This window comes from Castanea sativa, chromosome 10 (assembly GCF_040712315.1).
Source record: "Castanea sativa cultivar Marrone di Chiusa Pesio chromosome 10, ASM4071231v1".
NCBI lineage: Eukaryota > Viridiplantae > Streptophyta > Magnoliopsida > Fagales > Fagaceae > Castanea > Castanea sativa.
Window position 1 is genome coordinate 37,257,656 of NC_134022.1, and position 143,632 is coordinate 37,401,287.

The 143,632-nt window shown below is 35.8% G+C and overlaps 10 protein-coding genes and 1 long non-coding RNA gene across 14 annotated transcripts; 7 read left to right on the plus strand and 4 right to left on the minus strand.

Moving 5' to 3' along the window:
• The first annotated feature begins 8,933 nt into the window (after positions 1-8,933).
• On the plus strand, positions 8,934-10,839 carry LOC142613713 (tubulin alpha-3 chain). The gene is made up of 4 exons (XM_075786181.1): positions 8,934-9,140; positions 9,246-9,480; positions 9,571-9,941; positions 10,030-10,839. Exons 1-4 carry the CDS (start codon positions 9,048-9,050, stop codon positions 10,687-10,689), a joined length of 1,359 nt encoding a protein of 452 aa, XP_075642296.1. The 5' UTR covers positions 8,934-9,047; the 3' UTR covers positions 10,690-10,839.
• Positions 10,840-12,851: 2,012 nt separating this feature from the next.
• Positions 12,852-18,157, minus strand: LOC142613879 (xylulose kinase 2). The gene is made up of 11 exons (XM_075786394.1): positions 17,958-18,157; positions 16,980-17,631; positions 16,738-16,826; positions 16,343-16,407; positions 15,026-15,081; positions 14,633-14,753; positions 14,472-14,546; positions 14,335-14,388; positions 13,797-13,891; positions 13,539-13,713; positions 12,852-13,282 (listed from the first exon to the last, which is right to left on the minus strand). Exons 1-11 carry the CDS (start codon positions 18,014-18,016, stop codon positions 13,050-13,052), a joined length of 1,674 nt encoding a protein of 557 aa, XP_075642509.1. The 5' UTR covers positions 18,017-18,157; the 3' UTR covers positions 12,852-13,049.
• Positions 18,158-21,924: 3,767 nt separating this feature from the next.
• LOC142613162 (uncharacterized) lies at positions 21,925-37,466 on the minus strand. 2 transcript variants are annotated; one of them, XM_075785379.1, is made up of 16 exons: positions 37,317-37,466; positions 36,062-36,499; positions 35,716-35,801; positions 34,519-34,673; positions 34,360-34,424; positions 34,068-34,262; positions 33,890-33,941; positions 32,098-32,328; positions 31,862-31,995; positions 30,945-31,134; positions 30,747-30,806; positions 30,406-30,660; positions 24,382-24,640; positions 24,028-24,233; positions 23,638-23,685; positions 21,925-22,706 (listed from the first exon to the last, which is right to left on the minus strand). In XM_075785379.1, the coding sequence occupies exons 2-16, from the start codon at positions 36,235-36,237 to the stop codon at positions 22,416-22,418; spliced, it is 2,403 nt and encodes an 800-aa protein (XP_075641494.1). In that variant the 5' UTR covers positions 36,238-36,499; positions 37,317-37,466; the 3' UTR covers positions 21,925-22,415. The 2 variants fall into 2 exon arrangements, with proteins under 2 accessions (XP_075641494.1, XP_075641493.1); XM_075785378.1 differs by having other exon boundaries at positions 23,638-23,688.
• Positions 37,467-48,202: 10,736 nt separating this feature from the next.
• Positions 48,203-54,678, plus strand: LOC142613682 (amino acid permease 6-like). The gene is made up of 7 exons (XM_075786131.1): positions 48,203-48,594; positions 48,935-49,168; positions 49,359-49,452; positions 49,596-49,810; positions 49,904-50,046; positions 53,517-53,744; positions 53,903-54,678. Exons 1-7 carry the CDS (start codon positions 48,483-48,485, stop codon positions 54,323-54,325), a joined length of 1,449 nt encoding a protein of 482 aa, XP_075642246.1. The 5' UTR covers positions 48,203-48,482; the 3' UTR covers positions 54,326-54,678.
• A 1,241-nt stretch (positions 54,679-55,919) lies between these two features.
• LOC142613373 (RNA-binding KH domain-containing protein RCF3-like) lies at positions 55,920-71,809 on the minus strand. 2 transcript variants are annotated; one of them, XM_075785703.1, is made up of 10 exons: positions 71,663-71,806; positions 65,750-66,471; positions 61,921-62,388; positions 61,560-61,811; positions 60,974-61,318; positions 60,517-60,596; positions 60,307-60,418; positions 59,585-59,741; positions 59,376-59,425; positions 55,920-56,042 (listed from the first exon to the last, which is right to left on the minus strand). In XM_075785703.1, the coding sequence occupies exons 2-8, from the start codon at positions 66,440-66,442 to the stop codon at positions 59,598-59,600; spliced, it is 2,094 nt and encodes a 697-aa protein (XP_075641818.1). In that variant the 5' UTR covers positions 66,443-66,471; positions 71,663-71,806; the 3' UTR covers positions 55,920-56,042; positions 59,376-59,425; positions 59,585-59,597. The 2 variants fall into 2 exon arrangements, with proteins under 2 accessions (XP_075641818.1, XP_075641817.1); XM_075785702.1 differs by lacking the exon at positions 55,920-56,042 and adding an exon at positions 56,055-56,384 and having other exon boundaries at positions 71,663-71,809.
• Positions 71,810-74,476: 2,667 nt separating this feature from the next.
• LOC142611840 (putative inactive poly [ADP-ribose] polymerase SRO2) lies at positions 74,477-77,657 on the plus strand. The gene is made up of 4 exons (XM_075783981.1): positions 74,477-75,566; positions 75,746-75,969; positions 76,075-76,187; positions 76,304-77,657. Exons 1-4 carry the CDS (start codon positions 74,581-74,583, stop codon positions 76,415-76,417), a joined length of 1,437 nt encoding a protein of 478 aa, XP_075640096.1. The 5' UTR covers positions 74,477-74,580; the 3' UTR covers positions 76,418-77,657.
• Positions 77,658-84,084: 6,427 nt separating this feature from the next.
• On the plus strand, positions 84,085-85,581 carry LOC142611841 (uncharacterized). The gene is made up of 2 exons (XR_012840131.1): positions 84,085-84,902; positions 85,025-85,581. It is a non-coding gene; the product is annotated as an uncharacterized LOC142611841 (long non-coding RNA).
• A 19,135-nt stretch (positions 85,582-104,716) lies between these two features.
• Positions 104,717-105,376, plus strand: LOC142612471 (uncharacterized). The gene has a single exon (XM_075784559.1). The coding sequence runs from the start codon at positions 104,717-104,719 to the stop codon at positions 105,374-105,376; it is 660 nt and encodes a 219-aa protein (XP_075640674.1).
• A 7,094-nt stretch (positions 105,377-112,470) lies between these two features.
• On the plus strand, positions 112,471-120,032 carry LOC142613365 (inositol-tetrakisphosphate 1-kinase 3-like). Of its 2 annotated transcripts, XM_075785687.1 has the most exons (10): positions 112,471-113,059; positions 114,330-114,411; positions 114,554-114,586; positions 117,016-117,136; positions 117,345-117,437; positions 117,737-117,856; positions 117,946-118,125; positions 118,479-118,534; positions 118,627-118,711; positions 119,047-120,032. In XM_075785687.1, exons 1-10 carry the CDS (start codon positions 112,845-112,847, stop codon positions 119,133-119,135), a joined length of 1,074 nt encoding a protein of 357 aa, XP_075641802.1. In that variant the 5' UTR covers positions 112,471-112,844; the 3' UTR covers positions 119,136-120,032. The 2 variants fall into 2 exon arrangements, with proteins under 2 accessions (XP_075641802.1, XP_075641803.1); XM_075785688.1 differs by lacking the exons at positions 112,471-113,059; positions 114,330-114,411; positions 114,554-114,586 and adding an exon at positions 114,805-114,914.
• A 671-nt stretch (positions 120,033-120,703) lies between these two features.
• On the minus strand, positions 120,704-121,355 carry LOC142613366 (large ribosomal subunit protein cL38). The gene has a single exon (XM_075785690.1). The coding sequence runs from the start codon at positions 121,259-121,261 to the stop codon at positions 120,860-120,862; it is 402 nt and encodes a 133-aa protein (XP_075641805.1). The 5' UTR covers positions 121,262-121,355; the 3' UTR covers positions 120,704-120,859.
• A 15,391-nt stretch (positions 121,356-136,746) lies between these two features.
• Positions 136,747-139,107, plus strand: LOC142614081 (uncharacterized). Its single transcript, XM_075786624.1, has 2 exons — positions 136,747-137,642; positions 138,112-139,107. Exons 1-2 carry the CDS (start codon positions 137,017-137,019, stop codon positions 138,818-138,820), a joined length of 1,335 nt encoding a protein of 444 aa, XP_075642739.1. The 5' UTR covers positions 136,747-137,016; the 3' UTR covers positions 138,821-139,107.
• The last annotated feature ends 4,525 nt before the right edge of the window (positions 139,108-143,632 follow it).

The following is a 143,632-nucleotide window of genomic DNA, read 5'->3' on the forward strand; positions in this document are numbered from 1 at the left end:
TGCCATCAATATATTTTGGTAAAAGTCCTATTACTAATTTTACATTAGGGAATATCAGTGGAGCCATTTCAATATGACATGAATCCCACCTTGCTATTTATGGGAGAATATCATCTGTAATTTATTTTTTGAAGGTAGGAATTTGAGCATCTCCCACATATTCTTATTATAATCGTTATGATATAGTTTTTTTGGTCCAAGGTGGAAACTTTTCCAAGCACAAACCTTGAGTGTGGTGTATGACTATCATTATTGCATCCTCATTTACTTTTAATCTTTTTTCTCTTTTGTATTTTATCATATCAATATTCCTTATGCACGAAGATCCACTCACCATATTTGGAAAAAAAGGTAAATGGATAAATAGTTGGTCAAAAACATCATCCTAACTCGTATGCTGGTGCTAAATGAATCATTGCTGCAATAACAATTTGAAGTTGGTTTACTTCTGAAAAGGTCATAAGTGACCATGGGTACTTCTTCACAAATAATTATTGCATGGCAATCTCTGTTGTCTTATATATTTTAGACTGTGCAAAGTCTTGTTGTCCATTCTCATGTATGTTTGGTAAAAAATGCAACTCCAAAACTTTTCTAGAAAGACTTGTGAGCCAAATTGATGTTCTGTTTTGGAAGCTGTGCACCTCTTATGGTCTTTATGAATCAAAGTCACAGGCAAAGAATGCTTCAAATTTGGATGCTTTTGCTTGCTACATTTTGATTTCTGTTGACAAAAGATTTATAGAACCATGCTTGCATGTGGAGGTCATTCTGTGATTAAATGGTGCTGCTCTGTTTCATTTCTCATGCATTTATTTAAGCTAAATCCTACCAAGTAAAACTACATTAGTCTTATCACTGTTTTTTTTTTTTTTTTTTTTTAAATCCTGAAATTATCATATCAAGGGATGAAACCCTAATTAAAGATATTGTTTATCCACTTTATCTTTTAGCTTACCTACTTAGAGTTTGTGTTTCAACTACACCTAGCTTAATGCTTATGTTTGGATGGGACTTGCTTGTTGCTGGGAATACTTCACATTTTATGCTTCTATCTTTTACACATACGGCAAATTGACCCCTACATCAATACCTAACCTGACTACCACCAATTGAGTCTCATGTTGATTCTGTTTGATTTCATGAAAATCAGCTGGCAGTTGAGAAAAAAGGAGACACACACCCCCCCCCCCCCCCCCCCCCCCCGGCGGGGGTTGTGGAAAATTGATGATGCACCTGCATCATCAGTGCATCTAGATCTATTTTTACCAGTTTTCAAGCATCATCTTGCACCTTGTTTGTCAAGAAAGAATGTGCATTGTGCTTATGTGCACTTTGCTGCTGATTGTTTGGTGTCCATCTGGCAACTTAGAGGTAGCTATGGCTCTTATGAATCATGATGTCACATAGCATTAATCTGTGCCTTCAGATTCCTAATTCTTATGAGTAGTTTGTCCCTATTGTATTTCGTAATGCTGGAATTTGCCTCAACTTTATAGTTTTCACTCCCTTAACATACATGTATTAAATTGCTTGGTTGGATGTTCATTTTGGTTTTTCATTATGAATATTTTTTCCCAAATGAGATTAAATGCATGTTGTAAAATGAGGTATCTACATATAGTAGTGTGATAGTCTCTCACGGTTTATCTCAAGTAGTGGCAGAAACAAGTTCCACTAGACCACAACTGCTGAGCATTCTAGGCAATGTTGGTATATCCACGCTAAAGCACACAAACTCTTCGAGTTTAGGCACAAAGTGCAAGCATGTGCTTAATTGAAGTAAAGCACACATTTTCAAATATAATTTCTAATAACCTCCTCTAGAAATCAAAACATATAATAAAAATAAAATAAAATTTCAAAATTTTTATATTTTACGTTAACTACAATTGTATAATGTTTGTAAGTTCAAATTTTGCTTAAGTATTTCTATTTCTAAACAAAATCTATATAGTAAATGAAAAATAATTATCAATGGTCAATATAATAATAATAATAATAATAATCTAGTCATAGAAAGTTTAAACATAACATTTTATATAATTCTCTTGTGTTTTGTAAAAATACATAATCATAATAGTTGCGATTAAATGAGGTGTATGATTTAATCAACATACATCAAAAAGGTAAGGACCAAAAAGTATAAGAATAGTGATGAACTTTGTTTGTCTTTGGACATGTAAGTAAATAAATAAAATTCCAGTGTAATATAACATCTTAAGAATAGTGTTTGCATAATAAATTTAATGGTCCATGTCATAACCTCCTAGATCAAGAAATTAAATTTCAACAATTCATATTTTTTTAGCAATAAAATAAAAAGGTGTGTTTACACGTACTTTGTGCTTCTTTAAAAAGTGTTCATAAGGCGTGTTTCATTAAATGAGCCTTGCTTTGGCCAAGCGAATCACTTAAACCTTAGAGCTTCAAGTTTTGAGTTTTAACAAAAATGATTCTAGGGGTGATTAGCCTAGAAAAAATTTTGTAGGACCAAAAACTCTGGGAAAATACTATCATACTATTGTAGTAAGTTGGCTCTTTTAGATGTCTATTTAGAAACAATTTATCTAGTTTTTTGCTGAAAATGTATAAAAATATACTTGTATCTTGAAAAAATAAAAGAGAAAATATGGAAAAAAAAAATTAAGATTTAAAAAAATTATATATAAAAGCTAAAAACTGAGCTCACGAGTTTCCACATGACCGCTACTAGTCTACTACCATTTTAGGAGCAATTAGCCTAGTAGAAATACCCTTAACTAAAAGACGGATTAAGATCAAGTAGGTATTGCAGCTGATTCAATTGTAATGAATAGTTGAAAAAAAAAAAAAAAAACCTATAAAAAAAATTAACTTTCAATCTTAGCTATTAAATAAGATTTTTTTTTTTTTTTAAGTAGAAAGTCAAAATTAAAAATATATATATCTATAAAATTTGGTGAAGAAAAGGAGTTCATCCCACGGTAGAATTGCAATCTCAATCACTCAAAAAGGCCTGTAGAGATACTGCTCAGTGCTCACAAGACTACTGGCACCCTACCAAAATCCTGCCAGAATTTTGCCCGCACTCTGGTTGTCACCGTGCCACTACTCAGTATTTGCATAATTGTCCTGATGTTGTGTTGTTTTCGTGACACGATGGAGCGTGATGGTATGGTTGAGTAAATGTTGTCCACCTAAACAGGTATGCTGCTTCTAGAAATGCTCTCATATTAATATGACCATTCATACATGCATTTGGGACTTGATATTGATGCTCTCCTGGTACGCTTTCTAACATCCTTTCACGTTAACATCAACGTGCATACATGATGGTGTTGCTGAGTAGATGTTATCCAGGTATGCTTTCTAACATCCTTTCATTAATAGCTAGTGTTGAAACTTTGCTCTCTCTCTCTTTTTTCTTTTTCTTTTTTTTTTCAATCAAGTTTCTTGAATTTTCATTAAAAAAAAAATATTCTTTTCAAAATCATTTTTTAGATGTAGAAAATTCAGTGAAAAAATTTGCTTCCATTTGGTTTCCTGATTTTCCATTAATAAAAATTATATATATATATATATATATATATATATATATATATATATCTCAAAACATTTTTCAAATGTAGAAATTCTGTAAAAATTTCTACTTTCAACTGGATTTCATATTTTCCACCGAATTTCTTTTCTTTTTTTTTCAAAAGTAAAATTTTTGTATAAAAAAGGTGTTTTCAATTGGTTTCTTCATTTTTCACTGAAAATCAGAAATTTAAAAACCTTTTTCAAACAAAAAAATTCTATTTCAAATTATGCTTTCAACTGGTATTTTTTTTCAACAAAAAACATCATATTTTTCAAAAACCATTTCTCAAATGCAGAAATTCTATAAAAAAAAAATTCTGATTTGAACTAGTGTCTAACATTCTGTTTTCAACTTGATTTCTTGATTTTTAACTAAAAATCATATTCCTAAAAAATATATGATTTTATGATTTTCCATTGAAAAAATCTTACTGTAAGGATCAAAAATTCTATCAGCCCAAGCCCACTTAGAATAGTGAGCTTGTAGGGTTCAACCTAGGCCCAAATCAATAAAAGGGGGAAGGCTTCGTTTTATAAAATATGTACGTCAGTGCATTAATACAAGCTTGCTCAAGGAAGCCAAAATTACACAGAAAAATATACTGTTCATGTTCTTCTCTCAATGTTCTTTTCTCAATGATATTTTTTGTTCGAATCCCTTTCTTTGGAAACCTTCTTTTTCTTATATACTCTCCCCTACTCCACATCTTGACCATCCATCTCTTCCTAACCAGCCTTCTCTCATGACACTTGTCTCTTTCTACATTTGAAAAATGTGGTGGAAGGAGTTTACTTAGTTATAACTTGCATTGTTCAGGTCACTTCCTCATCAATACAGTTGATAAAACTGTTGCCCACCATTTAATGCGGAGGCTACAGGCTACCACAAACTATAAACTTCCCTTATGATCTCTAATTCCCTCTCGTCAGATTCCTCCTCCCACTTGGAATGTCTCAGAGTCCTTTTGACTTAACTCTTCTCCTCCCGAGCAACCTTCCTCCTTGGGCTTGTGGCATTCCCTCCCCCCCCCCCTCCACATTGCGACTCTTCAAGTTCATCCTCGGTCCTCGGGCACCCACATTTACACTTCCACAGTTGACATTTTCACAAAATTAAACTCTCATAGTTTTCCATTTCACTAATATTTTTTTCAAAAATTGAACTATGGTTATGGTTCATCCATTTCAAAAACCATCCTTTTTTATACAAAATTTTGGTTTTAAGCATTTCCTTTTCAAAAACCTTGGTGACAAATAAGATCATGCATGATGTCTCCCTTTGTGTGATCCTTTAGTTCAAACATCATTAACAGGCATACCACATCATTTGCCACAAAATGATGGGATCCTAATGATGGTTGGGAGTTGGGACTCACCCAAATTGTGACTGCAATAGGCAACGTTGAGATTTCTAGTTTATCTTGAAATCAACCCTTGCCAATCACGGTTCTCGAACTAAAATATTTTTCTTTTCCTTCTAAATCAAAACCATGGATATTAATTCACATGTAATATTCTTTATACATGCATGATATCATGGGATATATGCCCTTGAGACTGTGCAAGTAGTTTGTTTATATTATAGCACACATTTTTTCAAGAATAATCAAAATTAGGTATTGACTATGGGCAGATTTCGTGGGGTGTCTAACACACTCCCATGCTTAATTGAATCCTTGAATTTGTTTTCTGTTTCCAAACACGGTTTTATCTAATTTAAGCATAGTGGTACTAAATTTTGAATAAAATCACAACTTTAAGAAATCTCAATGATTGGCGGTCACTTCATACACTCTCATACACACGCCCCTATAGATGAGCATCGGGAGCACAAATAGTGCAAGTGACACATCAATGAAATGTGCCACTGGGAAAATATTTGAAAACATTGATTTTGACGTAAAGTGATAGAAATTGATGTTTAAGTGAAACTTTGAGCTCATTTGACCATCGATCAACTTAGTTAAATTTTGGTCATTCACGTGCAATTTAGTCATTTTGACTGTTAAATAGGAAAATTAAGTTAACTAATATTCGAATGGGATGTATTAGATTATTTTTTACATTTTCATGATCTCATGATTAAAATATGATTTTTTTGTGTGTGGAATTTTTAGAATCTTGCACATAAATCGAAAATGAACAAAATAGGATGTTAACAACCACTATGTGCTACATTTTCATTGGAATCATTTTTGTTCATAGTTTTCAAAATAGGTTAATGTTGCTGTCAATGCTCCTTATCGGGATATAGCTAAACTCATGTTTTTATATTTGGCTTGGGATTCTGTCTAGTGCACTAGACATAAGCCATGTCATTCTAATTTTCTTATTAGTGGCTACTTTTGATTTATTTATGAAAAGGTACTAGTACTAACTAGTACTAAACAAGTTATTATCAAACTAGTGTCTCAATTTTTGAGGAAAAAATTGGCATGCCAAATGAGACATACAAAATAAGGTATCCTAAACCACATAATTTCCTTGGGACCAAATAGATTTTAATTAGGATTTTTTTTTTTCAATTTTGATTTTGGAAAACTTTTTATATATATAAAAAACAATTGTTATAAGTATTGTCAGTAAAATTTTATAAATAAGTAATACACGCATTTAAAAAATATTTTAATCTTTTTATTTAGTCAAGAATTGTAATATTACAAGTTTGGATATCATCATCATCATTGTCATTTGCCATTGTTATCTTTTCATTGTATTATTTCATTATCTTTTAAATTTTTTTTGGTGAATTATCGTTGATTTGAGAGATTTCCAATCAATTTTATCTTAAATTTATATATTTCTGATAATTAATTTATCAAGAGATCTTATGTGGTATTGAATTAATTTTTATATTTTTCTCTCTCTTTTCCCTAATATGTAGGATCTGCATGTCCCCTGGAAAGGTGGCAAACTTCAAGGCAAGATCAGGCTCTGAAGTTATTGACTGCTCGAATCTGTCCTGCATAGAAAGTGACACATTGAAGTTGGCCATCCAATGAAATTTTGGTCATGGAAAAGATACAGAATGCCTGGGAAAGGGAATGGGATCTTTGTGAATCGGGTCTATCAAGCCAAGCATTTATAGAACTAGAATATCAATTTGTCTCTTTGATCTTGTTCTCCTTTTGCTTCCCATCACATTCTTGGCAAATAAATGGTTTCTTAGCATAGTTTTGAAATTCAATTGAGTTTTAAGACTCTTGACCAGATTCAATTTGATTAAAAAGTTACTTTCAATTTTTATTATGCTAATAGAATTTAGAGGCTGCGATAGAAAATGTCAAAACTATTATCAATTGATTCGATTTTACTTAAAGTGGTAAAAACGTAGTTGACGACCTATCTACAAGACAACAACATAATAAATCAATTCCATATTACCTTTTAGATTAGTTAATGCATCAATTTGTAAAGTTACACATTCTCAAAAAAAAGATTGTTAAAGTTACTCTACTTTAAACTTTGTAACATGGGTAGCATCACTCTTGCAGCATATGAGGTAATGCAACTAACGAAAATATACGAACTCTTTTTTTGGCTGGTAACTCAACCCAACAACAATCACCGAAGCCACTGTTTATGAACCTCCACATTTGACATTCAGGGCAGTGCAATTATGGTAATTGCACTGTGAAAATTATTACAAACTTGCCACATATGTAAAAAATGTTGACAATTTTATTTTATTTTTTATGTATATAACATTGCTCATGTGACTATTATATATAGAAGTAATTTTATGACCCCAATTTTTTGTGCCATAACTCTGATGTAACAAATTGTGAATAATTATCTATAGTTTTTATATGAATTTATCACTTACAATATGTCATGTCAAAATTGTGACAAAGTTGTGATGTTAGATTTTTTCGGACAAGGTAAGGGTTTTGGAATCTAAACAATGTGAATAGGCCCACTTTCTTTGAGTTGCTGCTTAACTTGTTTTAAATATCTTTTATGGCCTTGGGGCAATGTTGGACTTGGGCCAATTGCCCCCATTCTAATTGATCCTAACCCACTTTGAGACTCACAATATTTCAGGGGTCATTTAGTGACCCTATTTTATGGGCGGATGGTTGAGTTTGGTAAAAAAAAAACCCACATTAGTGGGTGTAAAATTGTGCATAAATGCAAAAACGCTACAGCAACCGTGCATGTATGCATGGTTACTATAGCTTTACATTTTTTTCTCTCTCCTTCACCTCACTTTCTCTTATTCTCTATGGTGCTTTTTAGTCTCACCTCTCTCTTTTTATCTCTGGTCCCTCGCTCTCACTCACTGATTTTCGAAGCAAGCTACCATGGATGAACGAAGAAGCAAGCCACCATTGATCTCCGAAGAAGCAAGCCGTGCCACTGATCTTCGAAGCAAGCTCACTCTCGCTATACCACCGTTGATCACTGTCGAAACTCTTGTTGTGCCACCACCGATCTCTGCTGAAGCTCTGTTTGATCAGTGGGTTTTGGGATTTTGATCCTTTTTAATTTTTTGTTTGATCAGTTTTGGGATTTCTGTTTGATCAATGAGTTTTGGAGTTTTGATCTATTTTATTCTTTGTTTAATCAGTGGGTTTTTGGGTGATGGTGCTTAATGATGGTGGGTTGATGATAGTGGTTGATGATGGTGCTTGATGATGGTGGTTGATGCTGATGCTTGATGATGGTGGCTGGGTGGGTTGATGATGATGGTGAGGTGGGTTGATGGTGGATGTGGACTGATGATGGGTGATGATGAATATGTTATTGAATAAATGTATAGAATAGACAAACTGAATATAGTGTTTTGTAAGAATAGAAATATAAAATAGAAAAGGTAGGTTTATTTTTTTCAAAAATTACAAAATTTTTACATCCAGATATGATGCTCTAATGATTGGTTTAGCAAATTACTTATTCAAAAAAAGAAAAAAGAAAAAGAAAAAGAGATTATTTCCAAACTCTTTCACCAAACGCAGTGGGCCTGACGACAGAAATGCAGGACCTTTCCCTGACAGCCAACCTGCCCAACAACATGCATGTGCCATACAAGGTCCATCAATCAAAGATATCACATGCTACCAGATAATTAACAACCGAAATGACACAATTATCCTCCATTAAAACCGTCACTCTCTCTCATCCCATCATTCACAATAACCAATGGCACCCTCGCAATTTAATCAAAACCCAAACCTTCCTTCCACCCTAAATCAAAAATAAAAAATCGGCGGCAATTAACCACGGTTAAACGGTCAGTTAGGCCAGCCTGTCAGCAACCCAATCATCAATCAAACAAACAAACCCTTCGTTAACCACAGTCAACTAACCCGAGTTAAAAAAAAAAAAACATCCAGATATAAAATCCAAAAGCCTCTCAGTCTCACTCTCAGCTCACATTTTGAAAGGCGTCTTGATAAACGCCGCTCATCTCCGATCTTCCTTTTTTATCTTTTGATAATAATCTCTGTGAATTTAGCTGTTAAATATTACATCTGAGAAAAATGAGAGAGTGCATTTCGATCCACATCGGTCAGGCCGGTATTCAAGTCGGCAATGCTTGCTGGGAACTTTACTGCCTCGAGCATGGCATTCAGGTTTGCTCTTCTTTTCTGTTACGCGATTCGTTAGATCTGATTCGAACCGAGTTCAATTTTTCACAGAATAACTAGATCTCGTTCAAATTTTTTTTTTGGTTACAGCCTGATGGCCAGATGCCGAGTGATAAGACAGTAGGCGGAGGAGACGATGCCTTCAACACCTTTTTCAGTGAAACCGGTGCCGGAAAGCACGTCCCTCGTGCCGTCTTTGTTGATCTGGAGCCCACTGTCATCGACGAAGTGAGGACCGGAACGTACCGCCAGCTATTCCACCCTGAGCAACTCATCAGTGGCAAGGAAGATGCTGCCAACAACTTTGCCCGTGGCCACTACACCAGTAATTTTTTTTCGAAACTCCCCTTATTATCATACACTGTGTTAATTTTTTGTTGACAATTGTAATGTGTTGTTTAATTTATATGGGCAGTTGGGAAAGAGATTGTTGATCTTTGCTTGGATAGGATCCGAAAGCTTGCAGATAACTGCACCGGTCTTCAAGGTTTCTTGGTTTTCAATGCTGTTGGCGGCGGTACCGGATCTGGTCTTGGATCGCTTCTCTTGGAGCGTCTTTCTGTTGATTACGGCAAAAAGTCGAAGCTCGGTTTCACTGTCTATCCCTCACCACAGGTCTCCACTTCCGTTGTAGAGCCTTACAACAGCGTCCTTTCCACGCATTCTCTCCTCGAGCACACTGATGTCGCTGTGCTTCTCGACAATGAGGCTATCTATGACATTTGCAGGCGATCCCTTGACATCGAGCGCCCCACTTACACCAATCTCAACCGCCTCGTCTCTCAGGTAATAATAATAATCGGCTCCTAGTTTTACTTGGAAATATTATTATGAATTATGAATGTGGGGATTGATGTGTTTCTTTTTGATTTAGGTGATCTCGTCCTTGACTGCCTCTTTAAGGTTTGATGGAGCCTTGAATGTTGATGTGACTGAGTTCCAGACCAACTTGGTTCCATACCCCAGGATCCATTTCATGCTTTCTTCCTATGCTCCTGTCATCTCAGCCGAGAAGGCGTACCACGAGCAACTTTCAGTGGCTGAGATTACCAACAGTGCCTTTGAGCCCTCTTCTATGATGGCAAAATGTGACCCTCGCCATGGGAAATACATGGCTTGCTGTTTGATGTACCGCGGTGACGTTGTGCCCAAGGATGTGAATGCGGCTGTGGCCACCATCAAGACCAAGCGCACAATCCAGTTTGTTGATTGGTGCCCTACCGGGTTTAAGTGCGGTATCAATTACCAACCGCCGACTGTTGTTCCGGGAGGCGATCTTGCTAAAGTTCAGAGGGCTGTTTGCATGATCTCCAACTCAACCAGTGTTGCTGAGGTGTTCTCTAGGATTGACCACAAGTTTGATCTCATGTATGCTAAGCGTGCCTTTGTGCACTGGTACGTTGGTGAGGGTATGGAGGAAGGAGAGTTCTCGGAGGCTCGTGAGGATCTTGCTGCGCTGGAGAAGGATTATGAGGAGGTTGGTGCAGAGTCTGCTGAGGGAGAGGATGGTGATGAAGGAGATGAATACGAGTAGTCGGGTGCAAATCCTTTTATATATGTCTACGATAATATGATGGTTTTTTTTCATAGTTATTTGCTTTTGATGTTGTTGAGCTGGGGGTTGTATGTGCTTTTGCACAGACTTGGTAGTATCAATGTTTATATTGCTATGATTTGGAACCCATCAAGCTTTGGCTCTGGAATGATTGTACTTGTATGTCATGATGCTTCATTAAATTTGTTTCACTCTGGTACATATTCTATTTCCTATCGTCATGATAGTTAAAATTCGGACTAAGAGCTAGGAGTTCTATCCATGGTAGTTTAAACTTTAAAGTGATTAAATAGGAAAAAAAAAAGACTTTGGGTTGATGATAGGCTTTTCTTACATATTCCTATCATCCATTCCAACGAAACCAGCAAATCATCTCGGCATCTAACTCTCAAGATGAATATGCTTTTTCTCTCTTGGCAGCAATAACTTGCGATCTTATTTGGTGGGGTTGGAACGAAGTTAATTTTCGAAAACATTTCCTCATCCCCCATGGTGCTTGTTATGGATATCAACAAGGCTTTCACTTCCCATTTCGATGCTTGGAAATCCAAATTAAACCCTCATGCCCCCACTTGGGAACCTCCACCTTTAGGTTGGGTGAAATTAAATTTTGATTCGGCCATCGCTCCTACTACTTCCTTCCTCTTAGCAGTTTTTTTTTTTTTATGCGACTCAAATGGTCAGGTCCTCAGTTACCACTGCAAAAGAGACATTCTCATCTCTAGCCTGGGCCGAAGCTAAAGCAGCTCTCCTAGCAATCTCCACTAAAACCCGCTTTGATCTTAATCAGGCGATGCTAAGACTGTTATTGACTCAATTAAGTCCCCTCGCTCTACTCCTTTTATGGGATTTTAGGGCCACAATTGCCGATATACAACTTTTGCTCCCCCATTTCTCTAATGTTAAATTTAATTTTTGCCCTAGGTCTTCCAATGGCCTAGCTTGTTCTCTTACCTATTGGGTTTCCTTTTGTTCAACTTGGGGATCCTAACTCATCTCATCAATCCTTTTTTGGGCCTTTTGTAAAGATGTTGATAGATATATTCCCCCTTTGTTGTACCTACCCTCATTTGGGCTTTCTTAATAAAATTACCATCTAACTTTTATATATATAGATAAATGCATTTCTTACATAGTAGGCAGTGCCAAATTCCATTTGTGGTTAATTGAAAACTGTAATGGAGGTGCAATTAGGAAACAAATTTACAAGCTCTAACAGTTAAACTTGGTTAGAGGGTTTTGTTTCACTTGTGTTGATTAGTATTCAACAAATTTTTTGAGAAATGTTCTATAATTGGAGAAATCTAACATGCATTGAGTGAATATATCTCCCCTTAAATGAGATGGACCTCAAAAAGTGTGAGGTCCACCCCTTTGTGAGAGCAAAAATACATGAACTCTTGAGTTTTAGCTTGCGTCCTACTAATATATAAATAACATAATATCTACTTCGCTTTTAATATCATATCACCTATTAAGGTTGAGATTTATAAAAGATGCCACATCATATATATATATATATATATATATATATATATATATTAACGTTTTGACTTTTGAGAAACTTGTCAATAAGCCACGCGCGAAAATGCAAAATGAGCTAGTGCTATTTTACCGCCCATCTGTTTCCTAATTCCCTCTCTCCCTCAATTTACAATCTGTAAAATCCCCCCAAAAAAAAAACAAATAAACAGAAGTATTTCCAATCTCCGTATCTCTTTCTCAAATTATCTAAGTATCAAAGGTCATCTAATGAAGTATTTCCATCCCTTCTTTTGATTTCTTATTCAATTCAATGTTATGAGATGACAAAATAATTGAGAGAATTTTTAATAATATTTTTATTTTATTTTGTGTTTAAAAATTACTGCAACAGTGTGCAAGCATTATGTAGTGAAATATGTTTGTAATAACTGTAGCATCATTACAAATGAATTCCTTGGACTAATCAATAAAAGAAAAGACAAAATTAAATTATTTGTGAATTATTAATATTCTTTTGAAAAATTCAAATCTTATAGCTAACTTTCTCAAGATTTGAAAATTAAATAAAAGCTATATTTCAAATATTTTTTGAAGTGAAAAACTAAGTAGTGTTAACAAGTAAAGAAAAGAATCTATTCATACCACGCAGAAAAAAATTTGATTCAACCCCCAAAAGCCTACATCCACCTTTATGTATTTACTGAAATATGATTAAATAAATGTTTGTAAGATTCAGCTCAAAACAATGATGGATCTTTTCAATGCTCCGCTAAATTTATTTGGTATCCAAATGATGCTAGTGAAACATCATTGTGGTTACAATCGAAATTTTAAACTATAGCCGGTTTTTAACTTTACCAACGTCCGAGCTTTTGCACAAGGCGGTTCTCTATCTCCACCCTTTTCTCCATGAACAAGGCATACTTTGAAACCAGTTGTTTGTCACCAGCATTCACTGATAGCTTGCAGCTGAGAGATGTCTTCTCCAACTTGTCCTTGTACAAGAATGAGATGGGTACAAAACTGCCCTTTTTGCTGCACAGCCAACCATGAGCAGCCCTCAAGGCAGCTCCTAGGGACGCTGAATCTGTTAGGAGGGAAAAAAAAAAGATGATCCAGAGGTTAATCCATCAGGCACAGCTCAAAATTACAAAAGGAGATTAGGATATGGTGCCACTGGGAAACTTAGAAAAGGCATTCTTGTTTAGACTGGGGTCTTGAAGGAGTAATATGACCAAGGATATGCAGGGTGATCAAGTTTTTACTAATTCACATATGTAGAAAAGATTAAAAAGAAACTAACACTAAACATAAACAAGAAATTATAGTATCGGGCTTCTTACCAGATCTTTCGACTGTATAGATGTCACAACCAAAAATGGAAGCTATTGAGCTAAGGATGCTTTGATTTGCTGATGCTCCCCCAGTAGCTATTATTCGTTTTGGAGGAGAAGGCATCCCAAATCTTTCTGCATGAGCTCGCATTGAGAGGATCTGACCTTCAATTAATGCCCGGACCTGGAAATAGTTGATTGTAATTCATGAAGAGTTCATGTAGGATCTCATCTACCAAAGTAAACAATCAAGATTCAATTACTGACCTCAGAAGGATGATCAAATTCCTCCACTTCCTTCTCATTCACACCCTCCAAGGTGTTGCCTGAGAAATTTTCAAGTACATAGCGATGGAAGCCAACTGGGAGCATAAACAGAAGTGAGTTTATCATTTTAAATGTTACAATAAAAGTACGGGGATATGCCCCACTAGCCATTGTTGCAATTTGGATATGCCACCAAATCTAAAAAAATAAAATTAAAAAATAAAGGAGCCCATAGTTGGTCCTACTCCCATGGGAGGAACTAAATATAATTCCATCTAAGTGTCTAACTAATCACTGAGTCGTTATTGGTCTACTTAAATCCTCATGAACCTGTCAGATCAGAAACAACCATAATTTTAACCAGTTGTTCTCCAATAATATATTCTGTGGAAACCACTTAATGGTGGATCTTAGTGCTTTCAATGCATTTTATAAGTTTAGTATAAGTATTGTATATTGAAAACCAAATCAAAGTATGGGGGAAATTCAGCTGCCGAAGATATTGAACAAATATGCATAGCCTCATTCCAAAACCTACCTGGGAGGGGAGGAAGAATTTCATGCTCCTTGTAATAGAAACCCATCTTTCCACCTAGTTCAGAGACTAAAATGAGCAAAGAACGAAAATATAACAATTAATTCCAGAATAAGTAATCGAAGCAGGACATAACATACCATTCAAAGGTGGAGTTTGCTGAAGAAATTTATTGAAAACTTCCCAAGACTTCTCCGCATAACTGTTGCGCACATCTAACAACAAGATAAGAGTCACTCTAGGAAACAAAGGATGTTGCTTGTTGGAATTTGTAAAAATATGTATTAGACAAAAGTATTACCTTCACGAGTAAGGGAACCATTCTTGTAGACCAGCATTACCATGTAGTTTTCAGGGTCCACAGGATTCGGGAAAACATGTCCTTCCAGTCTAGGTTGAGGCTCTTTAGTGATCCCAAAGACCTGAGCAATAAGCATAAAGAGATTACATCTAAAGGGACCTATATCAATCTAGATAAAAACTGAAGCTTGAGTAGTAAGAAAGTAACATTAATATTCAGCTTATGACTCTTATATTATGCATATTAAAACTAATCAGCATTTAATGATGATGGTATGTGTACCTCCATATAAACTGTCAAGGAATGCTACTGTCTGTGGTCACAAAATAAACTACCCTACATTCTAGCTTAAGAATTCAAACATGGACAACTAGGATTGTAAGTTTAACTTACAGTGTCACTAGTGCCAAGACTAATTGCCAAATCCCCTGGAGTATTTAGGGTTAAACCTGCAGGATCAAGACACTTTTAGATGATAAAAAGATAGGAGTGCAAGCCAAATTAGAACAGTTGGAAGAGATTTTTCATTTTTTGGTTGCCGGGGGGGGGGGGGGATGATAAAGCCGAAAAAGTGAAAGGTTTAAAAACAAGGAAAACCAACTAGCACTGAACCATTACAAATACCCAAGGATAAATAATCCAATTTCTCCATCTCAAGCAAATGTCTTAATTCGAAGAGGTCTTGCAACACTAACTTGGGAGACTTATGAATTCACTGTATAGTGTATACTAACAATTTCAATCCTTAATCATTTCCAGTCATCAGGGTACATGGGCGGATGGTTAGTCATTTGATAGGAGTTTACTACAGAGAAATTTTTTTGTAAATATTTTAAAGGAAAAAATACTGCCTTCTTTGATTTTCATTTATCACTTATTATTAAAAACCTATATAACATCTTATGCATTGATCATTAGATCCATTGCTAGCGTATGATTCAAAATACATTAGTTAGATAAAAATTAAATTCAAATCTTCAACAAAGTTTTCAATGTTTAGAAGCTGATTCAAAAAGTTTCAAACATTAAAACCCATCAATTGTCTAAGACTATTTTTTTTACCTGTAAGTTAAACAGTACCTGGAGGGTCTTGAATCCACAACCTCATCCTCCACCTTAAACTTACAAGGGGGTGAAGTGCCATCTGAACTAGAGCTCTTTGGTGTCTAAGATAGTAAAATTTTTAACAAGCTAAAGTTGAAGATGTAAAAAGTCTTCACTCATTTGATATTTATAACATTTGAAATCAGATTATATACCCAAACTGGCACTGGGGATGTCAGAGAGACTAATTACAGAAACACTTGGTGGATCTTGAACCCGTGATCTCACCCTCCACCTTGTCCTTACAAGGGAAGGAGATATCATTTGAGTTTAAATTGTTGTTTAAAATAAGTTTAACACAAACATTTAGAGAAGGACTTCTGTTGAGTATACCACTCACTCAAAAACCAAAATAAATATATTAAACATGCTCTGTACAGACTTTGCATATAGCTAAGTTTATTTGTCAGGAAAGCATGTCCTGTGGTTTAAGTAAACAGGTAGCAAAAAGGCAACCAGAAGCACTTTTGGAAAATAATAACATAAATTACATAGAAATCAACCATATATCCTGGTAAGAGTGTGATGTTTAGAAGGTGTCTAAAAGAATTTTCTAATAAAAAAAAATATGAAAGTAGAAGTTAGGGATGAAAAAAGGTTATGCACCTGCAAGACTGTTAGGGTTGTCTCCAGACCACTGAACAACCAAGCAATTCTTATTGAAGTGGAACCTGAAGGTAGATAAAATGAAATTCTAGATGTCAATCTAAATGTATTCTGCAAGCTAGATGCACAATTTTACATATATAACTCTGTGACATACTTATTCCAAATTTCACAATACTTCTCAATGCAATTTTGATCCATTTAGGTAATCAAATGCAGATGTCACTCGTAGGTTATGTTACAACTAAAATAATACAACTGTTCAGGTGTGGAATAAGTTTATACGTTCCTAATGCATAGAAAGAGTTAACACACGAAATTGGAATTAATTGAATGTCCACAAATTGCATTTACAGAACATCAAAACCATGATTAATAAAAAATATAATGCTAACCTCTCCACAAAGTAGGAAGCAATAGAACCAGCAACAGCATGGGCAGGGGCTAACTTCCCAAGTTTTTCCTCCAAATTAGGGGCAGTGGCCTGTAAGAATTATAAAAATCAATGATTATTAATTAAAAAGGAAAAATCAAACTAATTATCAAGCTCCAAGGCAATTTTTCTAAAAGTAATGAAATTGATTCCAGAAGGATATGGGATTTATCATGAACCAAGATCTCCCAAAGTACAACAAACCTCTAAAGCTATCTTAGACCAGGCCCTTTGCTTTATGTCCATCAAGTTCATCCCGGCACCATCAGTTTCATCAATACAAGCATAAGAACCAATCAGAAGAGACGCCACGAAAGAGCTAACAAGGGATATCCTCTCAGTATCATGATAAACTTCTGGCTGCGTCTCGAATATCTTCCTAATTTGGGGGCCAGTATATCTTTCATGTGCACGTGAACCGGTAAGTCGAGCCAACTCCAAAGCTCCTCCAACAGCCTTTTCAATCTCTCTACATTGTGCAGTAGTGCTGCTGTCCATCCATATAGGCGATTCCTTTATGGAAAAGGCACTGCCAAACTGATCCACCAATGCCTTCTTGGGATCCAATGAAGATAATATAGCAGAACTGCCACTCTTCCAATACACACTACCGTGTTGCTGTCCACTACCTGAAACAGCAGCAATTTTCCCAAAATCCAATTTTTTCGACAGTTTTTGAAGCATGAGATCCAAAGCTTCCACCCACATTAATGTGGGTGAGACAATTCTGCCATTAACAGAGGGATCCCTGTAAACCCCATCTTTGGTTTTGTAATGAGGCAACTCAGTATCAAAATGAACCAGCTCTGAATTAACAATGTTGAGATTGGAGTCCAACACAGTTGCCTTTAAGGACCTTAAAAAAAAAATTCATGCAATTCAGATTACAAATATTCCAATCCCACAAAATAATTGTCAAAAATAAAAATCTAATAGACCAAAGAAAAAGAAAAAACAGAGACAAGTGACTGATCAATAACAGTCTTATCCCATTGTATGAAATAATTACAAACCCTAACAAATTTCCATATGAATGAAATATGATCAAAATCATAAGAACCCATAAACACAAAGAGACCAAGCAGTCAAAATAGCAATCTGGGTACTTCTGCTTTGCTGATTATTATCAAAGAATGAAGTGAAAAAACAGAGTAAGAAAGAGATCAGAGAATAGTGGCTTACTGAGTAGAGCTGTCAAATCCAAGAAAGTATGAGTCTTGAGGGAGAGACAATTCCTCCATTGGAGCACAATACCAGGTCTAAGCGATTCTATCTGGGTTTCAGAGACAAAGGAGATGAGTTTTATATTTAGAATGAAGTTGAGGAAAATTGACAGAGCTCACTCTGTTCTTCTTCTCTGTTCGTGTTTATATTTAGTATTGGATATATTGGCGCTTGAAACGAAAGGTAGGTAATAATTAATATTATAAGATCCAATTAAAGCGCAGAATTTCTGGATAAGGACGAGTGGTTTGGCAGTGATTAGTTAGTAGTATACAAATTAATCAGGAGATAAATTTGGATAAAATTAATCTGTATCAAGATCTATCTGAAATAACCCAGTCAAATTTTATTCACCCAATATAGTCAACAACAAAGAGAGCAAGTCAAATTCACAACAAAAGCAGACTGTAATTTTTTTTTTTTTTTATTGTCAACTTTATGCCCAAAAAAAAAAAGAGAAAAAAAAAGAGAGGTTCTATGTATGGTTGATAGAGCAATAAAAGTCAGCCACGTCAGCCCCTTTTTTTTATAAGTTGGATATTGTTATTTTTTTCATCCCCGCCGTAAAAAAGATTTTAAAAAAAAAAGCAAGTTCTAATGCTACTAGAATTATTAAAGTATAACTTGTAAGTAAAAGGATACTTGTTATAACATGTGAACTCTACAAATTAATAAATCTAGATATTATGAGAGGCTCGATGAGGCTGCATGTAACAAGTACAAGATTACATTTTTGAAATTGTAGACCGTGCTTTATCCTTGATGCATTAATGTTGTTGTGAATTTTTTTTTATTTCTTTTTATTTTAAGTTATTGTAGTATTGGTTAAGATTGTGATTAAGTCGAGTGGTGTTTACTTTTTTTAAATAAGTTTGATCTCATTTACAAGCTATTGGATAAACTTATTTTTTTCTTGTATAAAATAAATACAATGATTTTTTTTTGTTTTTTACAAATTTAGGCTAATGAGAAATTAGATTAGATAGATTAATATTTGAGAGATCTATCCAAAAAAAGAGGAAATTACATTTTACCACTTTAAATTATACACCAGATTACACTTTGCATCATAAACTACACATTTATCATACTTTGCACACTGGTGTTACTTTTGCTATTATGTTAGACGGAATCCTACTGCACGTAACAAGCACATGTATCTTGCTTAAGTGGAACAAGTTTAAAAGACTGAAACATCCCTCTTCAAAACATCTCACGTGCGTTTAATCAATATTTATGAATTAAAAGCAATCTAATTAAGTAATTAGAGTTTGTACTGATTTAATTAAATTGGGATTTGGATTGTTGCTTTAGGGTTTCGAAGATTGAATGATGGCAGATGTGAAGGAGTATGAGGTAGTATTCTTTAGGCCCAAAGAAGAAGAAGAAAAAAAAATCCTAGAGAATCTCAAATACCGCCTCCAAAAAAATATACTACAGGAACAATAAGGAATCACTTTCTTCTTCCTCCTCTAAAAACCTTTCCAGGGAAGGAGAAGAAGAAACACGCCCAAGCCCAAGCAAGAGGGCTAAGATTGATGGCAACAATGAACCTCCTTTGGACAAGCTCCCATACTTTTTTTTTTTTTTTTTTTACAAGATAAAATTTTACTTTAGCCTAATTTAAGCGTATATGTGTGTGAAGCTCCCTCCTGGAGACTTGAACCCTTGCACCCCACACTCCACAAGCACTTATTATTGTGGAGTGACCATCGCACTAAAAGTGTGCGGTGGTGACAAACTCCCATACTTAAAAAAACCGAAAGACTTACCAGTGGGCATATCCTTTTATGGTAGACTTGAATTCACCATGTAAGCTGATTTTCTTCCCTTTCTTCCATTGTGGAAGGAAATTGGCATACACATGAGACAGAGAGAGACAGATGTGGAAAAAATTGGCTTTAGTTTTTTTTTTATATCTTTATTTTGAAGAATGGTGTTTCGGTCTTTTAAGTCTGTTCCACCTAAACAAGATGCATGCGCTTGTCACGTGTAGTAAGATTCTGTCTAATATAACAGCCAAACTAACACCAGAGTTTTAAGTGTGATAGTTTAGGGTGTAAAGTGTGCATTCGAATAGTTTAGAGTGCAAAGTGTAATCTGATGTATAATTTAGAATAGTGAAGTATAATTTCCCTAAAAAATAAATAAAGAATAATATTTGAGAGAAAAACTTAAATCATTCTTATTTGCTTATATAATCTTATAGTTTAGAGTGTAAAGTGTGCATTCGAATAGTTTAGAGTGCAAAGTGTAATTTGATGTATAATTTAGAATAGTAAAGTATAATTTCCCTCAAAAATAAATAAAGAATAATATTTGAGAGAAAAACTTAAATCATTCTCATTTGCTTATATAATCTTATTTGATATTGATTTTGCTAAATAACAAATATGCACAATTTTTCTAAGTCTAAAATAGATTCTTAATTTTGTTAAATAAATGAACGTCCACGAGCTTTTCTCAAAGTCCAAAATAGCTAAACTTATTTGCCACCCTACTATTAATATTACCTTTTTATTTAGTATTTATTTGTGTTTTGTAAACCCTCTTAAGCTTCGCTTGCGTGGATAGGGGAGCATATCCATCAATTAAGAGAATTCTACTCTGAAAATAACTAGGGAGAAAGTTATACGGAGTCCAATGTTTTCCAACTTCTTTTCATTGGGGTGGGAGGTTGCCATATAAATGGCATAGTTTTAAAAACCGGACCGGACCGGACCGGCCGGTTCAACCGGGAACCGGCCTTAAATCCGGTCCGGTTATGCTATAAAACCGAAAATACACTAAAAAATGGTGAATAGTGCAGACCGGCCGGTTCGACCTTAAAAACCGGAAAATCGGCCGGTCGAACCGGTTTTGCTTATCTGCCTTCAAGCCCCTAAACTACGTCGTTTTGCCCCCTACAAATTTAACCCTAAAATCCTAAAACTATGTTCAGCTTCTCAGACTCTCAGTCTCTCACACTCTCACTTCTTTCCTCAATCCTCAGTCACGCCTCCAGCCAGCAGTCCAGCCTCCTCATTCCTCAAGCTCTCTCTACTTTCATCCTCACGCCCTCAGCTGCTCAGCCCATGCCCTCGCGCCCTCCCTCGCGCCCCTGCCTCGCGCCCTCAGCAGCCCCTCCCTCGCGCCCCTGCCTCGCGCCCTCAGCAGCTCAGCCCAGGCCTCGCGCCCCTGCCTCGCTCTGCCTCGCGCCCTCCCTCCCCTGCCTCGCGCCCTCAGCTGCTCAGCCTCGCGCCCTCGCGCCCCTGCCTCGCGCCCTCCCTTGCCTCACGCCCTTCCTCGCGCGCTCGCGCCCTGCCTCGCGCCCTCCCTCCCCTGCCTCACGCCCTCAGCCCCTCCCTCCTTGCCTCGCGCCCTCCCTCCCTCACTTGCTCGCTCTCTCAACTCTGTAATATTCTTTTCTTTTTCTATTTTGGGTTTTTTTTTTTTTTTTTTCCAGCTTCATCAGATAATAAACTAATAATTACTTTATTTGCTATTTGGATGTAAATATAATGACTAATGAAGTTATTTGTTTAGTTTTGTTGAAAGTTTATTTTGTTAAGGATGATTGTTATGTTAAATTCTTTAAAAAGATATTATATACTTCTTTAAAAAAATTATTAATTATGTATATAATTTAAATAAATAATAATTAAATTATTTATGACGTCACCGGTTCGACCATCGGTCCGACCTTAAAACCGGTATTTAGCTCCTTTTCTGGTTCTTTCACCGTACCGGTTTTTAAAACCATATTAAATGGTCAAATCGCACTTAACAAACAATGAGTAACTTTGCCTTTAATCATATAGGCAAGAGACATGAACGGTTGAAAATGCTCAAGAAAGGTTGTCACTCGCTAGACTATCTTATAAATATTGCTCTTAAAGTGCTCATCAATCACTTTAAACTGGCGTATTGAGAAGGTTCAAGGCAATGAACAAAAAGAGGCGTTACACTAAACTTTATTATTGCGTACAAATTGTATGCATGAGTCATGACCCCTACTCTTGTTCACAATAAACGATCCTTGTATCTAATAGTAACTGCATCAAAAATATAATAACAAAATAGGAATCTACCTGACCTAATCCGTAATTACATCACTACTTCTTGAAGCCTGTCTCTAGAAATAAACTAAGGTCTACCTTAACATCATCCCAGTTTGAACTATTTAGCTCAACCCCAAGACCTTTCGGTAACATGATTCACATTCAGCTAACCAGATATTCAATTTCCTTCACTTGGAACCCGCTTTAAGCTAGTAATTTACAGTGGTCAATGGCTACATATGCGCCGGCCCTTCCCATATGCAAGGACATGGCTGCAATTATTAAGACATCTGATCCCCAGAAGGCCATCATTCTTGGTCTCTGATGCTGAGACAAGGTGTGAATGCCAAAGACAGCCAGATTCCCCACATCCCCATTAACGAAATAATTCAGGGAAAGACCACATTAAGAATCTTGCGAAAATGTCAGACTCCAAAAACTCAATATGAGCTGCACGGCCGATGAAGGAGTTCAAATTCTTGCCATAGGAGGACGTATCAAAGTTGACATCACAGCGAATGAATACTCGCTGCTCAGAAGAAGGGGCTCGAATCTGGTCCAAGCAATCATTTAGCATCTCTAGAAATAGTTTGCCCTTTTTTGAGAAGTCCCAAGAGGCTGCTTGGCAAGTTTCAATTCTGGCTGAATGGTATGGAACATAACCATCCTGAGAGACAATGAATTAATAGCATCCCGTTAAATGGAGAAAAAGTGACACTAAACGGTAAAAAGAAGAGGCAAAAAGTATCCCAATAGGTCTTCATACTTGCTCAGTCAACTAAAACAGAAGTGGTTCAAATATAAAATTGATGTAATCAATAAGAATTTTTTTTTGTTGGATGAGTCAAATATCCTATTATTTATTTATTTTTATAACAAGAGTGTCCAAACCTTTTCGAGTATTTGACTATTCCCTTGGGCATGTGCATTCTCCCCATCCCTTGGGAGTGGCCCAAGGGACGGGGCCACTCCCAAGGGACCTTATGATATTTGACTCGTCCAGGATCTCATGGATATCATAAGACCTTATGAACCACTAAGCCAACCTCTTGAGGTTGGACAAGTCAAATATCAAAAAGAACATTCACATAGAAAATGCAAAAAAGGGTCATAGCAATAAAAAGAAAATGCACATATTTCTAAATGACTTTAACTTCATGAAATGTTAACTAAACTGAATTCCATCCAATCAGAATTTATTAAAATTTATCATAAAATTCTCCTAGCTTTTCCATTTGGGAAGAAAGAACACTGTCATGTAGTTGCATTTCCATCTAGTACTTATAAAAGTCAGTCTGGTAATCATTAAATACAAAGTAACATTACCATATCTTTCACTATCAGGCCTACATTAAATCTTCCAAAATGTACAAATGAAGAACAGAATATTGTGTCCCAACGCTCCAGCATATAAGGGCATGACTATTATTAGGACGGGAGATTTTACCAAAGAAAAAGTATGAGCGGTGCTAACAAAATCCAAACACAAATTTAAAAGAGAAATATTGGTAGAATGCAACCCTAATGAATGTGGTGAAAACAAATGGTCTGAAGAAATAAGACTATTCCAAATAAGCCTGTTAAATAGGAAGGGATACCTGAGGTGAAGATAACAGGATGATATGCCTGAAATTCTCCAGTGTTTTCTGCTGAAATAAGAAAGAGAACCATTTGAGGCTTCAAACAAAGAGTTAGGTTAAAAGAAAATAGCCTCCTCTCTCTCTAATAGGTCCTAGCCTCAATTATTCACTTTGGAAGTCAGAAAAATACATTAAATTTGCATATGTATTTATATCACAAGTTTATATCTTCTCCCAAGAGTGCAAAAAATACACTAGGCCTGAATCTCATTGTTGTGGTATGAAAATAAATTAAATATTATGTTGCAATCTCTCTCATTTTCTATTTTGTGGGGAAAAGTTAAATAATATATATATATATATATATATTTTACCCAAACATGATCAACAGAAGAACTTGTCCATTACCTTACACAGCTTGTAGAAGAATGTATTTTGGAGATCCGGGTCATCTGTGAAAGTAAGCTGATGAATGCACTGTGTGCCCTTAAATTTCTTCAAAAGCCACAGCCCAGAGTTAAATAAAGAGTTTGAACTATAAAGATATCCCAAGTGTGGACCAGATATAGAGACATATGTATATAAGTATCTTAGGAATGGCTCCATAATGCTCTCTGCAAAAAAAAAAAACAAAAACAAAAAATTAAAAACAAAAAATAAAAAAATAGAAAATAAAAAATAAAAAATAAAAAAAGAAAAGGCAAAGAGTTAGAACCAAACTAGAAACTGAAAGCATCAAGGCATCCAAAGCTGCGGTCCTACCTGCTAATGCTGTTCGTAAAATCACATTTCCAATAGAATGTCCCACAAAACTAAGCTTAATGTCTCCTAAGCGTCCAGATCTTGAAAATTTATCCATCTTTTTTTTAACGAAAGAAACCACTTCCTGAGCAAGCCTTAGTCCCATTTCTCTGAAATCATCAGATGTTTTGTCTTCATTTGCTTCAGACATAAGAAACTCTGTCTTTGGGTCAATCAGAAGCCACTGATTTCTAATAAGCCGTAAATCCAGGTGATGCCCCTACAGTGTTTTGAGTTGTAACAGGTAAAATTAATCTTCTGTTCTATGATTTACCCACAATGCAGTACAGAACATGAATAAAATAGACTTCAAAAGTAATGTTCTGATAACCAAACTGGGTCTACACTCTGCACTTTTTTTATCCAAGAAATTACCGATATTGAACAGGACCGACACATACCATAAAAACCTACCTCAAATACTGACAAGATATACAGGCATGCCGAAAATAAATGATGCAGGAGGAAATGGGAAGACAGATTTATTATATTTTATTTGATTTGTGTATCATGGGCAAGTTTGTAATTTCATAATATTCTAGAATGGACTGTGTTAGCAGTCCATTAGATCTTCTTTTGGGCTTTATTTTAAGTTTGGTTATTTAGTTGGGCTTAGTAGTAAAAGCCTAAGGAGTCCAAGCCCAAGTCTTATTAGGGTTTTAAGAAATCCCAGTTCAACTAGGATTAGGTATTATACTTCTATGTAAAGAGTTGTAATGCTTTATATTGAGATGATGAATGTTTTCAGAATTTAAGAGCTATGAAGCTTTCTTTTCTGGTTTGTGTGATGCGCCCTCATTTGACATTTCAAGACAAGTTTGTAATGGCCATGGGTCTGATGGCTTGCAAATTCATGAGTGGGTGACTGGGGAAGGATCGGGGTTACATGAGGACGAGGAAGGGGAGATCCCAAGCTACGGCGAGGGAATGGGCGGCTCTCCTGTTGCGGATACGAAGTCCGATGAGGAATCAGGGACTCACAAGGAAGAGGCAGGGGAGTTCCTGCGCTCTGGCCAAAGAATGAGCTACACTCTCGTCACTGTCACAAAGCCCGACGGTTGTGTTTCGGGTTCAGATGATCACGGTATTGTTGTGAAGGCAGTTTCGAGTGCTAATAGAGAACCGGCCCACTCCCCTGTTGTTGCTGACCAAACCGTGGACCAAGGGGCTGGGTTTTTGGTTGCCGATACATCTTTTGGAGTTCGTTCGACAACCGCTGAAAATTCTGGGTGTCCAGTTAAGGTTCAAAGCCAATTGGTGGTGGGTTCGGAATTGCATTTTCCTATTTTTGAGGTGGGTTGTGGTTTTATTGAATCTGAGGTTCCTAGACTGATTTGGGATGACTCTTTGCCTTCAGGTAAGGGTGAGGAGGATGTTAATCCTGAGGTCATTACAGCTTTGGCTCTATGGGACCCAAATGGTTTTACTGATCTCGTCTCTATGGAAGATGGTTCAAATGGGCTTTCAGTTGAAGAGGTTTTGGAACCGTTAGAATGGGTGAGAGGGATGATTCGAGGTTTTAGTACTTTTGTGGGTTTCCCAATTGATTGTTGTGAGAGACTGTGTATTGATTTTTTTCAAAAACTTGACAGGGTTTAGGAGTAGCAAGCGACTGCTGTTTCTACTCGTCGGGTAAGCAATTCAAACCAAAAGGGGATGAGGGAGTTAAGAAATTTGTTTTCATCTATTAATTACGATGGGCATTCTGGTAGAAGTTCTAGAGGCAGTTTGAAATCCTCTAGTTTGGATTTGTCTGTTGGTCAATGAATTTAAAAAATTTGTCATGGAATGTGAGGGGTTTGAATAATCCTCATAAGAGAGATGTTGTGAAGAATCTTTTATGGGAACGGAAGTGTGATATCGTATGTTTTCAAGAATCTAACTGGACAGCACCAGCTCCAGCTTGATTAAAAGTCTATGGGGTAGCCCTTTTGTAGACTGGGGGGTCTTAGATACCATACCTACAGCTGGGGTGTCATCCTGATGTGGGATAGAAGGGTTTTTGAGAGAGTAGATTCAGTGGTTGGAAGTTTTTCAACTTCAGTTTTGTTAAAGGGAGTGTCAGATGGCTTTGAATGGATTTGTTCAGGGATGTATGGACCGACTGACGGAAGTCTTAGGGATGCAATGTGGGCAGAATTAGATTTAGTGAGATCACGGTGGGCTGGGGCTTTGTGCTTGTTTGGTGATTTCAATGTTATCCGTTACCCAGCTAAGAGACTTGGCTGTAATTCTTTTAGTCCAGCTATGTTTAAATTCTCAGATTTCATTACTAAACATTTGCTAATTGATTTGCCTTTGGTAGGAGGTGAATATGCTTGGTTTCGAGACTCTGATAGTCCTTCTATGTCCAGACTTGATAGAGTTTTGATGTCAGCAGATTGGGAAGAGCATTTCTTTGATGTGACTCAAAGGACCCTCCCTAGGGTGGTGTCGGATCATTGTCTTTTGTTAGTGGAGGCAGGTGGTATGTCGAGGGGGAAGAGCCCTTTTAGATTTGAAAATATGTGGTTAAGGGTGGAGGGTTTTGTGGATAAGGTTCGTCATTGGTGGAATGGTTATCATTTCGTGGGACCTCCAAGTTATGTTCTAGCTTGTAAGTTGAAAGCCCTTAAAAGGGATTTGAAGCATTGAAACAAGCAAGTTTTTGGAGATGTAGCTTTTAGAAAAAAGAGTCTATTGACCGAGCTCTATTGACATGAGTGAAGAGATGCAGGTGTTGACTCAAGAGGACAGGGCTAGAAGGTTGGTAGTTAAATCAGATATAGATTTTTTGGCTTCTTTGGAAGAGATTTCTTGGAGGCAGAAGCCCAAGGCTCTTTTTATCAAAGAGGGTGATAACAACACACAGTTCTTTCATAGAATTGCCAATTCCCATAGGTGAACCAATCAGATTAGGGGAGTGGAGGTGGATGGCGTTCTCTTTGAGGAGGAGTCAGATGTTACGGATCAGGTGGTGGATTTTTATAAAAGATTATATCAGGAACCAGAAGCTTGGAGACCTACTATTGATGGGTTAGAGTTCGCCTGTCTAGACGAAACTGAGAGGTCTATGTTGAAGAGAGAGTTTGAGAAGGAGGAGATTATTGAGGCTCTTAAGGAGGCGGAAGGCAATAAGGCCCCTGGGCCATATGGGTTTACTATAGCTTTCTATCAGAAATGCCGGAGTGTTTTAGAAGGGGATGTCTTGGCTTTCTTCAAAGATTTTCACAGCCAGTGTGTTTTTGAGAAATCTCTTAATGCCACGTTTCTATGTTTGATCCCCAAGAAGACTAATGCAGTAAATATCAAAGACTTTCGTCCTATTAGTCTTGTGGGTAGCCTTTATAAACTTTTGGCTAAGATGTTGGCTTATAGGCTTTGAGGAGTTTGGATAAATTGATATCCGTCTCTCAAAATTCTTTGGTGGGAGGGAGACAAATTCTTGATTCGGTTCTAATTGCCAATGAATGCTTAGACAGCAGGTTGAAGAGTGGTATTCTTGGTGTTATAATTAAGTTGGACATTGAGAAGGCTTATGATCATGTGAACTGGAATGCACTATTTTACCTTATGGAAAGGATGGGCTTTGGGGTAAGGTGGAGTAGGTGGATTCTTAGTTCTGGTTAATGGATCTCCTGCAGGTTTTTTTGGTAGTTCTTGTGGTCTTCGCCAAGGGGATCCTTTGTCTCTGCTTTTATTTCTTATGGTTATGGAAGTGTTGAGTAGACTGTTGAAGAGGACAGAAAATGGTGGTTTTCTTTGTGGATTTCAAGCGGTGTCCCATAGACATGGGGGTATCCATATCCCTCACCTTCTTTTTGCTGATGATACTATTTTGTTTTGTGATGCTTTTAGGGAACAGTTATTATACGTGCGGATGGTGCTGATCTTCTTTGAAGCTATATAGGCCTGAAAGTTAATGTAGGCAAGAGTGAGATTGTTCATGTTGGTGATGTTGGGAATTTGAATGGTTTGGCTTGTATACTTTGTTGCAAGGTGAGCACTCTGCCTATGAGATATTTGGGCATGCCTCTCAGGGCGCATTATAAGGATTCATCAATTTGGAATCCTATTATAGAAAAGATGGAGAAATGGTTGGCTGGATGGAAAAGACTTTATTTGTCAAAAGGTGGTAGGCTTACTTTGTTAAAGAGTACCCTATTGAGTCTTCCCACCTACTTTTTATCGTTGTTTACTATCCCTCAGGCTGTGGCAGCAAGAATAGAAAGGATTCAGAGGAATTTCCTTTGGGGGGCCTCAGAGGATGTTTTTAAGTATCCTTTAGTTGCTTGGGATAAGGTATGCTTGCTAGTTGAATGTGGTCGTTTGGGAATCCGGAGGGTTGGGCTGTTAAACAAGGCTTTGCTTGGGAAGTAGTTGTGGCGTTTTGGGAAAGAAAATCATAGATTATGGCATCAGGTTATAGCAGACAAATATGGGGAGGCAAGAGAGGCTAGTGCACTAGAGGGGTAAGAGGTGCTCATGGGTGTGGGATGTGGATGAGTATTAAAGAAGGAACAAAGAAGTTTTTTAGCCAGATTCTGTAAAATGTGGGGGAGGGTAGCCGTGTTAGTTTTTGGCATGACCCATGGTGTGGGCCTACTCCTTTGAAGGAACTCTTTCCTTCTATGTATGATTGCTCAGGTTCTAAAGAAGCGTGGGTCTCTGACTTGGTTGTATTAAATTCAAAAGGAGATAGGAGCTAGAATTTATTGTTCCGTCATAGTCCTCAGGATTGGCAGGCAACCACTGTTTACTCATTCTTTGAGTTTATTTATTCCTCTATGCCGAGGGGTGAGGGGGATGATCAGTTGGTCTGGAGATTGACTACATTGGTGTTTTTGATGTGAGCTCTTTTTATAAGCTATTATCTAGTCCTACCATTGATGCCTTTCCTTGAGAGTGTATATGGCGTACTAAGGTGCCTCAACGGGTGTCTTTCTTCTTATAGACAACAGCTAATGATGGGATACTCACCATTGACAACCTTATTAAGAAAGGTCAGTTTTTAGTTAATAGGTGTTGCTTATGTTGCTGTGATGGGAAATCAGTGGACCACCTTCTTCATTGTAAGTTCTCTCATGCCTTATGGTGTGAAGTTTTTGCAGTGTCTGGAATTCAATGGGTAATGCCAAGGTCAGTGAACTCTTTTTTCTTTATTTGGAGAAACTGGTTTGGAAAGCATCTTTCAACCATTTGGAATATGGTCCCGGCATGTTTAATGTGGTTAGTCTGGCAGGAACGTAATACCCGCATTTTTGAAGATAAGGCAAGAACTTTGGAACATCTAAAATGTTTACTTTTTTGTACTCTGTTACTTTGGGCTCGTGTTTGGGGGTGTACGAACTGTACTACTGTATTTGATTTTTTAGTTTCTATTTCCTTTAGCTCTTAATCTTCTTGTACTTGTTTCATTGTTCAAAGTGTTCACCATCGTAAACATGATGTTCAATTCTTTTCAATAAAAGTCTAATTACCTATCCAAAAAAAAAATAGTAATGTTAAAATTCAATCTTATCAATACCCTTCAGCCTAATAATTGTAAAACTGGTAAAATGAAACAAGAACCCTTCCTAGCATGGTGAAATTAACTTGAAATGAAATGTACCATGTTTATGACTAACTAAATTAGAATGGAGCTCTTATCAAAAAAAAAAAAAAAAATAGAACGGAGCTAGCAGAGCTAGCATGCTCGCAATGTTCTGTACCATTGCTCTATGGTTCTATTCAAAATTTCCCTGATGAGCATCACTGGCTTACAAAGTGCTAGAAACCTCATTGAAGTGTCATAAGACATGAATGCATTTCAATTATGTAAGCAACAACTTCAAACCAAAAGCAATTTCAGAACCCTGACGAGTATTACTTTGAAATAACAGATAATTTACATTAGCAAGTACGATTTTCAATTTGGCAACTTCTAGAAACATCACAATGAGAATGATATACAAAAAAACAACGGCATGTTTATATTTAGGTGAGGCTGTAGAGAGTAAAACTTGCCTGAAACCCGTGCACAAAGACAACAATCCTCAAAACACGACTATTTTGGAGTGAGCCAGAACCAGATTTCTTGTTGGCAGCTGCAGAGCTGGTTCCAGTGAGTGGGCCCATCGAATCTATCACATCCAAATGTCTCAAGTATGAATGTGCACTAGCAGAGCGCCGCCTAGCATTCATCACACGTTCTACAATTACAATAGGAATATTTGATGGATTTCCAAATATTTGCATGTCTTGAATTGACCGATTGTTGATCTGCATGAAGCAATACCTATTTATAGAAATCCAATTATACAGGAAACAAGGATAAGAAAGAAATCCATTTGAGAATAATTACTCACATTCATCTGTGCAATACTTCGCCTATGAAGCTCAGCACGTGTAGCTGCAGTTTGGGCAGGCTGTACAGATAAAATAGAATTCCCATGTCAGACACTGAAGTGAATGACTATTTGTCCATGTAGTTGAAAGGGTAAACCAAGATTAACATTATGTAAACAGTGGTAATAAAGAAATGTAGAACAAATATGAGCACTTACATCATCAGTTAACTTCCACAAACTTGAAACTCTTTTATGGGAACCATTATGGGAAGACTCATCACCTCCACTATTTAAATAGTGATGAGGCATCTCAACTGTAGAGTATACCATCCATATTGACCATTCAGCTCTTCGATCCTTAGCCCATGCATCACGCAGGAATTCCAATATCTTCCTTTCATTAGCCCTAGAATAATGAATTATAGTTCGGCATGAAAAAAAAGCTTAAAAAGAGCATAGGCAACCACCATATCACAGTTTCAAGTCTTTATTTTGTTAACTTGTGGCTATGGACAGAGATGTCAAAATCCACCAAGAAAGGGGTCCCAAGCTGGGTATTCAACTCTTTAAATGAACTCAGGCTGCTCCTATGAAAGTTGGAATTTATCAAAAATCTCAGTAACCACTTGGTATCTTGGCAAAAATCCCCTTTATTATCTCAAAAACCTATTTAGCCACTAGCTAACCATCTCAATCCCCATAAATATTGACCTATAAAAGTATTCTCATGGATGAACCACCAATAACCACGGCACTTAATTCAATTCATATATAGAAATTGTTGAATTTAATAAAATTTCAGCTGCTTAGTTTAAGCTTTGAGGGTGTGATTGCCTTCTCTTTTAAAAGTGTGATTGACTAATTTAGTAGATATATCTAAAGTAACATTCATTTTACTTCACTGTTCATATTCTGAGCTATTTCATTTACTTTTCAATTAGTAACATTCATTTTACTCCACTTAGGCTTTGTGCTTTTGATCCTAGGCTATAGTGACGTTAGAGCCTTAATAATGCACCTTGATCCTTTAATAACACTGCTGAATGTTAGAATTTGAATGGACTTTTGAAATTAAAATTAATAAAATCAGGCAAAGTTTATATACAATTTCAAGGATATGGAGAAAATCTAACCTGTGGAAATGCAAAAAAGTATTCCATAAATATGACACTTGATCACCCAGTGAATGAAAAGAGTTCAACAAATCACCCCTAGATAAGCGGCGAAGCAATTCCTCACTTCGAAAATCTAGACTACCATTTGCTCTCTATTCAAGAACAGAAAACATTACTAAGTAAGCATTACAAAACTTTAGAATCAGAGGAAATTACAAAAAAGAATAAAAAATACTCTGCTGAAAAGTAAGGACCTCAAGACCATTTCGTGGCTTGCCTTGTCCTGAAACTTCATCTGCGGCACCCGAATTTTTTTTCAGGACAGAACCAAACAAATTTGTATCATCCATGTTGGATATAAAATCAGTCAAATCAACAGCTTGGTCAATTGCTCGGCTAAGTTTTTGTAGCTCTTCAAGCAAGATGTCACGAGCAGTTAATAATGCTTTAACAAGCATGACGTCATTAAAATCTACAGAAGCAACCTGGTCCAATGCATAGCCATCACAAATACAACTGTTAATACTTGAAAGAACACTGTTTAAAGAACTGGAAACAAAACACTATTAGCGGGCAGAATAAAATGTGCAAGCACCTCCATTCTGAAATACATTAAAACACTGGCTTACAAAAATTGACTCTTCAGATTCTATTAACAAGTCTTTACTCCTTTGGGCATTAGGCACTAAGCCATTAGTCATTATGGCAACTTTGTACCAAACCAAAGCTTCCTTATTTTTTTTTTTCAGCAAAACCACACAAGCAAGAAACATGTTGGTGCAGTCAGCAAAGAGATCAAGAAAAAACAAGATTTAAAACCCAAAAACTAAAGAATTGTTGTCTAATTTTGATGTGGGACATTCTTTGCATCTTTCATAGGTTACCTTAGTTATTTTTTACTTTTAGTATCAACTTTCTTTAGGTTGGAAGGTTCCAAGATTAGTTTTAATTAAGTTTCACTAGGGTAATTTGGTAATTTCAAGATATTCTAGAATGGGTTGTACAAGAGGCTCATGACACCAATTTTATGTCCTTTTTCTATTTGTTTTAGAAGTTCTTAACAATTTTTGTTTGTTACTAGCAAAGTTTTGAAACGGAAACATGATGACCAGTTTAACTGTGAATCAGTCATCAGTCCAATTTTTAAAACAAAAAAAACCTTAATAAAAGCTTCAAACCATTTGAACCAAGGTCAGAACCGTCATACACAAAGCAACTATTGCGAGGGTGAATGTGGGCAGTGGGTCCAGAGGCAACCCTGAGGCCGTCAAGCATTGTGCAAGGCCACGCCTCAACTTTCCAGTCACCATCACCGGAAACCCTCCCACCATAGGGACTCATACAGTCTTAAGCAGAACCAAAATGGCAAGAAACACAAAATCCAGAAACAGAGACACCTTCAAATTGAAGGGGAGAGAGACTGAGATTAAAAATATGCACAGCTTGAAAGATAAGCTTTTGACAGCAAGACTAAAAGGTTTTATTATTATTATTCCTTTCTATTTCTACATGTTTGTAAATGTGGGGAAGAGAATTAAACATTATTTGTGTTTTGTTATTATTTTCTATTTGTTTCATACTAATTGCGAAAATAAATTTGAAAGGTATTTCATCTTTTTAGATCATGCAAAATAAATTGCATTGCAAAGTTGAATACAAAGCCATCCTATTTCTTAAGCAAACACTGCCATTATGCCAAGAAGAATATGGCAAAAACTGAAGCTACAGTATAAGTACAATTTACAGTAACAAGCAGATCCACCTGCATGCACAGATATATATACACACATACCACAACCAAAACATGCACAGACAGAGTATTGATAAACACAAATTGTCATCGTTGGGTAGATGCACCAGACAGCTAATTATTTGGTTAAAGGAAACAAAGATCCAACATGCTTTAACTCAAATGGATCTTCCTACTCAAAGAACAGGTTGTGAGTTCAATAGCTAGGTGCACGTGCAAGTTACCAAAAGAAAAAGAAAGGAACTAACAGAGAGGTAAAAGTTTCAGTCAAATAAATAAATTGTGCTAGAACATACTTTCGACCCAATGGAACTGTCACCTGCATCATCTTGGGCAGTGCTGGAACCACTGAAATAATTCAACTGACCATGTTACTTCAACAAATAAATACAATAATGAACTATCCAAAGAAAGTGTAAATAACGGAATGTGATAGCAACCAGGTTATCCATTTTAGTAGCATATGCGACAAACCTGGGTACCTTCAGGGGGGACATGGAAGAACCAACTTTCAGTAGACTGGTGTGTATGCTTACATCAACAAGCACAGCATGGAAAGCATCGAAATGAACGGGGCAATAAGAATGCAACCCTAGAAGAGCTTTAGGAGGAATTCGAAATTCATGCACTGCAGAAGGGGAAGTATCAAGAGAAGCCACTATCTCAGACCTACAGAAATTAATAACAATCACCGCCATATTAAATTCCAATGGAAGTCCAAGCATGCATTAATTGGCAAAAGCAGACTCTTAGACTTTCAACTCACCCTTTTTTAAGGGCTGGAGCATACATAAGCTCAAACTTCAAAATAACTGCAGAAGTGGGTGGACCCTGCAAATAAAGTGCCATATAATTAGGCAAGACATGATAACAGTACTAGATACCAAAGGACAAAAAGCGAGCAGAGAGAGAGAGGGAACACTACCTCATATCTACCAACAGGTAGATTAAATGAGATCATGATGGATAAGAGAACATCCTGCCTTGCATACTTGATCCGGAAAGGCTGGGTTGAGAAACTGTTGTCTGTGTCATCAATCCTCCATACTCCGTATACATCATCAGAACCCAGATCAGGAACTACAGCTCAAAAAAGTTTCACTACCTCTTAGTCCTTAGCTCATCTAAAGAAATATCAAAGATCCCAACTACCAGAAAAATTTCTATTTAAGCAATGCAAACATATCTCCAATCAGTGATAAAATGCAGAATATCTAATAAATCAAAATCATTGGGAGTCATCTAAATATCTTGAAGAACTCCTTGTCAAACATTCTGAAGCAACCATGTACTTCATCATGGGTGCACCTAACTGAACTGAGCTACCTTAGAATCTAAATGCTAGAATAAAAATGACCACCTAATCACAATCTCAGCCAAAATGAGTGAGAATGAAGGGGGGGAAATCTTTGAGAGGGTTTTTTTTTCCTTCATAATTCAGATGAGTAAACATCATGAGCAGGGAACATTGATCTACAATCCACATCAAGTGATGGCCCCCTACAATACTAATACTGGAAAAATGTGCAAAGAAGACTTTTTCTACATAAATGAGCTAGGAAACATTAGCTTGTAAATTCTTTATTATTCGGGCCATCGAATTCTCTCATGAAATGTTTTAGCCAAATCATTATAGAATTCAATAAAAAAAAAATTTTAAAAGATCAAAAGAAAATAAAAAATCAACTTTCCAATCTACCATCGAAATATGCATCAGCTTTTCAACGCTACTTTATGATGTCAAACACCAGAATTTCAAATTTTATTTCAAGAATGGACACCTTCACAATATACCAAAAAATTATAAAATTGTCAGTTTTCACTGCAGGCTAATCAATTAGCAACATAGCTCAATCTTGAATTCACAAAGCCATTGGCCAATTGCATAAACTGCAAAGTTCATATTTGAGTTTTAAAAGGAGCTGTTTTAGACCATATACTTGTAATTTAGGTATGCCTCCAAATTGCAAGATGCACAGACACAAATATTAAATCTTCAAAGAGCTCGCTCTGGACAACTCATTAGCAACACACACACACACACACACACACACACAGATCAAAACCAGATACGTAATTGATAAAAGCAAAGAGAATAACCATTACAACACGAATAACACACCTTCATATTGAACAACTCTTGCTGGAGTTCCCAAAGAAGTATAGTCATCATCTTCCCATCTCATAGTAATCTTAATTTGATACCATCTGGACAAAGGAAACACTAATAAGCAAAAGAGTAATTCATCTCCAAAATCTAGTCGAAGTGTGTTTGGATGCCATTTGATGATGCTTTATTTACTAAAAGTAAAGGTACAATAGAAAACGAGTTTTTTTTTTTTTTGGGAGCATGCCAAAGTTCAAGAGGCCCCGAAAGCTGGTTTTTTTTGGGCTTGCCAAACACACAAACATACAAATAAATAAAGAAGATCAAGTTCACAATAAGTAATGAATTTACAAGCACATACCCCTGCTGGAAAAGGTCAAGATTGTGAAACCTATGAATGTAAATGGCAATTTCCTGTGCAGTGTCCAACATTGCCACCGGCTTAACTCTGGCCGGGTGGGGCTTAGCATCAGGCAACCTCTTTGCTGACCAAGTCCTATATTTCAAACCAATGAACCACCCCAAATGCCGATACATACGTAACCCACTTTGAGTGAATTTTGCATCCCTTTCTTTTCAACCAATATCAGTTATAAGTTACAACCGCAACCTCCTGCCAAACCTACATATTTCTTTTCTGGAGCCCCATAATTCACAAAAAAATCAAACGAACTCTCTCACACATCACTATAAGAGACACAAGAATTTTACAACCAATCACGAAAGTTCTCTCACTCTTTGCTGTATGAATCCACTTTCAGGAGTTCTCAATCTTCAAAATCATAAGAAACTTCTAGAGCTGCAAAGAAGTTCATGACATAATCAGGTAGGTACAAGAGTGAAAAACAAACCCCCCCAAAAAAATAATAATTGGTCATTTAGAGAGAAAGCATGATGTTGATTCATTACCAAGATTATTAAGTACAACGAATGTAGCTTATCAATTATCCTTATAAATTTACACCGTAATGGTAGTTAGAAGATGCGCGCACGCGCACACATTAGCAATTGCAAAAGGACACAATCAAGGTTCCTCCTCCTAAGATTTTCCCTATAGGGAAGCATCAAGAAACATTTAAATGCTACTTTATTAGCTGCATTTCACATTGCGTGCTTGCTGCTTAGTGTGTTAATTAAATAATACTCCTACATATTTGTTCAACTTTCTTTAAGGAAAAAGATAGAGACACATTAATAAATACAAAGACAAAATCCATGAAATCAAAGCGTGAAAAACACTTTGGGGGCTATCAGTGAAAACTAATGTGCGCATTAATTAATAGCTCAAGCATTTCTGCAGCTCAATTCTCAAACTATTACACATTCACTTTTTCGGTATAAGATTGCATTTCACTTTCTTAAAAACAGTAATAACTAAAAACGATACTCTTGAAGAAAAAAAAAACACATGCACACAAAATTATCAAAGAAACAATTGGTCAGACATGTAAGCATGTTACAGACAATTCAGATATGAGCTCATGGATGAATCTTATGATCAAACTTTGAAGGGAGAACAAAATACGAGAAATGCAAAAACAGCGTAAACCTTAAAAAAGACAGACAATAATTAATTAAGAAGTGAATGAATGGAAGAAAGAGAAGGGAGAAAGTACCACGTGGAGATCTGCTATTTGTGGAAGAGGTCGAAAGCTTTTTTTCGCTAGGGTTCGTAGGTAGCTTTGGGTGAAGAGCAGAGGAGCGAAAAAACTCACAGAGAAAAAAAGAACAGAAGGAAAAAGAAACTCTGTGAGCTGTACGATGATGTAATATTAATCATAGGTAGATATTTAGATATAAACGCTAATTTGCTTTTTCTACTTTCTTTTCTAGTCTCTGTGTGTATGTGTTTTATTTACGATGATGTCCCTGACAACAAGACCTTTCTGTTTTAACTTTTTTTTTTTTTGCTGAATTCTGTTTTAACATTTATGTATTGTTTTAGGTACCCAAATCACCAAATGAGCTTTCAATAAGACCGAGTCTTTAATAATAATAATGGAGGGATATTATTGAGAATTGGGTCAGCTAAGGCTGCTAAGCGATTCCATGTTGTTGCTTTTGGGCCTACAATTTTGATTTGGGCTAATTCGGTTGAGTTTAGGCTCAAACTCTACGCTAATCCCAGTTAGTATTTAATAATACTTTGGGCATGTTGTAGGCTTCTATGCCCGCAAGGCTAAAGGAGATTTAAAAGCCCGGTTGGTCTTACTAGTAGGCTAGATTTGGGCCCAAATTAAACTGGGCTTGAAGATATGATTAAGTACAAAAAATTGCTCTTGTTATAACTTTTAATGACAAAGGTTTAGCAGTTTTTTTTTTCAATAAAAATGTCCAATGATCAAATCTTTCAACCCATATTGTTATAACTATCAATTAAATTCAAAAAAAAAAAAATACTTCTTATACTTTTTTTTTATCTAAAAGAAAAACCTAAGAGCAAAGTGCACGATAAGACTAGTAACACAAATGACAAAGTTTTTAACCCTAATCAAATTGTAATCTCTTATCATTCTATGTATCGATATATATTTTTAAATTTGTGAAATATAAATAAAAATCTTTAACATATAAATAGACAATCTCTAATGCAAACTGTAAGGGCACAACTTGATCCACGACCCAAAATGACTCGAATAGTAGCCCAATAAGCCCACAACAATAAATTTGATAAAGAATGAGTTGGATATTGATCACTCAAAAAGTTAAAGTTAATCATAATGAGATAAGAAGCAAATGAAATGACTAGGGCAACAAATTATAAAGAAAAGAGGCTCCTCGGTCAGGGCCGAGGAATGTCTATTTTTTATGTATGTGTGTTTCTTTCTCACTTATACAAATATTTCAGTTCTTAGTTACAAAGTCTTTTTTTTTTCCTCTTTCTTTTTCTCGATCCCCATATGGATCTTAATTTTTCTTCTATCTTTAAACACAAATCATCATAATCCTACACTTGGAAGGCTGAGATCAAGGTTGTCAAAATCGGGATCCTACGTAGGATCCTAGGAGGTAGGTGAGATCGTGGATCGTAGGATTGGATCGTAAATCGTAAGATCCTATATTATTTGAGGAAAAAACAAAAAAAATAAACATTTGTATGTTAAATAATCACATAAATTATACATTCATTAATATAATTACCATACATCACTATATTCATTTATAAGCATCATTTAAAGAGGTCAAAAATCTCAAAACATGACACTCTATTGGAATATTTTTTATTCGGATCCAACTGGCACACTCTCTACATTAGAGTTGAAAAATTTGGTCTATTGGGATTTTATTTTTCATTTAAGTCCAACTGAGCAATCTATTAAGTTTAAAAACATTACAAGAAATAAAGGTCGTTTGGGATTGTCAAAATCATGTGATCTTATCGATCCTGAACGATCGCAAAGATCCTTGAAAGATCCGAATTGTTTTGAGCAGGTGAGATCGTAAAATCGTAGGATCGTAGGATCCAGATCGGGATTTTGACAACCAAGGCTGAGATTGCATTCCTAGAACTTCTGCCTCATCCGGAACATACTAGTAAGTTTTTACCTTGCAATCTTAGTTGTGTCACTACTATTCATGGTCATTTCCTCATTAATGTAGTTAGGAGAGTAGTTGTCTTGTATTTAATGCGGAGGAGATGACTTCTACACACTTCTTCCTTCATCCTTCTCGTATTTTGTGCCGAGTTTGCTATTTTTCCTTTGTGATGTTTTAACTTCGTGTGCCTCACAAAGCTAATACTCGTCCCCGAGGTCCGAGGTATATCCTCGAAAATAATCTTGGCTACCCATTTGAATTGGATTAGGGATCCTCGTCCTCACACAAACAAATAAAGACATTATGATCCAATTTATAGAACGCATTGTGCTTGAGAAACAATTTTATGGAAGCAATCATGCTCCATGCATATATATCCTCTTACAAGTTGTTGATAAAAGTTATCTCAAAAAAGAAAAAGAGAAAAAAAGAAGGTGTTCATAAAAAATATCCTCTTACAAGGTTGACCTCCTTTAACGACGTCCACTATGGATTAGAACGGTATATATAGGATGACATAAAGAAGATGTTTTGTTTTTTTGATATGCCATAAAGAAGATGCAAAAGTAAAACGCCACTAAAATCCAGAAATATAGACAGATAAGAACATACGTGGTCCCTTGGAAAGAAGAAATATGAAGAAAAAAAAAAGTAAAAAATCATGGCAAAGAAAAAAAAAAGTTAGACGAGTTGTTTTCAAAGTATAAAGAAAGTAAAATGGAGTTGTCTCATCTACGTAACAGAGTGGGCCTCGAGGTAGACCCGTGAGCTGTGGTGACCTCAAATTAATGTTCGTACTATTCAGTATTCAGAATCAAAAAACCATGGACCCATTTACTTTGTCTTCCCCTCTTTTCTCACTCTGTAGAGTCAGTTCAGTTGGTGATAAGTTCCTCCCAACTTTGTTTGATTTCGTTTTCATGAACATGACTCATGGGGCTGTTCCAATCGACTGAAACATGGCCTTGTGTGTATTCATCATTTATGGTTCTTTGAATCTTTGTCATCACTGTGCTATTTGCCCACCATCAATCTCTTCCTATTATAAAGTACTCTTTTTAATGAGTTATTTCAGCCTTACATTTCTCTCTTAAAATAAGGTGTCTCAATCACTGTCTCCAATTTATGTCCAACCCTTGCTATTGAAGAGGAGCCAATAATGCAAGCATGGTACAACTACATGATAGTAGTACTTATCCCACCAATCCTCCGAACTCATTAACCCTAATCCCACTAATCGGTTAATCTCAACCACTCTTGGAATATATTTATCCCATGATCACGGGATTAAAATAACTGTTTTGGACCAAGTTATCTCATAACTTTTTTTTTTTTTTTTTTTATGCAATAAAGTGTCTTAGTCTTTAGTCAGAATAATTTTTTTTTTAGAGATAATTACAATATGTTGTTAACCCCGCAGTTCGAATCTTAATTTCCCTTTAGACTCCCAAGCACTTTGTGTATGAGAAGGTGTCGATTCAGCTACAAGGCCTTTGGCTTTAGTCGGAATATTTTACTTGGTGTAAACACAACAATAATGGAAATAACACAAAGAAAAATTGTGCATAAAGTGTTTAAGCCCAAAACTCCACCAAAAAGAACACCATTCCTTAACAAGAATCTCTCTATTTTTTTTAGTGTATATGACACCTCCTCCCTTCGCCTCCCCCTCTAAGTCAATTTATACTAACTCATTAATCACCACAATTAAAAAGAAAAAAATAGTCACTCTCATTTTCAACGTGGAATTAAACATTTTCACTAACTGCTCATCTTCCATATTATTGGACTGTGAGCTATGTCATTCCACCTAAAAACTAATTGGTGATGACGAAGACACACTCAAATCTTTTATGGTATTTGACATCACACCACGCGGGCTTATTTTTAGAATGGTCGTAAGAAGTCAAATTGTGCCCCCCAACAATCCCTCCTTCACAATGATACTCTCGTGACTTGAACCCATGACCTTAGCTCTGATATTATTTGTCAAACCGTGAGTTGTGTCATTCCACCTCAAAACCAATTGAAAGCTCGGATTTGTGTGAAACACACGAGCTTGTTTAGACCCCAATTTTAAAATTACGGATTAATTGTTTTTACTCTAACTTATCTAAGTGCGAAACAAAAGTAAATGAAGCGCAATCACCAGATCTACTATCTAAGCTATATGCAAGCAAGCAAAAATAAAAATAAAGCTTAAAGAGTAAGGGAAGAGATATGCAAATACAAGATAACACAAAGACGTGTTATTGAAGTAGAAACCGAAAAACTCGGCGAAAAATCTCTTTGCGACCCTCCAAGTCAAAATCGATCCACTAGTGAATAAGTTGAAGTACACAAATAACAAAAGACCCTCCAAGTCTAGTCTACCCAATGTACTTAAGCCCTCCAAACTCATGCTACCAACAGACTTCTCGGAGTCTTGTCTTCACTAGCTTTCTAGATCCTGCAATACGCCCGATTGCATTTGTCAAGCCTCACCGACTTCTTTTGAAAAATTCCTAAAGCTTCCCAACCTCCAAAACACTCTCTATACTCTAAATAGATGTGTGTTGTGTTTGAGTACAAATCTCCTCACAAGGTATGACAATGGGAAAGGAAAGGAAAGGAGAAGAGACTACAATGATTTCTCAATAAGGATGAGTAGCTCTCTCTCTAAAAGGTGGGTGTGCTGTGTTGTAGAAACCTATCTAGAGTTTTCTCTCTAAATAGTCTCATTTACTTTTGTGGGTAATGAGGGTATATATAGTATGAGTGAAGGGTAAGAAAGTCACACTTAAAATCCTCCAGGCAGAAAGTTTAGCTGGTATCTCGCGAGATGGTCCATCTTGCGAAATACTCGCGAAATGCAGCCTAGCACTTGCTCTTCAACTTTCAACATGTGCTTCTCACGTGCCCTTTTCGCAGAAACCTTTACTCGCGAGCTTCTGGTAGCTAATCACGAAACTGCACTGATCTTTATTTCATACTCGATTTTTCACCAACTTAATATTAAACTCAATACAATAAAATCCCACAAAATACAAGGAATAAAATTAATGCAATTACAACACTTTTTGTTATGGAATAAAGTCAACATAAAACATAATTGTAAATCACAATTTTACATATATTAACTCCCACATCTTTATATTTATGTTGTAATATAAATCAAATTTAATAATATAATATTAAAATGCTCCAACACTACTCATTATTCATAAGACACTCAAAGACTCCATGATCCGATAATATGATTGGTGAAATTAATTTGAGGCTTTTAAATTTACGACACATTTTTCAAGTCTATTAATTAATCTCATGAGTGTCTCCTCTCATAACTTCAACTGCCCCTAATGCTATATATTATATTACAAAATAACTTACAATCTTGGGAGTGGAAGTCATTTTACATCTATCAGATACTCTGTTTGATAAAGTGGAGAACCCAATGGTTATATCAATCCTGGTCGGGATTGCAACAGGGCAATCCACTCTCACCATATTTTATTTTTAATCTGTGTAGATAGCTTACAAATTAACTCTGATCAAGCAAGCAGAAAGCACAACTAATGAGGTGTTTGTTCCAACAGAAGCAAAAGGGTTAATGAGGATGTGTGATTGGGTATGGAATGGGACAACACATGGAGTATTTAACTATTTATTGGCAAAAGTGCATATCATATGTTGAGGTGTGATAGAATTAGGAGCACACCTGGAGAGTCCCCTAATACTGTCACGGCTTCTGACAGATTATTCGGAAAGTTAATTAAGTTGCCATATTCATTTGCAAGGCTTCATGTGAGGCTTTTCAAAGGGCCCGTGTGCACCATCAAATATTTCTATATGTTGAAAAAAGTACCAGATGAACAACGTGCTTCTTAGTTCTTATTGTTGTAAATGGACAATCTTGATTAGTCCCAGTTTCTTTAAATCCCATTTATAATACTGAAGAACAAAAATGGCATAAGTCAAATTCTTCCTCGTGGCTCGATTGCTCATTTCCCCCTTATTGCTAGCACATCAGCGTAGCCATTGGCTTCACGGTACACATGATGTGGATGGATGGTTCATTCAGTCACGCTCGAACAGGTTACTGCCGGCAATTCATAGATCAACACAGAAATATTCGAGGCCCCTGAACCACAACTTGTTAGCCAATTAATAACCGATTTGGAGTTTAATACAATATATTTTATATCCTAATCGACAAGCCATCCCAATACCACATCTTAGTGCCCAAAGTTCTGCAATATTATTCGTGGTGAAACCAATATTTAATGAAAATCTTCTGTATCAAAAATTTTCCAGCCAATTACAAAGCACACCCCCATCCCAGGCCAACCCTGGAATGGAATGCCTAAAGCACTGCCATCAGTGTTAAGGGTTACAAAGGGAGCATCTGGCGGGGTCCATTTAATTACCTTGGTTATGCGAGGTGCTTTGCGGTGTTCACTTGTCTGGTGGCATAGGCATCCTAATTCGAGATAAGGAATCAGAAATGATTGCGGGCTATTGTGAAAAATTCATGTACGCTTGCTGTTGCTGCTGGTGATGTGAACCAATTGGTGGCATAGGCTGTAGAGATATGGCTTGAAATGTGAGAAAGGGAATTTTATTTTTTTGGTTCACTTGTTTTCGCTCAATTTAAATTGAAATAGTATTCTCTGTTTTGGTCGACTTGTCCTTTTGTGGTTTTATTGCAGTCTTAGAATTCTACTTGGCTTTCAAATCTAACATGTGATTGGATTCATAGCCGACTTTCTTCTTTATATAAACTGATGAGTGCGATGTAATAGGAGTGTGCAATAGAAGCTCTCTCTAGGTGTGTTGCAATTTTTTGATTTGCTTTGCGACTTTCTCTTTAGTTTGTGGGCAATTGGTATTTGTGATTGTGAAACTTTGGTTCATTGGTTTTGGTTTGTATTTATGAGAGAGAGCTATTAAGATGTATTTGGAATTTGGGTTTATAACAGTGCCTCTATACCAATTTGTATTATCTCAGATCTATGTATCTATATATATAATAATAGGTGAAGCTGAGAGAAAATAAAATTAAATTCTAAATTGAAGTCTAATTTTGTGCCACGTGTTTTATCTAATTTTAAATTTAAGTGTCAAATGAATTATTAGGTGCAAAAATCAAAGATTCTAAATTAAATTTTAATTGAAGTTCAATTTTGTACCATGTGTCCCATCTAATTTTTTAATTTTTGTGGCAAGTGAATTATTGGATGTAAAAACTGAAGAGTCTAAATCCAATTAGATTCTAAATCATGTCTAATATTGTGCTATGTGTCTCATCTAATTTTTTAATTTTTGTGTCAAGTGAATTATTGGGTGCGAAAATCAAAAAGTCTAAATTCAATTAGATTCTAAATTGAATTTTAAATGAAGTTCAATTTTGTACCATATGCCCCATCTAATTTTTTAATTTTTATGGCAAGTAAATTATTGAGTGCAAAAATTGAAGAGTTTAGATTCAATTAGATTCCAAATATATATATAAAATTGTGGTTGGTTTTGGCCCATGGATGAAGGCTATTACCAAATTATATAATTCTTGGTCTTTTGTGTCTATTTCTTTTTAGATTAATGTTTTTGTTCATATTATTTGTTTTGAGGTCTTACTAAAGTCTAAAATAATTTCAATCGATCAAGCTAATTTGAGCTTCCGCGAAATTGCGATCCTTGCAATTTGTTATTGATCTGGGTTTGTACGAAATTATGGTAGAAGGTGATTGTGCTACATTATTCTCCACATTAAAGAAGCTTAGCTAGGCCATGCCTTTTGATTTTCGGGTGTCGGTAGAAGATATTAAATGGACAGCCTCAAGATTCAAGGATGTTATTCTAAATTATATCAGCACTGCTTGTAATCATGCATCTCATGCTTTGCTTAAAAAAAAACTCTCTCAAAAGAACTTGTAGGAATTTGGATGAGTAATGTCTCCCTTTCATTTCGGCATCTTGTACCAAAAGAGACAAACAAATCAATAAAACCAGCAATTGTTTTAATTTTTTTTTTCTTAATTTTTTGTCAAATTTCCATCTAATAAAAAAACATTGAGTGAAGTTATAGTCATTGATTAAAACTAAGTTTATAATCAAACTTTATTCTTTAAATTATATTTGTTCAATAGGTCTAATCAAATCTTTTTTTTTTAAATTTTAAATTAAATTGGTAGAGTTTTAGAATCTTGGCGCACTTTAACAACCCTAGAAAATGATAATCTTGCTAGAAATGAAGCAACGTTCGAATTTGTAGTCAAAATTGAGGTGCTTGACTTATGCCAAGCATGAGGTACCATACCAACTCCCACGATACACGAAAGAAAAGTCCTACTTCGATTCAAAAATAGACTTTTTTGGCCAAATGCTATTCTTATTAATAATTGGGTGTGACAAAACGAAGGCAACCCCACTAAGACAAATATGCTAGGTAACATAATTCTGCCCAAAGTTATACCATAATCTCATTCTCGAAGATTAATATTTTCTGATTGACAATGAGTCAACAAAGCAGATAGCTAACAACTTAACATCTAGCGGTTACAATATCAATTTCAGGCTGTCATATTCCCCGGATGTAAATTTATTGCAACGTTATTTGGACTCAGTTTCGTGGGGTTTGGACTTTGGACAAGAATGTTTTTTTAGAAGTATTCTTGCGGCCTAGAATTTATTGCTATTTTGTAACATGATGTTTAAGTATACCTGTCTTTCTTGATTAATTTGATAGAGATGTATGTGTTTTTCTTGCATTCGCCGCGTAATCAAGTTATTTATTGAAAAAAAATACTAGCAAAGAAGACTTACTCTCTGAAAAAACATACCTATAGTTTTTCTTTCTTATCTTTTTTATGAAAGAAAAAAGCATAGTGATTGTGACAACGACAAAGAAAGACGGGACTAGTGTAGAAAATCCGGTGCTACTTCTTTAGTATTTGATGAGATTCGTAACTGAGGCAGAAAAATCTTTTACCCTTAATATATATGCAGAGAAGATGCTATCATATATTAATGATTCTTCAGCGAGAGGTTGATATATCACCAAACTTGTAGCTAAGGTGGCATCTCTCCCTTTTAATAAAGGGTTAAATCATCACGGCATCACCCATCTTTTATAACGTAATACAATCCATTTTTAATTGTTTTAGTTTAGTAAAAAATACAGAAATATGAACTAAGAAAATCTGCTTTGACGGTTGTTACTTATTAATACCAATATTTGAGTCCTGATTCCATCAAATTGGCTTTTGCACTTTATTACCAAAAAAAAAATGGCGTGGGGGAATGACCATACTAAAAGTGAAGGAAGAAAGTGGGAATTAAGGATCTTAATTATACAACATACATAATTATTATCATTTCTAAACAATGATTAAATATGAGTGTGGCTGAGTTTTGGTGGAAGGTGTTGTGTGGGTTTGCTAGAGTGCGAGACAAAAATGTAGAGAGAAAAGAGAAATAGAAGAGAAGAGAGAAAATTTGAATTTTTTATATTATTTGTTGGTATAGTTTAGATTATTTTAATGAGTTGTATGTAAAAATAAAATCTAGGATGTTGGGTGAATTGTAAAACAAGATGGTATAAAGTAGATTTTGAAGATATAAAATAAACACATTTTTGCATTTCCAAATGTTAATGCTCTTAAGGATCTTAATTATACAACATATAATTTTTATCATTTGAGTGATAAACTTAATACTATGTTTCTTTCTAAAAAAATTGATTAAATATGATTTTTTGTAATTCAAAAGTTACAAAGGATACCTTAAATGTTTTCTTTTGAAAAAAAAAAATGTCAATTGAGTTATAAACTCTTGACTAAATTAAGAATAGATACTAAGGTCAACTAATTATGGACAATATTTGAAAGATTAGAAAACATTTTATGGTTTAGAAGAAAAATGGATAAGTTTCATTTTCAGTACCTTAAATATGGGGCATGTTTAATATTTGTCTATCAATTTTTAAATGTTCAATTTTGATCCTTTAAATGTTTAAAATGTATCCATTTAGTATTTTAGTCTACTTTGTCTTCATTCATCATAGGAGTGACTTCAAGATGCCCATGTCTATAATCCTAATATTAGGAGACAATATAAATTAAAGAAGAATAAATAAAGGAGACAAAAGAGAATGAAAAAAAAATTAAGAAATTTTTGTTTAATTTTGTTTTAAATATTAATTATTTTTCATGTAGGCTGAGATAAAATCTCAGATCTCTTATTTAAGGACAAGAGACTTCCCCAAATGAGCTATAACTAGAACACACATATTTTGTCATTTGATAATTGTCACGAAGGTGATTCAAATTTTAAAAATTATATTGCAACATTACATGTAATTGAAATTAGAGTATAAGCACTAATTCTCTCCGTAACTCATTGGATTTGATACCCATACCAAGTATCAGAGGTTGGATTTGATACCCATACCAAGTATCAGAGGTTATGGGATGTGTAATAAGATTTTTTGATTAAAAAGAAATGTAAGCCAAATTATTGTGCTTGTAATTGGGTGGACTCCTCCCCCACAGAAGGGTTGGTGATGATGAGACCCTTTGTGGCCGTGTAGGTGGGAGTGGAAGTGAGACTCACACTTTGTAACTTGTAACACGGGCATGCAGAGAGGGAGAGCCTGCCGCCTGAGACCTAATAATTTCCCAAGATATATAGGGTGGTGGAGTTTTTGATAGCCACTCAAGACCAAAAAAGGGACCGACCAATTAAAAAAAGTGAGTGAGAGAGCTCAATTCAGGGGACTTCTCTCTAACTTTCAATTTTCACAATCAATGTGTACCACTAGAAATGTCCAAATGGATGGACCAAAACTCAGAACACAAAAGTGGGGACCGTTTTGAGGGTTCGAAAAGACCAAAAATCCACCACCATCGATGGTCCAAATTTCTATCAATAATTCCACTCCCAATTAGCCTATTAGCTTAAGTCAACAACTCTCAATTACTGCCAAACCGCGCCTTCATTTTTTTAATCTCAGTTCTCTCTCTCCCTCTTTTTTATTTTTTTGTTCATGTTACTGACACTTGTTTCTTATTGACTTCTAGTCAATACAACTCTGCCATTTGGTTTCTTTTACTAGTAGTCTACATCATTACCTCACTTTTTTCCTTTTCAAATATCGCCTCCTCTTCGGTTTTCATTCATTCATATTTTCTATATTTGTAAGCCAAACTAGCTGAGAAACACATACACGCTTTCAGCTAGAGAGAAAGAGAGAGACTAGCTAGCTAGAGATGGCAAGGGAGATGCAGAAAAACAGCATGTTCATAGAACATGGGTCAGAAGTTTTTGACAACGGTGATTTTAGGAAGAACCTTGACGATGATGGCCGAGAGAAAAGAGCTGGTAATGAACTTTTTTACACATAATTTTAGCATTTGTAGTTAAGTAGCTTAATTAAAGCTCTCATCAAGAGCCATGTATAACTCATTAGTGCTGCATATTCTTCCATGCATAGAGAAAAGCTACTTGAGAGCTCATTGATTAAGGTTTAGCATGTGTCAAGAGCTCTTGGATGAGTCCAATTACTCTGTAGAGTAGAGAAGAGTTTGAGTCTGAACTCTCTTCCTTAATTGCAAACAAAAAAACAACCGAGAGCAATTTGTCCGTCTCTGTCTCTGTAGCTCTCTTTCTTTTGTTTAATAGTTGTTCTGATATATTTTTGGTTGATATGTTTTTGATAAAGGGACATGGTTAACTGCAAGTGCCCACATCATAACCGCAGTGATTGGGTCGGGAGTGTTATCTTTGGCTTGGGCAATAGCACAGTTGGGTTGGGTGGCTGGACCAGCGGTTCTCATGGCCTTCTCTTTCATAACCTATTTCACTTCCACTCTTCTTGCGGATTGTTACAGAGCTCCAGATCCTGTCACCGGAAAGAGAAACTACACCTACATGGATGTTGTCAGAGCTTATCTAGGTATAACAATAATTGCACTAGTCAAGCCAAATACAACCAAACATCGTTTATCTTTTTTCTGACTAAGCAATTAACAATTTAATAGTCATGAAATAGTTCCAAGAACACATTGTTTATTGAAAGAAAGTCTCTTCTCTATGCAAAATAGCTTCCAGTAATATTAATGGCTATTGGCTTTTTGTTCTGGTAGGAGGTAGGAAGGTCCAGCTGTGTGGATTGGCTCAGTATGGGAATCTTGTTGGCGTCACTATCGGCTACACTATCACTGCATCTATTAGCATGGTGTAAGTGTTTTTTTTTTTTTTTTTTTTGAGAATCAGTGTAAGTGTTTGTTTGACGTACTTTTCAGAGTTTTTTTTTACTGTTCATATAGATTGCACTTTGTGGTAAAAGATTTTCTTACTCCTTTTTACTGCTTCGTAATCAGTGCTGTTAAGCGGTCCAACTGTTTCCACAAATATGGACACCATGTGAAGTGCAACACGTCAAACTACCCTTTCATGATCATCTTTGCTTGCATCCAAATCGTGCTCAGCCAAATACCAAACTTTGACAAGCTCTCATGGCTCTCAATCCTTGCAGCTATAATGTCTTTCGCTTATTCTTCCATAGGCCTCGGCCTCTCCGTGGCAAAAGCTGCTGGTGAGTGATTAAATTTTAACGATTAGTTTAAAACATAATTACTCACAGTCACAGTGACTAATTATGTCGGTTACCTTGATTAAAAAAATGAAGGTGGAGGACCTGTTCGGACAGGCTTGACGGGTGTCGAAGTTGGGGTTGACGTGACAGGGTCTGAGAAAGTTTGGAGGACCTTCCAAGCAATCGGTGACATAGCTTTCGCTTATGCCTACTCCACAGTCCTCATAGAGATACAGGCAAGTGATTACTCTTCTTCTTCATGTAAATTAAAGCAGCTTTTAATTACTACTTATAAAGTAGATCACATAAGATAGGAAAGGTGTTTTAAAGCAGGTTCTACTTATAAAGTAGATCACATAAAATATCACTAAATTATATATATGAAGAATCAAACAATATTCCCACCGGAAAAATAAGACTCTTGTCCAGTATAGTATATAATATTAGTATTAGCTAAAAGCTGTTTCACACAAATCTGTACACGCTACCAAAAAAAAACAACCTGAATTATGAGTCAAACTTGGGCATGTGTATATACATGGTAGTATTATATTGGAAAATGACCGCTTCATTAAGTTTTTGTGGGATTTAGCTAATAAAAAAAATTGTACAAATTGATAAACGAATAAAAATACTGCTAAAATGACAAGTTGAAGTTAAAAAATTAGTTCTATTTAGTATTTACACTAATCTTATATGAAAAAATAATAAAATAATAAACATCGTTAACAATTTTTTATATTTCTCTAAAAGTGATGTCAAAACTTTTTTATTATAATTTATTAATAATTATCTTAAAGACATTCATTAATATAACTCATTGTTATTTATATTAGGGTCCGGTTAATATGTGTCCTTATGACACATATTAACCATTTATTTTGAAAAAAAATTTATGAAAAATTGAAAAAATTGTCAAAACAATCAATTACTTTTTTATTTTTTCATAAATTTTTTTTTAAAAATAATTTACTAACATAGGCTTTAAGCTTAATAATTTCCGCTATATTATTAGTAGGATATTATTATGAAGATGTACGTATGTGGCATGATGGTCATGCATGCATGGCGGATGTCTGGAACAGAAAGAATCTAAATTAATAAAGTACATGCTTGGAAGTTGAAACGCGTGCCTCATTACGTGTCGGCATGCATGTCAAATTACACATCAAGCTTACTTTGCCAGGTGTCATCATAATAAAAAGAGGTGTTACGTCATTATATTTTCACAACAAATTAAATGTGATTAATTGTTATTGATTCAAATTTAAACTTATCATTGAAATTACTTTTCTATTTACTCCACAATTAACAACTCATCATAATTTATTATATAAAATTTGTTGTGAAAATATTATGAATATTGCATTTTCTTTTGATAAAAACTGCTTATAATTATTACTAAAAGGAATTATTGTTATAATAGTATATATATATATAGTAGTAATAATAAATTAATATTAATAATAATAACAATAACACTGCTAAATAATTAGTCAAGATACTAATTAACTAGTTAAGAGTCTTGTAGTTAAATTAACATTTTGCCATACACAAATATTTGAGGATTTAAGGAAGAAATAATTTCAACCGTGAGATTTGCTATATATTATAACTATCTCTTCTTCTTTTTTAAATGCTGATTGTTCCAAAAAAAGAAAAAGAAAAGTAATATCACACTTTTGTTTGGTTGAAGCTACGCCTACGAGGGAAAGAATAGAAAGGGAATAAGTAAAAACTAAAAAGTAAAAAAGGTGGGAAAAAGAAGTTTTTATTGTATTTAAATAGTTAGGAATAGTGAAAAGAACAGGGAATAGAATAATCTCCCTTTCCTCTCAAACCAGTCAAATCCTACGCCCCTCTTCCCAAGTTGGGATAAAAATCCGAAAAAGAGGGAGAAGGAAAGAGAAAATCGTTTTTTTTTTTAATAAGAAAAATTCGGTCATAGTCAAATAAATCATTTCCTTACACTTTTTCATTGGTTAACCAAACACTATTAAGATATGGATGTTTTTTCTCATCTCTTTCATCCATTCTTCTTCCCCTCTCCTTTCATTTTGCTAAACATGGTGTAATATACATTATTTTGATGTAACATCATTTCATTGTTATCATTATTAGTGCAGTTATATGTTATAGCTATATAGTTACCAATTCTCCAAGTAAATATAAAGATAAAACAATATTGATCGAATTTTGCGGGCTAGTTAATTGCCCACTGAACTTTAATTTGGTCCACTTGCTTATACTGTCGTTATTCATGATATGGACAACGGACTAACTTTTTTTTGGAACCAGTCACTACACTGAGTAGACTCAAAAAGCTAGAAATCTAACGTGTAAGAATGAAGCCATGTCTCAATCCCTCACCTATTTTGCCATATATATTTACCAAATTGTTTATGTTTTGCAAAAAAAAAAAAAAAGAAAAGAAAGAAAAGTGTAGCTCAACTGAACCTTTTATGTTATCAACAAACGTTGCTCAGTATCTAATTCTCTCAATTCCCTATTTATCAAATTATTAAAGAAAAATCGTTTTTTATGATTGAAATCAACAGCTTGTTACAAAACAAGTTTGTACCTTGTTCATTACACAATACATGTGAAGTGTGAACATATTCCAAAGAAAAGATTAGGGTGTTTTTAGTGGGGGCCAGTTTTGAAAAAAAAAAATCGTTTTTTAAGATTGAAATCAAGAGCATGTTACAAAACAAGTTTGTACCTTGTTCATTACACAATACATGTGAAGTGTGAACATATTCCAAAGAAAAGATTAGGGTGTTTTTAGTGGGGGCGAGTTTCTTGTCGTAGTTGATAATTTTCAAAGAGCAAAAGATTCCTGGTGGACCATTCAATTGGATGGACCATAAATTCTAAATTATAGGCCATTGAATTTGACGGTCTTTTTTCAGAAAGAAATGGAACTCTTTTCATTGATCTTCATCCTTTTGAAGTGCTTTATCTGTTTGTCAAAAGTTGGGTTTGGTAGAGACTAGAGAGGGATGGAGAAGTTGGGAAGAATAAAATCAAAAATATAGGAAAGACTGTGTTTATTGTAAGAAGAGAAAAGAGGGACGAAAATTCTTCCCCTAGACACATTTTTTCAAACCTCCTAAATTGGAAAATTTGGGAGATAAAAGATTCGAATGTCACGTCCAGCTCTATACAGTAGACGATTCGTCACGTCTCAAGCCAAGGATGTCACTTTTATCGGATCGTTTTCCGTGGTGCCTTTCAAGTTTCAACTTGTTCCAAACAATAAAAAATGCAGATACGATTTTATTTTGTGTGCACATGCTACCGTTGGTGAAAAGGAAATCTCTTTTGCTTCTAGCTGTAAGCTATGATGCTCACTAAATCCAAATCGCCTTTGCCTTAGTGCTTGGATTTTAATCGAGCGAGAAGTATTAGTATTGGGATTGATGAGGTCATTTAAGCAATCCATTTTTAGAAATATTTTTAAAAAAATTAAAAAAACTGTCAATATTTTTTCAATTCTTGAAAAAATATTTCTAAGTATAAATGACTTAATGTGTACTCTAAGGGCACATATTAACCGGATCTTTTATTTATTATATCATAAAAAATTAAAAAGCTATAACGCTAGTGTTTTATTTATCAAAAATAACAGTTGGGATTTTGATCTAATAAGCTGACTTTGCACCTTGAACTAACTATTGAAAGTTGAAACCCAAATGAACTCCAGGACACACTGAAATCAAGCCCAGCAGAGAACAAAGTCATGAAGAGGGCAAGTCTTGTCGGCGTCTCAACCACCACTATGTTCTATGTTCTATGCGGGTGCGTTGGCTATGCAGCATTTGGAAATGATGCACCAGGAAATTTCCTTACTGGGTTTGGATTCTATGAACCATTTTGGCTCATCGACTTGGCTAATGTTTGCATTGCCATCCATCTAATTGGTGCTTATCAGGTAAACATTCTCATTTTTCCTCCTCCATATATACTTATATTTGGTTTGATCATTCCGTGTTGAATAATGTCGCGACACTACTTTTATTATGTACCAATCACATCACGCACGTATTGATTTGGTTTCGCGAAGTTCTAACATTATTTTCACACAAATAGGTTTTCTGCCAGCCCATATTTGGGTTTGTAGAGAAGTGGTGTGCTAGACATTGGCCTGAAAACAAGTTCATCACAAGAGAGCATGCTCTTAATATACCATGTTATGGTGTGTATTACATCAACTCCTTCAGGCTGGTGTGGAGGACAGTATACGTTATAGTCACAGCAGTGATAGCCATGATATTTCCATTCTTCAATGACTTCGTGGGTCTGCTTGGGGCAGCATCTTTTTGGCCATTAACTGTGTACTTTCCCATTGAGATGTACATTGCACAGTCAAAATTGCCCAAGTTTTCTTTCACCTGGACTTGGCTAAAGATATTGAGCTGGGCTTGCTTGGTTGTCTCAATTGTTGCCGCTGCTGGATCTATTCAAGGCCTGGCCCAAGATGTCAAAACATATAAGCCCTTCAAAACTCAATAAACTACGTTCAAGACCTGGTTCCAATTTCCAAGCAATCTGTAATATATAAGAATTATCAGGTTTTCTGGAATATCTTTCTTTCAGTGTTCTATATCAAACTTCTTTTCAAAGTACTATTTGTATAACCATGAAAAAAAAAAAAAAGGCAAAACAAGTTGAAGCCTTAGGTACCTTTTGCTTTTATTTTGGCAACCACCCACCATATCTTAAAGCAAAAGCATCAATATCATTTCTCACATGAGGTGCTATTACATGCATTTAGTGTATGTATCCTCCCTCTTATATGAAGGTAGAAGACTGTATGATGAACCAAGGAAATCAATAAGACAATTAACCTTTTTTTAAATTTTAAATTTGATAGTTGAGAAAAGAAAGATTTAAACTTTGAATGTCTTTATTATAAAGAGTATAACATCAATTAAATTACAAAACTCTTGACAAAGCAGATCATACTTTCCAATTTCCAAGCACAGTAATATATAAGAAATTAGCGGGTATTTTGAAATATTTTTCTTTCAGTGTTCTATATCAAATTGCTTTTCAAAGTACTCAAGTATCACGATGGGGAAAAAAAAAATGAAGGAAAAAAAGTTGAAACCTTTGGTACCTTTTGCTTTTTTTTTTGACAACTACCCACCAAATCTTAAAGCAAAAGCATCAACACCGTTCCTCACACGAGGTGGTATTAAATGCATCTAATGCATATATATTCTCTCTACCACATGAAGGTGAACTTGTACGGTGAGTCAAGGAAATCTATAAGACAATTAACTCTCTTTTATTTTTTATTTGATAGTGAGAAGAGAGAAGATTTTTTATTTTTAATACCAAGAAGAGAAGATTTATTATAAAAAGTAAAAAGTGTCGATTAAATTACCAAACTCTTGACAAAACAGATCACACTTTAAAAAGTATTCAACAGTATTCAACGAATATTTTTTCTTTATGAAAAATGATATATCCACAACACTTTTACAACAAATCTTAAGTGAAAAGTTGTTATTGGTTGTTATTGTTGAGGCAAAAAATTAATCTTAATATTAGGTTCAAATTTGAATCAATAACAACTAACCACCTATAATTTGTTGTGAAAATATTGTAAAAATATTGTGTATATAACACCTCTCTTTCTTTATTAGTAATTTAGGAATTTAGAAATCTTGAATTCGTAACCTCACCTTTCAACTTTGCTCTTTTCCTCCTGGTCTCACGGGGAAATGGAGATACCCTCGCAATCTGATAGGCGATAGCACAGAATCGTTGAACGAATTTGATACCATGTAAAAGCAGATTAGGTGGCATATACCCGATTCTCCGGTTTTTTTTAAAGGCACATACCAGCTTCTGGTATAAAATTTGTAATTAATCAAATAGGAACAATAATTTTATATAACTATTAATTAAACCTTTCAGCTATGTAGTAATTGCACCACAACCTTCTGGGAAATTATTAAGTAATGAAACCCAAACAAGGTTCAGAGATCAGTTCTGAGCGCCTGCAAGAACACTGCTTTTCCTTTTCGCTAGGTAAATTTGTTCAAGCACCAAACCCAACCTAACACACCACCTCAACCTTGCTTCTTTCTCTAGCTCAGGGCAAACCAACCCAGTTTAACATTTCAGCTTTAATTTCAGACATCATAATCCTCTTAAGTAAGCATCAGCAATTCCAGGTGCATCAATTCTCATTGATTCAACTAGAAACAATAAAACAAGCCTACACAAATAATGGGAGTTCAAAAACAGAGAAAACAACTTTCAGGTTTATGAATTGTACTATTCCACTTGCTCAAAATATCTAGCAGTTCAAAAATCATGTACACTTCAAAAGCTGAAGAATTTTGCTACAAACAACTAATGTATCTTCATTCTTCACTTGGGGAAAAATTTAGTAATTTTACTTCAGAACATTACACGTTCAATTAGCAGTCTTGTAACATAGAGCAGATAATCACAACCTAAATGTCCCTCAGCATTTATATCTGCAAAGTGCAACGATTGGTGGTGGATCCTCCATGCAAAATCATAAAATCAAAAACAAATGAAGGCCACCACACACCTGCATCCAGAACCAGCCCTTTTACTAACAACAACCATTGAAAATATCCCATCAAGGGGAAAGGAAAGCGCCATAGAACATATTAAAAAATGTATGTAGCATTTAAAAATTCTGAATATTTTTGCATGGAACATCATGTTCTACCTATTATGTAAATCCCGCATTAAAAGGATAAATAGCAAGCCCACAAGACTGGAGAATTTGCTTGGTTTGATGATTGCCCACGTCAGGAGGAGAGGGAGAAAAATCCATTATCAACCATAAGGAGTACAAACTTATAATCTCTCTACTCTCACAAACTAGAAAGCTAACAAACTTTCCTACCACTTCCAACAACAAATTATGGATGGATAATCTATACAAAATAAACTAAAGATAAAAAAATGGCAGTGTGTCCCTAATTGCATGTTTGACACAACCAGACACATAAAGGTGGTGCAGTGTGTTAGACAGATAATAACAAAGCCTTCACAAAAATTCATACAAAAATAAAAATTCCAAGAAAGCATTTTTACATTATGTAAAACATAAATCGATACCAATACTAATAGCAAATTGACTAAATTCATAGCTTTTATCTCAAAGAATCTAAAATAGAAAGGAGAGGAGGGGAGCGGAGGGGTAGTCTAAAATTGCTGTCTCCTAAAGGATAATAGTCTAAGATCTAAGGGATCCATGAAATCAACTAAAGAACTACAAGATATCCCCCAATCATACTACAATATTCAAACAAAGAATTCAAAAATATAGATTTCAAATTAACAACCAATCTCTCCATCCCTTCAAAAGGTTGATTATTTCTCCCTCTCCAAACCTTCAATTAAAGAAAGCATAATTCCAACTGCTTAGACTAAAAACCAACATATTTTGCCAGTTGGCTGTATCCAAGGTCATATTAAGAAGATAAGTCAACATAAAATTAAGAGGTGAGCATGGGTCAGTCATTCTCCAGTTGCACCAAACCCATCACTTGACCTGAAGTTGTCAAGTGGACTGTAGAGAGATCGCTAGGGAAGCCGACTGAAGTACAGCTGATAGTTTTGGTCGTTTTCATCAGTTTTGACCATCAGATCTTTGATAAAGGCAGAGAATCAAAGAGATCAAAATAATCAATAATGGCAGGAGACAGAGATGGAGAATGTGAGAGAAGCTTCAATGACAATCTGCGTTCCATGGTGCCAAAGGGTTCACCAACATGCAAAGATGAGGGAGACAACTTGGTGGCCACAACGCTGAAACCAAGACAGGACGATGAAGCAAAGGAGTATGAATAGAAGAGAGAAAAAGAGGGAAGATAAGGCCAGGGGACACATCACCAAGAAGAGGGCGAAACCCATATACAAAACATTGCACCATTTGTAAAGATATTAACAGTTAGGTTGGCTTCAACAGGTTATATGCAGAGGTCAGGATTTTCATTCCCTAAACCTGTTGCTGACCAATTGTTATGTCAAAACCATCCAGACCCTCTTGGGTTCAGCTGGGTAAGACAGGGTAGGCAGGAAAATCAAGTCTGTGCTCATCCCTAACTCCTTACTACCTCAAACACACCCTTTTTGGTACTTACTCATCTTTCAAGGACCTTCAACATGTACCACTAGCCTCTATGGACACAACTAAAATTATTGTGATGAATACTCTCGTCTTGTCCCCCCCCCCCCCCCCCCATGCTACCTGTATGTTCTTGTGTAAGTGATCATAGAATCCTTTTCTGCCTCATCACTCATTAATCTTGAAAATCCCATGTCAGGCAACATTGTTTTGGACATAGCTCAATTTAAATTTAAATGATGATGATGATGATGATGAAAAATAAATAAATGAAACAAACCTGCTATGTTTCATTTCCTAGTTGTTAGAAATTCTGGAAGCCATTTTTAATGATTAAAAAAAAAAAAAAAACTACATCATTTTATTGGTGTTAGCAGCTGATTATCAAACAACAATGGAAGGAAGTCACATTGACATTGATTACAAACATGAAGCATCAAATTGACAAAATTAGAACTTTCGGGTTCAAAATGACAATTGCCCCAAACTTAAAGGATTCAAAATGAACTTTAGCTAAAATATAATTAACCTCCCATTGATAAATTAACTGTGAAAAAAAACAAGAAGTGTTACCAGTATCACAAATGCAAATGGCACATAGAGTTGCCTAACTTACATTAATGAATAAACAATAACAAAGTATTCACTTCATCTAAATCATTTGTTCTATTATTCATAAAGATAGATTTCTGAGACATGTTTAAGAAGATAACACTGTGCATGTAGTAGCTAGCAAATGACAAGGCATATATCCTTTGGAAAATTAAAAAATAACAATATTCATGAAAGTAAGACAAAAGTAAACAGTCTAATACTGTCAAATATTTTTTTTTCCTTTTTAATTTGAGTCAGACTGAATGAACAGCACAAATCAAGAGAAAGCTGAGTAGATTTCAACTAAAAATATTTGGAAAGGTAATGAAGGGAGGTTATCTGGTATGGTTAAAAAGTTCACATACACACATTTGCATAGATATATGGGTAAAAGTCAGCCTTCTTCACAGTTAATTACAAGTTCCTCATCCCAATTCCCCTCCAAATATACAAGTCAAAAACAAACTTAGTTTTTGACCTTCAGGGGCGTCAAAGATACAATTCAATGAGAAAAGGAAAGGATGAAAGAGGAATAAAAAGTGTCCATTGTCTCAAGGGGAAAGCTTAGTGGAAAATATAAGAAAATGGTGTTAAGTACTCATTGCCAATGTAACCTAAGCAACATTACTCATTATCTCTTTTATATATATATAAGTAATGCAATTTTTATGGCTATAAAAAAAAGAATAGCCTATGTCTACAGCTGGGGGACCATAAATCAAGAATCGCCCAAGGTATAACATTGCTTGTTCAACCTTGAAGTGAGATTGAAAATGCATGCTTTTCGAATAGTTCATTAAAAATGCATGTTTCTTGTTAAGTTCATAGAAGTTTAAGTATACTCACAGAACAGCAATATTAGAACTCGGGAAATTTCCAATCTTCAACATCCTCAACTGCAGTATTATCAAGTTTGAATGGCACATATTAAGCAACATCCAACAGACTGATTCTGGATATAATTAAATAACAGAAGAAACTAACAAGCATTTGTTATAACATATTTTCTAAGTACTCTGCTAATGAATATATGGAAATCTCATCAACAGTACTACCTGAATGAAGAGATCAACTGGACTCAGTCTCGCTCATTACAAATGCTTGAATAAGACTCTGTGCAGCATGGGTTTGTTCAGGTGTTCCAGATATTACAATTACAGTTTCCACTGCTCCAGGCTTTGGCTCCGTAATTGTAATTTTTGCATCAGAGATCTGAAATAATATAGACCATATTGAAATTACTATAGCCATTAATTGAAAACTGTTTTGACGAAACATTTTTACATATCAATGGACCCATTCATAATAGAGTGAATAAATTTTTTGCTGGCCGTCAACCTACTGCAACCCAAGCCTGGCTGTGAACAAATATATGACACTAAGCACAGACATAGGTGGAGTTAACATTTTCACATATCAACAATAGTCAATGATGATCTGAAACTCACGTCTCTGGTAAACTGAGTTCTTACAAGTTATGTGTGTGAGAGATGTTTATATACAAGCAAAGCTAATGGAGTGTTCCAGATAGGACACAACATTGAAGCCGTGAAGTTTAATGCGGAGATAGCCAAGCTCTTTATTCGTCATCTACTTAACATATACCATAATTAATATGACATGGCAAATGAAACTGAGTTCATCCCAGACACAATAATGGAATTCCTACATATCTACCCAGGGAACTCTATACAATTAATGCCTTTTTCATCAAGAAGAATAAAGTGCAATTGCGTAAATCTAATCTACAAATGAATTATCAGATCATTGATTGTACCTTACGAATTTGTTTCAAACATTCACCATCTTCTCCATAAATTACTGGAACAAGAGAACTAGGAACAACAACTTCAAGAGTGGTGCTTGTTATAACTGCAGGCTGGCTTCCTCTAAATAGATAAATCAGGATAATAAAAAACTCAAAATATAATATAGTAATTAAAAAAGAACTTAAAAAAAGAAAAGAAAAATGATACAATGTACATACCCGCCAAATCCTGCAAATCTTCTTTGGGGAGCTCCACCAAAATCTGGCAAGCCTATAGGGCCACCACCTTCAATTAGTCCCTACAAGCCATTTTAGGAAACACAAAGAGAACAATCAACTTACATGATGTTTTTTCTTTTTCATTTCTATTTGATTGGTTGGTCCACATAGGTGCTAAACTACTTCAGTAGCTATTGCTATTTAATTTTTACTACGCACAACTACACTTTTACCAACTTTCATCCCAAAAAACACTCATCCAAACGCAAACTAAAGCACAATCTACTTCTCTTATGTCAAATTTTGGTACAATTTCCAACATTTTATCAATAAGAAGGGTAAGAGCTTATGCCGCTAAACTTTAAGGCACAGCACCAGAAACACATGATAGGAATTCAAATTGACTACCAAAAACTACTTGTAAGCAGTGGGGAAACAAATCACAATAGTTCAATACCTGAGGACCCCATGGTTTTCTTTCAGATAATAAATGAGGGGCAGCACCAAGTCTATGAATATTGTGCATAAAAGGAGAACGATCATCATGGGGATGAAAACCACCATGGGGAGGTGGGCCACCAACAGCGTCAAACTTGTGGAATGATGGGCCTAGATTAGAATACATTCCTGGGGGTGAGAGTTCTCTCCTTCCCATATATGAAGGGAATGGAGGTACTTGATCCAGAAATGCAGGATTTGAAGGATAATTAATAGAAGGAAATGCATCACGAAAAAAATGATGCCGCAACCTAGTTGTTATCTGCAAAAGAGCCTCTTGAACTGCTTCAAATTCTCCATTTATCTGTCGAAGTAGAAACAGCATCAGCAAAAAGCATAGAAGTAACACAATAATCAGAAAAACGTGATAAGAACTAGGTTCCATATCAACTGATATCTTCATTGTACGTTGTCAATGTCAGAATATAATTGATCACACATCAACCAAAAAAAAAATAATAATGAGCAATTTCAATGATAACAGAACTTGATAGGTTGTCAAAGGTTCAACCTGATCAAGCTCAATGGAATTCATGCAAACACACCTGGACTACTTCTTCATCTTCTGAAGCACACTTTGGAATCTGATCCTTCCCCAAGACGCGAATATGTGCCCGAGATAACTTCCTCATTTCTGCTATGATGGAACCACCTTTGCCAAGGAGACAGCCAATTTGATTGGAAGAAACAAGAAGCCTTGCTAATACAGACTCCTTGTTATCAGGTATAGCTCTGACTATCCTAGTCTGAACACGGAGAACTGCATCTTGCACAGCTGATATCCTATCATCAGGGTGCTGCAATAGTTGATTTGTTGTCAGCACACCACAAACCAATAACAGACTTGATCTAGCAATACAAGATTAAAATATCAAATCTTATGATATATATGTAGTTTAACCATACCGCTGGCCCAGAAATGATAATAATGCGATCCTCTGAATCAGAGACAGCTTCCATAACTTTGATCTCACAGCCAGTCTCTTGCTTAAGGGTCTTAATTATTGATCCTCCCTTTCCAATCACACCTCCTACTCTTTCATCATGGCACAGCAATCGGAAAGTTAACATTTCCTGTGAATGCTTCATTCGACCAGGAAAACCACTTTCATGATACTTCGAAATCATAGGAGGAGCAGCAGAATGATAATCAGCAACATCACGAGGTCCAGTAGCATAAGGTGCTCCGTGAGCAGCAAAAGAACGGTTATGTGGTGGATATGCATCTGGCCTGGGATGAGGATGACCAAATGATTGAGATGATGGCCCTGAAGGGGTGACAGGGGAAGGGTCATGATCCCGAGGTGGATTCTCCAAAAGCTGTTGAGAAACGGATTGAAGAGCTTTCCTTACTGCATCAATTTCCCCAGTGATCTGCATTGTAATTATATAATATATGGGACAAATAAGATTTGTGCATCAAGAAAAAAAACTAAATAAAACTTCAAATCTGGACCTATTTCCAGGAACCAAGACATTAATCATGGCCATTCGTGTTAAATTCATATTTCTAGAAGACCTCCAAAAGTTGCCAAAATTGTTTAGGAATTAATCTTAGATGCTAGAGAAATGAGGAAGCAATGTGCTCAGCAATGGTTTGCAGGTCAAACAAAGCGAATGACTACTAAAATAGCACAGAATCTACCCAGGTGACCACTTGTTCACATAGAATGTGATTTTCAACTTTTATTTCAAGTTGACACTACTTTTGGAGTAATATAAGCATCTAGTATGAACAATGCATGAAATGTGAGTTGGAAAGCCCTTTCGTGGAGGAGGAAGTATTAGATGCAGTAGAGAGCATGAATGGTGACAAAGCTCCAGGCCCAAATGGCTTCACTACGGCATTCTTCCAAGTTCCAAGTGTGTTGGAATATAGTGAAAGATGATACTATGTGAGTCTTTCAGCACTTCCATGTTCACTGTATGTTTGGAAAATATTTAAAAGCTACCTTTGTTGCCCACATTCTGAAGAAGGTTGCAGTGTGTGATGGGAAAGATTTTAGTCCTATTAGTCTGGTTGGTAGCATTAATAAAATTTTGGCCAAGGAGTTAGCCATGTGTTTGGGGGGGGGGGGGACTGTCTCAATCACAAAAATGATTTTATTTATGGGAGACATATTGGATTCAATTTTGCTCGCGAGTGAATGTGTTGATAGTAGATTGAGGATTATGAACTTACATCAAGGTGACCCACTGTGGCCACTATTATTTGTATCAGCGATGGAGGCATTGAGATTGAGTAAGGTTATAGAGGGACAGTATATCCAGGGGTTTACAGTGGGAGAAGGGCAGCTGAGCTGTTGATGATTTCCCAACTATTGTTTGCAGATGACATTTTGATTCTGTGTGGGGAAGATCCATAATTTTTGTTTTTTGATAAGTAGATGATCCATAGCAAATTGACTATCCAAAATGTGTGTTATGGTGTTTTGAAGTTGTATATGGATTGAAGATTAATTTGAGCAACTCCAAAATGGTCCCAAATGGCGAGGTTTCAGCCTGCACTTTGGCTGAGATTCTTGGTCACAAGATTGGTTCATTGCCTATGATATATTTGGGGTTACCCTTAGATATAAGTCCAAAGCCATATGGGATCCAATTATAGAGAGGAGAGGATGGAATGGAGGTTAGCAGGCTGGAAGAAATAATATTTCTCACAAGGCGGCAGAATCACTTTGAGTAAGAGCATGCTCTCTAGTCTCCCCACATATTTCCTTTCCTTGTTTCCCATACTGGTTACATTGCTCATCATTTTGAGAAGTTGAAACGGGATTTTTTGCGGAGAGTTTTAGGGGAGAAAGTAAGATTCATTTAGTCAACCAGAACATCATTTGTGAGCTGATTTGATTTAGTGGTTTGGGTATCAAAGGTTTAGTCCAATTTGATCATGCATTGCTAGGGAAGTGGTTATGGCGTTATGCAAATGAGAGAGATACTTAATAGAGGAACATAGTTGCCACAACATATGGAGAATCAACCGGGAGGTTGGGTTTCAGGGGTGCTTTAAGAACCCTATGGTGTGCCTCTTTGGAAGCATATTCAAAATGGGTGGGGGAGTTTCTTTAGGTTGATAAAGTTTGAGGTGGCAGTGGTAATCATGTCGTTTTTTAATGGATTTATGGTGTGGGGAAGTGGCACTATTTGAAGCATTTTCGCCTTTGTTTTATATTGCCCGAGATAAAGAGGCTTTGGTGACAAACTATTTGAGTTGGCATAATGGTGTCCAACATTGGGAAGCTTTGTTTACTAGAGATCCACATGGTTGGGAGATAGGAGACTTAAGATATTTTTGATCTTCACTATTCTGTCAAAACTAATAGGGATGGTGAAGATTACATGCAATAGATCCCAAGTAGGAGTGTCAGTTTTGAGGTCAAGTCCTATCACGTTCTCACAACATGATTGACACTATTCTTCCTATGGAAAACTATATGGAAGGTTAAATTTCCCACTAAAGTTGCTTTATTTTCATGGACAACAACTCAAGGGAAAATCCTCACCATGGGCAATCTCTCCACAAGTGTCATATCTATATTGTTGACTGGTGATGTGCATGTAAGAATAGTAGGGAGTCTACAGATCATCTGCTACTTCACTGTATGCATATGACATATGGTCTGTCTGGGATTCAGGGGGTAACGCATGAAAGGGTGGTGGACTTGTTAGCTTGCTGGATGGGTAGTTTTGGGAGACATTGCTCTATTGAGGTATGGAAGGCCATTCCTCTGTGTCTTATGTGGACCACAAGCACACCTTTAAATGGGTTGAGACCTTGTCTTTGGAGTTGAAACTATTCTTGCTTCATTCTCTCAATGATTGGATGGCTGCTTTAATAGTTACTCTTTTTCCCCACTAGAGGAGATTCTTGACTTATGTACATTTTGATGTTATTTGTGGCTTCCCTAGTCTACTGCTTGTGTACTTGGGAGTTCATTTTAATTTTCAATAAATGTTTTATTACTTATCCATAAAATTAAAATCTGACTGCAAAGAAATGTTGTAACATCTATTATTTTAGCCAAAAAAAAGTGTTTACAAGAAAGAGGTGGCGAACACCCTCAGATTTTAGCTTTGCCATGATTCCGGTCCAGCCAGAATCAAATTTTATGGTGGAAATTCCCCTTCAACCCAAATGACAGTTTTTTTTTTGGGGCCGGGAGAGGGGGGGGGAGGACCTTTGATGCATTGTTCATACTAGATGCATATTATTCCAAAAGGAGTGACAACCTTGAAATAAAAATTGAAAATCACATTCTATTTGAACTAGTGGTCACCTGGAACTAGTGGTCACCTGGGTAGATTTTGTGGGCAGAACACCACTAGAGAATGAACTCTGAAGCATAACCAAAAACTTAACTGCATAGATAGTCCTTTTTATTTTTTAACAAGATTGCCAGCTCTTCACTAAGTATTTGATTTTGTCGAAATATAAGAACTATAATTCATGAACAGATATATAGCAGTAAATCACTAATGCAGTTTCTAGTCCTAATATGCGCATTTTTTTCAAGTATATATAAACACTAATGGGAAACAGAACAGACAATTTTCCCCAAAGATCCATGGTAAATAGTTCAATCACTCATGGTTACTGTTAATATAGAAATTGCCTTTGCATTAGATGTTAACCCAATAAAATTAGAATCATTAGAACTTCACAAAAGTAACTGACAATCTGCAGTATTCATGATTAGTAATTCTAGTATAGTACTACATAACAAATAATGACTACCTGAACTAATTCATCAGCAGCGGATGCACATGGAGGAAGTTTGTCCCTTGGAAGAATCCGTATTTGTGCCCCGCTTTCAGCTGACATTTGCTTGATTACGCTGCCACCCTTTCCCAAAAGGCAGCCTACTTGATTGGAAAGCACAAGTAACCTAAAAACAATTGAAGAAGACTTATTATCATCTTCATCCCCTCCGTCTGTCTCTGGTTCTCCTTCAATTATTCTCTCAAAAACAAGAAAAAGGGCCTTCTGCACGGCTGAAGTTCCCTTATCCGATTTGGCATCTCCCACAGCATCAGATTCTTTATCTTCATTGTTTTCATTCTGTTCCTTTTCATCTTCGTTCTTTTCATCCATGTTTGCCTCTTCACCACCATCCTCCCGGCTTGCTTCAGTCGTCACCTCAATCTCTTTATCAGAACCTGAGATAACAACTACCCTCTCATCACAACCAGGAACAGTTTCCTCAACTCTGACCTTTGCGCCAGTTTCTTGACGGATTTCAGATATGATGGTGCCCCCTTTTCCAATGACTCCACCAGTTTTGGAAGCAGGACAAAGTAAGCGTAAGACAACACTCCCAGGAGAGAATTTCACAGATTGTTTGTGTGTCTTTTGCCACTTTCCTTTCCCATTTGACTCTGTAAGGTTCCGATCATGTGGTCTCTTAGAAGGTGTCAATGGAACAGACATATCTACTAAATTTATAGCAGACCTGTTCACTGAAATTTGAAAGTTATAATGTCAAAGACAAATTAAATTTAAAAATAATCATGAAAAATAATCTGCATTTAAGAAACATTGATTTTCCAAAGCCTCTAATTGAATCAAAGCCCATGATTAATTGGCCATTCAATAAAGAGCAATACATTATAACTTTGAAGACATTTTCCCCATTTTCATAACGGGAATAGTGATGTAGTAAGACACTGCTAGTAATGCTGGAACTAAAAAGAACCATGCTTGTAGGTCAAGAGTCAGTCAAGACTCAAGACAAAATTACAAAAGATCAGTGTATGCTTACTAAGTAATAAATGACTGAAACAATCAAAAAGTCAAAGCCCTAAGAAATCCCATATGTCTTTCTTGAATCTTGATAACACCAAATCAAAAAGTGTGATATTTTCTGGGTACCTAGGAAACAGGATTCTGATTTGCAGAGTTGTTCTCAAGTTTATTTAAAGGTCTCAAGGGGCTGCTCCTAGAGTATTAGGTCTGATTTTGAGTTTCCTTTGTAAGAAGCTGAGGCCTTAGTTCATTATTGAGTGTCTAAGGATATAAATTGGATGTATACTTGGATAGCAAGCCATTCCATCAAGAGCTGGAAACTCTTTTTACTGTTCTCTCAATTTTCTGCAAATTATTATCCTCCTGTACTGCTGCTAAGGTCGTTAAGTTTTTCTTATAAGACATCAACTCAATACCATGTTGCAGAGTTGGCTATGGGATTGGCCTGGATGCATGGAACTCCCCTTGGATTCCATATCTGCCATAATTTAAACCAAGAGCCTCTTCCTCTGTTTCTCTAGAGGTTAATTGGTCTCAGAATTAATTCTAGAGAATAGAATACAGTGGAACCAACAAAGAATATATCAGACATTTGACTCAGTATTCTCAATATTCAGCTATCCCAATTGCACCAGGAAGACAAAATCACCTAGGTCCCAAATCAAAATGGAACCTTCTCGACAAATTCAGCATAGAGCATACTGAACTGGTCAACAACAAGAAATTATTTGGTGTTCCTAGCAGAACACATCAACCTTGCCTAGCGGTCCACACACCCAATAATTAAATGCCATGTGTTATAATTAGCCAAGTCAGATCTTAGTTAGAACCCACATAATTAATCCTAGTCTTTCTTTAAAACTGATCTGACATTAGGGTTTAAACCGTGTGTGTGTGTGTGTGTGTGTAAATTGCTTGAGTCAGCATACCTTGATTAATTGCCATGGGGATTGTGAGTTCCTAGGTGGAAACTAGTGTGACTATGTCAGCTAAGCAAGGAAGATGAAATACTGAATTTTTTTTTTTTACCCTAACGTCTGAATGGCATTAAAAAAAATTGTTCGTTTTGTGGATGCTAACTAAGATTTGACTTCGCTAATTATGACACATGGCATTTAATTATTGGGTGGGTGGACCACTAGGCAAGGCTGACTTAGTCTGCCAGAAGCACTGAATAATTTCTCCAAATAAACCCCGCTTCATTGAGAGTGATCTCTTATATAAAGAAAAATGGAAGGCACCTAGGAGGTTCAAAATGCATGAGACTTAAACTTCTCCTAAGGAGAATGGCATGGCAAATCATTCTGACTAAGGTGGTCCTAAATTCAAGATGTTTGATAGAAAACCTTAAGTTAACTGCAGTATGTGTAATGCAGCCCTTGAATCAATTGAACAGTTTCTCTTAGCGTGTCATGTTACAAGAATTGTGTAACTGACTTCACCTTGGCCAATCCGATTAGATGCATTAAATCTATCCTCCATTATGGACTGGATCAAAGTGATTTGGAATCCAAGAAGGACTCTCAATGTGCCTTATGAGAAAACAAGGAACTTCTCAATGTATGCAACAGTTTGTTGTTTTCTAGTTTGGATGCAAAGGAAAAAACAAGTGGCTAATAAGCCCCAGATTGGTCCAATGCAACTAGCCCTATAAATTAATTCCAAAGAATTTGTTCTCTGCCTGGTCTCCTCCTTCCCCTGGTTTCTCAAAGTGAATTTTCATGCTGCATTAATAGACAACCAAGCAAGTATTGCGGCTTCTTTTTTTTCATGACCACAGGCTGAGATTCCTTTTTTATATAGAGACTTGGTATATGTTGCCTTGATGAAAAAAGCCAAAGCAGACCTTCAACAACTTCAAATGCTACTGAGTGCAGCTTCAACAAATTAATCCTAGAAGGAGATGCAAGCAATGTCATTCAATCATCCACTTGCAGCCTCAATGGTCTATCAATATCCTAATAGTAGACATTAAATCTTTTTGTTGTTGTGATCTAGTTGGAAAGCTTTTCATGTCCTCAGATGGTCAAATGAGCTAAGCCCATTCGTGGGTATGGGCTTCTGTCATGTAATGTGTGCAGAACTAGACCCATCTCTTATATCTCTTGAGTTGTTTTAAGCCCCAGGGAGAATTATGGAAAATTAATAGATACTCCCAGAGTATAGCTGATGTAGGTAAACCATTTAATACAAACAGAAAAATAAATGACATAATAACTTTATTAATTGGTATCAAGTATCGTGGCTGTACTTGAGGATTACTCATAGCATTACCAAGGAATCAATGAACAATCACACCGAAATGCGCCTACTAAGGATGTTTAAACATTTGCCCCCATATCATTATTTTAGAATTTAATAGTTTAGTAGCTCTATAACCTAAGGCATGACTGTGAAAATATTATGTAGTGGATTATATATCAGAGTCACAAATCCAATTATTTGAAGGGAAACAGGTAACAGAAATAGAGAATGCAATGCTACAAACTGTTAAAGATTACACAAACACTAAATTGCTAGGATTGCAGGAAAAGAAAAGCAATTGAGATTTCATAATTAACTTAATTTATTCTCTCAGAAACAGAACCTACGTGAACTTCAACTTTGAGAGAGAGAGAGAGAGAGGATGGACAAATGAGAAGAAGAAAAACTAGAAAGCTAAGTTACTCACAGAATTATTTGATTCCGAAAAAATCAAGCTGAAACAGTTTCTTTGAATTTTTTATGGAACTTCTGAGCTGCTTCTTGGTCGAAAAACAGTGCTCAGAAATGCTAGGTAAGCTTCGTGTGAAACCAAAGAAGGGATTTGTGAGAGTTCATAAATCAGAATCCCTAAGAAAACTGCTGGGAATTGTGATGGGCCATTTGTGTAAAAGACCTCTGACAAAATGGATCAGATTATTGCGACCCGAATTGGAAGGCTTTCAACAGAGGCCACAATAACAAGTGAGCCCACTCCGTATAGCGGGCTCATAAGATATTTGCTGGCAAAGTACTTGTGGTTTGTCAATATTCAAATAGTAAATATTCCAAACTAGTAAGAGAAATTTAAATACCTTCTTTACATCTTTCAATGAAAAAAAACCTTATCAAAATTCTTTAAATTAAATAATATGCACTATGATAAATAATCATAATACTAAATACTTGATAACCATGATACGTATCTAATTAAAGTAGTCAATGAACAAGGGGATAAAAAAAGGCAGAATAGGCAATCATTGAAGAAGAGTCCGCTAAGCTTGATGACAGAAGGCCATTGAAGTCCTTAGGCTCTCTCTATGATCTTCCCTTAACTCCAACTTTTGTAATAGTCATCATAATTCCACAAATTAAGAAAGATAAGATCATACTGGGTAAGACTTTTGTCCAATACTCTTGTGCACCGAACGATCTATGAACCAAAACATGATCATTTTAGAACACATGTCACATCTGTGTAATGTCCAATGCACATAAGCATTGGACACAAGCGAGACACAATACACCCTTGCTATCTTTTAATACCCAAATCTCTATTTTTTGAAATTTTGTTATGCTTTGACATAAATGCTAACTACTTATTTGGATTGGGAATTTGATTTCTTTTCCTTTTTAATTATCGGGTGAACTATTGTTGATCTTCTATAATAGGGAATAAGATATTTTGCTTTTAATTTCCCATGAATGGACTAATGGATAACTTCTATACATGTAAATAAAATCAGAAAGAAGGGAAAAATGAATAATGCAAGGGACACATCCCATTCCCACACTCTAATTAAGTGTTAACTAGTGATTGGTGCATAAGTTGACACAACATGGTTAGGTTCCCGAGGTGGACTCGTGAAAAGTGTTGAACCAATCACAATTTGACACATAAGTAGGGTGTAATTTCTGCCTGGTCTCCTCCTTCCCCTGGTTTCTCAAGGTGAATTTTCATGCTGCATTAATAGGCAACCAAGCAAGTATTGCTGCTTTTTGTCATTTTTTGCATATACAGACTTGATGGCAAAAGCCAAAAAGCAGCCCTTCCAACAACTTCAAAAGCTACTGACTGCAGCTTCACCAAATTAATCCTATAAGGAGACGCAAGCAATGCCATTCAATCGTCCACTTGCAGGCCCCAATCGTTTATCAATTTCCTAATAGTAGACATCAAATCTTCTTTGTTGTTGTGATCTAGTTGGAAAGCTATTCATGTTCTCAGATAATCAAATGAGCTAAGCTCATTCGTGGGTGTGGGCTCTGTCGCGTAATGTCAAGGGAACTAGACCCATCTCTTCTATCTCTTGAGTTGTTTTAAGTCCCAGGGAGAAGATAGAGAGAGTTTCCCCGGTTTTTGGTTCAATAAACTTTGGTAAAATCAGTAGCCTTATGGAAAATTAATAGATACTCCCCAAAGTATAGCTAATGTAGGTAAACCATTTAATATAACAATTATAAATAAATGACATGAGCTTAAAAATCAATGTGGAAAAAGGAACTTTGTTTATTTGAATACCTAATAATTACTAGTAGCATTACCAAGAAATCAAAGAACAATCACACCGAAATGCGCCTACTAACGATGTTTAAACAGTTGCCTCCGTATGACTATTTTAGAATTTAATAGTTGAGTATAGCTCTATAAACTAAGGCATGACTGTGAAAATATTATGCAGTGGATTTTATATCAGAGTTGCAAATCCAAATATTCCAAGGGAAACAGGTACCAGAAATTGAGAAATGCGATGCTACAAACAGGTTAGAGATTACACAAACACGCTAAATTGCTAAGATTGCAGGAAAATAAAAGCAATTGAGATTTCAAAATTATCTTAATATATTCTCTCAGAAACAGAACCTAAGTGAACTTCAACTTCGAGAGAGAGAGAGGATGGACACGTAATACGAAGCAAAACTAGATAAGCTTAAGTTACTCACAGAATTATTTTTTTGCTGAGAATCGAGCCGAATCAGTTTTCTTTGAATTTTCGATGGAACTTTCTGAGCTTCTTCTTGGTCGAAAAAACAGTGACGAAACCAAAGAAGGGATTTTGTGAGAGAGAGAGAGTTCAGAATCCCTAAGAAAACTGCTGGGAAATGTGATGGGCCATTTTGTGAAAAAAACGATGTCTGCCAAAACGGGTCGGGCTATTTCGACCCGGATTTGAAGGCTTTCAAAATAGGCCTAAGTACGAACTGTTATCCAGTGAGCCCACTCCCGCTCATAATCATAAGATATTTGCGGGCAAAGTTCTTGTTTTACTACTCATCCGTTTTGATGGAATGAAAGTAGATAATGGATTAGCTCAAAATTAACTTATTTTTAGTTAATTTTATTTTATTTTTCTCCACTCATCCTCTCTTCCTTTTATCCAAACGGGCACTACCTATTGTTAGTTTTAGTTTTTTTTCACTAATTAATTAAACAATTACTTGTAAATAAAAAGAAAAACAATAGTTGTGATTCGTCAATAATAATGATTATTTCGAAATTTAAAAACCTATTTTACATCTTTCAATGAAATAAATCTTATCAAAACCTTTAAAATTAAATAACATGCACTGTGATTTATAATCATAGACGGTTGTCACATGTCTAATTCCATCTCATTTTTTCTTAAAAAAAAAAATCTGTTGAATTATTTTTTTATTTTTTAAGTAGTCGATGAGCAAGGGGATAAAAAATGGTAAAATAGCAATCATTAAAGAAGAGTCAGCTAAGCTTGATGACAATAGGCTATCGATGCCCTTATGCTACCTGCACGATCCTCCCTTAAGTCCAACTCTTGTGATCGTCATTATAATTCAACGAATTAATAAAGATAATGTTGTATTGGGTGAGACTTTTATCCGATACTCTTGTGCACAAAACAAGATATGGACCAACACGTGATCATTTTATAGCGTGTCGCATCTATCTAACGTCCAATGCATATAATCATTAGATACAAGTGAGACAATACACCATTGCTATCATTTAAAGTTTTAAACCATGTTTCTATTTTTTGATAGTTGGTTATGTTTTGACATAAATGCTAATTACCTGTTTGGATTTGAATTTGATTTGTTTTCCTTTTTAATTATTGGGTAAAATATTGTTGATCTTTCATAATAGGGAATAAGATATTTTGCTTTTATTTGCCGATGGTTGGAATAATAGATAATTTTACACATGTAAGTAAAATTGAAAATAATGGGAAAAGTGAAAAATGCAAGGGACACATCCCTTCCCACACCCTAATCAAGTGTTAACTCGTGATTGGTGTATAAGTCGACTCAAAATGCTTAGATACTAGAGGTGGACTCGTGTGAAAAGTGTTAACATCCAATCACAATTTGACACAAAAATAGGGTGTGAATTTGGGCATAGGAAGGGGTGTGTTCATAAGAGGACTTTGGAGAAATACATGTTTTGAATGTCAGCAATAGATAATGTTCTAAAGTATTGCATTTTGAGAAAAGTTGTTCCATTCATGGTACTTTTGTGGTGTGCACGTGATTAATGAACATCGCGTGACCCTCAAAAGGTACTTCAAAGATGTATTGTGGCAAAATGCCAATAGTCTAGCAAGTCATTGATATTGTTTAGTTTTATTTATAAGGAGAACCATCGTTTAATTCCCTCATCCCTATCAATTGTACAAATTGAATTACAAAAAAAAAAAAAAAAAAGACGTCTTATCTTGTACCAATTAGTTTCACTACAACATTTTATTTCTTTGTTATCGATAATGACCTGATGCAATAGCATTGAAGAGTGGAGATTAAAAGTTACAAAAAGTAACTTTCAATCTCAACCATTAAATAAAAAAAATATTAAAAAGATGTAGAAAGTTAAAGTAAAAAGTTAAAAATGTAAAAAAATTTGTGAAGGAAATTATGTAATTGCATGATGCAATTGTTTTTTAGTAATTGCATTTGATCTCAATCCGCATATTTTATAGTGTCTTACGTCCTCGCCCACTCTACTTTGAAAAATAATGGTATCAAGTGGAGCATTTTTTTAATGTTTAGACTTCGGATTCTAAAAAAAGTGCAAAATTAATTGCATTTAATTTCAATCCACATATTTTATAGTGCCTTAGGTCCCGCTCACTCTACTTTGAAAAATAATGGTATCAAGTGGAGCCTTTTTTTTTTAATGTTTGGACTTTCGGATTCTAAAAAAGCTAAAAAAGAGCGGGCTGTCCTCCCCTTGTTCTGTTTCCATGGGAAAGAAAAAGAAGAGATTTCGTATTGGTAGCTCACACTGACGTGTTCCTTATATCCTTTTTACAAAAGACGACGCCAATATTTAATTGAGGAGTTACAACTACTTACAAATTACATGCAAGCACCGACCCATCCCATACAAAAAAAAAAGTCAAAAGGTGGACTTTTAAACGCAAAAACATATGAAAGGCATCATATTCTCCATTAAATACATTATTTCCGTTAACAACAACCCTTTCTTTGGGCCGAAGTAAAACAGTGAGATTAGGTAGCCCACATTGACGTGACGTGGCATTAATTATTTTAGCTTGGCAAAACTTAACGGGCAAGAAATTGTAATCCATCGCTATCACGGCTCCACGACAGGAACACGAAGCGAAACCTTGGACTTCACAAATAAAAAAATATCTATAATTGTGAACTACCAAAAATGCCCTTCAAAGATAACCGTTCAAGGGGTAAATCTTTAACTTGCGCAAGAAGTAGAGGGGCCCTTTTGGGTACTTCTCTATATATAAAAGGAGTCGCTTTCACAGGCTCACAAAATGCACGCCTATAAGAAAGGGTTGTCAAGCACAGAGAGATTGATTCTACAATTTTCATTCACAATATACTGAACTATTTGATTGAGGCCGTAGAATCCAATGGCTTTGCAATCGATGTCCCGAAACGACGACGTAGCTAGCAAAATCATCGAAACGATTAGGGTTAGAGTACCTCAGGCCCAGAGCTCTTGTGCCTCGTCGAGTTGTTGCTCGACCCGGTTCATGATCCAGAACCACTCCAACTTCAAGCGGAGCGGTGCTCCGGCCCGGTTCATGTTCTACCAGGCCGGTTCGTGGATCGATTTTCCGAGCGAAGTGTTCGGAGGCCTTCGATTAGGGTTCTCCGAAGGCAAGCCTGTAATCGACTTGTCGATTGGAGGAGCTAAGTACCTATTCGATTTTCTGCGCATGTTGCAGATCGATTTCGTGACCGAGAATCGGAGGTCCATTGCTTGGATCGACGAGAACGGTAAGTGCTTTTTCCCCAAAGTTTTCGTCGACGAAGAGTTCGAGGAGGAGGAGGAGAATCATGCAATTCCGAAGGTCGAGATTGAGATTCGAGTTGGCAAGGACGGGAATTCAAATTCAAATTCGAATTCGAATGATTCGAATTCGGGTAAGCGGAAGAGAGTGGAATTCGAATCGACTTCGAACGAGGACGAGGCCGAGGTCACTTCGTCGAAGAAGAAGCTGCGAGACGACGAGGACGAAGAAGATGGTGCAACGAAACGGCTGCGTTTAACGCCTAGTTGGCCGAATGCGAAGCCTTTGGGCCAAGGAGATAGAGAGTACTCTGTATATAGCAATTTGTTGATTAATGGGCTTAGGAAAATCAATCTTGAAAAATATGCTACTATTACTGCAATTCACCAATGTACGCGTACAGGGCCATTGGAAAGAGCTCGCTCACAAGTTTTTGAGAAGCAGATTCAGATTATCAAAGCAGCTCGAGGAGCGTCAAATACTGTGTTAGCGTGGTATGGGGCTTCGGCGAAAGGCGTGGAGGGGATTTTGAAGCATGGGTTTGCAGTACCAAGCAATGGGACTGGTATATATTTGTCCCACGTGGACTTACCTCATACAAGGTAGATTAGCTGTATGTGATTATATTATGTTTTTAAATTTTTGAGTTTATATCTGTTTGGTGGTTTAACGAGTATGACTTCAGATAGAATAGAGCGGAGTTATGTTGTTGTTGTTGTTGTTGTTGTATTTAATGAGAATTATTGGGGCTAATGAATTGATGGGTTGGGTTTTGTTTCAGTGCTCTGCGATCGGGGGCAGATGATAATGGCGAAAAACATTTAATACTTTGTAAGGTAATTTTGGGTAATATGGAAAGGGTTGGGCCTCAGCAATGCCATCCTTCTAGTGAAGTTTTTGATACTGGTGTGGATGATATTAAGAATCCGAAATGGTATATGGTATGGTGCAACAATATGAACAGCCATATTCTTCCTGAGTGTGTTGTGAGCTTCAAATCTTCAGGTATATATGAATGAAGGCTTCATCTTCTTGGTCTTGCTTTGATTTTTGTACTACCTTGTTTTTCATTTTTGGAAACTGATTTTACTGTTATTGTTAATTTTTCAGGCTACTTGAGAGGACATGGTAAGTATCCATTTTCCCAATTATTTTCAAAGATGAAAAGTTCCCTTCCTGCTTCGAAAGTTCAGGACTTGATGGCTTCGTATGACATTTTTAAGGTAAGAAAGTGGCTTTCCAATTTTGGGAAGACTATAGTAGTACTTTTTGTTTTTTATGCCAAGTGATATGCAAGAACTAGAAAGTTAATTTGTAAAATTATTATGGCTTACAACAGGCTGGGAAGGTGGCAAAAGTTGATTTTATAAAACAGTTAAGATCTGTTGTGGGAGATGAGATGCTGCGGTCAACCATTCAGGAGATTCATACTTCAGAATGGGATTCTTCCTAGATTTTGTTTCATTTGGAGGATTTAGAAATGCTTTTGTCATTTATATCTTTCACCTCAAAAAAAAGAAAAGAAAAGGAAAAAAAAAAAAAAACCTTTTGTCATGGTCTATTGAATAGTACATTACATGCTAGGATTAGCAAGCAAAGACAACCATATGAAAGAACAAAAAACTAGTTTGTAGTTTTTTTTTTCCTTTTTTTTTTTTTTTTTTGGTATTGAAGCACCTCACCATACAATGGGCCAACTATTAAGTTCATAAAAAAAAGTTTTTAAGTTTCATAGTTTGGAGCTAATGTTGTTTGGGTGTTTCTACTACTATTTAAATCAATTGAATAGAATGGTTGGCATTATGGTTCAGATGTTCAGTGTAAATATATATATATATATATATATATATATTTTTTAATTTAAATTTTTGTAGGTTCTGTTGTTGTTTTGTATTCTTTTGGTTTTGTAATTCTGCATTGGTGGCTATCCCTAGGGCCTAGGGGTGAGATTTGGTAAGAAGTAGAGGTGGTTAGTTCATGAGTTTGTTGTGAAGAACTAACGAATGCAAAAATTTACTTAGTTCCATTATGTAGGATGTGGATTTTAACCTAGATATGAAAATATAAAACAAGAAGGGAATTTTTTTTGTGAAATCCTAAAAATAATCCTAGGTTGAGAATGATTTTGAATAAGTTTTTGAAGTTGAACTAGAGCTTGGTGAGGAAGGCATTCTTGTGCACCATAGTGAAGTGCACATGACCTTCCTAGTGTGGAGGAGATGAGGATGGAGGGCTTGGTCATCCATTGAGAATGTTGAGAAAACCTTTGCAACTTGCAAGGTCTTGAAGCATATCGGTGCCTCTCCTACTACTGAAAAAGTCAAGGATAGCTACTCAATTTGTGCCAATAAGGGTAAGATGTGCAACCACCCTTGCATCAATCGCAACGGCCTACTAAATGTTTTGAAAAGCTGGAAACGAAGGAGGCTAAGCTTGTGAAGGCCTTTCGGAGCATTCTCGGAATTGATATTGTCAACACGGGAGGCTGAATTTATTGAACTGTGCTTTAGGAAAACACCTCAAGAGGGTTGTCACATGGATCACGTTGGTTGTGGGGAACCTAGACTTGATCTATAGGTCATTTGAGAAGAGCACAAAGGTTGAAGATGATGATGGTGCGGACAACAAATTGGACCTATCAATGCTAATTGATTTTTTTAATTATACATAAGTAACTAATTGATTTTGTTGGATTTGATTGATTGTGATTGAAGCTTATTGATAATAATTGATGCTGTTATAGAGATTTTTTTTATATGATGTTATCTCATTGTGATTTTATATTATTTTCATTTTTTTATGTAATTTGGGGACTCTTTTTAAAGGGCTCTAAAGTTCAATATGGTTAGCATCGATCATGGATTTATAAAATGTGGGTTGGGATTTTTCTTCTAGTCCTTGAGGATGATCCCAAGCAAGCTCATGTACTAAGTCCTAGGTTGTTATAATGCTTGATGCTGATTCCATGCAACCTTAGGTTTTGATTCCTAGCTAACCCTGTCCTCGACCCATCCCCTTACCAGGGTGAGCTAAGGCGGATTTGTGTTGGTCTCATGAGCTGTAGATATTGAACATCAACTTTAAACATTGGAAGTATCTCTAGTTCTTATTTAGAAACTAGAGTTCTATATATATATATATATATATATATATATATATATATAGGTCCGGTTAATGTATGCCCTAAGGGCATACATTAATCATCAATTTTAGGAAACTTTTTATGGAAAGTTGAAAAGGCTGTAATAATAAGTTTCTTAAAATGGTTTATTAATGGATGCTCGAAGGGCATACATCAGTAAAACCCTATATATGTATACATATGTATCTATATATATAAAGTAATAATGATTCTTTGAAAATAAATTGAACAATGAACAATGAAACCCTAGTATATGGGTAGTGTACTAAGGACACAAAGAAATTTTAGCCAAAATGACGAATCTAGAAATTCCTTTTAAGGAAAAAGAATGGTTGTTTAAGATAACCAATCAATCAAACATGGTACATAAAAGATGTAATATTATCTCCACAGACAGATTCTTAACTCCATCAAAAGTATGGAGGTTTCTCTCACCCTTTTTTTTTTGATAGGTAATAAGAGTATTATTAAACAAACTGAAAAACAAAAGAAAACAAATAAAAGGTGTTCATGATGATGAACACAAGGAAATGCAACAAAGAAACAAACAGCAGCAAACAGCCAGAAAAAACTTAAGTGCAATACTAAGAGAAGAAATAAACTCTGAGATAGTCGAACAATCCGAGAAGCCCCAACACCTAGACCAATCAAATAAAGTCTTTTGGCATAGAGCTTGTAATTGAACAAAGGATTTCTCGGTATCCTCAAAAGAGTGCCGATTTCTTTCCGTCCAAATAATCCACAACAAACAGCCAGGAACCATATTTCAAATATCTGAATTAAATTTTCTCAACCAATAGCTCCCAATAATACACCAAGCTTTCCACAGAGCCTGCCATGACCCATTGGATTCGAAAGATCTGAAACATATGAACCCACAGTGAGTAAGCTACAGGACAATGGATGAGGAGATGATCCATAGTTTCCTCGTTTCGATGGCACATACAACACCGATTCATCAAAATGTGCCCCTTAAAGCATAAGATTATCCAATGTAAGGATCTACCCATGAACTGCTGTCCACACAAAAAATGCCACCTTCTTAGGGATCTTAGCTTTCCAAACACCCTTCTATGGAAAATTGGAGACAGCTGCCACCCCTAATGTAATTGTAATAGGAGCGGGTATCAAACCTGTCATTCCCATTAAGACACCAGAATGAAGTGTCACTCCTACCAACCCTAGGAATCTAAGATTGAATGAGCTCAAGGAACGAGAAGGTAGCCTCTAATTCCCTTTCATGAAAATCCTTATGAAATCTCAAGTTCCAAATTCTATCATTTCCACCCTCCTGATAGTATAATACATCAAAAATGCAAGCTTCCTTGTCATTAGAACACAAAAACAACCGAGGATAGAGCATTCTAAGTGAGTTATCTCCAACCCACTTGTCATGCCAAAAAAGAATACGAGTGCCCTCACCCACCACTAAGGCCACATGTTTGGAGAAACTCTCCCAACCATCATGAATACCACACCACAGACCACATCCGTGAGCCCTTCTACATATTTTAGTAGTCTACCTCCCTTGACCCTCTCCATATGTAGTTGCAATAACCCTCCTCCAAAGATGAGTGTCTTCTCTTCCAAATCTCCATAACTATTTCCCTAACAAGGCTTTATTAAAATGCACTAACTTCTTGATCCCTAAACCACCCATTTCTAACGGTAAACACCTTCTCCAAACCACCCATTTCTCTCACCTCGAATGGCCTACATCACCCAGTTAGGCATCACAACAACAACAACAACAACAAAACCTTTATTCCAAAATTTGGGGTATGGGTTTATGGCCCCTTACAAATCAACAACATATGCCTTCCAAAGCTCTCTTTTCCAGCTTGCCAATAACTTCACCACCCTTCTCGGCAGGTGCCATTGCACTCCAAAAAGACAAAAAACTCATGACCATAAATTGTACGCAGAGTTACAATGAAGTAATAAATGTTCAGTTGTTTGCCCTTTATGTTTGCACATGCAACATTAATCAATAATGCAATTATTCTGCTCTCGAAGATTCTCCATAGTGATGATATACCTAAGCTATTGTCCATCATGAAAAAGCTACATTTGAAGGAATCTTAACCTTTCAAATGCTTTTATATGAAAAGTAAGGGGAAAGTTTATACAAACCCATGGGTAGAACTCACTTTTAAAACCGGCTTGCAAAGGGAGGGTGCTCAAGAGCTTATAAACACATTGTTACGCTTACACTTAACCAATGTGTGAGACTAGGATCATAACATACCATCATGCTTTGCAATCAATGTCCACGACGGCTCACTCTAACGACATTGACCTGTTGGTGGTTAAGCTTACACTTAACCAATGTGGGGACACTAGGATCATAATATACTATCACGCTTCGCAACCGATGTCCACGACGACTCACTCTAGTGACACTGACCCGTTGGTAGCGATGTCCACGACGGCTCACTCTAGCAACACTGACCCGTTGGTAACCCATTTTCTTTTTGATGGCTCCACTCAACTATCAGCAATTTTAATCCAGCCTCTAGGGGGCTCATTTCGGGATTCGACCACAAAGCTGCAACTCATTTGATCCCGTACTCAATGAGCTTACACTTAACCAATGTGGGACACTAGGATTATAACAAAAGCCCTGCACTTAGAATCTGATAATACAACTTGACCTCAAAAATACCGCTTTTAGCCGAGTCCAAAACCTCCAATCCTCCTCATCCCTATCAACTTTAACGGAGTAAGAATACCATGAAACAATTGCAAACTCCTCACCTCCTAATCATTAACAAATCTAGTAAACAAAACATCCCAGTTAATAACTCCATGCCAATTCATGTTAGCCACCACAAGATCCTCTTTATCTCTGGCTATGTAGTACAATATCGGATTGGCATCCTTCAAAATTTTATCCTCACACCATAGATCAAGCCAAAACCGAACTCAGCGACCAATACCACCCCGAAGTTGACTTACTATGAGAACCTCCCCCAGCTTTTTGGATATGTTTCCAATAGGGATACTCCATAAGGTTCCTTAATCACATCAGAAGTCCAATCCCCCACACTACACCCATACTTCAAAGCCACTACATTTCTCTATACAGAGTTAGGTTCATTGGCATATTTTCGAGCCACGTCCCTAACAAAACATTGTGGAAATGCATAAGGCTTCTAATTCCTAACCACCACACTGGTCTGGATCACAAACTGTCTTCTAGTTTACCAAATGAAATTTAACCTCATCAATTAGCCCTCCCCTCAGAAAATCACTTTGTAATTTCTCAAAGCAATGACAGCACTGAAATAGGTTGGTAAACCAGATGGGGTGCTCTTTATTAAAATGGTTTATGATTATATAAGAACTCATTGGTTGTCAAATCATTTCTCAAGTCAGGATTTGGTACATTGTGTAACTAGAAAATGAATTTTGGAAGTAAAAATGTTTCAAATATATGTATATTTCTAATGGCAGTTATGCTTCATTGCTTTGGTGGAGAACGTTTTCTGCATTCATGGTGTTCGATATGGTAGAAAACACGTCAACCAAAAATGGTTTTTTTATTATTTATTTTTGGTGGAGAATGGAAAACAATCCTAATTTAGTTAGAAATGTTCTCCACTATTTAAATGTGTTCAACACATTTCTAGAACGTTACATTTTTTTTTATTGTTAGACATTTTTAGAATGCTACATACAGGATAGATCACCACAAATAAACCATACACAACAAAAGACTTTCACTAAGGTAACTTCTCTCCACAAATCGATTGTTGATCGACTCTTACTTTTTCCATATAACCTTCTACTCTCAAACAAACCCATTTCATACTTGATTTATTTTGTAAATTCTGGATTTGGGGTCTGTTTTCCTATTTGAGGCTGCTGGATGGTGCTATCTTCTGTTTTATGATTCATTACATGCTGCAGTCAAAGATAGTATTTTGAACTATGCTTCTGAGTGCAGTATAGAGAAATTCTAAAAACAGAATATGTTGATACTAATGATATAGATCAAATAGAGCAATAGAGTTTAAAACTACTTTTCAAGGGCTGGACTTCACGGATAGATTTACAGGGAAAAGAAAGAAAATAAAATTTTTGTTGAAATTTATGAATTCTGAATAATAATTTGAGTACAACATCTTGCACACTTTTAGACCATATTATCTTGTTAGAAAATATTTAAACAAAGTAGAGGAATTTCTAACCATTGGAGAATGCCCTCCCCTTCCTAACATTCTGTTAAGTTAAATGGACTAAACCTCCTTCAAGATGTTTCAAACTTAATGTAGATGAAGAATTGGAGATGGAAGGATAACTTATGAAAAAAATTTAGAAGTTAGTTTAGATGCAAAGGTAGTGGAAGGCATACATTTTTTGTAGTGCTTATGGTTATGGGTGTCATTAGGGAGTATAGTTCAGTGTTTGGGTGCAGAATTCCATACGAGCAAGGAAATGAATAATATACCTCTTATGGATATTTCTCCTTGAGTATATCTTTTCCAAGTAGGTGTTTGCTATGGCATATATGTGTTTTTCCATGGGTACAGCATTCTTTGTGGATGGGAAACTTTGTTACCTGTATGTTAACTTTGTGGGGAAAAACGTGAATCTCTAACTAGTTTAGGATTAACATTATTAATTACAAATGTCACATCCTTTTTTGCTTCTCCTTTCCTTTTTTACTTCAGTTCCCAAGCCACAAAAATCTTTCTAATGCATGTGCTAGATTTAGTGTCTGTTTGGGAATAACTTTTTTAGCTTTTTGCTGAAAATGTTTTCCTGAAAGTCTGCTAAAGTATAGTTGTACCTTGAAAAAATTTGAAAAAGTGAGAAAAGGCAGGAAAAAGTGAGGTTTTAAAAAGCTGTATATAAAAACTAAAAGCTGAAGCTAATGCCAAATAGGCTCTTACAAGAATGTTTTTCTTGTGTTGTTGTTTATTTCTTATCTCTTTTCTAGAAGTCATCTTCTCTCTTATACATGTGGCTCCCTTTTCCTTAAAACATACATTTTTTGTTACTCAAGGGGGTTGAACCTAATTGTAGTTTAAGTACTTTTTTTTGGTGTGTTTCAAAAAGGAAGCACAAACACACCAATTTTCCCTATGTGTCTATGTTCAACACATAGACACAGATACTCCAAGCGTGTCCAAGATGTGATGGGCAAATAACGGAAATAATTTTGAGTTTGAATTCAGGATGGACACTAGGGTATGGTTCCAAAATGGGAGGCTTAAAATTAGGGAAAAAAATGCGAGGGCTTTTTTTTTTTTTTTGTGTAGCTGTCCAATGGTATGCAACTTTTTTGAGATTTGGGTGTAATTTTGGCCACCAATGATGGATTCCTTTAAGAAGAGATTTCTTGTTGGTGGTGACCTCCACAAAGCAGACAAATATGAGACATGGGAATTCAGGCACTAGCTGAGTTTTGAGCCCCCTGAATGGAACTCTCTTTCTCTGTGTGTGAGATTGAGTGAGGAGGATGGACATGGAGGAGGGGCTATCTACCCGTGGCAAACATTTGAGCATGTCCTCATATGGTCCTTTTTTCTGGGTCAAGTAGATTAGGAGGCAACATGGAATTGAATTGATGCTATTGGGCCAGTGGATTGGGTTGGGCAAGCCATTCCAAGGGGCTCTTCAAACATCATTTGGCCACAAAACACTGAAGTTGTGTTGAAAGGTCGGCCAATGAGATGATGGGGGATAAGATTCTCCTTGTCAATACGGAAATAGCCTCACCAGCGAAGGCTAGAAGTATTGAAGGAATGGGCACATCATTAGACATCTTTTCCAAAGTTTTAGTAGAACATTTAAAAAAAAAAAGATTTGATGTAGAGCATTTTTTTTATAAAAAGTTTGGAGTAAATATTTAAAATCTTTTAAGTTTCTTATCTAATTTTTAAACCTAAATATAACATGAAATATATTTAGTTATTTAATTATATATTTTATACCCACATATTATACTTTAGTTTTTCAAAGTTGTTATCAAATTTCATCAAAATTCATGTGTTTATGATTTAATGAGTACTTAGTGGAACATTTTTATTTATTCTATTAATTACTTATTGAGTTGATGAAAGTAGAACTAGTGTAGATGATGATCAATGAGATGTTAAAACTGTTAAGACCTTGTTACCTCTGATTTGGAATCATCTACAATGTCGAGTGCATATATTTATAGCAACAAGAGCTTGGCTTTTTTGGGTGTGTTGATATATACATTACCTTTTCTTTTGGGGATGTATTTCCCTTTTTTTTTTTTTTTCTTTTTTTTTGCTTTAGTTGGTTCTGTTGGTGCTTTAGTTGTGTTTCATTGTTATGCTATTGGAAACATATGAAAAACCATGAATAAGGATGGTGTATTTTGCTGAGTCATGCTGGGCAATGATGATAGCATAGTAGAAAGTTCCAAGCAAGTTCATCTTTGTTGTATTTTAGAGCTCTTTGAACTTATCATTTAACATAGTAGTTCAAATTTTGATTTCGGTTTTTCTTTATTGAGTTTCCAATGTGTTGTTTTTTGTTTGTTTTGTTTTGTTTTTGATAAGTTCCAATATGTTGAAATTATCTCTCTTGTTGGAGACTTTTTTCCTTGGAAGTTCTGGAGTTGGAGCTTTTTCTTTTGGATTTACAAATTAACAGGTTACTTTTCCTCTTTGATGTTTATATTTTAATATGTTTGTGATATATCTATATAAAACTTACAAATATAGTTGACTCCTTAAATTTGGCCATTTGGCTGGCATGCATCTATTGAGATTTGAGGGCTGCGAAAATTGGGCAACATACACCTGCAATGAAGAAGGTAATATTGAGATTGATGTCTATAAACCTTGTGCTGGGAAAATCTAAGTGATGCAAAGGTATGCCGTTTTGTGTGCTTAGTTGTCATGCACCTCCTGATTGATCTGGTGTCATCTTTCACAGGAACAGCTGTTATCTTAAGAATATTGGCAAGGAAAAAGGCACAAGAAGGAATAATTTATTTTGCTGAGTTGCTGAGAGAAGAGCTGACATTGGCAAAGTTGAGCAAACAGCTCTTCAATGTCAAAGGGTTGCATTGACCTTTATTTCAGGTCTTTATTTTCATTGCATCTAGTTCTTCATGCCAAATGCATTCAATGGTTGAGCCTGTTTTGGCTTTAGCTTGAATCCAAATGTGCCTGCATGTGCTTTTCATTGGAGCCTGACATGAATTCATAGAGCTAGTTTTGACTCTTATCAAGTTTGATCATGCTTTTATGTCCTAAATTATGCTCTGTTTCCAGGAGATGTCTGAACTTTTGTAGTTGAGCAAACAGGTCTTCAATGCCAAAGGGTTGCATTGACCTTTGTTTCAGGTCTTTAGTTTCGTTGCATCTAGTTTTTTATGCCAAATGCATTCAGCGGTTGAGCCTGTTTTGGCTTTAGCTTGAATCCAAATGTGCCTGCATGTGTTTTTCATTGTAACCTGACATGAATTCAAAGAGCTCGTTTTGATGCCATCTAGTTTGATCATGCTTTCATGTCCTAAATGATGCTCTGATTCTAGGAGATGTTTGAACTTCTGTAGCACATTACCCTTTTATTTTTTGTCATTGCATCTATTTCTCCATACCAAACAAATTCAGTGGTTGAGCCCGTTTTAGGTTTAGCCTAAATCCAAAGTTGTCTTTGTGTTCTTTCTATTGGAACCTAACTTGAATTCATAGAGCTGGTTTTGAACTATCAAGTTTTGATTATGCTTTGCATGTCATAAATGATGCTCCATATGTCTGAACTTCTGTATTAAAAAGACCCTCTCTCTCTCTCTCTCTCTCTCTCTCTCTCTCTATCTGGGGGGGTTGGTTAACCAGATGTGCTAGAATTTGCCTTTGTTTTCTCAATTGTCTGTGACATGAATTCATAGAGCTGGTTTTGAATTCTATCAAGTTTGATTATGCTTTGAATGTCATAATTGATGCTTTGTTTCTAGGATATATTTGGGGGGTGTTGGTTAACCAGATGTGCTAGAATTTGCCTGTGTTTTTTCAATCTTGCCAAGAACTTGGTAATATTGGTTATAAAAACTGAGAACTGTATTTTGAAATATGTGTGAAAAATCATCTCGGCTGAGAGATTAAATATCTGTTAGATTCTGGTGAGAGTATATGAAATTTCAGACTAGAATATCTGTATATTTTGCATATCTCAGCTTGTTTTGGCAAAAAAGTAACCTGTGAATCATTAGTGGTAGGGAGATTTTAATACTTTTCATAGTAATTCAGGAAAAAAAGAGAGAGAAAAAGGGAGGCCTTCTCTTTGGGAGTTCTTTTGGAGGTTCTAGAGGCCTAATGATCACTCTTATTGATCTTGGGTTCTCTGGTAACCCATTCAAATGGTCAAATAAAAGACATGCTTTTGCAAATGTTAAAGAGCAGTTAGATGGATTGGGTGGTTGCCCATGATGACTGGTGTTCTTTGATTTCAAAAGGCATCAATAGGCATCTTTTGATACCACTTCAGACCATGTCCCTCTTATCTTTAATTCTGGTGAAGATGTTGCTCGAGTCCATAGACCTTTTAGATTTGAAGCTATATGGATGATGACTGTTGATGAGGGTAGCTCTAGGCTGGTTAAAGATACCTGGTCCTCATGCTCACAAAGAAATTGAAGGTCACAAAACCATCTTCCTTGATAAAAATTCAGCAAGAGGATACTTCAGCAGAAAACCTTGATAAAGAAAAGTTTCTTGCTCTGGGCTATCGTGAACAACTCAAGCCTGAAGAAGTCCTGGGGAAGCATAAGTCTCATCTGGATTGATTAGCTGGCCTGGGGCTGGATCCAAACACCAAGTGTTTTTATTTATCTACTAATATTAGAAGAAAAGGATCCAAAGGGTCCTTGGTGAGGTTCCACGTCATCACAAAAATATTTGTAGGAGAAAAATCTGTCACTTTTTGAAAGACAACCAAGATGCAAGGATTTTGGGTAGAAAGAAAGGATGTGGGAAGTAAGGTTTATTCCAAAACGAAATAAATGCTTCCCTTTGCTTGCCCTGGTAGAAGAAATTAGACAAGCTATGTTCGGTATGGGAACAACAAAATCTCCTGGTCCGGCAAACCTTATTGGAATATCATTCACCATGAGATTAAAGAAGTTGTGAGTTTTTTTCTCGGTTCCTTTTTAAGTAAAATTTCTTTTTCATCTTTCCCCCTCTTGGGAAGGGGGATTTGAACCTAAGCTCTTCACATGGAAAGAACTAATACCACTGAGACAAGATTATTGGCCTCCATTAAAGATGCTTAATTCTGCTTTAATCCATTTCAGATCTATTAGCTTTTGTAATGTTGACTACGAGATTTTTTTCTAAAATCTTGGTTGGTCGTTTAAAATCTGTCTTGCCTTCTCTTATATGCCCTTGGCAAACAACTTTGTGTTGTGGAGGCAAATCTGAGAAAACATTACTTTTGCCTGTGAATTGATGCACAAAATAAACAAAGAAATTAGGGAAAGGGGGTCTTGCCTTTAAAGGTGGATATGGATAAGGCCTGGCTTCGAATTGTGTAGCCATTTATAATAAATGGTCCCTTCAGTCCATAAACAATCAGAAATTTGTTTGTCTTGGCAAGAATGTCCATACAAGGTTGCTAGTTGATCTTAAAAATTCCTTCCAACTAAAGTGGCATTCCCATTAGCCTTTTGTTGTTCCTGAACGGTCGAAAGTCATAACCCCTTGATGATATTATTGAGAAAATCCAAAGTAGAATGCAAAGTAGGAAGGTAAAATTCCTTTCCCAAGTTCCAAGATTAGCGATGATTAAATGTGTTGTTGCGTTCATTCCATCTTAATTCATATGGCTTCCATCATCTTCCCAATTCATTATATTAGAATATTTTGGTGGGTAGTTCTTGCTTCTAGTTATTGGAGAAATCTTCTAACGAAATAGATATTTACTCAAAAAATAGGTGATGGTAGAGACATAGATAATTGGGTTCCGACAGTACCTTTTTCATGGGCAAAATTTCCAAAAGAATTTCTTTTTGGTATTAACTATTTAAATTGTCACTGTTATTTTGAAGTTATTCGAGCGTTTAGTTTAGTTTTTTTTTTTTTTGTATTTTATAAACATGATTTCATAAATTTCATTTTCAGTTTTACTTATTTGAATTTCAAGTGAAAAACATGATTTCAACCCCTCAAGTTGTGTTTTGGAAATGCAATGTCATTTAAAAGGCTAAATTCCCAAATGATTTCAAAATAATACCAATTTAAATTAGTTTGATTAATAGCCATGGCTGCTCTAGGAATTTTTTTCAAGGTGTTTTTCATGAATCATAAATTACACCATCTAATAAAAAGAATCTTTTATATATTGACGACGACTACAACAACAATATTAAAAAAAAAAACGCAAATTAAATAGGTTTTACAACATAAAACTTGTGGAGTTCAGTTGTGGTTATTGTTAACAAGGATGGACGGCAATGGTTGAGGAGGGTAAGTGAGTTTCTTATTTCCTTTCAGCTTTTAGGTTTGATTTAGTTTTAGTTTAAATTGTTTAATGACTAGTGAATCTGCAAGGCATTGAGATAGTGAGAAATTTTTTAAAAAATATTTGTTGAATTAAAAACGTAATCGTGTTAGTGTTGGAGTAATGATAATCTTAGTTTGAGATGAAATTGATCTTGTACTAGACTTTTCCATTGGCATTTGGTTTTGGTCTTATTAGTGGTTTTATTATAATTTTTTTTTCCTAGATGTCATTCAAATTTTTTTTTTGGGGGGGGGGGGGGGGTCCATGGTTATATAAACCAGTATAGTGAAAAAAGCCGAAAAGGGATTGGTTACTGGTCTTTTGGTCAAACCTGTGATGTCATAAATAATATAATTATATAAATTTTAAATTATATATATAAAAATATAATAAGTTTATTACTAATAATATGATAGCAAAATGTAAAAACATAATATTTAGTGACACTTTCATGTAAATTTAATCAAATTTCCTTAGAATGGACAATTACATATTTAATTATAATCATAAAAATAAAAAGTTTATATATTATAATCTTTTTGAGAAAAAGTAGTCGTATAATGACAGTGTGTTAGGTAAAGTAAAATCTAAAAATAAAGCTGTAGTATAGGCTTAAAAGAATATAAAAACATGTGGTTCTTTTTGCGTGAAAGACCCTAAAATATTGTTTAGTTGCTCAAATTATGGAATAAAATTTAATTTTGTTGGCATAAAAAAAAATCAGGGTGTTTCCAATTTTTTTTTTAAAAGGTAGATAAATATAAAATTTTAAATTATTATGTATAATTTTTTTTTTTTTTCAGGTCAAAGTGGTCTTGGACCACTCTGGCCATAAGGTGGCGCCGCCCTTGATTAATAGCTTTTTGCAAGTCACGCCTTGATCTAAGAGAAGAAAGTAAAGCAAGAAAAAATAAATTGAGAAAAATGTTTTATTTTATGAATATGAATCAATAAAATAAATTTTCTGATGTGGCTTTAATAGGGGAGAAATTTGCAAAAAAATAAAAAAAATAAATTGACAATGTTTTTGAAGTTATTTGAGGATCTAGCCAATTTTCTAGAATTGAGTTTTTAAAACACATTTTCAGCTGATTTGGTTTAATTTATAGTGAAAACACCATTTCAAAACTTAAAATCATGTTTTGGAAATAGAATATTATCAAAATGAACGTTATTTAACAAAATTTTCCCCTTTTCATGTCGCGTTCTTGTGCTCTAGGCCTAGGCCTTGCTTTGGTACGAATGGTTTTGAAATCTGGATCGTTCATTAAACCGTAAAAAGGAGGAATTCAAGATTTTTGAGGTTAAATTGAGATTGAACCGGGGTTGAACCGTGATGACGTCATATATGTGAGGGAAATTTAATAATTTTCAAGCATATGTTTAATAATTAAATAAAAAAGTTAATAAAATAAAATAATAATTATGAAAACATTAAAATTTATTATTAATTTTTGAAGTAATGTTGAATATCTTTAAAAGATTTTAATTATAATTTTTTTAAATTTTTTTTAAGAGATGAATAATTTAATTAAGTAGAATAGAATTGTGTTAAGTTGTTCCTATAAAAAAAAAAATTCAACCAGGGTTGGACTGCACGGTTTGTGTGGTCCAACCCCGGTTTAAGGGGCTCACGGAATTAACAATAACTCCAGTTCTCTATGCTTAAAAAATCGATTTTCATCCCAGTTTGGTTTTCATGATTGGACCTCTTGGTCCGGTCCGGGTTCGTGCAATCCCCCGCCAATGCAATAAAGATAATTTCTTTTTCTTTTCTCTTTTTAATTCATGAATCAACCTCTCACATTTTGCAAAATCAATACTCCTTGCACACTTCAGAATTTGGATTTCATTCAAGGAAAACTTCTCAGTTAATCAACTTATTTAGCTGACCAAGGTCACAGATTTGTCGATGTTCCTATTTGATAATTTAGATCAAGTATCTTGTATATATAAGTAGGGGTTCATGGCCAAGAAGCAGTCAGCTAACTGCCCCCTCCTGCTTGGCCTTTGAGCTCTCTCTCCTCTTCCTCTAAAATAAAAGATTGAAGATTATTTTTTGGAAAATAGCTTGAAACATTCTTCCTTGAAGAGAAGTCTTTAGCCCAAGACTGGACTCAATTATTCAAATATATATATATATATATATTGTTGAAGTTAACCTCATATCCTATTTCACACACGCATTAATTTTTAAAGTTATTGTACATTAATGTTTTTACGACCCTCTTCTAGAGGAATAACTATTCTCGAAAAATTACGGTTCCTAAGATATTATTATTTTTGTAATGAAAAATAAACAATCAATGATCGAATAACTTGGGACTCAATCCTTGCTTACACCAAAAATTAACTATCATCAAAAGCGGACGTCATAAGTTGAAACTCTCTCTAAAAAAATTAATCAAATAACTATTTTATATGGATAACCACTTTACTAAAAGATTTATTCTCCCATGCCAAACATGCTCTAAATATGCATGTGGGAGCCACTCAGGCACTCAGCCACAGTTTTGCCTTATGGAATTATTGTGAAAGGTGTGTCCTACTCCTCCATGATATCTCAACCTCCCACTGCCCAACAGGAACATATCTATATAACCACATGTAACACATTTCAAAACAAAATGTATGAGCTAAGCACTTGGCCTAACTATCATCAGCCTGATATTATAATTTCAAGAAGACTTTGAGATGGGAAAGTTTTTGGATAGATCAAAATAGATTTATAGATTTTTCTGTCATTTTATTTATTTATTTTCCATCCTGTTTAGTAGAAAATATGAGGAACTGAGAGGAAGAAATTAGGAATGATGAAAAAAAGAAAAAAAGAGAGAGAGATGGTTATTTCATAGGATTAATAAAAGAGTTAAAAGATTGATTGAAATTTTCAATTAATTAAAGAGGAAATTTTTTAAGACGGAAAAATATTTTCCCTCGGCTCCTTTTTCCTTCCATTTTTCTGAAAGAATTTTTGTGCGTGGATGAAAAATTTCCATGTTCCTTATCTTCTTCCTATCATATTTCTACTATGTAAAGTAAGGAAAATAGCAATTCATATTTCATTTTCTATCCACTGTTTTTCAAATTTCCTTTTTTCTCTCAACCAAACTCACTTCTGTGACCCCTGCTTAGAGAAATTGACATTACGCTGTAAAAGTTGACTTCGTAGGGCTAAAAGCCTAAAGGACAAGAAGAAACAACAAAGATCAAACTGGAACATTGTACATTATTTTGTCTAAATCTATATGAGTACTGCTCTATTTATGAGTTTTATGCATTTTATGTCAGATAATAATCAACCAAAAAAATTCATAGCATATGGACTGAAACTTTATTGTCAATCCATTAATGACTTCAACTAGGGTCAGAAAAGTGGGTTGGATAAGTTACCAACCAGTTGGGTTAGATTAAAATGAAGGGATTCTCATATAGCATTGAATCAGATGCCCTTGTTATTTGGATATAGTTTAAATTATGTTCTTCCAACCCCATTGTAAAGCGCAAATCTTTTTCTTGACCTTATATACTAAAAATATGGAATAAAAAACAGTGAAATTCCACTAATCTAGCTCTCTCCTACTTAATTGGTTCTCCAAAAAAATACATCAGGGATGTTTGAAAAAAGCAAAAAGACCAAACCACGTTACCGTTTGGCTATTGATCCTCCATTTTAGTGAGTTTTGACTCATGGAGTGTTTTTGGTGTATTATGTTTCCATGTTCTTGAAAAACAAGGATCAAATCATTAAGCCTTATGACTTGAGAGCAGTCATGCGCACTAAGATCAATTCATAGCCACAACACTATGATTGCATATTTTCATTACCATTACGTACCCCCCAAAAAGTTGGAAATTTGTCCAAGTCCTTTACCTATGTCCTATGGGTAAAGACCTTTTGGCCCCCTTAACTGTATGCCATTGTGGGGAGTGAGTTTTCACTAGAGTGATGCTCATTAGAACGTGACCCTACAAGGGGAAATGCCTTGAAAAAGGAAAGAAGAAATAATTTTTCTTTCTTTCTCCACCGTTCACCTTCATGACAATGGTGCAGCTTACATCACTTTTTATTTTACCTACAAATGACCCTTACGATCTTGTTGATTTTATAAACCAATAACATTGCAATTTGTTGAGATAGTAGACGGTAATCAATACACATCATTTTCACATAAAATTATCACTAATTTCACTTTTTCTATACGCCAATCATAGTCTATCACCTTAACAGTCGGATATCAATTAACAAATTGGAGTGAGACTGATATTGTTCAAATTTTTGATAAGTTGGAATTTCATTAATTGGATTATCAATTTATGAAAAATGGGTTGGATTAAAGCTTATAACTAGTTGATAGACTTTGAGGGCCTTATTGTAATTTTATGATCATGTATATTTGTGAGTTGGGTGCACTTTGATTGTTTTTTATTTGGATCTTATCCTGATTATGGGTGGGGTGTAGGCCTTATTTTATGATTCATGTTGGGTTGATATTTTCTGTATAAAATTTAAAAGTTAATTAGTTATCTTCTGTTCCTAAAAAAACAAAAGTCAGTTCTCTTCGGTACTTCTAACGTTATAAAATCGTTAATCTATCGAGAATAATAATCTTGGGAGTAGGAGTTAAAAGAGGTAGGTATATATATATTAAAAGAGGTAGGTAGACATGCATAGAGCCGAAGACTACAAGTGCATGAGAGTGATTTATTTCTTGATTAATTAACAAAGGTTTTCTCAATGACAATGACAATTATAGTACTGCACGCTTAAAACCTTAATTGATATACTTAATTGAGATATATATATATATATATATATATATACACACACACTAGCCTTTAAGCACGTACATTGCGCGTGCTCAGAGAATCTTATATTTTTTAAGCAATAATTGTAGTAGAACGTGAAGGAAAATCTAATTATATTTTAATTAGATTCTCAATTCTGCGCTACATGTCCCATGTAATTTTTAATTTTTATGTCAAGTAATTTATTGAGTGTAAAAAAATTGAAGAATCCAAATCCAATTAGATTCTAAATTGGATTTTAATTGGAGTTCAATTTTATGCCACGTGTCCATCTTTTTTTTCTTTTGAAATTTTTGTAGCAAGTAAAGTATTAGGTGCAAAAACCGAAGAGTTTAAATCTAATTAAATTTTAAATCATATATATATATATAATGATATTTTAGAAATATATGGTTTAAAAAATGTGTAACATATAATTGTGATTATTTTTAAATGTACTTATGCATATGCACGTGGTTACACACTAGTATATATTAATAGCTAAAGTTTAGAGAAAATCTAATTAGATTTCAATTTTACACCACGTGTCCTATTGAATTTTTAATTTTTGTGTTAAGTGAATTATTGTGTAAAAATTGAAATGTCCAAATTCAATTAAATTATAAATTAGATTTTTAATTTTAATGGCAAGTGAATTATTGTGTGCAAAAATTGAAAAATTAAATCTAATTGAATTCTAAATCATATGTGTGAGGACAAAAGGTTTAGGGCATGTTCTTGGGTCTTGGGCTTGATCCGAGGGTATTTACTTGTCCAAGGATGGTTCAGTGGTAATAATGATGTCAAACTTAAAGACCCACAAGCAAACTGTTGCGAGAGAAGTTGGTGGAAATAGTCCGAGGAGGGGATTCTCCTCAGTTAAGTGAAGTGAAGGTCGTATGGTGCGCCATGATGGTTAAAAGGATATTTTAGAAGGTCTTATGGATGAAGATATGTTTCACAAGGCTACGAAGAACGGATGGAAAATATCTTAGAGAAAGCTACTACCACTGCATTAAAGACTCTGCACCTACCTCTCTGGCCGCATTAATGAAGAAGTGACATCTGAACAGTGGTGATCAGCCTTACAGTTTTGGTTTGAAGACTTCAAGAGGGTGGTTGATAGAACAAGTATCTGGATTGATGATCTGATCTATACGTGAAAGATGGAGAGAATGAGGGGGATAATATAAAAGGAAAATAAAGGCATTTAGGGAGGGGGAGAGAAAAAAAAAGGAGAAAACACTGTACACACCACCATCCATAATTGTAATCTATCTTAAGAAGGAAAGATAATACAAATCTTCCTCAACTTGTGTCCGAGAAGAATTTCTATTACATAAACAGTTCATTGTATGAGACGTGGTGATCTAGCCCATTAATTTTGTTATCCAACATCACTAGAACTTAGATTTCAAGTTCACTCTCTACAAATTTCATTGTATTGGACTTTTTGGGCCTATTCATTTCCCACTGTTGGGTGTGGGTTCAATTCGTGACCTTACAATATATATATATGTATGTATGTGTGAGTTTGGTTTACCTCCAGTACTTTTTTAATTGGAATCACATTTTGTTTTAATGAAAAATTGTCACATCACCCACTAACTAAATAAAATATGAAAATAAAATCTATTACCACTTATCATTGTGTATTTAAAATAAAATGAGACTTCTAGTAAAAAGGTACAAGAGATAAGTCAAACCCTACACACACACACATATATATATATATAAATAATGAGAAATTATTACATATTTCAAAAATGTATAATTAAAAAATGTGTAAGCTAATACCATGTATAATTTTAACTGTATAATTATAATTTTTTTAATTGTATTTGTGCATGTACACAGAGTTACACACAAGTATATATTAATATTTAAAACAAGGATGGTCAAGTTCTTTTAAGCTCTTGACTATTTCTTTAATTAGGTAGGCAGTACAATACTCCTGTCGTCCCAGATACGCTATGTATTACTGTCAAGTCGTTGAATAGAGATTTTGAGTCCAAGATCTAAAAGCTCTCTTGACGCCCGGAAGAATCAGTAGACCAACTTCTGAGAATTTTTTTATATTGTTAATCTCACATATATTTTATAAACGCAACAAAATCCAAAGCATAAGTACTATAACAGAGATTATGTTTTTTTAACTCTCCTTTTAAAAAAATAAAATAATAATCATGTTTATTTTAAATATTTCCATAAGTTCCATATTGTTCTTGCTTTATTCAGACAGACCCGTAATAGTCCCTTAAAGAGCCTTATCCACTTAATTAATACAGTACTCAAGTTTTAGTCATGCAGAAGTGTTTAACAATTCTCGACCCCTTGAATTGCAAATAGATTAAGAAATGGCACAGTGATGTCTACTATTATATATAGGAAAATTAGCATGTAACTCTATACAAATACATGAATACATTTAAAATTAAACAAGATTTTTATTATGAAAATATAAATAATTAGTCAAATTATTATTTTAAAAAAAAACATGTTACACATATGCATTCATGCATACGTATATATACATTTAAAATTAAGCATAATTTTTATCATAAAATATAGATAATTAGTCAAATTATTTTTTTAAAGTAAATATAATTAGTCACATATTAAATTCTTACCTAAATTTAATACTACTAACGATCATTTTTTTCTAATTTTTAATAAGATAGAACGTGTGGTGATTTTTATTTTTTGAGAAACATGTGGTGATTTTTATTGAGTATATGTAATTGTTTTTTTTTTTAATTTTATAGTTCATTTTTAAATTCTTAGTATTTTTCACTCATTAAATCACTTAACACAAAAATTAAAAAACTTAAATAAACACATGACACATGCTTAAATAAATAATTATGGTGTAGTCTCCATATAAATGTAGACATGTGCAAAATTGGATTATAATTTTAGAATATAATTCAACTTCCTCTAAGTTTTACCTATTTGTTAGCATTTCCCTTCATATATATATAGATGACTTATAAATTTGAATTTTTTTAGTTATATGATTATGTTTTTTATGGTTTATTATATTAGACTCCTCGTTTTCTATACTAAATTAACTAATTTGACACAAAAATTTAAAAATTTAGATTAGATAAGACACGTGGCGCAAAATTAAATGCTAATTGAAATTCAATTTTTACACTAAATTAACTCACTTGGCACAAAATTCTAAAATTTAGATTAGATGAGACACATGGCGCAAAATTAGACTCTAATTTTAATTTGAAATTTAATTAGATTTTCTTTCAGTTTTACCAATTATTATAAAGATTATTGAATACTCCAGAAGTACCATAAATACATACTTTCCTCTCTCACATAAATTGTAGGTTCCATCATAAATTTTATTAATAGGATTCACAGTTATATGAGAAGGACGAACACACATTTATGCTATTTCAAAAATACCCAATAATTACCCGCAATTATATTATGCTCAAAAAGATTAATTTCGTCATCCACGTCACGAGTTCCAACCTAATCCTTTGGTAAAGAATACCTAACCTATCTAAAAAGTGTTTCCTAATTGATAGGATCTTCCATTTTTTTAATACATGCTCCGGTAGTGGATACAGGACTTAAAGCAACAAGAAATATAAGAAGAAAAAGACACATCAGATGTGCCATGCAGATACACGTTTTATGTTTGCAGGTATATAGCAAAGTGGGCATGATTTTTGACATCAAAAGCCTTGCTTCATCACCTCCTTCTCATTTTTCATTTTATTCCATTTCCTTTTTTTATTGATAAGTTACTCATGGTGCGTGCCAATTGAGCTAGCTAGACTTCATTGCCCTTTTTTTCTTCTTTTTTCACCTTCTTTTCAGTCATATGATCTTTGTTTTTTGTTCACCACATTCATCCAAACGATCAAATTACCTTCTCTTTCAACAAAGTGTGACGTGCTGACTCGAAAGATAATAAGAACCTAGTGAATCTGACTGGGCTGAAGATATATATAGTTCCAGACAAAATAGCATCATGTGGTGCACGTACATCAGGCACAAAAACCACGCGGATAGTACCACAAGGAAATTTTTAGCGAAGAAAATAGAATGCTTTTAGTGACAGCTTTGCAAAAGGTTCCAAAAATACAATTGAGAGTAAAGAAGAAAGGGAAAGAGAGATGAGAAAGAAACGAGAACAATTAATAGTGAGCCATCAAAGAAAACAAAGCACACTTAACTTTGTATATGAATGACTTTTATGTGGTTTCACCGGCCACTAGTTGACGACATTTTATTATGCAGAGAATGCTATGCTATATATGTAGGATAGTGACAGAACGTAATTCTATTAGTTCCTCAAAAAAGAAGGAATAATTGAGGCCACTTCGATTGCTTTCGCTGTGAAATGATAGAATTGCCTAAGCACGATGTGGAACACTGTAATTTTTCTTTTTTACTCGAAATGGAACACTGTCATTTTTCTTTTGCTGGAAATGGAACATTGTAATTATTGACTACATGCAAGAGTGTGACTAAATCTGTTTTATATCATGACATGCACCATATGGGTCATATTAAATTATGCAAATTCTTTCTTATTTTGTATTTGTTTCGTGTGTATTTGAAATAATCGGTTGGCCAATTTAGAAGAACTGAATTAGTGATAATTGGTGAATTAATCCTTAATTATTAAATATCTGAAGATTACCAACTGCCCAGAATTAAGGTTTAAATTAACACCAAGACCATGCATGAGAGACTAAAATACCAATAAAAGTGTTGTTTTATCCATGTTAAATCTTTTGATTCGGACAAAACTAATACCACTTTAGATTTAGAAGCGAATATAAAAAACTATAAAGAAAAATCAATGTGCAATAGGTTTGAGGATAAACCTACCCTAGATATAAGTGCAATAGGTTTATTCGTCATGTATTACTACGTTCTTATTCTTATCCCATGATCTCACCCTGTCATGACCACTCCAATTCATCATGATGATGGATCTCATTCAATGTCTATTAATTGGGGCATAATTGTAGAAAAGAATAATCAACTTTACATTCAAGGTGTAGCCCAAAATTCTTATTTGGAGGACCATTATAATATGGAAATATACTTGAATTATATATATGAACACACATATTTATAAATACACGTATATATGTATATAGGAAAATATAAGCGAACGTGTTTGATTGAAATTTTCTTTTTAACCTTTTAACATTATAAATTTTATTTGGGTATTTTCTGTATTTGTAAGAACATACATAGAACTTATAAATAACAAATTTCATTCTCTAACTTTTACTAAAATTTAATCCAGTAATTTAAGTTTATTCATTTTTGGCCTTTCATTAGTTTTGGTAAATAAAAAAAATCTTTATTAGAGACTCCAAAGCATCGATTTGACAAAAAAAAAAGACTGACATTCATAAAAAAAAAAAAATTAAATAGAGTAGTAAGTGAATAGACTATATAAAGTTTGAGAGGTAAGGTTTATTATTAGAGTGGTAATAAAAAATAGATAAAATAATTTTTCTTTTTGGTGAGGTAAAATATCTTTTTTTTTTATTATTATTTTTGTTGATATTTCTGGATGTGACTAAATTAATTTAGTTGAGAAATTTAAAAAGGTAGAAGGGCCATAACTCTCTCTCTCCGCCACTGCATATAATACCTGCCTCTCTTGCTGCCAAATTGGAATTAATAATCCTCGTTTTAGTTTTTACGACCAACCACGTCCAGATAAATAATAATATCCCTCTTTTTTTTTTTTTTTTTAGAAACACACCCATATATATGTATATATATAGAAGAAGAAGATGAGATACACACATCGCGGCGCAAGTGATAAACTTATTTTTAATATCACACCTTACTGATGTGAGATAACTCAACAACACTAAGGATCAGTTTTGAATTTGAGAAACACACACACACACACATATATATAGGAGAAAGGGGATGAGATAAAGGACGACAACATTGAGTATCTTTTTTGAATTTGAGAAACACATACACACACATATATAAGAGAAGGAGATGAGATAAAGGAATACACTCATACGCCAACATCAAAACTGCATGCGATAATTAGTGTCACAGAGCAAGTAATAAACACCTTCTCAATATTACAGTTTATCGATGTGGGGTAACTTGACAACACTGAGTATCTTTTTTATTTGAGAAACACACACACACACACACATATATATATAGGGGAAGGAGATGAGATAAGGGAATACACTTACACACCAACACCAAAACTGCATGCGGCAGTTAATGTTGCGGAGTAAGTGATAAACCCCCTCTCAATATCATACATTACCTATGTGGAATAACTCAACAACACTGAGTATTTTTTTTTTTTTGTTAAGAAACACATACACACACATATATATATATATATATATAAGAGAAGAGGGATAAGATAAAGGAATATACTCCTACTAATGAATCGGTGACTTCCCATAAAGTTATGTGGCTGGAGACTTGGAGTTGGCGACTTACCATAAACCATAATCTTTTTTTTTTTATTAACATATACAAAGGATACAGTTAAAGCCTTTAGTTTTATATAGTTTATTCCATCTTTTTTTTTTTTTTGATAGATAGTTTATTCCAATCCAATTGGTTGAAGATACATATAAACAATAAAAAAATTTATATAAAAAATAAAAATAGTTGAAGGTAATAAGACATTATAACGCAAATCCAAATTCTATCCCACGGCCTAACTCTTACAAGAGCATGAGCTTCAATTTATTATTTATTCGTTTTTTAATGTTTCCCAATAAACTTGGTAAATGTAGTATTATATAAGTATCCAAATAAATTAAAGAGAAAATTGATATTTACTACGTACGAATTTACTTTTTTTAATGGACACAAAGTATTTGATGTTAAATATCCTGTTTGCATCGACAAGGACAAAACACAATTGCCAATTATATTGTTTGGAACAATGCATGCATGTCTATTCACCTATGTTATTCTCTTCGGTGATAGGACTAATATCATAAAGTTGTTTTCCCCATGTCTATTTACCTATGTTATCCGTGGATACATTAGAATCTTTATTTAAAATACTAGTGGAATGATTCATACAAAATTATTATAAAAGTTTCTAAAATAAAAAGATAATGGATATCAAATCATCTAGGTTTAAATAATTGACAAGAAATTTTTTTTCTTTTTAGTTGGTGGTAACGTTAAAACCGTAAATGTTTTTAATAAAAAAAACCAATTGAATGATTCATGCAAAATTATTATAAAAGTTTCTAAAATCAAAAGACAATGGAAATCAAGTCATCTAAGTTTAAATAATTGACAAGAATTTTTTTTTTTTTTTTTTTTGAGGAAGAAGTCGTCATCTTTATTAAGACAGATCAGTTTATAAATCAGCTTTAAAAATAGAAGAAATTTGTGGTAAAACATTTGTAGGGAATAAACACGAAATTCTCAAACCTGTGAAAAACAAAAATAGAAAAAACACACGCCAAAGAAAAAATAATTACACGCACAAGACAGTATTTACGTGGTTTGACAATTTGCCTATATACATAAAGTTACCAGGATTTCACTATTATCAGAGAAAAATATAAAGTGCGGCCGTACAGTTTTTCCTATCGGCCCAAACCTCCGCTCCATGGACTAAGCCTTCAGAAAATCTCCCATTAAAAACCACGCAACATTATTTCAGGTCAGGTCGAATCGTCAACCAGATCAAACACAACTAAGTTCCACAAACCCCAACAATATTTTCTATCCACACAACATGATTTAGAAAATTAATAGTTAATTTAGTCAAATTATGAGCAATTTTGTTCCCTTCTCTCTTGGTATACATGAGAGTTAAGACAATTTAGATAAAGAACTAGCACAGTTATAAGCATCCATAATCAACAAACCATGAGAATTGAGAAGCCAAACCGGTGTCTTCCTTAATCAACGCCTTCACCACTAATTCAGAGTCCCCTTCCACAATTACTTTCACAATTCCCACTTCCAAACCAAATTCAAGAGCTCGTAGAGCAGCCATAACCTCTGCTTTGACTGCTTTGTATGCTTGGGACAATTGTTGGATCAAAGAAGCTATCACTAGTTCCTGATTATTCTGGACAATAACCCCAATACTTGACTTATTTTCCTCTTTGAAAAGAGCTCCATCATAGTTGATTTTGAAGACATCCGGAGGGGGCAGGTAACCATTGAACTTGAGGATGACGCTGTTGAGATTTTTGAGTAGGCATGATTGCCTTGTACTCTTCAAGCCGATTTCTAGAGGCTTGTGCAATCTTGTCTATAGTAACACTAGGGAGCTGAAGACGAATTTGGTTCGCTGAGTCCATAAGGACCACACAGTCATGACAAATAAGCTGGAGCTTTATTGTGTTGAATAACCCAAGCAGTGAATTCTTTATAATCCTGGAAAATCATGTAATGTCAAAATTCCACAGCTCATAATTCTCCCAAATGAGCTTTGTAGTCCTATTGACACATCCTAGTATTTCCATCGAATATATCTAGTTTCAAATCTCCCATCCCCACTATCAAATTCTAAAAAGAAAAAAATTAAAATAATTACATGGGGCTCAAAACTTCAAGTAATAGCATCATTTGTGGTATCTCAAATTTGTGGTTCAAACCCCATCTTTACCATTTGGGCCCAAAAAAAGAAGAAGTTAGAAAAGGTTTGATTTTGGTTGTTTTCAAAATATTTTTCCCCAAAAATCTTTGAAGATTTCACAATTTTAAATGTCATTATTCTAATATATATTTTAATTGAATTTAAATTTTATTTTATATTTAGACCCTTTATGAGAATCTTTGACATATCATATCTTTTTTAAATGATAAAATATATAGTTTCAAACACAAAGACAATCATAACAAGTGCCTAATCCTAGAATATATAGTTCCATTACTTCAGTATACAAACACATTAATAATAAATAAATGCATATTAATAACTATCACAATTAGGAAATATCATATTTAGAAAAATATAAAAGAGAAAAAAATTAATATTATGTTAAATTTACTATTATATAATAAAATTAAAGAAACAAAAAGAGATAGATGAATAGTTGTTCATTAAAAAATGGATGGATAATTTATCAAATAAGAAAGATATATGGATAAGGGGCATAAATTTGCCATAGAAAAACCCAATATCACCAATTCACCATAAGTATAGAATTACTATAAATGGACGAATTCATAATAATTATAATAATAATAAACTATATTTGGTCTCAGGACGTCCAAAGTTTACTAAACTGACTAATTTATATGAATCATTGGGATCATAGAGGTCTAAATAAGACTAAAGTCTATATATTAAGTATTAACCCTATCCAAATCCTTAAACTTACTGCTTTACGCTCAAGACTTAAATTATCAAACCCAATTGGAAAGTCTAAACTACAAGTTGAACATTTTTACCCTTCTCTTTCTATTCTTATAAACTAGCTTATAAGCTCATGTATATGCATAAACACACTTAAGGATATACAAAAAAATGCATAATATAATTCCTATATATATATATATATAATTTAAATACCATTGATAGTCATTTTATATTTTGTTAACTATTTAAAATTTTTGTATGGATATTATTAGGTATCAAATGTAAATTTTCCATGTTTTTTTAAAAAAAAAAATTATTGTGAATCATTTTTTTTTTCAATTCATTTATTCTATACTCTTTGGTTTTTATACTTAATAACTCACTTGAATGAATATTTATGATATGGTCCCACATTTGATTCTAAAATTAAGATATAAAACTCTTTAAGAATAAATAATTTAAGACAACTGTACGAGCCTCACCCCCGTCAAGCCCAATCGCCCTAAGGCCCATGAAGACTAACTCTTATAAGAGTCCCGCGGTGATCACACATGGTAACGCACGTGCCGTCCAAGAGTTTTGAGCTCGGAGTGCTCAAAGCAGCCTATGACGTGCCCCTGCCGAGCACAAAACTTACATGCGGGGTTAGTCCCAACGCCACTATCATTACATCCTTCCTGCCACCAAACATCCACTTAGATGAAACGGTATTGGACCTCCCTTCCATTGCCTAAGGAACGCCCCTGCCGAGCATCAAACCCAGAAGTGGAGCCAGTTCCAATGCCACTCTCATTTCCTCCCACTCCCAACTAAACCCCCACTTATGGGTAATAGTATTGGACCCCTCCTTCCACCCACCAGGGGAATAATCATGACCATTCCACTAAGTTTGGCTATAAATAGGCATGGAAGATTCAGTTGGGGGGGGTTGACAATTTCAGAGGGAAAAGACTAGAGAAAGTAATATCAATCCTCCCCAAGGAAGAAAGGGGAGAGTTAGTGAGAAAAGAGGGGAGACTCAGGAAAAGGGACAGCCGAGCATAACGCCATTCATGGTAGGAAATCCAAAAACCCATTATACAAATAGATTGTGAGCCCAAACTCCTTCGAGGCCCAACAACCTTATTTTGGAACGCACAATTGGCGTCGTCTATGGGGATCTCCTACGTAGCTGTGGTGTTATCTTGGCACGCTCGTAAGGATGTCTGGAAGTGGACAGAGAAGCCATGCAGAGAGTGGCACTGGAGGGTCGTCGCGGGGGTCTACATGGCGAGAAAGGAGGCAAAAAAGGCAGGAGGACAAAAGGCATGAGGAGGTAGAAGAGTCTAGGCCTGAAGAAGGGTCGTACCAAACCCTCTGGACAATGTCTGACGCCTCGGGCCGCAGCCGCCTTGATAGAAGAGGCCAGGAGCTTGAACGGAGGGACCAAGAGCTCGAGCACCTAAGCAGGGCAGTCAGGGATTTGGAGTTGCAAGCACGGGGCCGACACAGGAGAAGGGACTAGGGAGAACGAAGGGAAAGGTCAGTAAGTGTGGGGAATCGTCATGAGGCAGGATCTCATCAATCCGGGTCTCGTAGGCACCGCGACTGCTCGCGAGAGTATGCGGACCATGAATCGACTTCCCTCGACGCGGAGCAACCACGTAACGCGGCCATGGATACCATGAGTAGAGCATTGCGTCAAGCTGCCCGGTCTCCGTTTTCTAGAGATATCGAGAGCATGCCTATGCCGAGCCAGTTCGCACATCCACCATTCAATTCCTACACTAGGAAGACTGACCCCGGTGGAACATGTAAGTCACTATATTCAGATGATGTCCTTACACTCCCATAACGACGCATTGATATGTAAGGTTTTCCCCTCGAGCCTTGGGCCCACTGCTTTGAGGTGGTTCAACGGGTTGAAGAAAGGCTCGATCCATAGTTTTTCGGAACTGATCCAGGAGTTCGGAGTGTGGTTCATGACTTGTAGTCAGGTGCTGCAACCCGTGGATACATTGCTATCAATGAAGATGGGGGCTGGAGAGACCCTTCGCAACTACGCCAATCGGTACTGGGAGTTGTACAACGAGATTAGCGGGGGTAATGAAAAGATCGCAGCGAGCACCTTTTGGATGGGCCTACCCGAAGAATCTGGGTTGAGAGAATCGTTGACCTTAAAGCCTCCCGAGGATATGAGGCAGTTGATGAGGCGTATCGATGAGTACAAGCGCTTAGAAGATGATCGGCTGCAGTCCAAAGGGAAGGAGCCGATAATCAGTTATCCTCAAAACAACGGCTTCAACCCCAGACACAGGAAGGATTTGAGAATTCAAGAACCTGGCCTGGCAGTTGAGGGAGTCAACACGACGTTCAAGGAGCCCGTACACCGCATCATTGATAGGATAAAAAATGAGTCGTATTTTAAGCAGCTGAACAGGATGGCAGGCGACCTGTCAAGGAGAAACCAGAATTTGTATTGCTCCTATCACAGGGATAAAGGGCACACCACCGAGCAGTGTAAGGTGTTAAAAGATCACCTGGAACAGTTGGTGAAGACGGGGCATTTGAAAGAGTTTCTGGTGGAGACTGGGAATCAGGAGACCGGACAGGCTGATCGGCTGTGTCAAAACCCTCTCCCACCCCCTTTAGGAGTTTCTAGAGGTCATCCACGCCGCACCAAGGGTGATTAGAGCACCCATAGCAAAAGGGGTGTTGATCGTGGTGTCAGCGGAAGGAAGCGCGAGCGAACAACCCCCGGGTAAGAAGCCGAGGTATAGTAGACAGCCCATCGTGTTCAATGACAACGACTTGGAAGGTACTGCTCAGCCCCACCACGATGCTTTAATCGTCACGGCCCGAATAAGGGGATTTATAGTGAAGAGAATAATGATAGATCAAGGGAGTGGCGTAGATGCAATGTACCCAGACCTATACAGGGGGCTCGACCTGAAAAAAGGGGACTTGTCCAAGTATGATACACCTTTACTGGGATTCGACGGGCATATGATGATTCTAGAAGGGCAGATTTCGCTCCCAGTTATCATGGGAGGCAGGGAGGTAATGGTGACGTTCATAGTGGTCGCCTCTTTCACACCGTACACAATAATATTCGGAAGGCCATGGATACATGACATGGGGGCTGTGCTATCCACCTTACACGTAAAAGTCAAGTTCTGAACTGATGAAGGGATTACAGTAATAAGGGGTGATCAGTAAGCGGCCAGACAATGTTTGGTAGCCACGACAATCAAACAAACAGAAAAGAAGGAATCAGCCAAGAAGGCACCCCTATAGCAATTTTAGCATCCCCAGGTGGAGGAGACCAACGCTACCGAGGATTTGGTAAGCGTAAAGATCTTACTGGGAAGTGAAAGGAGTTTTCAGATAGGGGCAAGCTTGAACGATGGGGAAAGGGTGCAGCTACTACTGTTCCTCATACAAAACGTGGATGTGTTTACATAGAATCCATATGAGGTGCCCGGTATCGAGCCGATTCTTTGGCAACTCTAGCATCATCAATAACTGACAAGGTACCTCGGCTGATCAGGGTGGAGTTGGTGCCCGAGCCAAGTATTGCCGCTAGGGCACTGATTCTACAAGTCACTAAAGCCGAGAAGTGCTGGATGGATCCAATCATCGACTTCCTTTCAGAAGATCGAGCCCTGGAAGATGAGAAAGAGGCAGCCAGAGTACGATGAACTTCCGCTCGGTACTGGTTATTTGCCGATCGGAAGCTATATTGCAGATCATTCGAAGGGCCATACCTGCAGTGCCTTCGCCCTAGCTAGGCTAAAGAACTGTTAGCCGAACTGCACAAGGGAGTCTGCGATAGCCACGTGGGGGGACGCTCGCTGGGGCACCAAGCAATGACCCAGGGTTTCTGGTGGCTGCAGATAAGGAAGGAAGCCACCGAGTATGCTCAGAGATATGAACAGTGTCAGGTTCACGCGCCAATGATTTACCAACCGGCCAGGAACTTAAACCCAGTTTGCAGCCCGTGGCCATTCGCCCGTTGGGGACTGGATATAGTTGGGCCATTTCCCCGAGCAACGGGCAACCGAAGGTTCATGCTGGTGGCAGTAGACTACTTCACAAAGTGGGCAGAGGCTGAGGCACTGGCCAACATCCGAGACGTTGACGTTAAGAGATTCGTATGGAGGAACATTATAACAAGGTTCGGCATGCCGGAATCTTTAATATCGGACAATGGCCTGCAGTTCGACAGTAGGGCTTTCCGGGAGTTTTGCGAGAGCTTTGGTATCCGGAACCAACACTCCACACCAGCCTACTCGCAGAGTAACGGCCAGGCGGAAGCAACAAACAAGGCTATCATGAGCGGCTTGAAGAAAAGATTGGAGGGCGCCAAAGGTAGATGGGCCGAGGAGTTTCCAAGCGTCCTATGGGCATACCGAACCACTCCGAGGAGATCCACGGGAGAAACGCCATTCTCTCTAACTTACGGGGCGGAGGCAGTCATCCCTGCTGAAGTAAACCTGTGTAGCGCCCAAGTTGCGGGATTCGCTTCTGACGAGAACGAGGAGTTGATGGCCAAGGAGTTGAACTTGCTGGAGGAACACCAAGATGTGGCCACCATTCGGCTGGCAGAGTATCAATAGAAGCTTTCCCGGAGGTACAATAGAGCTGTCAGAAGGAGGGAGTTTGCCGCGGGAGATCTGGTACTCCGAAAGGTAGTGGGAAATACGCGAGAGACGAGCACGGGAAAGCTAGCTCCGACCTGGGAGGGGCCCTACTGTGTGACTGCTATTGCCAGAGCAGGGGCATACTATCTGGAGGATTTGGAGGAAAAACCGCTCCACCGGCCATGAAATGTTTGCAATTTGAAAAATTTTTATCAGTGACCAGACACCCTCCAAAGATATAAACCTGATGTAATCTGGCATTACTGCATGTTTAATACGAAGACATTGATTCACCTGTCCCCCTTTTCTTATTTCAAGTTATTATCGCCAGGCAAGAATTATAAAAAGAATCGCGAGGGTAAAGGCAACTCATTCACGGCAAGGACAGAAACTTGCCCTCGGTTCGATTCCTATCATCGAGAATGTGGAAACCTTACGCTATTTTTATCTAAGGAAAGAAACCTGCCCTCGGTTCGAACCCTATCACCGAGCAGGTGAAAACCTTACGCTATTTTTATCTAAGGACAGAAACCTGCCCTCAGTTCAAGCCCTATCACCAAGCAGGCGAAAACCTTACGCTATTTTTATCTAAGGACAGAAACCTGCCCTCAATTCGAGTCTTATCACCGACCAGGTGAAAACCTTACGCTATTTTTATCTAAGGACAGAAACCTGCCCTCGGGTCGAGCCCTATCACCGAGCAGGTGAAAACCTCACGCTATTTTTATCTAAGGACATAAACCTACTCTCGGTTCGATTCCTATCACCGAGAAGGTCAAAACCTTAGGCTATTTTATCTAAGGACAGAAACCTGCCCTCGGTCTGATTCCTATCACCGAGTAGGTGAAAACCTTACGCTAGTCTCGCGTAGGTGCAAGGACCCGTTCTCGGCATGGCCAACGACGCCGAGCGTCCAATGACATAAGCCACTACGACTTGAAGTCAAAGGGGCTACTCTCGGCCTCCAATAGCGAGAAAGTAAGGTATGATGGCATTTACCAACGACATTAACATCAAGAGAACAATCGTGTACAGGATCGGCAGTTATCAAGCAAGCGACAAGGAAGCGCAAACGGCATTTAAACGACATTAATTAAAACAATGATATTTAAATGACATTAATTATAACTGTCTAGCAGACAGGGAAATTGTTCCATCGCCACAGCCCGGCGATTTAAGCTCTTCAAAGGTCAAAGAAAAAATAATAACAGCAATAAAAAAATAAAAAATAAAAAGACAAAGAAAAGCTGAATTATCAAACAGCAGGGTCGACTAGTGTGGGTGGAGGAACATGCTGCTTAGTTTCGCTCACAATTGTTGGTGGGACCTGGTCTGGTGCAGCTTCGGCCCCAACGCGGATGTTGCTTGTAACCTCCGAGTCAGCTGCCTCCATATGAGTGTCAATGTCCCGCACGAGGTCGACCATACTCGGAGTCTCCTCCTCCTCTGATGCCTCAGTCCGACTCTGAACGGCAGGGGGAGGAGGGGTCGGGTAAGGGATCTGCTCGGGGTTCCACAGCGCAAAGTCCGCGGCCACACCTATCGCCTAAAGGGCAACTAGCCATCCCTCCCTGAAGCCATGGTGCCGAGCTTGGTGAATGATCGGCTCCACGGAGTTTTCAGCAACCGAGAAGCCGACATTGTACCACTTTTCCTCGCAGGCTTCGAGGGACTCCTTCAGGCTGGCGATTTCATTAGTTTGGGCTAGACTCAAGCTGTCCACCGTCGCTAACTTGAGCTCGGTCTCCCCTAGCTTCGCCTCCAGGAAGGTCAGCTTTCCCTCAACGGCCTGCCGGGCGTTCTCAGCATCTACCGCTTTCCTCTCTAACACCGCGGCAGCCTCCCCCTTTTCCCTGGCCGTGGCCTCAGCAACAGCCTTCAGCACCTTTTCCCCCTCTAGGGCCTCAGCCACATCCTTCAACCGCCCAGTCACAATGCTGGTCATCTGCGCTGCCTGGAGATAGGATAGTAGCCAAATGATGAAATTAAAAAAGAAAAGAGAAGACCACTTAGTATAATGCACACAATCAAGGGGAATAGAGCGTTATCGCGATGGAATGCCATTGTAGTCACGTGGCAAATGTCTCGTCATCGCCCTACGCATAGTAATGGACATCCTCGGGCAGCATGAGGCCCTGTGCCAAACTTTGGGCCACTCGCCCACTGCACCCCCGTCCCATAACTGGACGCACTCGTCACCTAATCGGAAGGTGTGCTGCCAACTGACTACTGGCCAGGAAAAGGATGCCATGTTGGTTCCGACCTGAACCGCAGGGGGTATAACCACCGGCCCCTCTGGAAGCCTGGAACCACCCGCTGCACGAGGAGGGGTCTTCGGCAAAGCGTCACCCGGGACAGGAGGGTTCCTCTCGGCAAACCTTTTTCTCTTCCTGCTTTCGCCCCCGGGAGGAGTTTGACTCGTTCCTTTCGGGGACTGAGTTTGAGTCGCAGGACCGGCGCTAGGAATGAATCGAGAAAGGGTCATCTCCCTATACTTCACCATTCTCTCCGCTTGGGCGGCAGCTGGTTCCTCGGCTATGGAGGCAACGTCCTCTGGCTGTCTGATCGCTTCGTGCCTCCGTCGACTCTGGGACACGCGCTCGACAGAAAACCCCATTCCTAGAGTATGAAATGGAAGAGAATCGAAAAGGAAAGAGAGGTAGAAAGAACTTACTTGGGGCTCTAGGGAGTGGAGAATTGAGGAGGTTCTTGCGCAGGAGAAGAATGCTCGGCAAATGAGGAGTTGGGAGCAAGAGAAACGCGAAAAGTGAAAAAGGAGTCCAGAATGGGCTATTTATAGAACCTTGAAGCGTTTAATGAGGCCAGGGGTGGGAAAAATAAACCCTCCCAAATCCCTTTCTTGGATAACCCCCTACACGCATGGGCATGGTTCACGAACCATCAGACGGTTCATAAACCGTCGGGCAGTTCGCCAACTACCAAATATTAATTACTGACGTGACAACCTGATACAGCGCCATTTTCGAGAAATCCGCTAAGACGATCGCCCTAGCCGTGTGCTGAGAGTATACCTTTGCGGGAAGCCATCACTACGACTTGCCCGGGATCCTTGATTCATTGCCTGAAGCAGAGCATGAATCAAGGGGGGCTATTGTATGGGTCTCACCCCCCGTCAAGCCCAATCGCCCTAAAACCCATGAAGACTAACTCTTATAAGAGCCCCACGTTGATCACACGTGGTAACGCACGTGCCGTCCAAGAGTTTTGAGCTCGGAGTGCTCAAAGCAGCCTGTGGCGTGCTCCTGCTGAGCACAGAACTTACATGCGGGGTTAGTCCCAACGCCACTATCATTACCTCCTTCCCGCCACCAAACATCCACTTAGATGAAACAGTATTGGACCTCCCTTCCATTGCCTAGGGAACGCCCCTATCGAGCATCAAACCCAGCAGTGGAGCCAGTTACAATGCCACTCTCATTTCCTCATACTCCTAACTAAACCCCCACTTATGAGTAATAGTATTGGACCCCTCCTTCCACCCACTAGGGGAATAATCATGACCGTTTCACTAAATTTGGCTATAAATAGGCAGGGAAGATTCAGTTGGGGGGGGGAGGGGGTTGGCAATCTCAGAGGGAAAAGACTAGAGAAAGTAATATCAATCCTCCCCAAGGAAAAAAGGGGAGAGTTAGTGAGAAAAGAGGGGAGACTCAGGAAACAGGGCAGCCAAGCATAACGCCATCCGTGGTAGGAAATTCAAAAGCCCACTATACAAATAGATTGTGAGCCCAAACTCCTTCGAGGCCCAGCAACCTTATTTTGGAACACACAACAACAAAACTGAACTTTAATTTAGAATTCTAATTTAAATTTTTCTCAATTTCACCTACTACTATTATTATTATTATTATTATTATTATTATTATATAGATGACCCATTCTTCCGTCAAAAAAGTAATATTATTAAATGATCCATTCTTTTTATATCTTCTTATCACTCCTATCCTTTTCTATAAGATTTTTAATATTGGTAAGATTATTGTTGCATAATTAAATATAATAGATTTGAATTTTAAAAACAAAAACTTGTTTTTTTTTATAAAAAAAAGACTTAAATTGTTAAAAGATTTATAACTTAGTAATATAATTAGAGACTTTTAGAGTGTAAAAATCATTCTCTTCTCTATTATATAAAAAAATCAAAATTACACATGTCAATGTCTCTTGAGTGGAGACACATAAGCTTTGAGAGGTAACAGTAACGTTATCGGCACCAGCACATTGATAAACACAATGTATTTTTTGTTGTTTGTTTTGTGTTTGTTTGATGCTCTTTGTTTTCCCATAATGTATTTCATAAATGTGATTTTAACGGATGCGATTAGGACATTTGTTAATTGACTATTTTATAAAAATTTAAATATAATTTTTATGAAAATGAAAAAAATTGTCAAAAAACATTAATTTTTTTTTACAAAATTTAGCTACAAAATTGATTGTAAGACTACAACCTTATTCAATATATTTCTATTGAAAGTAAATTTTGACAAATCCACTATTAAATTACATCTTCTTCTTATAATTTTCATACTTGCAAAAAATTTAGAAAATTAAAGATCAATAGCTATATTATCAATAAACTGTTTAAATTGAAAGTTTTTGTATTTTAAAATTATATGTAAAATATAAGCTTATACATCATATAGTAAATAATATTTGATTAACATAAAATTTGATATGTGTATTAAGAACGTAAAAAACATGTAATTCAACGGTAAGATTTTCAAAATATGTGATAATATCTATTTTGTTGAATAAATTTGTAACCTTAAATTACAACTAATTTTGTAGCTAAAATTTGTCTATTATTTTTTTCCTTTTCCATAACAAAATTTCTAAAAATACTGTTTTAAAAACTAATGCCCCTCATAAATTTTCCCTTTATAGATACTTTCTGTTCTTTTTTTTTCTAATTACATTAATACACATACATGCATAATAGACAGATATCACAATTTCAATAGATCCAATATCACTGGACACTGAAACTAATCCTGATCCATTTTTTAAATACTTCCTACGTAATTAGCCTCGTCACACACATTACTACTTGCCCACGCACACATCCACCTTTTTATTCCTCTATATATATAATATATAATACCCCTCAAGTAGTAATAGCTATAGTGTACAAGTCCACTCCCTGTTTACTCTCAAATCTCTGTCATCTCTGTCTCTCTCTCTCTCTCTCTTTCTTTCTCTTTCTCTTTGTTTCCGTTAAACCATTTTTCGCTTCAGCTTTCTTCAACCTCTGCTAAATATAGCAAATCTTTTGCTAAATCTTAGAACTAGATTTCATCAAACACAGTCTTCACGTTACAGATAAGCATAATCCACTCTAATTTTTCCGCGCCCAAACACTCGCTGCTCTCTCTCTCTGTTTTTTTTTTTTTTTTTTGGGTTTCTTCACAATCTGAGAGACCTTGTTGGTTTCTAAGTTTTAGGGTTTGGCTGAGTGTGATTGAAAAGCAACAAAAAAAAAAAAAAAAGCCAAGCTATGAGGTTAAAGGAGGAAATGAGTTGTAGAAACGAGGATGAGAGAGAGGAATTCTCGGAGCAAAAATTGAATCACCATCACCAGCCTCTATTTTTCACTACGCCAACGCTAGAGCCTGGGTTTCCTCTACAAGGAAAACCAGTGGTGGTTGGTTACGCTCTTACGTCTAAGAAGACTAAGAGCTTCTTGCAACCCAAGCTTAAAGATCAAGCTAGGTAATCACGCTAATTTAATTACTGCCTTAAACAACATTTAATCTATTAATTAATTTTTTGTTTCGTTGATTTTTGGCCTTTGGGGCGTGTTTGGCAGAGCCGATATTTTTAATTCTTTTTTTTCTCAGATTTGAGAGAATATTCTCTTTTCAGAACCTGATTGATTTTTTTTTCCACACGAGAGTTTGGTTTGTGGTGAAGAGGTTTTGATGGATACGTTTGTATGACATTTGACGATTCTGTCTCCAAATTGGAATATTCTTTTAAATCTGTCCCTTTCGTTGCGTTGGAGAAAGTGATGTGGGAATTTCTAAAACTTCACAAACTGTTCTAAGATTTGTTTATTATTTTTTTTTTTGGTGTTGAAATTTTCGTTTAATTTGAGGTAATCAATTAATCTGGGCACCAATTACTTTTCTTAGTTCTTCAGTGAACACAAAATTAACTGTGAGAGCTGTTGTTGGGACCATCTTAAATTCAATTCTTATGTAATTGTAACTTCAATTTTTAACATGCTCTCAGTATACAACATATTTGTAATCCATATGTACTGTGCTGTGCACCATATTTTTCAATCAAGGCGGCTGTGGAAAAATTTTAATGGTCTTTTTTGAGTTAAATCATAATTTGCTGTAAGCTTGATACTACATTTCTACAATTTGTGCTCATGTCATGTGGTTTTAAGCAAGTTAGTTGGTTTCTTTCTGTTTTTGTTTTATGATCGGGACAAGGTCCGTTTGGTTGGAGGAGTGGAAAAATGGGAGGATGGAAAAGTGGAATGATAGAAAAGATTTGGTTTTTTCCTCACGTGTGTTTGGTTGGAAGGGTGAAAAAGTGGGAGGGGGAAAACTTTTTTGTTTGGTTAAAGAGAAAAATGGGTGGATGGAAAATGTAAGTTATATAAATCGACTATTATGTCATTGAAAAAGTGAGATAGCTAAGTGAGAGCAATAAAGTGAGGGTATTTGTATAAATTACATCGTTTAGCATCTTTTCCTCTCTATTTTCCTCTCAAATTGGGAGAATAAAAAAATGTGGGCTTGAAGTGATTATTTTTCTTTCCATTTTCTGACTCTTATTTTCTCTCCTGAACCAAATGGTGGAAAATGTCATTTTCTACCTTATTTTTCATACTCTCTATTTTCTCCCCAACCAAACATACCCTTAATTTCGTCTTTTTTTGGAGCACCTTAAATTTTTATGATATTCACATGGGTTTCTGAGCAGATTAATCAATTGTTAGTTAATAACACTATATACTGTTGTGCAGGATTAAGGGGATATTCTTTGTTGCTATTGATCAAAGCAAGCCGCTTTCAGATCAAGGTCCTTTTGATGTTGTGATGCATAAGGTGTCTTTTCTTTTTCTTTTTCTTTTTGCTGATATACTCTTTCGTCATTGTGTCATTATAAAACTATAGGTTGAAGGCTTTCGTCGTTCTGTATTTGCACAAGGCATGATTTAATTAATCAATGTTCTTCTCTTAATTGCAGCTATTAGGAAAAGAGTGGCGCCAGATTATCGAGGTTGGTTCATATAGATTTTATCAATTTTATTTTGTCTAAAGAACTTGTTCATGTTCAAGATTGATTGATATTGAAATTGTGTGATTGACGTATCACTTACATTACTACATAAGAGACTACTTTTAAACAATGGGGTATCAAATAATCACTGTCAGTGGCTGATGAGCAACCGGATTTTTTATGCTTAAAGCTTAATCCTGTCTGACATAATTTGCAGAGTGCTCGCTCTTTCCTCCATCTTGAATCATTTCTCAATATTTGAGGTCGAGGCCTCAAGGTTCCAGCGAGGATGTTTCTTCTCCCTTGGCCATCTTGCTGATTTGTTCAGGTTTTCTGAAGCATTTTTTCCAAAAAAAAAAATTTTGATTTGTCTGAGTCATCCATTTTGAAGGTTAATAGTTACCCCGTTTTGTCAGCTGAATGGGAGATGGCTTAGACAATGCTATTTAATTCGAGATTCACTATATTTGCTTTTTATGTTTGCTACACTTCAAAATCAAGGATTCTGTAAAAGAGGAAATGGCCTTCCTTCAACAGATTGCTAGATGCAGATGCTAGTCATCTTTGTACTTCTAGGCTGCAACAGCAAAACTTTCTGACTTTGGCTAGGTTCAGATTTTTATGTCCTAGCTTCTGGGTATATTAGGTAGCAGTAGAACTGCTTTTAATTGTGTTTGATTACTTCAGTGACAGTCTTAAAAACTTATGTTTTCACAATTATTTAATTGGAAAGTTACACAAATACACACCCAATAGGTCTTGAATCCACGACCTCTTCTTCCACCAAGAACTCATATGGGGAGGAGGTGCCAGTTGAGCTAGAGTTCATTGGCATTTTGTCACTATTATTTCAAAGCTACTAGAGAGAATGTAATTGTGGATCTTTTGTGGTGAAACTGTGAATATTACTGTTTTTATGATAAAAACCTATTGTTCATAAGCATAGAAAAGTAACTATGCTATGAATTATGTAAGCTAAGAAGCACCCATTCGGATATGAGATATGTATATGATGTGATATGGACACGATGATGGTCCAATTTTTGAAAAGTGAGGATATTACTTATTAATTGTATGGATGCTTTAATTATTTAATGTATAAATCAATATTTTTAAGTTCATAATATGCTAATTTCTATTTTAAAAGGTAAACAAAAAATGGCGAAAAGGTGTAAATATGTCTAATTAATAAAAATAATAATGAAGTTATTAGCTTCATACGCAGATTTTTAAAAATAAATAAAGAAGTATCCCGCAATATACAGGAGTATCACTTTTGAATACATGTGCGATGCAGATATAATTGCTAGTTTGAAGTTTTCGTGTTTCCTAGGAATAGAGAAATTTTAAAAAACAATAATAATAAAGAACTATGCCGCTGTATTTTTTTTCTTGATAATTCGATAGTTAAAATGGGGGAGGGGGATTAGGACCCTGAATATCTCCATTGGAAACACCAGAAGATACTAATTAATTGAGCTACAAAGCTCTTGGCAACTATGTTGTATCCAAGAGTATTGGTATCAGATATGGATACGGCCGCTAGTTTTAAGTATCCATGCTTCCCAGGGTTTAAGTGATGTTCTGAATGTCAATCTTTTAAGTCTTTTAATTGTTTCTGTGTGATTGCTTGTTGGTGTTTCTGCAGTCCAGTTTAATGTCTTTTTTATTATCAATACTATGCAATTGACCCATCTTTGGAGTCATGCTTGATAAAAGATAAATGGTATGTGTAGAACATGCATTGAAGATGTATTTTAACAGATTGTGAACAATGAAGAAAGCTGCTTTTACCTGCAACAGTTAGCGAAGGGGTTTGGTTGTTTACCAATGTATGGTGGTTGTCACAATCAAGTCCTAACGTTCAAGTTCAATTTTATATCTTTTGAGGATTAATAGTTAACCCTATTTTGTTTAAATATTTTGTCCTGATGTCATCTTCAAGTTTTCTTTTGGAACTTAAGTTTCCTCTGGGGCTGTTGTGTTGTACAGTTGTAGAAAGTTGTAGAAATCAAACATGTAGTTTTTTGTGACTAGCAATTTGGATATATGTTGCTTGTGATAATCAGCCGTTTTTTTGTGTGTCTCCCTTTGTCTGTGACTCTGTGTGTGTATAAAGGCAACTGGTCTTTACAACAATTGCAATCAACACTCTCAAACGAAAGAGAAGGAAAACGTTTTGAAGCTTTTCTTTCTTTCTTTCTTTCTTTCTTTCTTTTGTCCCTCCCCCCCCCCCCCCTCCCTCATCTGGACAAGAAGGGTGTCTTTTGGATGCTTTCTCAAACCACTTCAGTGTGTTGTTTTATATATGACCACTGTTTTGGTATTTTGAACAAAATATCTTGCTGATTTGATAAATATGGTTATTTGAAATGTATGCATAATACTTCTGCCCCCCCTTCTTACCTTCTTTCCGTCAATATTTGTAGGACTACAGGCAAACACATCCAGAAGTAACAGTTCTTGATCCTCCAGATGCTATACAACATTTACGGAATCGCCAATTCATGCTCCAGGCTGTTGCTGATCTAAACTTGTCCGATTCTTATGGTAATTTTTATGTTTATTTTCTTAGACATCTCAATTACTAGGAATAGGTTTTTGGCTTTGCCTTCAGCTAATAAGTAATCAATCTCGTCAAAAAAGGCGCAACCTATGTACACTGGACGTAATGTAAGTTTAAATGATTTGTTGTAACTGAGCTAAAAAGTTCTTTGATGCTTACTGACTGTGATTTTGATGATTAACTACTACGCAGGCAAAGTTGGTGTTCCCAGGCAATTGGTTATCAAGAAAGATGCATCATCCATCCCTGATGCAGTTGCCAAATCTGGGCTGATATTACCACTTGGTATGTATGTGTTTGCATTTGCAGTTTCTTGTGCATGCTTGCAGTTTGTAGGTCCACTGTAGGCTATGCATCAACAATTGCTAGCAACTTTTCTTATAAATATGGTTTAATTGACACTAATGGGATTGTTTGTCGAAAGAAATTTTTTATTTTTTCTGAGATATTCCTATCCTAATATGTCAGTCTTGTTTCTTGACTGAACTTTTGGGATAAGTTGCTGCCTAAATGGCTTTAGGAAATCATCAGTAGTGGATTTGTAATGGTCTGGTGATGATTTTACATTCTCATGTCTGTTTCAGTTGCAAAGCCATTAATTGCTGACGGGAGTGCAAAGTCACATGAATTATCACTTGCTTTTGATCAAAACTCCCTTCAAAAACTTGAACCTCCACTTGTTCTTCAGGAGTTTGTTAACCATGGTATGCAATTGTAAGACATGTCTTATTACCTTTACAGTTGCCACAAAAATGTCATGATTTCAAAATTGTCATTCCTGTCATGATTGTAGGAGGTGTTCTCTTTAAGGTATATATTGTTGGTGAAACTATAAAGGTGGTCAGACGTTTTTCTTTACCTGATGATGTCTGCAAAAGGGAACTCTCCAAAAATGCAGGTGTCTATCATGTTCCAAGGGTTTCTTGTGCTGCAGCTTCAGCAGATGATGCAAATTTGGACCCTCATGTTGCTGGTGAGCTATCCTGTCCGAGAAAACCTTTCTTGAATTGTTCCTAATTTTCTTACTTGTATTTCAAGAACCATGCGTTTCATCATGGGTTTGGTTTGCATTGTTCCGATGGGTTTTATGCTTATGGAAAAAGATGTTTCCTGTTAAGGGTTGGTGGGGATGATTGGATTGGTTGAGCCCTGGAGCCACTTCATATTAGGTTTTTCTTAGTGCAATCTTGGTGATGTAAAAGCCTAAAAGGGCTTGTGCACAAGGCATCAACAGTGACATTGAACTGTGTTCAGATTATGAAATTTTAATTTTAGGCTATGGGTCACAGAACCTCTCTAAAATTTTTACCATTGTTTCCCCTGCAGAGCTTCCTCCACGACCCTTGCTTGAGAAACTTGCAAAGGAACTTCGCCATCGACTGGTAGTTTTCATCATTCTCTCTTTTGATTTCATGAAAGCGCACATGTCCATGCATTAATGATGCTTACTTTTGTCATTGCTAAAACTTTGTAGGGTCTACGACTCTTCAACCTGGATATTATCCGAGAGCATGGTTGTGGAGATCGTTTCTATGTCATTGACATTAATTATTTCCCTGGTAAGTGAACCTTTCTTCACATATGAATGTGATATCTCTTCCTAAGTCTTCTTGGTGATGATGTTCTCAACTGCCTTCAGCATTTATTTCAAAGCATCATCCTCAGTTTAACTTTTCTGTGATGGATACAAGTATTTTTCATCTTTTTAAACCAAAAAATAAAAATAAAATGATGAAATGTAATTTTAAACATCAAGAACGTTAAAAATCATGAAGGGTCACTTATGTAACTAGAAGTTGCATCTTATTTAGTTTATACTCTTAGTTCTTACTGATGACTATGTTAAGTATATTTCTATATGGACCTTAAAATGGGTATTTTCACATTGGTGCAGGGTATGGAAAGATGCCAGGGTATGAGCACATATTCACAGATTTCCTTCTGAACCTAGTTCAAGGCAAGTACAAAAAGAGGTCATGCTAGAAACTGTTGATGGCTCAATAAGTATATCATTGCACCTCCATAAGTATCTGCAGAAGAAAGTGGCAGTACTAAACAGAAGTACCACATCACCTCAATAACTTGCCGGAGGACAGGATTTGGATCCCCCATTTCCAAGTGAAATTAAGTGTCCATTTAATGGCTATGATTTAAATTGGAGTAAATCTAGGGCCTAGATTGTGATAACTCATCTAAAAAGATATAACTCTAGTTTAGTTTAACCATAATTAAAATTTAACCACAATTTAAATGAGTTGGCACAAATTAGGCTCTAGATTTACTCCACTTTAAATCATGATCCTTAAAATGGACACGGGGTTTTTTGGCATTCAATTTTCTAAGAATTTCTTTAGTTGTCAAGTTTGCCAAACTACTTGACAACTAACGAAATTGTTAGAAAATTGATGCTAAATGCCAAAAAAACCAAATGGGTGCTCTTCATTTCACTTTAAAATGGAGAGGATACTCATCCAAGAGGGAGGGGCTAAAGCCGTTACTATGTACGGTGTCATGTATGATTCTTGCTAGCAGCTCGAAAAGGGGACATGCAAGCTGCAAATTTTCTATCATTATCTAGTGACCAACTGGATATGTTGTCATTTAAAACATCCAAATTGTACAAAAGTCAAAGAATCCACCTTCTATATATCTCTCTTGTACAAAAGTCCAAGTACCCACCTTCTATCTCTTGTACAAAAATCCGAGTATCCACCTTCTATAGGGCTTTAGGCTCTGGTTCTTGATTATTTTTTATGCCTACCCGATGTTTCATACCGTAAATTGTTGATAAGCAGTTGGTGAATATGCGCAACTTGAGATTTTCAATGACATTTATTTTGTATCAAGAAATTTTATCTGCAATTAACTTTTATGTGACTACGAATCTTTGTGTTTCTTGACCATTCACCCTCTCATGATAGAATTTTGGGCTTTTTTTGGTGGGGAGTGTAAGATCTTTTCATTTGCATTTTTATTTTTGTTCTTTCCTAATATTTATTCATGGTCATGAATGTTTGAGGCACACCATTTTCCACCTGTGCCATGCACCATACAATGCACCCATATTAGCAATGCAAATTGTTTAATTGGGAGTCTGGAATCTGGATGATACAGTGACTCAGCTGGAAGAGTCCTTCGGTTGTAATATTGACAAGTTACAAGGATCTAAACTAAACTGAATAATCAGGTACCACACCTTGGCCGAATTAGTAAAGCAATAAGGTGAACAATCAGGCACCACGACCTAGCCGAATCGGTAAAAGCAATATGATAAGATTCAGACCTTCAAAATTTAAAATACAAGTGCCAGCAAATTGCCGTGGATAAGTGCTTCACTACTCACTAGTAGACTCGTTTGAGTATCAAGCATATCGCTTTGTGCTTGGGCAAACATAGCCCCCACAAATGACTAGTAAATTAAAAGTCCTGAGAAAAGGAGAGGAAAGAATATTTTCCTCCAAACACCCTCTATCTAAAGAATCGGCAACACCTAGTAGTATGTTACTTGCACTTTCACTCCAAGCATTTTCATTTCCACGAAGATCAAAATAAAAAAAATAGCGTTCACTAATCATTCTTTATCTCATTAATGAATGAAACCCAGATAAAAATGCAGAACCATTAACATTAAAAGTTAGAACTCACAACACAAACCTTCAAGCAAAAGAACAAAACCAGAAAAGCCATTATTAAAAATAAAAAGGTTACTAGTCAGTTGTGGGTGGTGCTTGTGAAGAGATAGGAGGTGGAGGAGAAGAGTCAACAGCAACAGCAACAGCAACTTCAACTTCTTCAAGTTGAGAAGCATCATCTAAGCCAGAAGAAACGAGAGTCCAGTCAGGAGGTAAGTCAGGCAGAGAAGGATACACAGTGGGTTTACGCTTTATGTCCCATGGCTGTGTCTTTCGTGGCCTCGTCTTCCTATGGTGCGCCGTAGCCTTCTTCTGTGGCCTCGACGAGCACTCTATCACCAGCCCCACACCACCATCGCCTCCGCCACAGCCACTGCCACTGCCACCCAATGGGGCTACCTTGGTCCCACCAGTCTTAAACGCACATGACTTCGGCACCACCAACACGCTTGTCCCAAATATAGCCGAAATCGACATGCTTTTTTTCTTATCTCAATTCTCTACTTTGGTCTGAGAAACTGTGAGAGCTAAAATGGGTTTCCTTGGACCTTTCGATTGGGATGACATGTTGACATTCATTATCTTTTGCTTTAGTCGTATGTGTTTTTCCCAAAGTAGCCTCAGTTCTAGTTGGGCCTGCCACATAGTTCACTCCATTCAATCCTTTTTATTTGGGCCCTATCTGCATTTTTTTTTTGGAAGTTATTACGGTCCAGTGCTCATAAAACATCCTTCTTTTTTCTTTTTCTTTTTTTGAGAAACATAAAACATCCTTTGGACAATGCAATTTTTTTTTTTTCTCATTATTTTCATCTTATTTTTTTTATTTTTTTCCTCAATTACAGACTCTTGGATTTAGATATTAGTAAGTCTAATACCATAACTAGTTTCACAACTTTGCCACATAACGACTCGTCAGTGGTGAAAGAATGTGGTAGTAGACTTACTCTTTAGATATCCTTTTGTATATCCGATTCATTAAATGATGAAAGAATGTGACTCTTGGTGAAGGTTTAGAAAATTCAACAAATGCTGCAATTATAAGGAGGGCATACACAACTCTTCGCAAGGTTGTGTGACCTTTCATGATAGAGGTGATATGTGTGTCTATAAATAGGACCCCGTACATTGATGTTAGATAACTAATTGAGCCGTGTTGTAGAAAAAAACACACACACAAGGAAATCTCTCTCTCTCTCTCTCTCTCTCTCTCTCTCTCTCTCTCTCTCAATTAGTTTGTATCTATGTTTTGTTTTTCTTTATAAGCACAAATAAATAATTTTTGTGTTCTATGTTTTTGGTTTTCCCCTTCCGCTGATTATTACTTGTAATGGGAGCTAACTTTTTGTAGTTCATGTAAATGAACATTAACCAGATTTTTATTTATTTTTTAAATAGTAATAGAGATGGCAATGGGGTGGAGTGGGATGGGACAGGGTAGAAGGATGAGATTTTCACCTCACCTTACATGGTTTTATCTTACCTTGTTCCCAGCTTCCATCCCCACCCTGAAAAATTTTACTTTCATATTAATTTGTCACACACTGCTCCAGGCTTATTGCAATTTTTTATCTATTTATACAACTTTTTTCATTAATATAAATATCTTTGAAATTACAATTAAACATTATTTTAATTAAATTATTTTTTAGTACAAATTTAACAATGTTATCTAAAGTGTTTAATAAGACAAAATCATAATAAAACAAAAGTTTTAATATTCGTGCATTTAAAATACTTAGTAATACAAACTAAGTTTCTAGCGCTAATAAAGCAAGGCAGGGAGGAGCTAAAAAGCCTAAATCCATCTTTGCCCTACCTTGGAGTGCGGGTGAAATATCATCCTCCATCTCCGTCCCACCACCTTTGTAGGGCAAAGAAAACTTGCTGTGAGCGAAGTGGGGTGGGGTGGAGAAAAATTATCATCCCTAGTAACTAATGTTTAAAAATTTTCCTATTTGTAATGATGGATTGATTTTTATGCATAATGTAACATTTTGATTTTTGCATGACATAAATGCATGTGATTAGGAATCAGTATTTGCGTTCTAGATAGTAGAATTATTTGATAAGTGAAAGATTAATTTATATTTTTTATAACTAATTCATAGATTTAAATGTTGAAAATAGGTTATCAGTGTCATCATCAAGTATGAACTTTACAGTGGAAGCAGGAGCTTCTTCCAACCAGGGGCGTCTTGATGAATTTAAGGGTCCAAGTAGAAAACTGAATTGAGATCTTTTATATATTTAAATATGACTTTAAAAATAATAATTTAAAAATATTACTTATACTTTGTTTTTCTGTTTTAGATGCAAATTTACTTACTAACATGAATCACTTAAAATTAAAAAAAAAGTTTATAGACACAAAAAAGTTGACAACTAAGACTGCGTTTGTTTTGGCTGAAAAGTATTCAGAAAATTGTTTTACACCATGTTCTGTGTTTGGTAAGCACAAAAAATTTGGTCAAACTGAAATTATTTTACACTTTGACCGTAAAATAACCCTTCTCTGGTGTAAATTCATTTCCGTTCTTATTTTACCTTCAGAACTCATTTTTCAGACTGAAAACAGAGAGAGAGAGAGAGAGAGAGAGAGAGAGAGAGAGCACGAAGAGAGAGTATAGAGAGTGAGATCGAGCTCGCGCCGTCGAGCTCAGACCACCGCCCCAAGCCCAGACGCACCGTCAAGCTTGCGCTGTCAAGCTCGCGCCGGCGAGATCGAGCCACGAGATCGCTGGCGGGATTGCATGTCACCGATCTACAAGCCACCACCCACCCCCGTCATCGCTACCGCCTCTAGATTGAACCACCAATCTCGTCGCCCAAAGCCCCAAGCTCGAACCGCTGTTACCAATCTGGCCGCCACCGTCCTCCATCCACCCCGATCTCTCTCTTTCCCAATCTATCTCTATTTCCCTCAATCTCTCAATATTTCTCTCTTTGATCTCTGATTTTGTTGTTGTTGATGTGGTGGTGTGGGTGGTGGTGTTTTAGTGGTTTTTTATCTCTGATTTTTTTTTTTTTTTGTTGCGGTGGTGTGGGTGGTGGTGTTTTGTGTTGTGCGGTGCTGGTGTGTGGGTGCTGGTGGATTTTCTAATATAAAATTGTTTGGAAGCTGAAAAAACGGCTGAGAAAATGTGAGAAACCAGTAGAAAATTTGCATTTTCAGAATGTTACCAAACACTTGAAATTATTTTCTAATATAATTTTTAAAATGCAACCAAACACTAAAATTTATTTTCATTTCCCGAAAATATCTTCACTTGAAATTATTTTACACCCGGAAAATATTTTACACTAAAACAAACGCACCCTAAACTCATGTGAAATTTTTGTCTATTGCTTTTTTTTTTTAGGATAAGTGCTACATTCATAATATTTTTACAATAAATCTTAGTCATTAAGTTGTTACTAGTTTTAATTTAAATCCACTGCTAAAATTACACTTTTTTTTTTTACTATCAATAACAATAGTCTGTAACAACCTGCCATTTAGAATTTATTGTTAAAGTTTTATGAAAAATGTTGTGGACATAGTTTTTTTTTAATAAAAAATTATTTTATTTATTAGCTAATATTTATGCTTAATTAATACTATTGCAACGGAAGAAATAACTACATTAATTAAAATTTGGGAGCCTTTTTTTACTTAGGGGCCTTAAGTGATGACTTTATTTGCCTATACGAGAAAGCTGGCTTGCTTCCAATCATATATTTATTTGCATACAATCTTGAACCCTACTAGCATGGTTACAATGAAAACTTCAAGTCTTGTGTCTGAAAAACCCAGTTTTTCTCTTGAAAATCTGTGTCCTAGAAAATTCAAGAGTTGAGCATGTAAAGGTCTGAAGTCTCGATAATTAAAATTTCTAATTTTCTTTTTTCCTTTTCTTTAAATGCACACACACATATATGCGCCTTTTGATCATATTCGTAACAAGTGAAAAAGGCTAGTCAAAACAAGTTAAATAAATTAAATAGATGAATAACCGCATATTTCCAATATATTATTATACCAAATAAGAGTATCATTATATTTCCAAATTAACATTCAGATTCTAAAGTAGTATATTCTTAGAGCATTCACAACAAAGCTATAAAATGCTAAAAAAGTAATTTTTTAACAACTCACACTATAAAATAAGGCTACATCAATGATGCTATTACTATAATATTTAGCATCCAAGCTACAATAGAGTGTCATCTTTGACACCCTATTGTAGCTAGGGGTGTCCACTGGACGATCCGGGTCGGGTCTGTGCCCAACTCGGAACCGACCTGCTCGCATCGGGTGGGAGGTTGAACGACCCGCTGCCGACCGCCGACAACCTTGGGTCGAGTCGGATCGGGCTCCAGTGGACAACGGTTGGGTCGGTCAATGTTGGAGTGAGTTTTAACCTCCAAATCTTCGCCGAAAATCACCAAATCTTCGCTGGATCTTCGCCGGATCTATTGATTTTTCTTAGGGTTTGTACGACAACCACGAATCGAAGCAAGAAAGACCACCTCAAGCCTAGATTTGAACAAGAACTTCCATCTCATCGTCGGATCTTCGCCGTATCATCACTGGATCTTCGCCGGATGTGTTGATTTTTCTTCAGATCTGTGTGACAACCATGAGATCGAAGCAAAAAACACCACCTCAAGCCTAGATTTGAGTGAAAAATTTCATCTCATTGCTGGATCTAACTAAAAACTACCAAATCTTCTCCGGATCTGAGTGGATCTATATAGATCCAGTCTTCTTTCATAGGTTTTTTCGATCGGATCGGATGCATCGGGTTTTGGAGAAGAAAACCCGCCATCCGACCCGCCTAAATCGGTTTTTCATGGCAAAGACCCACCACCAACCATTACCTGCGTTGGGTCGGCCGGTTTTCGGGCCGGGTCAAACGGGTCTCGGTTGCTGTTGGACACCCCTAATTGTAGCTTCAAGGTTATAGATAATAATAATATTTTATATCATTCTCTCTCTCCTTTCCATTAAAATAATATTTCTATTTCTTTCTTTCACAGTTTCACCATATCTCTGTCACTCCTCTTTCTTTTTCTTTTTCTGTTCAATCTTCACCATTTCTATTACTCTTAAATCTGTCGCTCCATCTTTCTCCCTTTCTTCTCTCTTAAAAAAAAAAAATTGTGGGTCGACTTCGTGGTTCATGGGTGGCTTAGCTCATGGGTCTCGCAATGGGTTTTGGTAGGTTTTTAATTAGAGTTGCGGTGGTTTCCGGCGGGTGTGGATGGTTTCCGATAGATGTGGCTGGGTTTTTCGGTGGTGATTGTGAGCTTAGTGGGGGAGAGGATTACAGGTTTTGTGATTTTGGTGGGTTGTTTTTCTTTTTATGATTGTTGGTGGTGATGAGGCTATGGGTTTTGTGATTTTGGTGGGTTGTTTTTCTTTTTCTGCTTGTTGGTGATGATGAGGTTGTGGGTTTGGATTTGTGATTTTGGTGGTTGGGGATAGTGGTTATGAGAGGTGGTGGCAATGGCAGTTGTTGTAGCTGTGGTGGCTGCTAGATGGTATTTTTTATTTTTTTATTTTTGGTGTTTGGTGGTGGTGGCTGGCAGTGGCTAGCCATGGGTGTGGCTGTGGGTTTGCTTGAATAGAGAAGAAAGTGGTGAGTTTGTTTAGGGAAAGGGAGAGACACAAATAAGAAGAGAGAGGAAGAAACATAGTGAGAGAATAAAAACAATAATATTCAAATGAAGTTGTATAAAAAATAGAACCTTTGATATTTGGTGTATTGTAAAATTATGTGTTAAAATAGATAAAATAGTGTTTTGAGATGTTGAATGCTAAAATTTTTGCCTCCCTTGATACGAATGCTCTTAAAATTCTAGATGTTGGGCTCTATATTATCCTCCAAATCAAATGTCACATATATGTTAAAGTCAGTTTATCAATATATATATATATGTTATAGTCATCGCACGTAAATTGAAATTCTCAGCAACTTCGAATAAGCATTTAGTTATTAATTTAAGAAAATTAAAATGTCTCCAAAAAATTTCCTAGGCTGTATCTTGTTGAGAATTTTTGGGGAAATCAATAATAAAAGTATCAAACAGGCTTAGAGATTTCCCATAAAAAAAAAAGATAAATAAATAAAAGGCTTAAAGATACAATAATCGTTTCCTTTAAGATGACATTTTGCCACTACTCAAATGTGTTTGTTAATTTGTTGCATGCAGATCATTTCCAAGATACAACTAAACCAAGATTCTACAACTATAAAACTTGAAGAATCGTGTGACTTTCTTTATATGGTGTGCAAAGTCTATCAAACAAATGAACAGTGACAGCTCCACTTGTAGGTGTCCTGATATGCCAAAAAATATTTATATACTTGCAAATGAAAATTTTATATAAATAATTAGTTTAAACTAATATGTTTTGTAACTACCTGATTTTGAAAAAAAAAATGTATATGTATAATATATATATATATATGTATGTATATATATATATATATATATTCTTAAAATATATATATTATATACTAAATTAACATATTTTGACAACTCTAATAATAAAGTTGAACAGCCTGACTTGAGAATCACAACAATTTGAGTTCAACAAAAATAAAAGTAATGTTATATCCATAACATTTTCACAATAATCATAATAAATTAATCTTGTGTGGTAAGTTGTTACTGATTCTAATTTGATTTGAGCTTAATACTAAAATCTTTTACCCACCAATAATAGTTTGTCGCATAAGATTTGCTGTGAAAATAATTTTGGCCCCCCAAACACAATTCTTAACCACTTAAACAAAAAAGCTTTAATAAGAACAGTAAAAAATAACCCAAACAAAAATAAGACTAAACCAAACAACAACAAGTGAACAAATTATTCAACCAAAAGTCTATTCAAATTCAAAAATAAAAATAAAAATTTCTAATCATTCAAATTTGTAACACATTTAACTCATTGCATTAAAATTTTGTTTTTTCCTTAAAAAATGGTACTAAGAGAGATATTGTGGTCATAAGTTTTATTTAGTTGTGCCAATAGTTACGCTTTCTTTGGTTTTATAGTCACAACAATTTTTTTTTTCCTTAGCAGTTTGGCTCGTAATTATAGCAAATATCATTTTTTCTCCCATTTATTTTTCTCTTCTTTATTATCATTTTAGACTCTCTCTCACTTTATTATTCTCATATTAGCATTATCAATTTTCACATTATGTCTTATTATTATTGTAGGTGCTCATAAAATGAAGGCCCAAGCTCAAAAAGAATAGTGATGCTTTGTCCTTCAGACCAAGCTCAAACAATAGAATTTCTATAGAGAGTGGGTAAATAGTTCAAATGCAATTCAAAGCTAATGCAAGTCTAAGGTCGAAAAACTCAATGTAATAGAGAGATGTAACTCAAGTAGTTGCTGAAAATAGTGCTCTCCTCGGGTTTGTCTGAGGATTTGTTTCTTATACACAAATATTCCAAATTTTACACAAGGCTTCACATTGCTTGCTTCACTATCTCTCTAAGGAAAAAATGTTCAACCACATATCTAGGAGGTTCCCCTCCCTTATATATCTTTCCTACTTGCATCCTAACCCTTAACCTGTATGCCTTACGGCTTTTCTCAAGATACTTGTCTCATCAAAGTTCTACTGAAGGTGTCACTGTTTAGGTGTCATTTTCTCGTTAATGCAGCTGATAAGGTTGTTGCAGGGCATTCAATGCGAAGGGGGGAGGTATACCTTTCCAGGAAGCTTACTCCCACCATCTTTGCCACCCTCATGGTCCTTTCTCTTCTCCACGGGCTTTCATGATACATTAACTATCCTATATCCACTCCCATTCTCAGGTCGGCGAAGTCTTCGAAGCTGATATGCTCCTACGAGTGGGATTATGCAAGATATTCTGTGTTCTAATCCTCTTCGGTCCTTAGACCTCCCACAATTATTATTATTATTATTATTATTATTGTTATTGTTATTATTATTCTTTACTCATACAAAGAAATTGAAATATTTCATATATATTTGTGTGTGTGTGTGTGTGTTTTTTTATGACGTTGATATATTAAGTTGTCTCTTTATTAAATTTTTTATAATTTAAGTTTTTTAATGACCAACTTAAACAAGATTCCTAGAGCACATGAATATGGTTATTTATTTATAAAAAATGAAATGTTAACTCAAAAATTTTGTGTGTGTGTGTGTGTGTGTTTTTTGTGACGTTGATATATTAAGAGCCTGTTTGGATTGAGACTCATCCATAACTCATAACTCGAATCTCATTACTCAAACTCAATTCTCATAACTCATTTCTCTAACTCTATTTTTTCACTCACTCAAACTAAAACATGTTTGGTTTCAATTCTTGTTTAACATTTCACTCACTCACTCTATTTAACATTTCACTCCCCTTGAAAACACCTTACCCACAAGGTATTGTTGTGAAATAGCATTTTCATCAAAGGAGATCTTCCAATGGACCAATACCGTAGTAACATTTTGATTACTATATTCATGCATTTCTCTTTGGCAAGCGGTCCTATGCACATGAATGTTTCTTCTTCGTAGATCTTTAAACTTTGCTCAAATTCTTGAGCCTTCAAAGGTTCTTCAATCTTCAAGGTCTCATTAGTTCTTTAAACCTTGAAATATTCTTGTATCCTCAAGACCTCATTTGATTCAAGAACCATTAAAATTCTTGGCGTTTGTATCTCGGATTCTTGGATCACCGACACTTGTATTGTCAATTCTTGAATCATAGACTCTTGAATGGAAGCCTCCATTGGTGCATCAAGAATTGGTTCTTGGAAGATCATCATCACTTTCTATGTTGGTTCTTTCGACTGAACTTCAAGGGCAGCATGTACATGTATATTATCATCCACTTTGATACAAAAATCAACATTCCGGCTTGCAACAACAGTAGTAGATTCTTGGAACTTGATTTGTTCTTCGAGTTTCATTGAATCAAGAGATTGTAACTCCTCTTCCGTCATGTTCTCGAGACCCACTTGTAATCTTGAGAGCTCTTCCTTCATGGCCATTTTTGATTCATCCAAGGTCTTGAACTTCTCTAAAATGGCATTGTGAGATTCGTACAAAACCTTGAAATTCTTTGAAACTTCACTCACCATTTTTAAGATTTATTATTGGTCATTATCAAATGTTAGGAATCCGATGGTTGCTAATGGGGATGGATATGAATTATAAGAGAATTGATGAGAATTGTAAGGAAATTAACTTAATTTGAGGTAGTCACCCTCTATACAAAAAGAAAGAGATTAAGAGAGAGAGAGAGAGAGAGAGATATACTAATGCACTAAAAATTGGTTTATTCTTCAAATGATATCTCATATTGAATTACAATTATGTATTTATAGGAGACTAGCTCTAATCTCATTGGCTCACATGGTCTCATCCTATTGGTTTTATTATTTCTCATGTGCATTAATGATTCCAACATGTGCTAAATGTGATTAACATGCTTGGAATTGTAACTAACTAACTAACTAACTAACTAAATCTCAATACAACAATTATTATCTATATACTTATAGCATTCCTAACACTCTGTAACTCATATTCCATAATTTGAAAACACCACAAACCTGTTTTCAGTTTCCATCACTCTCACTCAAAATTGTTGAGTTTTGAGTGATGGAAACCACATTAGGAAATCAAGCCAAACACAATTTTTTTATGGGTCCCACAAAATTTGGATGATGGAAACTGAGTGATATCACTCAGTTTCCATGTAATCCAAACGAGCTCTTAGTAATTGTTTTAAAACTAAAATAGATAGTTCCACATATCCCTCAATTGTATCTTGCTCAACCAAGGACCAGAGAAAAACTTTGTATATTTCGAAACTAAATATAGAAAAATGCTAAGGAATGTCCTTATGGCATTAGTTAATAATCCATTTAAAAATGTCTTAAATCTTGTACTATTTAAGTAGGATTACATATGGGCAACTTATAGCTGAAGCAAAATTGTTTACAAATCTCTTTTGTTCTCTTAATTTTTCTCATATTTATAGACAGAAGATTTCAATAACTCATAATCTTGCTAGACATGTTAAAGGTTTCATCGTGTGAATGGAGGATATTCTTTCACACATTAACAATGTTCTCTTAACCGGTATGGGCTAATTTTTGTTTTCAATAATAATGCTTGGTATTTCTTCTATAAAAAAAAAGAGTAGAATTATATACTTGAGCCCCCACTTTAATAATGAACCACAACAAAAAAGAACCATGAATACAAGAATGCTTAAGCTAACAGCAAAGTAAGTAGTACAGGGTGTATACATTACAACTACGCCCCAAAGTGAACAGCAAAAAAAAGTACCATCTGATTACAAAAATTCAATGCACATTATCTTCTGGCACAGTTCTTGTCCTGATTTGGCCAACTTGTATCCAGCCATCAAGTTCAAAATTTATTTCTCAAAAAAAAATAAAAATTCAAACTTCAAAATTAATGGCCAGTTTAGAAGTCAGCAGAGAGAAAAACATTATTGATGTGGCTTTCTTAAAGACATTTGTCACCTCCTTATTGGTTGAAACTTGAAACACCGAATAACGGTGCTGAGTTGGCATTTCTGAAACAGCCTATAGTTTCTTTAGGCTTCCGTATTTAGCTCCCTCTCTTTGTTTCGAAAAGGAAATAAATAAATAAATAAAAAGGTAAATCATAAAGTTAGTCTATCTCTCATATTTTAATTTAATTCTTAATATTTTAATTATGTCAGTCTGATTCTTAAATTTTTTAATATACTATCAATTTAGTCTTAATTATTATCTTTTTGATAAAAAATTAGTATGCTAAATGGAATAATAAAATATTATTTTTCATGCATCATCATTTGCCAACTGTACCATCACGTTAAATTTGTTTTAAAAAAAAATCAAATTAATTCTGAAACACATGAAGATTAGGATAGTATCATCTCACTAAAATCCCCAACACTCTCTCTTCACGAACCAAACTCATCTACATCTATTCTTCCTCCATTAAAATCAAGATCAGATCAGAGACGCCAGAGTTGTACAAAGACATCTAATCCCAATCACTAACCTGTAATATTGAGTCTCTCGTTGATTTTGAAAGATTTGTCTGAGATTTTGTTTAGGCATCTTGAAGGTTCTGATGTGCGGAAGAATCAAAAGGCGGAGTGGAAACAAAGAAAAGGGAAGAAAATGAGTGTATTGTTCTCAGTAGAGGAGTGTTTTTGAGAAATCCAAAACGTACAAGTAATGATACAACTATACAAAGTCATCGCTATGGCCAAGAAAAATCCAAACACGTTGCTGTGGCCAAGAGGATTTTAGAAAGATAAATACAAGCGATGATAAAGAGACTGAAATTATCAACCAAAAGGTTCAAGAACGAAGACCAAATAACATCTCTTGAAGTACTTAACTCTGATATCGATTTCTTGCCATTGGGAGATTTTAGGGATTTTTTTTTTTTTTTGAGAATGATTTTAGGGATTTTAGACTTTTAGTGAGATGATAATGAATTAATGATACTGATCTCACCGTGTCTCAGATTAATTTGGGGTTTTTTTAAAAAATAAAATTTTAGATCTACCTGGCGGTATAGTTGGCTGCTGATTTCGCATGAAAAATCATTTTTTATTAGTCTGTTTGATTCATCAACTTTTTTCATTTAGGAATAATGGTAATAACTAAATTAACACGACAGTGAAAATATTAATGATTAAATTGACATAATTAAAAAATTATGTACCAAATTGAAATATGATGTAAATGATAGAGACCGATTTTATAATTTACTCTAAATAAAAAATTAAAGTAAATGCATTTTTAGTTCCTACATTTTGAGCCCAATTCTATTTTGGTTTCTACTTTTTCTATTTTACCATTTTTACTCATCAAAATGAAAAATGCATTTTATTTTAGTTTCTACCTTCATCTCGCTAACAAAAATATCATATGTGACAAACGGAGTGTATAGATGGATCACTAAATGCTTATGTGGTCAATAAAATAATATTTAAAAAATTATTTCACATTTAAAAATGCTTCGTCAACATTTTAATTCTGTAATTCTAATTTAAATTTTTAAAAAAAAAACAAAGAACTTTTATTTTAGTTTTAAAGATTAAGGGAAAAAAAAAAAAAACTTGTAGAAACTTTCATTATTTTTCTTCAATTTTCATGTCAACCAAACACAACATCATCAATAAACACAAAACTCAAACACGATGCCACTCATTTTTCATTTTCCTATCTCTCTCTCCCTCTTGGCTTTCTCATTTCTTTTTCTCTTTGAGTTCAAGTTGTAGTTTTTGGGACATGGCTTTGATTTGGATTTAGAGAAAGAGAGGTTGAGATGTGGTGGTTTGGATTTGGGTTGAGATAGGGGTTGAAGTCGGCAGTACTTTGGATTTGGGTTTAAAGAGAGAGAGAGAGAGAGAGAGAGAGAGAGAGAGAGAGAGAGAGAGAGAGAGGTGATTTGGAGCAGATCGGAGGTGAACCCGACCCTTTCGCTCTTCAACCTTTACACCGTTCTCCTTCAATACCGTCGCTGATGATCATCTCTGCCGACCATCTTCATTGAAGACGCACGCGCACACATACACACACACACTCTCTCTCTCTCTCTCTCTCTCTCTCTGTTTTTTAGATTTGGATAACTGAAAGTATTAGATTGAGGTTTTGAGGAAAAGCAAGGTAGCATGACTTGACTCAGTTTCTCTCTTAGATCGATGTCTCTCTCTCTCAAATTAATGGCTCTCCCTCAATCGGATTGTGATTGCTGGGTTTTAGACTCAATGGGTTTTTGGTGTTTTGGATTTGAGATGTTTTGGTCTTAATGAGTTTTGATGTTTGATTTGCTAGAGGTTTCAAGTTTGTGTGTGTACTTGTGTTGTGGAGGCTATTGTATTTGCGATCTTGTATTCTTGTTGTGTTATGAGTTTGTGTTCTTAAGATGAAATTTTATGGGTTGTGTTAATGTTTAAGATAAAATTAGATATGAATTATATTTTTTTTTGGTTGTAATTATGTTTTTTTTTTAATTATTAAAATTGATAGTTTTTTTAATTATATTAAATGTTGAGCTGGCCTTTTTTTAATATCACATGGATATTTTAATATTATTTTATTGGCCACATCAGCGTTAAGTGTACCAGCATTGCACTCTGTTTGCTATGCAAAATAATTTCATTAAATGAGTAATGGTAGTAGGGATGGCAAAATGTACCCGACCGCGAGTACCCGACCTTAATGGGTCGAGTTTTACCTGGCCCGTTTAACATTATGGTCGAGTTTGGGTTTTAATTAAAAAAACCCGAAGCGGGTTCGGGTATTAGGCATACTTGGCCCGAACCCGACCCCTATATATAATATATATTTTTAAAAACTCTAAGTATAAATAGCCACTTTTCAACCCTAAATCCCTCAAACCCATACACTCTCACTTGAACTTGAACAAGACAGCCACTGCTCCCTTCACCAGTGCCGCTGCTCCTTGCATACCTCACCTCGCCGGCGCCACTCCATTCTCCACCTCGCCGGTCTTTCCTCCCTGCCTCCCTCACCTTGCCGCAGCCTGCAGACGCCTCTGCTCCTCCCTCACCTCGCCAGGCCCTCCTCCACCTCACAAGGCTGCATCTCTCTCATCTCCCTCATCTCGTTGTAAACTCAAGCTTTTGCAATGAAACATTGAAAATCGTTCTTTTTGTTCAAAGAATCAAATTTGTATTTTCTAGTTTAAGTTCTATTTTTGTTGAATGGGATCGGCTTGTTTGATTTGATTTTGTAGGGTCTTCTTTTTCGGACCTAAGGTTTATATGTTAAATCTTGTTTTTATTATTGATATGGGAAAATATTGTAAAGAAAAATAATGGTTTTTATTCCAATCTGTTGTATTTTCTATTGTAATCAAATTTGTATTTTCTAGTTTAAGTGCTATTTTTATAATTCTTGTTCCGATTTGTTGGTTGCTGAGAAAATAATGGTTTTTGTTGGTTTTCGATCTCTTCAGATTTGGATTTTCTTGTATTCTATTTCCCCTACCATTTGGTTGTTAAGAAAATCAGAATCAGGCAAATTGTTTTTTTTTTTTTTGATTTGGCCATAGAATTGGCCCTGAAGTACAATGGCCCAACAGGGCCCGTGGAGCCCGCGGGGCCCGACAGGTCATGTTTGGAGTTAAAAAAAAAAGTCCGTTTATTAAATTGGTTGGGTCGCAGGTCACGGGTTGCAGGTCTTGCTCCGCGGGTCGGGTCTGGGTATGCAAAAACTCAGTCCGAATCCGATCCGTTACCATTCCTAAATGATAGGAACTAAAATGAAACGTATTTTTTAATTAAAAATTATATATTGTAAAATAAAAATATAAGGACTAAAATAGAAAGAGGTGCAAAAAATAAGAACCAAAATTGCATTTATTCCTAAATATTGCATGACGTCAGGATGACATGCTTCAAACTATGAAGCCCCACATCACGGTTGTACTACATCTCACGGGTGCCAAAAATAATTCGACAATGCCACGTGTCTAAAGCAGGGATTTTCAACAAGCTAGTCCATCCTCGTTAACCCAAAGATTCTCAGACCCCTGATTATTTGCAACCAAATATACAGATCACACGGCCAGTATAAAATCATCTTCATCGGTATGTACAAATTATATTAAAAATAAAGAAAAGTCTAGATCACAAAATTGTCCACAAGTTGTTGTCACAACTTTAAAATGATAGAAAATGATCAGTAAAAAAAATAGTGGGTCCATTTGTAAATAATTGTTAACTACTCATAGTTTTAAAGTCAAAATTATGGCAACAAAGTTATAGAATAATTTGTAATTATAAAATTACTCTATAAATAATGCTACCCTACGCAACATTTTTATAATAATTTTAAACAAAATTTAGATAATAAATTGTTATTGACTTATAAACAAGCGATGATAGTGGTGGCCTAGAATATAACTCTGACTTATAAACAAGCCATGGTTATTGGTGGCTCATAATATAACCAGTATTGGTTAACTACTCATAGTCTGGAACGTTATAGTTGTAGCAAATTATGGAATAATTTGTGGTCTTAAAACTATTCTAAAAATAATGTTTCCTACCAAACATTTTTATAACAATATCAAACAATTTAGGTGATAATTTGTTATTGACTTGTAAACAAATGATATTAGTGGTGGCTTAAAATATAACTCTGACTTATAAATAAGCGGGTGGCTCATAATATAACTGGTATTAGTTTGTTATTTAGAATTTGTTGTTAAAATATGGTAGCATTACGAAATAGGACCCAATAATTCCCGTCTATCTTCCAATATAAACGTTTCACATGTCAAAAATGCATTGCATTAGATTCGTTGTGATGTTACATGGGATAATATTACATTAATGTAATTTTAATATTAAAATATAACGTGATATAGTATGATGTGAATATTACACGGGGAAGTAATAAAATTAATATGATGTGGTATATTTTTTTAATTTTTAATTATAGTAATATTAAAACAATAAAATAATTCAAAAACCTTCAAATCACGACAATCACTTCACAATGAACCAACCTCCTGTCAGGTAGATGGCATTGTAGCCAATTAAAAAACAAGGACAAATTGGTCATAAGGATGAGAAAAGATTTTATTAAACAAAAAGGGAAAAAAAAAATCAGGGATTTGATGAAGAGGCGGTGGAGCCTACAGGTAAAAACAGCGGGGGGGTATAGTTGGTCAGTTGGTCAGGGTCAGGTGCAGTGCTCGGGTGTGATGTGAGTGTATTGAGAGCGAGAGATAGAGAGAGAGAGAGAGACCTGAGATACCGTCAACTTCAGGTCCGACTGCCACTAAGCGCCAGCCTGTACCCAGCTGTCTCCAACCTCTTCCCTCAAATTTCAAAAAATTAATATTTAAAAAAAAAAAAAAAACAGGCTGTTCGCAACTAACTCTATTTTCTAAACCCCTTAAGCTTCTTCAACCCCTCATATCCTATTCTCACCTCCGTACTCTATTACTCTTTTTGAGAGAGAGAGAGCAAGAGTTTCGGTTTTTTTTTAACCTTTACTCTCTCTTCTCTTTCAGATAACATAGAGAGAGAAATTAATGCTATGAAGAAGGTTTGTGTTTGGAGTTGGAGGTTGTAGCAGCTGTGGTGTGGCAGTACGCATTGTACTCAGTCTCTTGGAAGAGTTAAACAGTGATTTCTCAAAATAGAAACAAAAAAATATAATATTAGAGAAGAAGGGCGAGGAAACTATGGATCCGTGCCCTTTTGTGCGCTTGAGCGTAGGCAATTTGGCCCTCAAGATTCCTGTTGCCTCAAAGCCCGCTCGCTCCGTTGTTCATCCTTCTTCTTCTCCATGTTTCTGCAAAATCAAGCTCAAGAACTTTCCGCTCCAGACCGCCGTCGTGCCTTTCATTCCGCTGGAGAATCAGTTTCCCGACGGTCACGTCCATAACGTGGCGGCTACGTATCACTTGAACAAGTCCGATCTCGACAAGTTCGCCGGAAAGTCGATTTTCGCCGGGAAACTCTGCTTGAGAATCTCGATCTACACTGGCCGGAGGGGCACTACCTGCGGCGTGAACTCCGGGAAGTTGTTGGCGAAAGTGTCCGTGCCGTTGGATCTGGCGGGAACGGAGTCTAGGCCTTCTACTGTTTTTCACAACGGTTGGATTTCGGTGGGGAAAGAAGCCAAAGGCTCCTCCGCGCAATTTCACTTGAATGTGAAGGCGGAGCCTGATCCAAGGTTCGTGTTTCAGTTCGATGGCGAGCCTGAGTGTAGTCCGCAAGTTTTTCAGATCCAAGGCAACATTAGACAACCAGTTTTTACTTGCTCATTCAGTTTCAGGAGCACCGGTGACCGGAACCAAAGATCAAGGTTAGTTAGGATTTCCATTTCCATTTCCATTTTCCTTTTCAGTATCTTCTCGCTTTTCGCTAGGGTTTTACATTTATATTATTCCTTGTGTTTCTCCTTTTGTTTCACTTCGATTTTTTTTTAAATGCCTTGGTGTAATATATATTCTGTTCCTAATTTATGGATTTCTAGGGCTTTGGTAAAGTTTCGTTGGTATAATTTTGAATGTTTGAAGAAATTAAACTAATTTAACTAAAGCTAATTCAAAGTGTACGATAAAGCTGTCACGAAATCGAATTCTGCACTTTTTGCTGTTCTTTTAATCCTCAGGTGTTTTGGCTTTTTACTATTTTTGAAAAATCCCAAAGCTAAAGTTTGAAGATTTTGTTCCAAATTTATACAATTAGTTAATGACCTTTTCTTCAGTGCATGTATTCTTTGCTTGTTAATTAATTTGTTCCCATATATTTATTTTCACTGTTCATTTCAGATCGTTACAATCCGACCTAGGCAGCTCGAGAAGCTGGCTAAGCTCATTTGGGAGCGAGCGAGAGCGACCAGGAAAGGAACGAAAGGGATGGTCAATAACGGTCCACGATCTTTCCGGCTCACCTGTAGCCGCAGCATCAATGGTCACGCCTTTTGTCGCCTCACCCGGGTCGGACCGAGTCAGTCGGTCCAACCCGGGATCATGGCTCATTCTCCGCCCAGGAGACGGGACCTGGAAACCCTGGGGCCGCCTTGAAGCGTGGCGCGAGCGAGGCGGGTCGGACGGGTTGGGCTATCGGTTCGAACTCATCCCGGACATGGGCGCGGCCGGCATTGTGTTGGCGGAATCGACATTGAGCTCGCACAAAGGAGGGAAATTCTTGATCGATTTGGGGTCGAGCTCGAACGGTCGAGTCACGCCGGTTAACTCGAACTCGCCAGGGTGCAGTCCGAGGGGTAGCGGGGACTACGGGTCTGGGCTGTGGCCGTATTGCGTGTACAGAGGGTTTGTAATGTCGGCTAGCGTGGAAGGAGAGAGCAAGTGCAGCAAACCCAGCGTGGAAGTGAGTGTGCAACACGTGAATTGTACGGAGGATGCTGCTGCTTTCGTGGCTTTAGCTGCAGCTCTCGATCTTAGCATGGATGCCTGTAGGCTTTTCTCTCATCGACTCAGGAAAGAGCTCTGCCAGCCACATGATTTGCTCAGCTAATGGATGATCATCATCATGATTATTCAATCCGTTTCTTTATTTTTTATCTTTTATTCAAATCTTTTTTTGGTTAATTGTGATTGGGGTTTTCGATGGATTTTGGATTCCATCGGCTGTGAGTGAGAGATTTACTACTAACAAACAATCTACAGACTGTACAGTGAGAGAGAGAGAGGGGTAGACAGGGCACGCTTTGTTTTTACTTGTGTGGCTTGTATTGATTATGTTTTTTCTTCTTTCTTATTTTTCCTTTTTGGTGAAAAACTTGTGGGGTTGTTTTCGATAAATTTTTAGTCGCTGACTGACACCATAATCTTCATTTTTATATAATTCCTAATTTTATACTTGCAGTATATAAATAATGAAAGAACAGGTACACGTTATTATTATGCGTGCACGTTATATGTGTAAATACAGGTATTAATTAAGACTTCATTTGTTGACAGTAAAGTGGATGATAGCTGTAAGTTCGTTTGTATGAATGAATGCGGCAGCTTAGGTACCCGTGCACATTTTGGCAAGCTATTAATGACTTTGCGCAGAATTAAGGAGTAGTTTGTTAATGACTTTGTGACTTCGGTAGCTGGTGCTATTATTTAATCGATTAATGGGTACGTTTTTGCTGCTGGCTTGCAGATCAAGAACATTGTTTGTTCTTTCTATAAAAAAAAACAGAAAAAAAAGTAACATTGTTTGTTAATATACCTTCTTTTGGATCCACTTCTTTTACACGAGTGAAATTTGAACAAAACTACATTAAAAATAAATGCTGAATAATTAATTTCTTTTGTTTTTGGTAGTGCCTGGTGGGACATGAGTTTGGTTGAGCGTGCGTATGGTTGGGTCCTGTTTTTATTTATATTTTGTGCACTTTATAGTTGGGTAGGAGGGGACCAAATAGGCAAATACCATCAGGTTCCAACCCCAAAAATTGAATTAAAAAATTACATAGCAAACTGGCGGAAAGGAAACGAGGTGGTCAAATTAGTCAGTGGGGTCGTTGGGTGCAGTGTGGTTACGGTATGGTGTACTGTGGTTTTGGCTAAGAATAGGTGTAAAATACTACAATAGTGGGCTAGACACAAACTACAAACAAAGGCGAAGGCGGCACAGAACTTGACTTGCCTTGGGGTGCTTCGTTTGCACTTGAGAATCATGAGTCACGGTCATGACTTGCTCTCACTAGGAAGGACCGTTCGCAGCTTTTATGGGAAAGCGAAGCGTAAAGGTTAATGTCACGTGCTACGATGCGGTACAAAAAAGTGGAGATTGAGGACAAAACCCAATTAGCGACTAGAGCTTCAAGGGTAGTGCCTAGTGTCGTAATCAAAGACAACTTAAGAGAACTTCAAACATTTAATAAAAAAAATATTCAATAAAACCAATTTGCAAATAATTGACAATAAGAATATCAATAACAACTTCACAACTCAATAATTGTGAATTTTACTGTGAAAAAACTTATGTATTTTAGCATGGGTTTTGTTAATGCGAGGTGCCTATTAACTACAATATTTTTTACTTCTTGTTCTGACAAAATTTTTGTTTTTGTTTTTGTTTTTGTTTTTTTTTTTGTGCAGTTTGTCATTTTTTTAAGGTACTATTTAGTTTCTTTTTTAACTTTTTTTGACAATTTTTTTTGTTTTTTGTACTTAACAAGCACCAAGTGGTACTTGTTAACGTATCCCTTTTAGCATGGCTAAAACAATTTTAGATGGCAATATACCTTCTATTAGGGGTGTAACCAAAAATTTTTGTTTGGGGCCCAACTTATGATACTATTTATTAGCTTATATAAATTTTCATAAACATGCACAAATACATATGTCTTTACATGTATATAACTTAGTATTCTTCATAGTAAATTCTTAAAATTTTCATTTTTTATATAAGTTACCATATTGTCTATCAAAGTGAGTAAAAAAATTTCAATTGAACTAATGAAATATTCAAAGATAAGAATGATCCAAAATTTTAACCCGTACAATAACATATTTTACAATAAAAAATGAATGTTAAAAAAAAAACATTCACTATAACTACTAAATCAATTGGACAATTTTTTTTAAGAGCATCATTGGACTAGCTCAAATATTTAGGGGCAGCAAGTTTCATTTTTGTAGGCTAATAATTAAAATGTTAAATATTTATATATAGTATTAAAATATTTGAAAATTGGGGGAGGGGGGGGGGGACTCATACATATAGCTCCTCCCTTGTTTTTATGTGTGTTACTGTTTCTTCTGCAGTGCCAATTCTTGGATGTTGGTCCTAAGGGTTTGCATTTGTATCTCTACGACAGTCGTGTGGTGGTGGATTGAACGAACTGACGATGTTGGTATTGGCTTTCCTGGCTCTGGTTTAGACCATGTCGCACTTTGTCATAAGAGCGGTGATATGGCTATACGCATGTTCCAGCAAAACAACGCCAATTGATGATGCAAAGAATCTTAGAGGACCATTCGTACAAAAGGGACTTTTGGAAGACATGCACAAGAAGATCACTTAATTAGAGAGTATCATTGTGGTGTCAACCAAAACTTTTCTTCTTTTAAGTCGTAACTCACTAAAACCAAATTTACACAAAGTAAAAGAGTTTTGCTAGGAATTTTTTTTTTCCCATACCTTGGAGTGGGTGTGGTCTGATGTTTGTATAAGGTCGAATTTTGGCTACATTCTTCTTAATTCTTTCCATTTATTGGAGTCATGGCAAAATGGATCCAACAAGACTAATAGATGGTGAGAATCTCAGAAGTTGTGATTATCACGAGAGATTATGAGTTGATAGAGCAAAAATCGCACAACTCAACACAATAAATTGTGTCTTTCAATATTCCCTCGCCCTCCTATTCTCATCCACTTCAGGTTGGACGAGTGAATATTGAATGGGTCAAAACATCTTTGGACAAGTATAAATGGATGGTTAATGTCTATTAGTATGTAAAACATATGCAATCTCAAAAGCTTAACTGGCAATAATATTATAAGTCTAACTAAAAGTCATCATGTATATATATGTGTATATGTGTGTGTGTGTATATATATGTGTATATGTGTGTGTGTGTATATATATATATATATATATATATATATATATATAAATTGTGTATAAATAAAATAAATTTTATATATAAGTAATTTAGATATGTATCTATATTAAATAAAAACATATATATACACATTCAAGACAAGGCAAGATTGGACCAAGGGAGCAAAACCCGTCCCTAACCCATCATGTCTTTGGGGGATTGGGGGGGGGGGGGGGGGTTGTAAAGTGAAGCATGATGAGACAAACTGGATGAATAATTTCTTTTCGTATCTGATATTGATTTTAAATATAAAACAAAGAAAAAACTTAATTATTTATTTTTTATGAATTGACACTATTTATTTATTATATATCATTGATATCAATTACCTTAATCCTTTCATTATGTGAGTTTGAAATAATTTTTATAATAAAAACTGTTGTATTTTTAATCAATAACAGATAAAACAAAAATGTTGTCACATGACAACGAACTCTTCCCTCCCCTTACCTTAGTAAGGTTGCAAAATCATTTGAATTACACATTATTAGCTTGAATCTGTGGGTTGACAATATACGTAGTGCACAAATTACACATCATTAGCTTGGGTCCTGGGGTTGACAATTTTATGTTTTTAAAGATGTTGAATCCTCTCATTACTTCTTTGATTCTTTCTTTACGTTTAGTTTAGTATTGACTTTACTCCCTTGTCATCAATAACCTTTTGATGGTGGATGACAACTAAGTATGAGCATTTGTGGTGTAGATCACATCTTTATGTCAATCTATTTGGTATTTTTCTTTAAAATCGAGAGTAACTAATAGGAATAATTATATGTTTCTCTATATGATTTTTGAGCAGTTATTTAGCGTTGCGAGTCTATGAAAGCACAATAAATGCATATTTCTTCTCTTAAAATAGTGGTAGATTTTACTGATTAAATTTATGATGAGATGTATTATTCATGTAAATTATTAACTGTGTAACGAGACATTTGTGCTAATAGAGCAAATCACTTTTTTTTTTTTTTTTTGTCTTTCTGATACCTGGCATTAGCTTAAGACTTAAGGTTAGTTTCACTCATAATAAAAAATAATATGGCATGTTCAGTGGAAGAGAATTTGAATAGCAAGGAGAGAGTCAACCACGGATTCTGTCACCCACAATTCTAACGTCTCACTAATAATTCTCATTAAAATCTCTCTAAGAAATCCAAAAAAGAGAATTCTTATTCTCTTAGTAAAAAGAAATCTCTGATTCTAAAGAGTGGTTTGAAGATTTTCCTGAATTGTTGTGCATACAAGCTCTTCCTTTCAACATATGTTGTCAAAATAAGGAACTTAGTGATTTCTCCCCATTTTTCTTTTGTGATTTTGTTTCTTGTTTTTTCTTTCATTCAAACCCATTCATCTTTGTGAGTTTTTTTTCTCAAATAAAAAATTTCTTCATAATTTTGTTCTTTCTTTTCCCATCCATTTTTATTTATGGTTTTATTTTTGTTTTTCTTTTAAATATGTTTTTCTTTCCAAAGTATAGTGATACTAAGTTTGTATCACTACCAAATCTCTCACTCGGGTATCGAATGATATTAAAATCCCCAAAAACACACCATGTTGTATTCCACCTAAAGTGCATCCCTGTGAGCTCCTCCCACAAAGCACCCCGTTGGCTATTAGGACCATTGTTGGGGACGTTTTGCGACAAAGGCCGAAAATGCGAAAACGGCCTAAATCTCCCATTGGGTTCTTTAGAAGTGTTTATTTGTGGAGAATCAAACCCAAA

Bases quoted from the DNA above. Each gene is read 5' to 3' on its own strand.
- LOC142613365 (XM_075785687.1), top strand. From the start codon at position 112,845: ATGAGGTTAAAGGAGGAAATGAGTTGTAGAAACGAGGATGAGAGAGAG. The intron at 117,857-117,945 runs GTATGCAATTGT...TCATGATTGTAG, and splicing joins TCAGGAGTTTGTTAACCATG to GAGGTGTTCTCTTTAAGGTA. The intron at 118,535-118,626 runs GTAGTTTTCATC...AAAACTTTGTAG, and splicing joins AGGAACTTCGCCATCGACTG to GGTCTACGACTCTTCAACCT.
- LOC142613713 (XM_075786181.1), top strand. From the start codon at position 9,048: ATGAGAGAGTGCATTTCGATCCACATCGGTCAGGCCGGTATTCAAGTC. The intron at 9,141-9,245 runs GTTTGCTCTTCT...TTTTGGTTACAG, and splicing joins GCCTCGAGCATGGCATTCAG to CCTGATGGCCAGATGCCGAG. The intron at 9,942-10,029 runs GTAATAATAATA...TTTTTGATTTAG, and splicing joins TCAACCGCCTCGTCTCTCAG to GTGATCTCGTCCTTGACTGC.
- LOC142613682 (XM_075786131.1), top strand. From the start codon at position 48,483: ATGGCAAGGGAGATGCAGAAAAACAGCATGTTCATAGAACATGGGTCA. The intron at 48,595-48,934 runs GTAATGAACTTT...TTTTTGATAAAG, and splicing joins TGGCCGAGAGAAAAGAGCTG to GGACATGGTTAACTGCAAGT. The intron at 50,047-53,516 runs GCAAGTGATTAC...AATGAACTCCAG, and splicing joins CAGTCCTCATAGAGATACAG to GACACACTGAAATCAAGCCC.
- LOC142613162 (XM_075785378.1), bottom strand. From the start codon at position 36,237: ATGTATCGGCATTTGGGGTGGTTCATTGGTTTGAAATATAGGACTTGG. The intron at 34,263-34,359 runs GTGAGTTGAAAG...TAATTTCTGTAG, and splicing joins GCTCCAGCCCTTAAAAAAGG to GTCTGAGATAGTGGCTTCTC. The intron at 30,807-30,944 runs GTAAGTGCTCAT...TTATCTGTACAG, and splicing joins TGTGGAAGTTAACTGATGAT to CCTGCCCAAACTGCAGCTAC.
- LOC142613366 (XM_075785690.1), bottom strand. From the start codon at position 121,261: ATGTCGATTTCGGCTATATTTGGGACAAGCGTGTTGGTGGTGCCGAAG.
- LOC142613373 (XM_075785703.1), bottom strand. From the start codon at position 66,442: ATGTCTGTTCCATTGACACCTTCTAAGAGACCACATGATCGGAACCTT. The intron at 60,597-60,973 runs GTATTGAACTAT...AATGGCTTGTAG, and splicing joins GAAAACCATGGGGTCCTCAG to GGACTAATTGAAGGTGGTGG. The intron at 59,742-60,306 runs GTACAATCAATG...ATATTATTTCAG, and splicing joins GTTTGAAACAAATTCGTAAG to ATCTCTGATGCAAAAATTAC.
- LOC142613879 (XM_075786394.1), bottom strand. From the start codon at position 18,016: ATGGAGGAATTGTCTCTCCCTCAAGACTCATACTTTCTTGGATTTGAC. The intron at 16,408-16,737 runs GTTAGCATTATA...ATCTACCTTCAG, and splicing joins GCTTCCTACTTTGTGGAGAG to GTTCCACTTCAATAAGAATT. The intron at 14,754-15,025 runs GTAAGTTAAACT...CTTATTGCTCAG, and splicing joins GTCTTGGCACTAGTGACACT to GTCTTTGGGATCACTAAAGA.
- LOC142611840 (XM_075783981.1), top strand. From the start codon at position 74,581: ATGGCTTTGCAATCGATGTCCCGAAACGACGACGTAGCTAGCAAAATC. The intron at 75,970-76,074 runs GTATATATGAAT...TTAATTTTTCAG, and splicing joins TGTGAGCTTCAAATCTTCAG to GCTACTTGAGAGGACATGGT. The intron at 76,188-76,303 runs GTAAGAAAGTGG...GGCTTACAACAG, and splicing joins CTTCGTATGACATTTTTAAG to GCTGGGAAGGTGGCAAAAGT.
- LOC142612471 (XM_075784559.1), top strand. From the start codon at position 104,717: ATGGGGGCTGGAGAGACCCTTCGCAACTACGCCAATCGGTACTGGGAG.
- LOC142614081 (XM_075786624.1), top strand. From the start codon at position 137,017: ATGGATCCGTGCCCTTTTGTGCGCTTGAGCGTAGGCAATTTGGCCCTC. The intron at 137,643-138,111 runs GTTAGTTAGGAT...TGTTCATTTCAG, and splicing joins GACCGGAACCAAAGATCAAG to ATCGTTACAATCCGACCTAG.